Genomic DNA, 129760 nt, shown 5'->3' on the forward strand with positions numbered 1-129760 from the left:
AGTTTATGTATCCATAAATATAAGGGATAATCAAAAGTACTGGTATTGACAAGGTAATCAATTTTGAACGTTTAAATTAATCAAAACTTTAACTTGATTTTAATTACCTATCTGCAGAGAACTTTCGAAAGCTTAATTAACTTCTGTAAGCTGTAAAATGTTTGCGTGACCATATTATAAAGACTAGCTGTGTACCCGTTCTACGCACGGGGATCTTATAATATTCAGTTGAAACCTTCTTATATAAAGAACAGCAGTTGGTTTGCATATTTTAAGATATGCTGGCCAAACTATTATACATAGCTTCATTTTATGTTGTTTTTTGTTGTTCCGGATCGGTATGACAATCAATAAAAGGTTAAATTACCTCTGTGTCTGCCGGTCGATCCTATAACGGTAGGCTTACTTTTATTTTTACTATCTGATCTCGTTTGCATGGCTCAATCACGTCCTGGTTGAAGTTCGTTCGCTACGCTCACTCACCTGTATGTTGGAGCTCGTTCGCTGCGCTCACTTTCCTTCAGGTTAGCTCGTTCGCTACGCTCACTTGCCTTCAGGTTAGCTCGTTCGCTACGCTCACTCGCCTCCAGGTTGCAAATTAGCTGTTGTCATAAATGTAAAAGAAATAATAGTGCTAGTGCTGCACCCTGTTGGTAATCCTTGTAACTTTAATGCTATTGAACATCACAGAACAGAACCAACTTGTTTAATTGAAACAGCTGTTAAGATTCAATAATTTCATTTCTCATAAGGTTAACATGGGCTTCCAGAAATTCCACGTCAAAAATCGACAAAAACTTGATTTTCAAGGGTTTACTGTTAAATATCTAACTGTCTCATATTCGATGAAATACGTCTAAAACCATCTCATATATGTATAGTATTTGGAAAATAAGTTTCAGGCGGGACAGTGCTATAGTTATTGAGGAGTAGTTGTAATAAAGTGCGTATTTTAGCGTTACCAAGAGAATGACAGATAGACAGACAGACAGACAGACAGACAGACAGACAGAAATTGAGATAAGGTTTGATTCGGTTTCTCTGACCTATGAAATGTAAAAATAACCAAAAAGTTCATTATTCTAAGCAATGTACAGACAAAACTCTAATTTTATTTATATAGATTGAGTTTACTGATCCAATGTTTCCTGAATACAGGACTAGGTCCGCATCTAAGTGATGAAAATAGCCCTCTTAAATCAAATCCAGAATGTGAACAGTTTGTGCAGTAAAACATTAAACAGTTAAAGTAATAAAGGAAATATGTACCACATTTTATGAAACCATTAAAGCTCTGACGTTGAAAGTTCCATTTAAACTCTCGTTTTAAAGCTCATTTCGATACGTTATAGCTTTAACGCCATATTAAATAAGTTTAACATAATTTAAAACTTCTCTCAATTTGTGAGAGTTAAATGATTTTGCAGTCTATATAATTAGCTAATATTAAATAGGATATAAGACTCATAAATAGGATAGATTGCAGTAGTGGATTCATTGTTCAAAAGTTAGGTATTTTTTGTTCATATTTCAAATTATACATGACTTTTTCTAAGTAATAATGTACATATATTTATTTCAAAAACCGAGTGTCGAATAGCATTACTTCTTAATCAACAAATAATTAGTTTAGTCGTACACAAGCTAAAATAAATTATATTTCCACGGAGAAAAAAGTCTGACACTTTGCTTGTAAAGCGATTGGTTCAAGACCAGGTATATACAAATATTTTTTGAGAGGACTAGACAACTTTTCCTTACAAAACATGATTGCTCTAGGACAATATTAAAGATGAATCAAAATTTAATAAAATCTTTGAAACTTTTTCTAATTTTTGCGTCTGACACGAACACACCTGACAGTTGTAGACACATGATGACCTAGTTGCTCAGACTACTAGACATTGTATGCTCGATAACACTGTTTGTATATTACAGGTCATCTGGAAAGATGCAGTATAGTATCAAATCTGATTGCAACCTAACTTCATCTAGCTGGGTGAAAAGACAACAATAGTACATTGTATAAATGTGTCAAAACAATTTTGTAATCTTATTTTTTCAGTAGGCAGAACGTCTAGTTTTTTCTAGTTTAGTACCCTTAAAAGAGAAGAACTAAATTTTTAATTAAAATTGTCATTGAAGTGTGTTATAACCATATAAAAATCGTAAACCTCTCCCCAATTTCATCTTAAAAAAAAAGATTAATTTTTTTTTTATTTTGATTAGAAGAAAAATTAGGAAAATGTAAATAAGCGTCAAGGTCGAGCATTAGGTTGTGCATTAATTGCGCCAAAGAGTTCCTTAATTGCGCCAAGCCCTCAAAGGTTCCCAAAAAAAGTTACTTGCGCCAGTTTACTTAACATCTAAGCTAGCTATTCAAGGAATTACGAATTGTTAAGTCGTATTTAAAATGTGCACATGTACCATTGTTAAAAGTTAATGTTTGAGATTTTGTTTGCAATATTATAAGAAGCTGTATAGATCGTATCACAACTTTATCTCTGTATTTGGAAAGGTGCACATTCCGATAGTTTATTTCCTGCTGGGGCCTCTCTGTATATCAGCATGCCAGTTGTATTTATCTACTGCAGTTTTAATACATCATTTGAACGTTGGTTCCCTTTTACCTTCAGGGAACTGTGAATCTTTCATCAATAAATTGTGGAAAGTACGTTAATATGGTATGTTTAGAATAAATGTTTTAAGTAAAATTCTATGTTACTGCAATAGAAATCCGTATTACATTTTTACATATAAGTATAGTATTTTATTTCATAAATAAAAATTTCCATTTATATTTTTAACCTTCAAAGAGATAGTAAACATTTTCAATATGCAGAGGTCGTTCAGTGTGCCTCTCCTCTTCTCAAACCCACTTGTTCTTAAGTTATTACACAAGAGCAAGGGTTGAATGTAAATTGTGGTTTATGTAAACTTATTTCGCTAAGTAAGAGCATAATTTAAATGTTTAACCCCTTAAGAAAGAGGCCATATGTGTATTTATGAGAAACTTTTTTGAAATCAAGATTTATGTCTAACTCTATATATATTCTATATGTTTTATAGATATATCTTATATCTCCTTTCTAGGTTTATGGGTTCGTTTTGGTGCTGGCTGTAAAAGTGAACACATGAATGACATTTTTTCATAACGCACTTTTATTAAGAAGATATAGAAATAAAAATTAAATTCATATATAGTTTCAAACATTAATTCTATTGCCACTGTTTTTTTTATCATAAAAACAATTTACTCTAGCAATAGTACACTCAGATATGATATGAATCCTCATATAAAAAAAACGTCTGGGAAAGTCTGAGGGATCTAGTTGGGAGGAGAGCCCGAGGTCTATTTCATAACGGTAATTAATTGGCCTATAAAAACTATTCTTGCTCCGAAAGCTACACTTCCAAAATCATGCAAGGCTTAGCATTGCTCTGGAATATTTTTCACGGTAATTTCCCCAACATGCAGTGCTCCAAAATTCACTACGGTACTACAAAAATGTTCTTTGTCAAAGTGTATTTTATAACATTGTCTTCCTAAAAAAAACACCTGGCTTTTGTTGTTTCTGAGTTAGTTAAGTTGTAGTAAGCTAAGGATCCTTGGATCCTAGACGTTTTAGCTCGTAAAACAATTAAAAAGCTACAAGGTCAGTGCACTAGATATTTGAATAACAATCACTTTGGTATTTAAAAAACATTTTGACATGGTGTATTACTCTTTGGCGGCTGTTTGAAATTAACGAAATCAAAATTCCTCTTATGGCGGACAAATCCAGAAAGGCCGTTGGCTTTCATAGACTCCCTTGGAAAACAATTCAAAACTACAAAGAAAATGTCTAATCCCATAGTGTTCTAGATATTTAAATTATAATCACTTTGGTGTTTGAAAAAAAGTTGTAGGTAATAAACCCTTCAGCAGCTGTTTAAAACTATCCAAGATGGCCACTAGAACCAATAATTAGTAATTACTGTATAAGTAGCATATCAATAAACTTTTTTTATTCACGTCTGTGTAAGAAAAATTAAAAAAAAAAACCGTCCGTTTTCATAATGTCAAGGATTTATAATTTAAAAATAATGAAATTTAAACTGATGATAGAGGAAATCATGTACTAAAGAAAAAAAGTAATTATGTTTGTAATTTTCGAATTGGAAGCACGTCGCACAAGGATCATTAAAGATTGCGATCACTGAAGCAAAGATATCGTCCTGATAGGTCATCAATTACCAAGGTTCATGGATTTCCAACACCAGCTTTAGTTGGGATTCTTTTAAAAATCTATTTACAATTAATGGTCGAATTTGTTGGTAAAATTTTAGTATGTTTTTCTTCCTGTTCAAACCCATAACGTATAATTATCTACATACACTAAATATCTTAATACGGTTTCAAAAGTTCCCTAAAAAGGTTTTCTTTGAATGAAATATTTTATAAAAATCGGTTTAATAAGATATTACTGCTAGATATACACAATTAATTTAAATCATCGGTGCAACTAATTAAAATACAAATTAGCCTCTAAATTAATAGGAAATTTGAATTTGCTATCTGGATTTTTATTGGTTACTTGATCATTTAACTAGTTTTTTTTCGTTAATATACAACACCGCAATATATGTAATAAAATAATATTATAAATTGGGTTTAAATCTATACCAAATACCAATCTAAATATTGAAATAGGTCTAAAGTTGAACGTTATTATTTTAATTAGTTTGAGAGGACGTAAAGATTTAACTCTGGTGAAAGTTAAGTCATAAATAGACAGCTTTAGATCCTTGGCATCCATAAAAACATTTTAGTCTAACTTTGGCCATTTCATGAATAAAACATAACCGTTACTAGAAGTTCGCTTAGCCTAAAACATTCGAGATTTATTTTTCCCATTATACAATGCTATTAAACAGCATATGGCAATAACATTGTAGCAAGAAGCATGCAAAAAATGGTAATGAGAGTAAGCTAAAATACAAAATAAATATCACTAGGGAAACATTTCGTTCTTCAAACAATTTCACTAAAAATTTAAATATAACAATACAATATGAATAATTAAATTGGTCATTACAACAAGAATTCTTACTAACTAAATAATATAAATTATTTGTTTTAATAAACATAAAATGATCTAAATTTACTAAATATTTAATATTTTACCCGTTTACAACATCATCTATCGTTGAAAAATATGGTAAAGTAGACATTACAATCGTTTGTTAATTTACAAGGCAGTTTTTAACTTTATTAATTGGACCATTGACGGATTGGGCTGCTATGTATTAGTGTTTTTAATTCAACAAGAACTATTTGACCATGACTAAGTAAAAATTAAGTTATTACAAACTCTACTTATTGTACTAATTTATTAAGGTGTAAAACTTAAAAAGACAGTTGGAAAACTAATAACAGCGCACTCGTTGACAATCTCATTCAACAATTTGCTCTTTAAGTAAAATCTGGACACGGGTGGGCATTAATTGCGCCAACTGACCTAAGTCAGGTAGTCGGGTATTCCTGAATTGCGCCAACTACCCCAGGGAGCTACTACATACGTTCTTTGACTTAAACAAGTGGCAGCCCTCTTTGACTGTATAATTAATTGAGTAGGTTAGGTTAGTTTAGGATAGGATAAGTTAGGATGACACGTAAACAAGGACATTCCTTCTGCCGGCAACTAATCCCCCCCTGGTATTATTAACTCTTGCACAACTAATAAATATTGTAGGGCTCCTTTGAGGGCTTGGCGCAATTAAGGAACTCTTTGGCGCAATTAATGCACGACCTCTGAACACAATTGGTTTATGGATAGAGTGAACTCTGTAACCAAAGCTATTGTTAATGTATATATACAGTAGTAGTAAATCTTAGTAGTATAGTAAATCTTAGTTTTGTGTTTCAACTAATGAAACCTGATAGGTTTTTTGTTGTTTTTTACTGGTTTGTGGTACCAATTTCTACTATACATTGTTTATATTATATTTTGAAGAGGCTAAACAATAATTAAGATGCCTTATAAACTTGCACAAATTAAAAATTTTGAAAGAATACTTTATTTTACACTGGGTTTTGTTAAAAAACACAAAACTATACTGTAGATATATATTTATTTTAAATTGGCGTAGCTTTTATCCACTACCTACTTTGTCTTTTTAACTTAGAACATGAAGTTTATTATTTTCATCATAAAGGTTTTGAGTTTTCTTTTATGCAAGAAAATTTAACAGTATCCATGTCATTGGACCGTTATATCAAAGTTTAAGAAGTTTCCACGAAACTTTGAACTTTACAGGTCCCTTGACGATAATAAAAGTAAACGACATTAATTTAACAAAGTTATGTTGGAGTATAAATAATAAAATCTTTATTTCACTATATTATTGTTTACTGATCCTTCAATAATTATTCGTAAATTATAATTTAATTTTACAAAATGGTGGTTGTTAATAATTATAACTTAACCATGTATTTATTTTATTTATTTATTTATTTTATTTATTCCATTTATTCTATTTAATCTATTTATTCTATTTATTCTATTTTTTCTATTTATTCTATGTATTCTATTTATTCTATTTATTATATTTATTCTATTTATTCTATTTATTCTATTTATTCTATTTTTTCTATTTACTCTATTTATTCTATTTATTCTGCTTATTTCATTTATTATATTTATTTATTTTTATTTATTATTTGTATTATTTTTTTTATTTTTTTTTATTATATTTTTATTTTTGTTATTTTTTTTTATTTTTTTCACTTTTATTTTTTTTTATATTTTATTTATTTTATTTATTTTAATTCTATTTTTTATTTATTCTATTTTTTTATTATATTTATTTCATTTATTTATTTATCATCTCTTTGGTGTTTTTAATTTGTTTATTTATTTACTTACTTCCCACTAATAATCAATCTCACTGACTTCATCATTTTCATACTACATTATCACACAGATTCAATTATGTTATACATCACTGCCAAGCTTAGAGTAAACCGATAGCAGTATAGCTAATCGTTCACAGTCAAAATTTCAAGTGCTGTTCTATATAAATTTCTAAAATTTCTATTGCTATAAATTATGTGTGTGACAAATGTCTAATTATTGAAGACATTTCACCAAGCTCTTAAAGTAGTCTGTTATTTTGTTATAGTTATAGAATAAAATACTGCGTGGTATCCATCAACGTTATTATTGAAACAGTTTTTGAAATATTAAAAAGCAACCTCAAAGAAATGAGTCGGATCCTACTCCAAAGGGAAATGTGGGAATGTAAATGTACATCTTATGTTTGTGTAATGTTCTCTTCTGGGAGGTGTAAACCACTTTTATACCGAGCCACAACACATAAAGTTCACGGCATGTTTAATTCCAGGATCCCAGTGCAGGACCATCTTTCTTGTCCTGAACGCACAATATTTACTCATCTGGGGAACTCAGGCTATGTGTGTTTACATGATGGTTAAAGGTTCTTTTAAAAGTAATTTATGAACATTGAAAATGTGCTATACATGTTTAAGTATAAGAATACGTAGCTTAGTCAACTATTGATTGGTTTAGTGCCTCTGGTTGGCAAAAGTGGTGGCTGGTTGTTTTTGTTTGAAATTTCTATAATGACGAGTCTATATATTAGTATATATATGTAGAAAGTGCATTCTGTACACTGTACAGGCCAGTTAGGTGAGTCCGTGCTTTTGCTTTGATTTGGATTCGAAACTGGACTCGGCTAACTTAACCGTTTGGTATTTAACTAGGTTGTCTGCTTGCAACATTGAGAGGGAGGATGCGTATTAATAAAATACTTTTCCAAATGTTATATATTTGTTACGTAAATGGTGTGTCTACTTGCAGTATCCAAAGTCAATTGTGTATTTAGTTCACATAAATATACTGCCTACTGCATGAACTAGTATCCAAAGTCAATGGTACATTTGGTTCACATAAATTGAATGTTTGCTTACGGTATCCAAAGTCGATGGCATAATTGTTTCACATAACTGGAATTCATTTTTTAGTATCTAAAGTCAATGGTGCATAAGCCTAATTAATTATTTTTGTTTAGTAAATTATACTAAACGCTATTAATTTTATTGTTATTTATTTTTTTCTGTGTTTGTAATGTGCTAGTTTAGGTACATTATTTGTTAATAAACATATGTTACTACGTTTTTGTTTACCTTTTATTATTATCTTACAAATACTCTCATGGCAACCGATTAACCAATAAGGTCCGTGTTCAATTTCTAAACGTTTAAATTTACTCGAGAAAAATACAATTTTTAATATTTCAGATTTATAACTTCTCATAGTGACTATGCTAAATGTCGTGCGGATCGCTACGGCCTAGGAGTATTTGGAGAAGTAGGAGTTTAGTATAAGAGCTTCGCTCGCTTCGTTGCCCCCGCTTAATAAATGATCCTGATTAAATAAACAAATTGTTTTAGTAACTAACATAACTAAGTAATCTTATTAGACGGCACCATTTCGCTCGTTCGTTTTAACGTTATTTTATTGTAATGAAATTAAAAGGGACAATTAAAACAGATTGTCATAAATCTATACGGCTAAAACCCATCTGTTTATCTGTTGTTGTAAAAAAAACCCATCTGTTGTGGTTCTGACCACGTTATGGCTAAAATACAGATTTCTGTGTGGTTATACTAAGTAGCTTAGCTGTAATTGTTAACTAATCTTGTTATTTTTTAGGTAATTTCTCACCTCAGGATAGGATCAGATTCAAATACAGAAACGTCGTTAAAACTTATTTTTTACCCCTCAACCATTACTCAAAGCATCTAGTTCATATTATTTAGCCTCACAGTACAGTACTTGTTTTAAATACAGTACTACTGTTAAAATACTACAATGCCTCCCCTACTGCAACAGTCCCATCATTAAAGTGAGATATTCTCTATAAAGGTCTTTAATTTAATTTTAAAGATTTCTTTTGGTATCGGAAAAACTTAGACTCTTTAAACATTGACTCAACATTAACTTGAATTAGGTTTTTAGACTTAGTAATTCCAATTGAAAAATTTAATTAGAGAACTCTCTTAATTGAACTAATTAGAGCATTTTGTTTTATTCTCAAGCAGTTCTCTATTCAGGCTCGGCTGTTACATTTCTTTAAAACGCCCTAGCACAAAAATTTAAATGATCAATTTGCATAAAACAGTTCCATTATATTGAACCTCATTTGAATGCATTGGATAGTGTGTAATTAAAATATTCAAATCATCTGATTCCTTATTCTTTTGAAATTTTAAACTCATTTTCTCTAGAGTTCCATAAAATGCAAACGACAGTTTAAAATGTTTTTAGTTCCTTGATAACATTTTCTCTCTAAATAGTTTCATTGTTGACCTTACGGTTTTTGTTTGAAACAGTATGATACATTTTCTGACGTTGTATTTGTATTACTGTAGAGTAAAACTTCTTAAAAGACAATGGCATCTATATATTACTAAGCAATCATATATCTTGAAAGCCTTTTTTCTTAGCTCCTGTACATCACAGGGAAAATCTACGCATACTGTTAGAAAGATATTTCCTTTAGAAGTGATGACTTTGTGAATAACAACTTTTAAGTAAAAAAAACCCCTATTTCTGTAAGAGGTTGGTTAAGGTTTACATTAACAGTATATTGAAAGTCCACAACTTTCAAGGAATTTTATGTAGCTTTCTCCTCACATAAATACATGGAGGTGATTAAATAAGTTTCTAGTAGCCCCGAGGGGGATATTAAAGTTTAAACTTGACAGAAAATGTCACTAACTTGGATCAGACGCATCGTTACACTAGAAACTTTCTAACCTAATAAGTTACAACTTTGATAAATGTTTTAAACAATGGACACAAAAGTGTAGGGATTTATTTATACTTAGTATAACGAGTGGTTACCATGGTTACCATAGGTTCTGGCGCACACCACTGGGAGCTTAGGCTGTAACTACTTGGCACTCCTAGCGGTGTCCGCCAGAACCAATGGTAACCGCAGCACAGCTGACAGTCTATATTTAATTCTTGTCCATGTTAAAACTTATCTAAGACAGCTGATGTTTTTGATCGTTTCTATTCAGGTGTAGGCTAGTTTTGAAAAGAGCTTATGTTGTAACGCCTGCATAAACTTACGACAATTACATTACACCTATGTTAGCAGCATGCAGCGGTATAGCTCTAGGCGCTACTTTAAACTAAAATTCCAGTTTGAATACTATTTGAAATCTTTATAAATTAATCATGCCTTAGTTATTTATTTTTTTAATTCATAACCTATTTATGGAGCTGTTTAAAAACTTTCATAAAAATAATCATTCAGAATTATAGGTAGTGAAATAGTAATAAAATTAATTGAGAGATTAAGTATCAAATTTTTGTTAGAACGTACTTATCTGGGAGCGTTTTGAGTGTAACTGGAGACATAGTTTTGGCAATAAACTATATATAACCTATACCTTTAGTTTTTGTAGTTGTTCTTTTTTTTTAGAAGAAATAGCACACGCTTTCTGTAGCCTCCCCTATCAGTGACTTGTTAAAATAAAATAAAAGATAATAGGTAATATTTCGTTTACATTGGTACGGTATTATATTGTATTTCGGTTACTGTTTATATATATGTGGCCTAATAAATAATTATATTTTATTCAAGACGTAGAAACTCAAGACTAAAATTGTTACTAAAGTTGAGGGTTTTACTAAGGGTGCAGTAAGAAAACAATACTATTATAATAGACAATTGTGCTACTATTGCGTCTACTTAAAATTTTGAGTTTACACAGACCAGTAACACTAGTATCAGTATTCGAACTGCATTGCCGACTTGACACAACAAGCGTACCGACTTATCGACACATCTAGCGTACCGTAGTGGCACATCCAAGCGGCGACTGCTAGAACTACCCTGTAGACATACTACGTTTCCGACATAGTTTGAAAACATTTTATCCGTATATCCAAACAAGCGACCAAGTGGTAAATGATGACTAAAAACCATCGATTCGCAGACTAAGCGAAAATCAAGCTGCTTTAATGAATTTTCATTACTGTAGGCTCATAATAAAAGAACTGTGAAAAAGGTTAGATTTCTTTTGCGCGAATTTTATATAACATTGGTTCAACAAGACAGCAACTTAACAACTTCGGTTTCCCACCAAGAAGAAAACAAACATTTTAATCTATGAAATTTAAAGCGTTTAATTCATTCAAGAAGTTTGATTTGTAAATATATATCCATAAGCAATCTTAGGAATAAAAAATGTGTCATTGAGGTGTTATAATTTAAGTCTGGCTACAACGTTGATTAGACTGATTTCTCACAAAAAAATTATTTTCAAAGTGAAAGCAAAGATAAAAGGAGTAGTAGACATGAAAGTCACTCCCAATCCCAAGAAACATAATCCAACAGTGTGGTCAAAACCGCAGGTTTAACCTCAGATTTCCAATATTTGTTGTATTTGCATTCGTTTGTGTTGTCCATCTTCAAGGAAAACTTTCTATGAAAAAGAGTTTCGAAAGTGAGACAATTTAATATCTAAAATACCCCCGCCGAAGCAAACCTGCAGACTAAGCGAATTTCCATTTCCCTGAATGGATTTACACTAAAATGTCTCCTTAAAAATATCACATTTATTCCCTATTTAAATAGAATCAGTTTAAAACATACTTAGGTTTGCTGCAACAGGGAGGGTAAAAGTGTTTTTTATGTAAAATGTTAATAGTTGGTAAGAAATAAAAACATTTTCCAAATTTGGGCAAAATATGTTAATAAACAAGCAAACTACAATAGTTTAATTATTCTCCATAAGAATAACATGGAAATTTTAAATTTACAATTTCTTGGAATTTTCTCCGTAACCATTAGGTGCATTATATCGCTTCAATATACTAAATTATTTGTTTTTTTAAGCTCTACAAAATAGTTTAGAAAGAAATTGCAAAATTTTATGTTTTTTGGGTCAAAAATGGGAAAAACCCATTTTTACCACATAAAAGCCCCCATAAACCCCCGTTCCCATGGTCCGATCATGCTGGTTCGCGAACTCGTTCAAATAAACGTAGGTTTATACGTTTATACCAAATTTCATCAAAATCGGATCATTTTTGCTCGAGTTATCGTGCTAACGGACACATATATATATATATGAATTTGAACGGATGGTGTTTTTGGCCTCTAGGGACCTCAAAACGAAAAAAAAATCGGTCCCGGGTCCAGGTCTTACCATGAGTACTACGGTAATAGCTTATTCCCTATATGGAAAATTCGCTAAAACTGAATTAATTTGTTTATATCACTGTAAACTGTTAATCAAAATCTAGATATTAAACATAGAGTAAAGAGTAACTACTAGACCGACAGCAGTGCTGCGGTTAGCATATGTTCTGGCGTCCACCGCTGGAAGGGGCATGTAGTTGCGGTGCACTACGTAATTACACGGCACTCCCAGCGGTGGACGCCAGAACTTATGCTAACCGCAGCACTGTATCGGTATATATTTAATTCTATTTGTCTATGCTACACTATTTATTTTGTGCTTAAACATAAAATCTTGCATTATAACATTAATATTGGTTTTTTCAGTACTTATCTGATAAGTCATAGTAAAATAATGGCAAATGTAATAATACAAATAAATAAATAAGTTAAATATAACAGTTTTTGCTTTATAAAATTATATTTTCGATTCACATTTTGCATTTTTGAATCACCTCCTTATTAGGATAAACGCAAAACTGTGTCAATGTTGTTGCGAAATGTACGAAATGGAAATTTTCGCGAACCACCAAACAAAGACAGCTGTTCGCAGCAATATGTCACGGTCCTTTCTAATGGCTCGAATCTCCTGTGGCAGAATGTACAAACAAACTATTTATGAGGGAGTGTGCCAATAAATCTTACCTTAAGCATTGGACTTTTAATCAAGGGGAATGACAGAAACAGATTATCTTGGTCACTGCATAGAAAAAAAAATATAGACTGGCAGCCGTGGTGTGGTTACCATAGGTTCTGGGTTATGGCACAAATCACTGGGAGCGCCGTGTAGTTACGTAGGGCGTACGCCGTAATTACTTGTCGCTCCCAGCGGTCTGCGCCAGAAACTATGGTAACCGCAGCAAAGCTATATTTAATTCTTTTTGTCTATGGTCACTGTCAGTAACGAAGTTGCAAGGATCAACTCCATTCTACACTAATCTTTAACTCTTCTTCAGACTAAATTTAATTTCGTTCAATATCGTAGGCCTACTAATAATAAAAATGAACACCTTATACATGCTTCCACGTGTTTTTTTTATATAAGTTTTATCTAAGTCCCTTATATTTTACAAAAATGTTGAAACAAAAGGAAAAAAAACGCATAAAAAGAAAAAAAATATTCCGTAACTCCAGTAATTTGGCGGTATATTTTTATTTTATTAATAATAATTACAATTGTAAAACTAGAGCCGTGTTCATTATTGCAATACTGAAATAGTTATTTGTGTAACTAGCGTGGTTATTGTTCAAATGAATTGAATTGAATTTAATTGAGTAGTGTGCATTATATTTTTCTTACAGTTACTATAAAGCATGCAAATAATTAGTCTTTCAAACAGTATACAACACGTTTTTAGGTTAGGTTAAATCCAAGCGTTGTACGAAATGGGAAACACTGCAACAGCTGATGCTTTATAGTAACTGTAGGAAAAATATAATGTACACTAGTAACATAAATGACTATTTCATTATTATTGCAATAATGAACATGACTCTAGTTTTACAATAATAATTAATATTGTTAAAAAAAATTAAAATATATCGCCAAATGACTGGAGTTACTAGGTATTTTTTCCTTTTTATGCGTTTTGTTGCCAACCAATTTCCAAGCATATAAGGATTATGTGCCTAATAAAAGCACGCGATTTGTGTTGATTGGTCGGAATTCTGGAGTGCGGAAAAAAAAGAGTGCGGCAAAAGTAAATTCAGCAATTAACTACTTTGCGTGCTATAATCAGTATAAGAAAGCCCACTTTTTTCGGGTGGTTTTAGGAAAAAAATATTGCTCATGGAATCAAATAGTTTTTATTTTTATTTCATACATTCTTCCTTCTTACTTCTACCACAGACAATATAATACTGTAATAGCGTAGTCTGTTCTTGTACGCTTGTAGGCTCCAGAACTCTAGACTTTTTACTATGTTCTAACGTGGCCCAACTTTGACAAAGAATCGTCCGTCGACTTTGCCACCCAAGTCAATACATTCCAAAAAGAATCGCCCAGATGTTTCGATCACCTGGGAGTCAATTGTATCAAATAAATTGAATGACCCCCTCCCCCCCCCCCCCCCACTCAGCGGGACTCAAAAACAACGTCCTACCCCGGGGCAATGCCGGGCGGTTTTGTTTTCAAAATAACTCTGATGCAAAACAATTCTTGTCTTAAGACAATGGGAGGAAATAAAGTTCGGCTGAATCGATGACGTCTACCAATTGTAGAGGGTAAGACTTAAGACTTCTAGGTATCTCGATTGTATAATGCATAAATTAAAGTATAAAAATACGTCATTTGTGGACACAGTTTCAAGAAGCATATTCAATAGTATTTAACTTTATAATCTCAGTTCTTCAATATATTTTAAAGGTAAGTGTGGAGTGGCAACTTCAGGGTCTAATTTTACTATTGTGTCAATTGGTGAACAAGTCAACAAACAAGTATATATGTGTGTAACTAGTGTGTCAAGTGGCACTTTGCTGCACACGAGAGAAATATTTAAGCAATGAGCCGCAGACGAGTGTGGAAAGTTTCTCGAGTGCGGCAAAGGCACTTTGCACTCGCTTTACACGTTATATTTTTCCTACAGTTACTATAAAGCATATAAACAATTTGTCTTTCAAACACTATACAACACGTTTTTAGGTTAGGTTAAATCCAAGCGTTGAACGAAATGGGAAGCAAACGCTGCACCAGCTGATCGTAGTCGTCTTTAGTTACCATCCTATTTCCAAGCGTACACGGATTAAGTGTCTAATAAAAGCACACTGATTTGTGTTGTTTGGTTGGAATACTGGCGTGTGGCAAAAAAGTGTGGCAAAAGTAAGAGTGCGGCAAAGGTAAGTTTATGCATCAATTAGCAACTTTCTGTACTATATTCAGTGCTACGAAGCCCACTTTGTCAGTTGACAATAAGAATAATAATTCCTTTTGTCCTACTTAAAGTCTAATTCATCTCGGATTCCATTGAAATCTCCAAAACTACCTCATTAGATCCACGACATTCCTTAAATCCACATATTTCCTATTCAAACTAAACCCCTGTTTCTATTTGTCATCCGGTTTCTCTCGACGTTTCGCCCCGATGCTCCGACCGTACTCAGGCCATGTTTCCGTTCAATGAGTCATCTATCACCTGACTCATTCCCACCTGTTCCGAGCTTCACCAGGTGTACTAATGCATTCTGGGGCCTGTTTTTTACATTTTGTTCTACCATGAGTCATCCGTTTATAGGCCTATTATACGTAATTTTCTTGGAATTCTCAGCTCTGGTTTCGGTTTTGGTTTTATTACTCCCCTTGTGATTCATACGGCGGGGTCAAGGTAGGATGTGTTTATGTTCATTTTGGAAGTTTCAATTTTAGTAATTTAAGTTTTATGGTAGAAAAATATGGCAAACTTTCTCATTGAGGGCTTCCAAAGATATGGGTGGTTTGTGCTTTAATACCTTTGTTGCTCTTTAATAGTTTATTTTTATGTACTTAGTACGTTGCTTCGAGATATACTTGCAGTATTGGTTTTGAATAATTTCAATCTTGGTAATTTTTCTTGGTTCATCTCTTGATCATTTTTTATTTTAGTCTGAGCTATTTTGTAGATATTTTGTTACTAATATTTAAAACCCTACCTGGCTTGGTATTGGCGCAATTATTGCACGACCGTCCACCCTGCTAAAAATAAAACATCCGCTGAACTACTACATAAAACTAAAACAACTGCTTTGAAACTAAACTACCAACTTTACAAATCACAGGATAAATTACGCAAGCTCTCCGAAGGTAACGGTTACCTTCAGATCAACTTCATTGTCGTTACGTTGGTTATCTCGCTCATCAAGTTTACTATTTCATTTGATTTACTCTGTCACCAACACCATAGTAACATCACGTTCGTGTTTACCACTAACCACACATCGTGCCTAGAGACGCACTCACGACGTCTGGCGGGTCGTGCGTTATCTCAGTAATCTGTTATCTATGACCTTGAACTGGTTGCAAGGTCATGGCATCGCTGACCGTGGTCTGAGCTGATGTCTAAGCGACCAAGTATTGTTTGTTTCCCACATTATACAATTTTTAAAACGTTTTAATTTTTTCTTACATTTTTAGTTGGTTGTTTTTAAAAATTTGATTTACCTTAGTTGTCGAATTTGGTCAGTTTATGTGTCTCGATAGTTTCTAAAAGCCCAACATTTCGTTTGAATAAGAATTTTATAATCACTGATTAAATTTTAATGTAATTTCAAGTTATATTTAGGTTAAATTGTTGACGATGCTTTATATTTGGATCAAATATCGTACTTGTTACAAAAAATCAACTGCATATAGCATAGGCAATATTTATTATTTTACATAGAGTTTTAGTAATATTGGTTTTAATTCTGTGGTCGCTGTATTGGTACTACTATTTATTTAAATGGATAAATCAATTACTAATCTAACATTTACTTAATATTTTAGTAATTTAATAAACAAAACACAGAGTACAAGTTGTACAATGATAACATTGGTAAAAGAAAATAAGGATTAATTTTAAATAACATAAATTTTTTGCTTGTCGTTTGTCATCAATAAAGTCAAATCATCTTAACTATAGTATAGCCTAAAAAATGTAAATATAACTAAAATTTAATCATATTAATTAATTAATAACAAGAGATAATGGTAATGTAAAATTTTACATTATATTGTACTTGCCTGTAGATGTGCAGAATCACTTTAAAATTTAAAATAAGCACAAGAAATGGATTATAATGTTTAATGAATTAACAAGGGCCTCATGGGTTTCCATGCTGGTGACGAAATATAAACAGAAGATCAAAACAAATGGAAGAGGTTCCAATCACATGTTCTATTTACAACGTGGGATGAAAATAGAGAAGTTTTCAAAATCCATATTTTGGTCGAGTTTTCGACCACTGGATGACCTCTAAAGGTAACCGACTACTCACTCTTTTAATTTTTACTTTTACTATTTCACCCATCCAAGCTAATAAGCATCTTCTACTAAAAATTAAACAGCAATATGTGTTACCAAACTGTCACCGCCTGCTAGATTACGACATTGTGGACTTCCCTGTACATTGACCAATAGAAGGCATCGGCGACGCCGCTATAGGAGGCAGCGGAACAGTGACAGTGATCTGTGGATTATGAAATGACTTCCGGTCACTCCAGGATGCCGGATATAGCAGGTGACATAACCTCAAAAGTCTTCACACTTGGCTGATGGACTTTCTTTTTACTCTCTCAAAGGCAGTAGGTCTCGGAAAATGTGTTGGTGTGCGTAATGCAACAAAACAATAAGGACTCAGTGTGACAGATAGGTTTGGTTGACATTTAAAATAATAAAAAAAAGAATCCGCAATCTAACACATACACATATATTAGCTTTTTAAAAACCTTCATGGGAAAGCGGTGGGAGTAACAATGGTACTTTATGGGTGATATCAAAAAAGTTGCAATAGCTTTCGTACCGTAATTTTTACATCATTGGGGTTGTACCACAGACAATATAATACTTTAATGGTTTATTCCATTGTCTGTGGTTGTACCATTTTGTTTAGAGGACCATGACATACTAATCTTTAATCAAAATGGCTCACGCCGGAAAAAATCCGATTTTCTGTTATTTTGTTGTTAGTTTATGGGAAAATCACTATGAAAAACCAGGTGTAGTCTGTTGCTCTGAACAAATCCACACATATACACAGACACACACACATACATTACGTCTAAGACTACTCTTTTGGTTTTGGCGTACCAAAAACGGATATTTCCATCAAAAACTCGAAAGTGCTAACGAAAATGACACTCCATAATATACTGTGTATAAAGGGGAAGAAAGTAAAAATCTTTAATTAGTAAATTGGTAGTGCAGTGAAATTTAAATGGAGAATTAAATACAAGGAAGAATAAAGTTTTATTTACCTTATATGAATGTAGATAATTACTTCAAGTTAAAGAAAAATATGCATAGACAATATCATTGACTTTGGATTTTGTAAGTGGATGCTTTCCATCTAAGCACAATTTTCAGACAGATTTATTTCCGCCAACCAGCGAGCACATAATAATAATAATAATAGAGAGGACACGGCGTTTAACCAAATGCACTGAAAGTGTGGCCAAATCCGCCATCTTGGTCCGTCATACAGCCTGAATCCAAGACCCGCGAGCACAGTTCGCATTAAAAACCCCGCGACAAATACACGATCATAAACAACATTAATAGTAGACCAAAAATTCTGAAATTTTGCACACTCGTAGATCTGATACTGAGGAAAACGATGGTGTTAATATAAAATTATTAGCTATGATAGTAATTGATTTATAAATATTTGTATTACTTATGTAGTTTAATTTTTCACATTCAGACATGAAAAAGTTGTATTGCGAGGAAATTTTTTATTTTTTGGTCAGAGTAATTTCGTCAGCGGGAAAGTTGTGGATAAATAACCAAATTTAACTATCCGATTCACCAAAAATTTTTATCGTGCGTGGTTTTCTAAAAATATCAGGTACAAAAGGGGTCCATTGCCGCTGCTCCGCGCCACGCCCGCTGCCCTGCCGGGCCGTCGTCTATAAATTTAGCGTGCAGTGTTTTAATGTTTTATTTATACTGTTGTACTGTAATATTGTATACATTAATGAAATTTTCAAATATATTGTCTATGGAGAATTTTCAACCGTTTAGCACAGCTTTTTAAGGACTAATTTGCTTTCAGTATCATCCAAGATAAACTAAAGATAATAATAATGTAAGTTAAATTAAACTTCCCAAATATATTTGTAAAATTGCACTCAATTTATTGTCTCAGGAAAATACAGTTTTATTGAGATGTTGCCTGATTTTATTTTTGTGAAGACTTTTGCTACTTATTTTACAGTAGTATCGAACTCTAACATTGGAATATTTTTGAGCAATAATTTTAATTAGGTACTAAACAAAAATGATTTTTGTCCATATTTTTTCATACCCTGAGAAATGTGTACTATTTGGAAACAAATTTACACCTACACATTGTCCAAGTACTTTGTTCGTCAAGTCCTCAATTACATTGTTTTCCTTTACACTAATATCATTAACTTTATATCTACACTATTCTCATCAAGCATAGCAGACGACTAGCGCGCTGCACACGCCGGGACTACTGTCGGGGAAATAAATATGTGCACTCGAGTTTGAGCCTAAATATCTCTTGAGATGAATTATCCGATTTTGTTGAGACAAAAATTAAATATAGCTGTTATAAATACATTTTACGTGGTAACAATTAAAAAAATTTCCGTTTACCAGTAAAATTTATATAGTTGAAAGATCCTAAAAAGTACCGATTTTTAAGAAACTCTGCACTAACACTGAAGTTTAAAACTTAATTGTAAACAAACCACTCAGCCAATCTTTCTGAAATTGTTATGGCTTATTGGTAGGTTTATTGTTAACAGTTCCATGCATTTTAAAATTTTTACTCACAATAGTTTTTATGCTGATGTTTATTTTTAAAACGTATGCTAACATCGTTAATAAGACGCTAAAAATGTCGTTCAAAATGCCATCGTGTTTGTCGTGAAACAAGAAATAACACCAATATGACAGATTTATAATGCGAACAAAGATGCTTTTTAAACAGATATATATTTGTAAACAAAAATTTCTCCCGCGATAAAAAAAATCTATTTACTACAGTAAAAACAATCGATTTAGTTTAAGATATTTCCAACAATATACTAATACGACCATGTACTTCCAGAAAAACCTAAGTAATTTTTATACAAAAGTATTTTTACATTCAAACAAAGCCTATGTAAACAACACTGACTCGAAGCATAGCAGACGACCAGCGCGTTGCACACGGCGGGACTAGGCTAGCGCCGCCATCTTTGTCCGTTTCGTCGGCTAGTCAGACTGCCACGCTCCTGCGCTCCGAGTAGCGCTTCTATTTTGTTATGTGTTCGCTGCCGCCAACGCTTGAAGACTTTGAGAATGACAGCATAATTTTCTTTCTCATACATCGAAATTATTTATCGATTTATTTAATCAGCTGTAGCTTATGGTTGCATTCTAGTCAATAATTCAACATATCCGTAGTATAATGTTCACCAATAATCGTAATAGACGAAATTATTGAATCACTTACCAGATGCTTGTTTAGCAAAGTTGAAAATATAGGAAGTCATTTTGAGGAGATATTACTACATGAATAGTATTTTCACTAGCTAACTTAATTAATTTCACTTGCTAACTTGAACATATTTTGATTGAATTTTGAAAATACATTCATTTCTTACTAAACTATTAATATTTTACAACAAAAAACACCTTTTTACCCTCCCTGTTGCAGCAAACCTAAGTACTCGTTAAGCTAATGCCAATTAAATGGGGAATAAATGTCATATTTCTAAGGAGGCATTCTAGTGTAAATCCAAACAGGCAAATGGAAATTCGCTTAGTCTGCAGGTTTGCTGTGGCGGGGGTATTTAATATCGTTCACTACGTTGTACAAAGCTTCATCTTCAGAATTAAAAACCTTAGAAATTATTAAAGAAACAAAGTTATCAGTGGCATTTTCCAACTCAATTGTTAATTACGATAACGATCTAAGAAATTTCTCGTTAAAGTCATACAATGTCATAACTGGAATCATAAACTGAATGGTTCACTTGGAACTCTGAGCTCGTATCTAAAACAAAGACACTTCTCTTTAAGTATGATCGTGATAGCTATTGTTTCTTATCTCAACTGTTGTTTCAAGTGTAACTGCCACAGAAACTTTGAAGTTTCCATCAGTAGATTGTCGATCACAGCAATTCACAGCATGTCCTCATTCTGGTTCTTTGTTTAAAATCTAGAACAGAGATAAAATAGTGTAATTTTAAGTTTTAGGATTCTCTCTTGTTATAAACTGTTCCAAACTTGAACAGGAACGTTGTAATTTACATTGCATTTTTTATCCCTTTTTTAAATACAGTGCTGAATAAGTGTTTAACATTAACAAATCATTTATTGTGATTACAGGTTTGTATTTATATTTTACAGGTCTAGTAACTACACTGCCTTCGGAGTTTTATAACGATTATTTATCTTAGTGTAAATGAAACTTTTGTTTTTTTATGTTAAAATTGTTATTACTTAGATTTTTATGTATAAAATAAATATGTCTTTAATTGTTTTAATCGAATTTTCCATTATATTAAAAAAGCTATTATTGTAAAGTTTCATTGTAATACCTAGACCCGGGACCAATTTTCTTTTCCGTTTTGATTTCCATAGAGACTAAAAACACTGTCCGTTCCAAGTCATTATTTCTTGATAATGAATTTTGTATTAAAATATAATTACGAAGCAGCATGATCGGGCTATGGGAGGGGTAATCAGTTTTTTGTTCCCCATTTTTTAACCTACAACATTAAAATAATTTCTAACCCATTTTACTAAGCCCAATAATGCAAAAAAATTACTATTTTCTTTGAAGCTTTGTTGAATGCCTAACGGTTAACGGAGAAAATTCCAAAATTGCGTAAATTAAAAACCCCATTTTATTCTCATTGAGAATAAATGTTGAAAATTTGCTAATTTTTTAATAAGCTATCAACATTTCAATAAAACACGGACTTTATTACTATCCTTGTAACAGCAAACCTAAGTACTCATTAGAACCAATGTTGTGTAGGCTAAAAAGGAAATTAATCTCACAATTTTAAGGTAAAAGGGAATTTGTTTATTCCGCAGGTTATCTGCTAAGCAGGTACTATAAGGATATGCAAAAACACTTTTGGTGAAATTACATGAAAGATTGAAAAATAATATTTTGATTACATAACAATAAACAATACGATCGATAGACCTATCTGAAAAGACCATATCAAAACGCATTTGTTTTTTTTCGTTTAAAACTTTTAACAATAGTTTATCTGGTTTATCTCAAAGGTTAGTATGTTATAATTTGACATTGACTATTTTGCAATTATTGATATATACAGTACACCAAGTTTGCAAATAAATTCTAATTTTTCAAAGAGAACATAAATTCAAAATTTAATTTTTCCAAATACCTCTCTACAACCCAATTCAAACCCGCCAAGATAAAACGAGGGACTCAACAATAGAACCAAAGACGTCAAAACCGCTAAAAGTCAAAGACTTGTAAGCGCAGACGGACAAGAATCACTTGGCGAGTTCGCTGCCCTCCCTCCTTTCCTCTCCCCACCCCCTCATTATTGAACAGCTGTTTTGATTTGTGCCACCGCCAGTTAGATTTCTACGACGTTCTTGGCCGGTTAGTGGTAGTAGTACTGTAGCAGACAACATCTTTCATGCGTGTTCATGTGTTAAGTTTTTAGGTGGTGGTTTTTGTGTGACGGTTTAGTTTAAGATGCAAATAAGAGTGAATAAATTGCTGTGGGTTATTTCAAGTGGACCGAGCGGATTGGCTTTGTTTTTAGTTTGAAATTAGGTGAGTCCTATACAATTTACTGTTTTTATAAGTGTGACAACATTGCATGTTTGTGTACAATTATTTTTAATGTATTATATTTAAAAAATATGTACTGTATACCTAGGCTATCAAAAACGAAAAGAAATTAAATACACGCTTAAGAAGTGTATTCGTATTGAGAGAGTTTCATAACGACTCATTCGTTACTAAAAATCTATTGCAAGAACATATTTTTCTAACGTCAAAAGTTTTTAAGATTCGATTGTACAAATCCCTATACGACGAATATAATCACAAACTTACAAGTCACACAGTAGTGTAATTTCAAAAGTTGCTAAATTTAAATTTATTTAAACATTTTTGATCCGGTGTTAAAATATGTGTCTAAATTTGTAATAGTATATTTCTTTTTGTCCTAAAATGAATTATTATTGCTGAACCGTCCAAAAACAATGTTTACTTTGATATATAACACTATAAAATTGTAAGTTAAGTAAATGCATTTTTTATTACTACAGTATCTCAGTGCAATAGTGCCAATGGTGCTGTTAATGAATTGATTGCAGTAGGCCTGTTTTACTCAGAATTCATCAAATTTAAAATTACTCATATTACATGAGGTTGCTAGTCACAAGTTGCCGGTTCGATCCTGAGAAATCAATAGTTTTTTATTGGTTTAAACCTAAGCCTTGCTGTCCTTGTTCACTTAACTTTTAATGAAGTGCACGTAATGTTCTCATTGTTCAAACACAATGTCGCGTTCCCTTTTTCAAACACGATTCTTTTTTAGTAAAATAGAACTTCAGATTGTTATTAAGGTTCACACATTATTGTGTAAACGAATTTCATTTTGCATCGTACTTTTCGACAGCTTTTTGTGCTTATTTCAGTTTTTTACATGGGTTTACCATATCATTATAGATTTTATCATTCCTATAGAACAACCATAAAGAAATTGGCAGAGGAATGTTTATGTCGGGCTGAACTCATCTTATCTTGACCTTAAGGTTAATTTACCAACTTTAAATTTAAAATGAAATCCATATTTGTTAGTTACTGATTATTTCCTGGCATAGCTAAAGAGTTGAGCGTAAAAGCCCAAATACAAAAGATTGTATTAAAAAATAAAATAAAGTACGGTATATAAATTTTGTTTGCATGAACACTCTAGCGTTGCCACCCATGAAACAAGCTTCTATTAGGATTTGCCTACTTGCATTGACCAAAGCCAGTCATTGTATGCATAACAAATTTCGCGTTAGATTAATATACTGTAGGATTAGGTGATTCCAAAATGGCGCTTTCCACTACTTACCAGATTTTAAAGCCATAAACGTGTCTATAAATGTCATTAAGTTTGAATTTTGTTTCTAAATTAAGCGTTGGTTGATGTACAGTAAAGATCAAAATGTTTCTATTTCGTGTCCTCTTCCCTTTGCAAAGCACGGTTATAACAGCTAGTATCCTATTAAATAACTCTTATATATTAAACATTAACAATCATAGAGACAAAAATACTTTTATACTAAACTACACGAAATAAACATGAGTAAATTATTAGGAAACGGCCCAAACCGTTCAACAGTTGCTACTATTTAGCGATTACAAAGATTCACGTATCAACTTAGCTAAGTAGGCCGTCACGCTATGTTTAGTTTATAATTAGCAGGTGGTAATTAGAATATTTAAATGTCCTTGTAAATGAAAAGCGGGTTTCACATGAATTCTAGCCTGATAACTTTCATAGGAACTATCAGATATAAAAACGCAATTAAATGATCGAACGACGGAAAAATATATTTTGTAGAAGGTTTATTTTTTATCTTTAATTATGGACGTTTTATTTTGGTTGTAAGTTCAATTCGTACAAGAAATATTTTGTGGAATTATACTTAGCATACAGAAGGGAAAATGGTTCTATACACCAATTTGTATCTGAATTCTGGCAATATGCTGTATATGACTTCATAAACTGGATGTAGTTTAACAAAAAACAACATTTTGGAATCGTTGACTTAATTAGTAGCTAAGAAATTATGTTTAATCTATGCTAGTAGGTAGGCATAATCAAATAAATATGATTTTTCTGAAAAAATTGTTTGTTTTTATTGTTTACGTAATCAGTGGGTATGACAGACTGAAGAACGATGCGAGCGAGCATAGAGAGGTTAAGTTTAAGTAAGTTATAGGTTATACCACAGAAAACATACTAGTAGTATGTTTTCTGTGGTTATACTGTCCAGTACCTCTTTATCAAGTAACAGATTCTTATCACTCTCACAGACAACAGTCACCCTTTAGTAACTCGGGCAAGGTTGGTGACACCATCAATAAGTTTGCTCTGTGTAGAGATAATTCTTCGTTTTGTATGCAGTATCCTAACTTCACATTCTAGGACGCTAGTTATAGCCCGAAACTGTTTTACACATTATTTTATTTCAGACTAGTCAACTATATAAACGTCCTAGTAGTGGGTTGCGGCAGATAGATAAAATCCATTGGTGATTGGCGGGATTTGAACCTTCGGGCACCGAAGCCCCTCGCTCCACCACTAGACCAGCTCGCTCCATCGTTTTATGTACAGTAGCAGTGAATTAATTTGATTTTTAGTGGTAAAGTCGACAATTTTAGCTTTCCTAACCTTAAACACAGCACAACTTAGTGAAACCCAGCCTAACTTAAGAATACAATTAATTTTGGAATATTAGTGGCTAAATAAGTTCTAACCTCTTGTACTTTGTTATTAACCATCTACTCTGTATTATGATACATAATTAAATCTATAATATAAGGTACAAATCACGAATCCCTAATAACATACACTCCGTACATTTTCCGCATGGGTTTTCTTGTCTCATTGATAAAAAACTAAAAAATAAACAACGCGCCAACCATCGCGTCAATGGTTGTTGTTTAAACCTTGTGTTTGTTTTGAAGATAAAGTTTCAAGTGAAAACACCAAAAGCGTGGGCAATACACCTGGTGGAAGGTGTAAAAATACAGTGGAAAGTTAGTTTTGGCAGCCTTTGACTTTGGCAAGGCGCTCTGGCGGATGTCTGCGTCACTTCGAACGTCTTTGATATAGTTGAGAATGGTCCATTGTCGTCTATCGCACGAGTTTATATTTTAGTAGCCTTTGACCGAGTCCAGTGGTCTACGCCGCAAAATTTATTGCTTGGCGAATTTTAGAGTGCGTCGTAAAACGAGTTCCCAAATCTCTTCTTAATTGTAAAAGTGGCAAAACGAATAAAATTTAAAATTCCAGTTGGTTGGGCCAGTAATGGTTAGTTTAATGGGTCCTCTTTTCCTCACTTGTTGCATTGTTATTTTTTCGTTCTTTTTTAGAAGCACTTACAACCCTGGGGCAGCAAAAACAGAGATTACAACAAATATTTGTTTTTTCAACTAAGCAACTAAACTTGATCTCAAAGTAAACTTGTCGCCAATGCTGGGTTTCTTTTAGCCTACATCAGCTCAATTTCAATCTAAATCTTAGTCAAAACCTCTAATATTTTATAATAAGGTTTATCTTATACTCAAGGTGTATTGCTATACACAGTGTCTTTTTCAAAGAGATTTGGATATAATATAATTGATATATTATCATTTTATCAAGGTTTTTTTATAGTGACTTAATTGACTATCTTATTGCATCCAGCAGATAAGAGTTCCGAATCCAAGAAAAATAAAGCAAAAATAGAGGATACCGTAAAAATAATGTTGAAAATGAAAAAAGACCTCCCCCTTGCTCTGGATCTAAAATATAAATTTGCAGAGGTTAAACAAATTATGATTTTCCTTGTTACTAAGGGAGGAAATATTTTCAAAATCTCAAGACCTGCAAAACATCTCAAAATTTGTGATCCCAAAATAAAAGTCAACAGATGTTAAAAAAAGAAAATAAACATTTTAACCTACAAACTATCATGTTTTAGGAACCACCTGCCTTTTACGCAATGGACCTTAAATGCTGGGAATTCCCAAGACATAAACCCTGAATCTATTATGAAAGTGTCACTAAAGCCTACCCGGATGCAATAGTGTAATTTGTTCGGTAGTCTGACAAATGTAAAACAAGTTGCAGACAAGGCAGAGGTTATATAATGGGGTTAAGGTCAACTGGGTTTGAGATCATGGGTTATACCTGTTGCCTACCTCATAGTAGAACCTTCTCAAAGATCTGGCAGCGCTACCGTCGCAAAACATGAAAATATACTTGACAGTACCATTATTATTACTTTTGTAAAGCTCCTGGTGGAGTAAGTTCCCAAATAACATAGGAATAAATAACCTAGTCTATGACACTATTCTATTTTCGATATATGGACTACACATTGAGGTAGGCTCCGATTTACATTGTTTCGACATTATCTTATATGTAAAACCTTTGCCTATTGATACAATTTATACTATTGACTTCGGTATCCAATAGACAATAGTAAAACCGTCGGTGATATGCGGGATTAGATCACGGGGTCTCTTCCACTACAATGTTCAAAATACGAGTTTAAACATTCAAGACATATTATAAATATATTTCAAAATGACTATATGTGTCAGAAAGTCTTCTGTTAATATCTTGCTGAATTTTCACAATGTTAATTATTTAAGTGTATTTTTAATTTTAATAAATCTGGTTTTGTCCTACAATCAGGATTGCATATTTTTTTACACACATAGAAGACGATTGTTTAAAGAAATTGGTTGTCTTTTGTCTATCAAAATTACTGTGTGTAGAATTACAATTGGTTATGGTAAGTCTAGGCGGATTTTACTTAATTCGACATCAAAAAAAAAAAAACTTGTATGAGACAAACAATAATATAGTAAATATATAATAGATTGTGGGATTTCAATTGTGTCAACAATGTTAACAGTGTTAATTATGTTATGTTGTTAACAATTATGTTAACAGACAGAACATGTTGGTGCTTCGGAAAGCTGCATTTATAAATAATTATAGACGATTCTTTTAAACAACCACACTTTTAATTTTATATTAAATCTTGACACAGACTGAACCTTTATCTGTTGTCGTCACAACAAGCTTAAGCAAATTCTATTATCATTTGAATATTTGCCTTTGGCCAGCTATTAAGTTCAAATTTTTGTAAACAATAGCTATTTCTGTATTAAGAGCAGCAGTGACTTTTTGTGCTTGTAATACACAAGATTTTACCACCACCACGATTAACTTATTATATACACAGATTGCCTTTTAAGCTGTAGGCCTATATAAAATGTCGAACTAATACGAATACGACATTTACACAAACAACTATCCCATCATTTCGTATCTGACACCTTTTTTATCTTAGCACCTAGTTCTTGCCTAAGGTCATATCTACAATAGTATCACTGACACCTTTCTTATCTTAGCACCTAGTTCTTGCCTAAGGTCATATCTAAGAGCGTATCACTGATACCTTTCATATCTTAGCACCTAGTTCTTGCCTAAGGTCATATCTACGAGCGTATCACTGATACATTTCATATCTTAGCACCTAGTTCTTGCCTAAGGTCATATCTACGAGCGTATCACTGATACATTTCATATCTTAGCACCTAGTTCTTGCCTAAGGTCATATCTAAGAGCGTATCACTGATACCTTTCATATCTTAGCACCTAGTTCTTGCCTGAGGTCATATCTACGAGCGTATCACTGATACCTTTCATATCTTAGCACCTATTTCTTGCCTAAGGTCATGTCTACGAGCGTGTCACTGATAAATTTCTTATTTTAGCACCTAGTTCTTGCCTAAGGTCATATCTACGAGCGTATCACTGATACCTTTCATATCTTAGCACCTAGTTCTTGCCTAAGGTCATATCTAAGAGCGTATCACTGATACCTTTCATATCTTAGCACCTAGTTCTTGCCTAAGGTCATATCTAAGAGCGTATCACTGATACCTTTCAAATCTTAGCACCTAGTTCTTGCCTAAGGTCATATCTACGAGCGTATCACTGATACCTTTCATATCTTAGCACCTAGTTCTTGCCTAAGGTCATATCTAAGAGCGTATCACTGATACCTTTCATATCTTAGCACCTAGTTCTTGCCTAAGGTCATATCTACGAGCGTATCACTGATACATTTCATATCTTAGCACCTAGTTCTTTTCTAAGGTAATATCTACGAGCGTATCACTGATACCTTTCATATCTTAGCACCTAGTTCTTGCCTAAGGTCATATCTACGAGCGTATCACTGATACCTTTCATATCTTAGCACCTAGTTCTTGCCTAAGGTCATATCTACGAGCGTATCACTAATACCTTTCATATCTTAGCATCTAGTTCTTGCCTAAGGTCATATCTACGAGCGTATCACTGATACCTTTCATATCTTAGCACATAGTTCTTGCCTAAGATCATATCTACGAGCGTATCACTGTTACCTTTCATATCATAGCACCTAGTTCTTGCCTAAGGTCATATCTACTAGCGTATCACTGACACCTTTCTTATCTTAGCACCTAGTTCTTGCCTGAGGTCATATCTACGAGCGTTTCACTGATACCTTTCATATCTTAGCACCTAGTTCTTGCCTAAGGTCATATCTATGAGCGTATCACCAACACCTTTCTTATCTTAGCACCTAGTTCTTGCCTGAGGTCATATCTACGAGCGTGTCACTGATACCTTTCTTATCTTAGCACATAGTTCTTGCCTAAGATCATATCTACGAGCGTATCACTGTTACCTTTCATATCATAGCACCTAGTTCTTGCCTAAGGTCATATCTACTAGCGTATCACTGACACCTTTCTTATCTTAGCACCTAGTTCTTGCCTGAGGTCATATCTACGAGTGAATCACTGATACCTTTCATATCTTAGCACCTAGTTCTTGCCTAAGGTCATATCTACGAGCGTATCACTGATACATGTCTTATCTTAGCACCTAGTTCTTGCCTAAGGTCATATCTACGAGCGTATCACTGACACCTTTCTTATCTTAGCACCTAGTTCTTGCCTAAGGTCATATCTACGAGCGTATCACTGACACCTTTCTTATCTTAGCACCTAGTTCTTGCCTAAGGTCATATCTCCGAGCGTATCACTGATACCTTTCTTATCTTAGCACCTAGTTCTTGCCTGAGGTCATGTCTACGAGCGTATCACTGACACCTTTCTTATCTTAGCACCTAGTTCTTGCCTAAGGTCATAGGCGTATCTTCTCAATCCGAGGTTAAGCTGTTCCAAACAATGCCACATTGTCCCAACTTGTTTATGCGATACGCTCCGTTTCTGCAGGAAGCCGCTACTCCATTACAATCTTCCGGTTGTACACAGAGTAAGATACTTTGGGTTGTAGATAGCAGATGATGTATAAGGAAAATATAACGGTTCGGAACGTGTTAATTGTTGTAAGTTCTAAATATCGGTTCTTGAATTCGGAAGGCAATTGGGTGGTGTTTTTCAGGGAGAAATAATTCGTAATTACATAAAATAAAAATGTATTTTAAGCGTTCCTATTATGCTGAAACTCAAATATTAAGGCACAAAAATATTTAATCATTTTTATACTTAATTTAAACTTCGCTAAATTGGTTTCAAACTATTTATGTACACTTAAATTTTGTTTCTATGATATTCACAATATATTTTTTACATTAAGTGGTGGGTTTAATTATATTACCAATTTAATCACATATTCTTTGACGAAGGTCCAACATTCAAATTTTGCCATGCTCATAAAATTATTAAAATCTTCACTGAATAACCTGTTTATTCTATAGCTCTTTCCACAAACTTTTTCCATAATGCTTACGTCATCATACATTCATATTATTTCTTATTCTATCGGATAATTTTTACATTTATTAATTGTGTATTAATAATTTTAACTACGGTTAGGTATTTATTTTTAATTATTAGTTAGGCTATTAAAAGTTTTTTTTGATACCCACTAATTCATATTAACTACTAATCGAACTGTTTATTATTAATAATATATTTAGGACGATTTTTCTGTTTCTAATTTACATGTCTCATATATATCTGATTTTATAAATTTATTTGTTAAGTTGGTGTTATTACAAAATCATCGTGGCTCACCCGAAGTTTTTCCAATATTAATTTAGGCTATAAATATCGTTGACTCTACTCTCTTGTTTACATAATAGTTTGATCACGTTTATATACGATATCGTGTAGATATTGCATTTATCACTTTAAAGATATGGTCAAAGTTCACCCGTTAATTAAATTAGTCTATCGATTGAGTTCATTAGAGATGCTCAAATACTCTTGATCTTGTTGCACAAAATATTTATCTGTGTTAAGCTTTTTGTAGGTATTAATTATTTAATGTTTTAGCAAAATAATATAATATTTGATGGTCGTAATTTTGCTTTGAATACACACAGCGTGTTAAATATATGTTTAAACTAGTTGAAAGTTTGTGAAGCAAACAAATTATGACTATTATACATCGATGCACACCACTAAAGTATCATCTACAAATACAGTAAATGAATAAATATTTTGAACCAAAATTAACTGAAAACATGGTAAATTTATACAGTTTTATGAACATAAATGATGAAACACTACAGCAAGGTATATTTCCTAACTATTGTTTGTAGGGCGTGCACGTTTTGACTGAAAGCACGTTTTCGCCCACGTTTTCAACGTTTTGACCTTTGACACATACATCCCTGGGTAAGATTGTATTTTTTAACCATTACCCCCATTTCGGTCTCCTTACCAAGGTCGTATCAGACAAACAAATTAGACAAGTAAACAAACCGTTGTAGATACCGAAGATTAGTCACCCATTAAACTTGGTAAACAGAGTGTTTGTAAATGGTTTTGTTCTAGTTTAAATGTAGTAATTACACTAGTTTTGGTGGTTACCTAACAACAAAGTTAATTGTAACTAATTATAACTTGGATGTATTGGAGTTTTTGAATTTATTAAATATTTCCGGTTCCTTGATTGTATAATAACGTATTGTGTTAAAGAAGTTAGTTATGTTGAACAAGGTATATCTTACATTTTAAGTTATGTTGAATAAATATGTGAACAGTAAACTATATTTTCTACTCGAGAAACTTTTCACACTAGCGCGTAAACATTTCTCTCTTGTGCAGCAAAGTGCCAATTCGCACACTAGTAACACAACTATTAATTATATTTACTGTTAATATTTCATGTGTTTTTCACTTTTCCACTGTGAGGTTCTTACGAGTTTAAAGTATGTAACACCCCCGCCGCAGCAAACCTGCAGATTAAGCGATTTTAACTTGTCTGATTACATTTTTACTAAAATATTTCCATATAAGACATATTTATTCCCAATTTAAATAGCATCATTAGATTTAACGTTTAGGTTTGCTGCTACGGGGAAGAGAATAGGTGATTTTTGACCATACGTCAATAGTATAGGATGATATAAATAAATAAATCAATCAAGTACTGACTCCAACAAAAGCTTATAGATGATAAATCTGGATAGATCAAAACATTTATCAATGATGTAAATTTCAACAACACACCGTGAGCCAACCTCCTATATCAGACACATATCGTAATACATCCACAACGTCTCCACTGCGTCCATTGTATGGCATTGTCAACAATAGGCTTACCTAACACCTGATTGCCTTTGCCTAATTGGGTACAATTAATTAAATACCGTTTCACCCTACAGAATGCGGTAAAGTCGCGATTCTCAGAAAAACTCGAGAATATCGCCAAGGTTGATTTCCCTGTTGTAATCCATTGTCATGGTAATCGTCGTGTGCGAATCACCTGTTTGTCAACTGTTCTGTCCAATCAAGGTGAAAGGTGGGTGATAAGAAGTAAAGTTATGGTGTATTGCAAACCTTTTTTAAGGTTGGGTATTTTAAATAAATCGATCCATATTTTGTTATTACTTTAAATTATAACAATTTAATGGAGAAAAACTCCCACGGAAAATCTTTGAATGAATTTGATGTGGGTAGCAAAGAAACTACGCTTGTTATGATCAATTTGACAAAACTTCGATTGATTTTCCTAGTATTTATAAAATACTTAAAATACTCAAAAGAACGTAACAGCTGAGACTTCAAAGGTATGTTTTTTTCTTATATAAAATTCCCCCCTTGGTAAATAGGCTTAAAGACCCTTCACAAATTTATAAACCTAGAACAGTTCAATTGTTACGACTACTCACGAAAGTATGGTACGTCGACAAGCATTAAGGATTTCAATTTTGCGTTAGTCAGGTAAGAAACAAAGGGTGCATTATTTATGTATACAACATTAATAATATAGATTGTATGTCAATTCGTAAGATCCACCCTTTGGAATACTTTACCAGGTCGTTTATTTTAAAAACACATTGACTTTGTTCAAAAAAAGTTTAGGAAGTGTAACACTATTTTATTCATACTTAGAAAAATAGCCAATACTGTTGGATGAAAAGACAAATCGTATTCAAAAGAATATTTTAAGTGTCTCTTCAATTGTAAATAAATGATTTAAAGTTCAAAAACATCCGATAGCTTTTAAGGTGTTTTTTTAAGGTTCAAGAAATAGTAAAATTTGCGGGTGGGCATTAATTGCGCCAACAGATCTGAGTCAGGTAGTCGGGTATTCCTGGATTGCGCCAACTACTCCAGGGAGCCAGCCGATACATTCCAAGTGTCGGCCCTCTTTGACTGTATAATTTTGTAGGTTAGGTTAAGTTAAGTTAGGTTAGGTTATCATTTCAGATTAAATTATTAGGTTAGGATGACACGTAACCAACAAGGACATTGCTTCTGGCAACTCACCCCTACCTGACTTGGGCTTGGCGTAAGGAACATTTTTGGGACCCTTTGAGGGATTGGCGCAATTGAGGAACTCTTTGGCGCAATTAATGCACGACCAAATTGGCAACCAGTTTCTTATCTCCATACAAAAATATCCTTCCACTATATTATCTAAATTATAAAATAGTGTTTAAAATAATCTCACATAGCATCACCTACTTTACTTTCCCTCTCCCAGCAGTGGGTTCTGTTTCTGCCGTGCATCGCGTACTCCTTGTTGATTTCTTGGGTGAAAGTGGCTATATTTAGTCTCCTTGAGCTGCAAGCCTCTATACCCGGTCATTACAATTACTACTTGTTACGTAACAGCCGTTATCTCCCACTTACCTCGCATTTCGAACCTCGGTTGGGTTACCTCGGTTACCTTCAGATACAAAACCAGGATTTACTTCTACAAGTCAATGTGTCTTGATTATCCAGTTCGTAAATGTATCTTAATCCTCCTAGTTGTAAAATCCTATTAAGTTATTGTCGTTTCAATGTGCTTGCCAATCTCTCAATATAGAAGTATTAAGTGCTCTAGTAATTATCAGAAGGTAGCCTGTTTTAACCCTGTATCAAATCAGTATTTAATGGTTTGAAACTGGACCCAGCTGTCCTTAATTGAACTTTAAAGTAATGGTGTTGGTTAGGAAACAGCTGATCTTAGTCAGTAATAAAGCTTAAGGAGGCATATGAATCCATTCTACACTCATCATATTGTATATACAAGTTTTATATATTCAATGGTGTACCTGCATCCCTCAATGTAATAATGATGTATTGTGTTCACTGTGTTAGATTAAAAATCCTAAATCCTAAAACATCTTTTTCTCCTGTAATCCATAAAATTGACAATTATGAAACGTTTCTAGCTTCTAAATTAAAATGAATTACGATTGACTGATGAATTCCTTAAGGTACGAGCAAATCTCTACTTTGAAGGTTTACCTATCAATATCCAACCTCCAGCAAACACTCTTTTCTCTTCTATTTCCATCTCTATGAGTTATGAGTTCTTCGGTTATTTCTAAACCACTTGAATCTCTGCGCTCCTTAACTGTTCTGAGAACCGCGTCGGTTTGTTCTCAAGAGCTACTTGTATATCCTACTTCCTCTTCGGTCCGTTACTTCTTAGTTTGAGCTGTTTGTAGTAATTTGTATGAACACGAGATTCTGTTATTGGTCAGACAAAGTTGGGAAGTAAAAGTAAAAGTTAACTCTGGGCACCGCAACTAAATCTGTTTTTATTTAGATTTGGTCGATTTGGCATACGTTCCAAAATTATCATCGTCGTGAATTGTGTATTTTACTTTTGAACGTTGGTGCTATCTAGGCCTTACAAAACAGAAAAAGTCATGAAGAAGGTATTACGGAATGAGAAGTGTGCAATAAACTAGTCAGATGGTGTTGCAGACTACGATAGTTCAGAATTTTTACGCATTGCAATATACTCTAGATTGCTAAAGCTGATAAACATAGCAAAAAACGGGATTTTGTAAGAATGGCATTTTTTGCGGTTTTATTCATAAACGAGGCATCAAACAAAAAGTCTATATACATAATTGTTCTTCAGCCATAATCAGGAATATCCTGTGTGTTTCTTGCATCCTAAGGTAAAAACCCTCATTTTCTACCGGAATATGTCATGAAAGTTCAGACATTTTAACTACCAAATTAAATATGTTGTCTTAAGATTTTGACAATATCAAATAGTGAACATCAATATCCAACTTATTAGTCCTAGGGACTCTGGAATTCTATAGTTCACACAGTCGAAATAGAAGGCTTATCGAACTGTTCGATAAATCTGGCAGATAAGATCATGAACAAAAGTGGTGCTAGGACAGAACCTTGCGGCACCCCAGCTGTAAGAACTCCGGATTTCCGGGCTTACTTTCTCCTGTCAGGGTAATTGTGACGAAAGCGGCCTCCTTCGCCGCCCTCTGACCCTTGGGAAAGGATTCAAGGTCAAAGAGAGTGAATCTAGATCGGGAGCAATGGAGGCTAATGGCTGGATCAGGGTAATGGGATTTTATCTACAGCACAGAAGATGAACAAAAGTATTGCCAGTTAAGAAGGGAATGCAACTGGACATACATAACCCCCGAGTAGGAATGATGGGTAACTGTAGAATGGCTTGAAATTCCTTCTCTTTGTTACTGACGAAGACCAGCTTCGTTGCTAGAATCATTTCAGAGAAAGCACAATGATTAAGGGCAGCTGAATTCAGTTTTGAACCGTCAAAAAGCTATTGCTCTATTACCTCGTCTTGTGATCGAACCGATGATCTTCTGGCTGAGCGCTAGACTCAGCTGCCCCACCTACATAATATCTATAAGTCCAGGAAAGCTAGGTTTGGTAAGTGACAAGGGAACCCCGTATTGCAATTTTGTTCAAACAAAATTAGGATACAATGAAAAAGTCATACAATATTGTGTGAATAAGCGTTGCATTCTACTGAAAATGAATCAAAGTAATATTTTAATGTTATTGATTGGCATCACGAAGAATAAACGTGCCATTTAGGCCGCATACAGGATGGCATACATCCTCAAGACTATCGTTAAATGCAAGGGAGTATTCTTTTTCAATGAATTGATCTAAAAGCGAGCAAACTTGAAGAAATAACTGCACTCTGTAAATTAAACTTCTTCTTTTCGATCTTTAAAATTTACCCTTTTCGTTGACGATTCCTTTTGGTTGATATGTAAAATGCAAGTAGATTTGAATAGTGTCCTTCAGGGAGTCTTCCTATTTGAAAGTCTTGTTCAATATCTGATCTTGGAGAAGCTTGGGTGTGACTGGAACGTTTGACTTTGGCTACAAGGTCCCACATTTGATTTCCGCCAATCGTCGAATGATTGTATGGTGCATGCAGATAATTTAAGTGTTTTAAGTTTGGCAAGTGATATTAAACGTAAATAAATGTTCAATAGAAAACTAGATAAAGATACTGTATTAAAGTCAACCACTTCTGAACTAAATAATTAAAAGCTCAACAGTCATTGTAACACAAGACTTCAATCAGTGATCTGAAGACCATCACATAAAAAATATATAATACATATTTGCCCATAAAACCTGAAGATTCCACAAATTTGCCTAAAACGATTAGATGCCGAACGCAAATAAGGTATTGTCATAACTAAGCCTAAATTTTTTATAAATAACATCTGACCAAATTTATCGACCATTTCTTATCAACACCAAAGGGTGTTTTACATTAAATATTTTGTTATTAACATTTTGAATATTGTGTCAAGCTTTTCATTTTTTTACATTTTTGTTAAAACAGGCTATTTTACAACCGAATTTCTATTTCGTGTAACTGGTCGATTGCATCTATTTGCATCACGGAGAAAGCTGCATGGAGCAATAGGAAATGCCAAGGCTTTTATTCTGATTTCTTCACCATAAATCTTCTCAGGTTGGTAGTGTTCCTGAGTTTCTGAAATTATGCGTGGAGGCGTCCGAGGTGTGATATATTCTGTTTCGAGTCCGACCTCACATGTTACAGCACGACAGGTGTCAAGTCATCAGCTGATAAATGACTCATGTGAAGTTTGAATGAATTTGTCAGTATTGTTGAACAGCTGAACTGTAAGATGTGTTATGAATGCTAATTATTTGAAATAGAACAATGAGAAATTGTAGGTAGCTGTAACGTCATCAAGTTTTCGCAAATTTTGTATAGCCTTTGTACTGGATATGTGTATCGTTTTGGAATTAAAAACTAAGATTTCTTCGATGAAAATGAACAAAGGTTGAATATTAGTGTGAAATTACATCGATCGAAATTTACGTAAATTTGTGTAGCTTTTCCATTGAACTGAAAGAAGAAGAATTTTTATTTGGTTTTTTTCCAAACATATGATAAATTAAATAAACGAAAGGGTAAATATGCACGGTGAACTCGACTTGCCAGTGGCGTTATTAGAATAATTAAATGGGAAAATAAATAAATGTAAGTGTAAATATGATGGAAAACGCACCCATCCATTGGCATTATTTACTTAATTACTTTAATTACATGCCTTACAGATACTTATATTCTTTCTTTAAATAAATGTAGCCTATGTATTGTAGTAGATGGTATATAGTCAATGGTGTCATCTGAAAACAAGAAAAAGTATCTTAATATTTTTTACTTGACCAACATTTTTTGTCTACCGTAAAGAGTTATAAATATTCATAAACTTGAATGTACTTTTAATTTGCACAGGTATTTCAACTCGTTACTACGCACTCAACAGGCTTTCCTCTACAACTTTCCAAACTACCTACAAAGGCAGACCTACTGTTGAACAATGTTATCATCGGCCTCCTGATGACCTTGCCCAAGGACAGGTTGGCCTAGTCTCTGATAAGACTGGGGGTCGGAACTAACAAGGGCTTAAAAGTCTTGAAACCTTCATGACTTATGATGGAATTTCATCTTAGATCGCACGTGCCTTGCCTTGACGTGAGCAATATACGCTGACATTTACAGTGAAACTGAAGAGTTTCGTAGTTGTCGTTTTGGCCATCAAAAAGTGTTTGATGGCGAGGAAGAGGTTGAAGGTTGAAGATTGAGGTTTGAGGTTTGGGAATGGGTGGCGTCGTCCTGTAATCCAACTACTAGGAGGTTACGAATTGTGGATATTTATAGGCATGCACTGTGTATGCGATACTCCCTGGTGTGGATTAACTTCCGCACGAGTGAGTACTACGACTATCCGTAGTACTATCCTGAAAATTAAACCAATTCGTATACACCAAGGCAAAAATGTGGTTAGGATTCCACTACAACTGTAGGTCCCTTAGTTGCCATTAGGTGTATGGGCTATTAATTAACAGCTGTGTCTAAGGAATACGTCGGCCTTAGTCACTAACAAGGCTACAAGATCGCGCCACTCATCATACACTCATCTCCATTCATACTTGGCTTAAATTACCTACTTTGTATGGTCACCATTTCATTGAAAAGTATAAAACATAAAAGTATTAAAGTAATGGTTGTCTGACTCTAAGGTATATACTGAATTATTTATGAAATCGAATTCATTTCAGTATGAATGCAATCAAGTTTAAATTTTGTTGTCAACATAAAAGTATTTTACCTCCTAGTTCCCTTCCAAGAAAAGTGGGGTAACGTACTAGAGAAGTGCTGTTACCATCGTTGGTGGTTGTTACCCATCATTCCATAGTCACGGTAGCTTTTTACTTCTAGCTGAAAATACTACAAAATATTTGTTATTGATGTTATCATTTCATCAATATAGTAAATACTATAGTTTCAGGCACGAATTTTAATCGATGTATCAAGGCTTGACAATGTTATTTTTACAGTATACAGATTCGTACTCTAATTCTGAAATGTATTATTTTACCATTCAATGAATCGCAAATAAAGATCTCACCCTAGATTGTGTTGCAGCAATTGGCTTAAACCCTCTAATTTCTCACTTTTGGGATTTCTCAATTCCCTCTGTCGCGTGATGCCGTGTCGTTCGGTTCGATTCCACATTTACCTCCATTTAATCTTCATTCTGCACGAACTGAAACACGCGAGATCACAACTCATCAGTTAGTGCAAACAGACTGTTCGATATTGTGTGAAACATTGATCAAACTATGAAGTTCTGGTAGAGAATTTATCATGTTAGAAGCACAGTTTTTGCAAATTTCTTTGGGATGGTTTTATAGTGATTTTAAACTAGTGGAGGGAAAATCAACTCAAAGTCAAATGAGAAAATATTTTCTCCGTTCCAGTACGTCAAATTTTCTTGTTGACGTTTTCTATGTAATCCGGTATGATTCAGCTTATTTTTTTACATAAACTTCTTAGTTCCTAGATTTGTTATCATGTGTTTTGATGTTCAAGTATTAGAAATAAAAAATCAGGAAACGTCTTATTCTGCACAATGTTTGAAAATAATGGCAAAGTTGAAGCAACAATATAAAAAATGTCTGTAAGCTGGACCGCACTTAAAGATAATAAACTATATAAATGGCAAGAGTTTTAGAATCGCTGCAAGATATGTTTTGTTTCAGTTCTGAGTTTTAGATCAATCTATTAAGATTTATTTAAAGATTATATGTTCTACAATAAATTTAAAGTGTTTTTCTCAATCCAATACTACAATATAGGCTAATCTTGTTTTTTCATGTATTTTGATACAAATGCATGACCTACTTCATTTTATTAAAACATGATAAAGGTAAAATTCTTAAGTATATATTCTTGAATAAAATCCATTTATTTGATGAAAGGGTGATTACCAAAGGGTGGCCTCAATATCAATTTAGTACCCATAGTTAAATACTTCAAACACAATAACCACAAACAAATTTGATAAGTTTATAAATGTTATGAAATTGGATTCAACAACAAAACCCTAGTAAAAAATGACCGTCTATGAATCTAGCTTAAAACTAAGACCCTGGCAGTAACTAAGACAACAAATAATTCGTCATTAGTGCGAGGAAGAAAAATGTGAGCGGTCCAAAGACTGAGCCCTGTGGCACTCCGCCACTTTCACTGCTTTGTCAACTCGCATAATCAACTACGTGATTGGTAGTGATCGTGTTATATAACGGAGGAAATATGTCACCAAGTCACGTCTTGTATGTCCTGTTGTATGTCCTTTATGTCACCAATCACTTATTTTATGTCCTTATACGTCGTTTATGCCAGTTATTTTATTAGAATGTTTATTGTAGTTGCATATGGAGATTTAGACAGCAACTGTGTGTATTAAGCGAATTTCCCTATAGGGAAGCAGCAATTAAGTACCGTAGTAGTTTACCAATTTCTAGTTTCCCACTGTATACAACGAACAACACTTTTATTTTTGCGATTGCAGACACACTACTTCTATAAAAACTTTGCATGACTACTGTGCTATATTTATACCTCCATAATGATCCGAAACAATTTTATCAACTACCGCCTATCAGCAAGTTGTTTGTCTATAAAGTACTAATCTTTGCAATTTGATCCCATCAATCCCATGAGTCAGCGGCGAGTAAACGCAAGTCATGAAATTATATCGGGCAGTACTCCGCATCGTTTGTTTATCATTGAAAATATTAAAATCGAATTATTTGTTACTGTTTGCTTGGCACAAAAATAGTACCTGTAAGTATAATCAACTGACAGACCGTCAGGTGAAGTGAAGATTACGACTTGATTTTGTCACTGAATGAGTCCGTATATTCTTTCGGACCCTTTCCCAATAACGTTTGATGATGTAGAGCAGCTGTTTAGAGTAGTTTTGAGTGTCGTGCATTAATTGCGCCAAAGAGTTCCTTAATTGCACCAAACCCTAAAAGGGTCCCAAAAAATGTTAGTTGCGCCAAGCCCAAGCCAGTAGGGGTGAGTTGCCGGCAGAAGTAATGTCCTTGTTTACGTTTCATCGTAACCTAACCTAACCTTACCTAACCTAACCTATCCTAACCAACGAATCCTAACCTAACCTATCCTAACCTAACCTGACCTAACCTACTCAATTATACAGTGAAAGAAAGACGCTACTTAGCTTAGTTAAGGAACGTATCGGGTGTATCCCTGGAGTAGTTGGGGCAACGTTTTGAGGCTGCGGCTATTGGATATAAATGACAAATTACCTTATGCTACGCATATTTTATGACATCGTAATGGATCAGCTTAGCCTAATCCAAAGTCTGTTTATTTCTGATATGAGTTACATCAGTTTTAATGTTTACCATTCATTTATCGCTGTTTTACAAGCATTCAAATATTTACAAGAGCGTGATTTCTTTTTACTGTTGCTTTTATTGTGGTATCAGTACCAAATTATTGCAATTATTAAATGAGGCAGTGTAACATTTAAGCTTGAAAGAGAAGAACCATCGGACCTTTGGATCGTCATCGCCGCACTATAATAGAACCAGATATAAATTTCCAATCGTTCAGACAGAACTCGGACCTTTTGGCTCAAAAGCTACAAAATAATTGCCAAGCGACCAAACAAAAAGTATACAATAGGAACATATTTTGCTCAGAATAAGCGATAATTTATGTGCTGAACCATAATTTGCTGCATCAACAAACAGTAAACCCCATTGTAATGCGGGAACATTTGAAGCATATGTTTCTGTCTTTGTCTTACACATTTGAAAAAAGAATAAGTTTCGATGGAAAAACGGAATTCCCTCGCTTGGCATCAATGGTTATTGGCAACACTGGATGTTACGGCGCACGCGTTGTGACCGAGCATGCGCGCTAGACCAAAACCGCAAACCGTTGCTCATAGCGCCCCTGGCGAGCGGTTAGGGAACCACTAACTATAATTGGGATACACTGTAGGGTCAGAATGGTGATCTAAAACAGCTATCGCCGTTCATTGTATAATGGAAGCCTAGAAAAACAACCACAATTATACACCTTCAAGGTTTAAAGTATCGTTGTAATATAGTGTGTACTAAGTGACAAAAATCTAAAATATGTAATCTAAATAATATTTTTAAATGGTTCAAAATTTATTGGTCAGTATCAAAATCAAAACTAGGTGGTCAGGGGTCTCTTACCTATTTGATTTTTTCCACGTCGTTTAAAAATGTGTAAATTCCATTGGACAACGTCATAAGTTTATTTTTAGTTTCCGTGAATAATAAACGTAGGAATAATTGTGTATCAGTAACTACTCTTCAAAACGAATAAATATAAAGCATCCATGAGCACCACCATAGTACAAAACTTTATTAAGGGTGACTTAAAAAGCAGAGCATCAAAATAAGAGTAATCAACAATATTTACAGAATAAATGCATGAAAGTTTGACTGATTTGGGAAACCAGACCCAGTTTTATCCGTCCAGAGGATGTTGTTGAAAAGGAAAAGATCCGAATGGGAACGCCATATCTTGAAAATCATTTTAGCACAGTATATCATGAATTCCAGACAATTTATTGGATTCCAAAGTAAAACCAGGCACTGTCTAAGATTATATCTGGTATTGGCGGGACGCTTGATAACGCAAGCGAGTTTTCTTCGAGGGGATAAATTTTCGACAAAATCAAAGAAACCGAAAACACCGAGGTGATGTTATCCTTGTGATTTTATCGGATAGCCTCTGTTGTGAGAATACCAGGGAAAGATAACATCTGCGCCAACAAGCATACTGACCACTCAAGCTCACCAGAGCGTGGCCTACCGTTGTATGGCGACCGCGCGCCGCCGCGCAGGCCAATACCACAGACAATATAATACTTTAACCATTAAAGTAATACTTTATATATAATAATACATATAAAGATACAGATTGGATACATATATTGGATACAGACAATATAATAATACTTTAATACACTAAAGTATTATATTGTCTGTGCCAATACAATGAAAAAAAAACTTCGACCGCTACCTATCTCTAGAAACCTGATGGCTTAATCAATAAATATTAATGATAAGTTTACAATTTGTCTACCTCGGTCAGGCTTTCGAAAACCGTTCTACACAATACTAAAAACTAGGCACCACATGGCAATAATTGCTTTAACTAATGGGTTAAAGTCTTTCCAATCAACAATATTATTGTTGATTGGAAAGACTTGAACCCATGGAATCTGGGACTGAAGCTTCACTCTCTGTCACTGCTCTGCAAACATATTACATGAACTGTTCCTTGTCCACCTTAGGTTAGCTAACAATTACACTGATACAAAATACAAATTAAATATCTATATATATAATACGTTACAAATAAAATTATATTGAAAACTTATAAAAACTACACTGTTGATTTTGTTACCGTATGTGATAATGTGATTTTTAATTCTTTTGTGTCAAAATGCAAACTGCAGACGAACCGAAATTTCTTCCAAAGACAACTTTTGAAATTGAATTGCTATGTAACCCTATTCTTGCAACTCACAACGTATTTCTAGCATACTCTGAATTGTTATAATTTGACCTTGATTATTTTGTTGCAAGTCATTGAAAGTTCATTCAAACCGAACTTGAATCGTCAACTCGTATAACTAAATGAAATCACTGTAAATTAATGTGGTATTACATTTCCTTCCGGTTTCCCATGTGAATTACCATTCTACAAATTACACAGATTTCGTGGGAGTAACCTCGGAGTGTAATTGGATACTGCCTTGACTGAATGCTGAGTGTTCAAGATTGTTCAAAACGCATGCGAGTTCTCAGATAAAAGAGTAGAAGATGTAGAGAGAAAGGAAATCTGAGATTTTGTGATCAAATATGAACGGTAGACAATTTAAATATTCTTTTCTGACCACTAAACAGTTATTTTTTCCAACCAACACAACAACTTGACTCATTACCATCCAAACCGTTTCAAGGAATTCAATACACTTTTGCAATTGTTCGTCTGCGGTTTTTATCGGTCTGACCAATTACGAAAAGGTCATGATTCAAGACATTTCGCAAAGTTTTGACTCATATCCGGTCTCAACGAAAGCAAATCTAACTTTACTCGCGACGGAGCAGCCAGTTGGCAAATCTTGAGATGATAGTTTTATTGTTACTTTGTTATATTCGTCCCAAGGGTTTGCCAAAGCACTTTTAACTAGTCAAGGTTTGCATGGGTTTATGAATAGCCCGAACCAATTCAGGTTTACTTCGTGTGTTAGAATGGCAAACATAGCGTTATTTAAAATAAAATTGATTTATCATAATAATGATCGATACAATGTTGGAATAGAACAAATAGTTTGCCCATAAATTATTGACCCAGTAGTTTTATCAATAGTATAAATACTGCTGGAATATAATAATGCACTAGAAAACATTGGAGATATTTATGGTCCAAATAACTTTGACATAATCCTTTTAATCCTCCTATTCTGGAAGGCAACCTATTAACCAATTGATGTTTAACTATTCTAGTTGCAATGTTGTCCATGGTTTAAGATTCGTCGTATTAAATAGTACAGTCGTCAATCCTGTTGCATATTACGTTTCATTCAGTTAACTCTTCAGCCAATATGATTTTCTGAGCTATTATGATTCAGCCATCCCTTGGCAGCAAAATATAAAGTTCATTCGACCTTTCGACTTCTACAACCGAATACTCGGTTACTCAATTACACCAGGCAGCGGTGCGGGTTATGTCCAATTTCATGCTCACTAATCGGGAATCGTCCACCCTCTGCAAATTAAATGTGATTAAGGCAATTAACCGGGCAATTATGCATAGGAATGTAGCAATTAGTTAACAGATTCCGTTATGTCATTTAGCGTATCTCCTTTCCTGTTGTAATGTTAGTTAAACAAACATACTTTAGAATATATTACATCAAATACAACAAGATGCACAATCTAAAATCCTCCATCTGTCCCTGGATGAGGTAGACATTGCTTGCATACAGTCGGTTGACCAAAAAAACAGATCTACGAATTTCACCTATGTGATGAGGAAAATTGAAGAGCAGTTAAGTTCAACATACGCTAAATCCAAAGACAATTTCTTTCATAGTCACAACAAGTTTGGTTCAATGTTTCTACAAATTGAATACGGAAAGTTATGAACGCGTGACAGGATTGTACAATTTCCCATGAGTTATATTTTTCTTAATGGTTCATGGTTGAAAAGCACTTGATCACTGGAATAACCTTGGAGATTTTAGACGAAAGTGTCTTTAAGATCATATAAAGAAGAGTAGAGTACCACCCTTACCAAATCTCACAAACCTAATTCAAACTAAGAACTTCAATTCAATTAACATATTCTGTCAACTCGTCACTCGTTATGTAATCTATGATGTCGGTGACATCAAGGTCACTCTGGTACAATGAAGCCTCTTAGCTTCATGTCTTTTATCTTTCAATTCAATCTTTACGGCCATCAGAATCTTTCATGTCACCGCAACGATTGATCTGATCTAGATCACATGCCAATACTATAGGCAACCTCTTGTGCATCGAGCTCATGTGGTTTGGATCAAACCCGAGAAGTATAGTGCTAGTGCATAATAAACCATGTGAATTTAAATGAGTTCATTGGAAGATTTGAAATGGATTTGCCAGACAGAACAGCAAGTACTGACAAAATGTCTGGTTTTATTCAAGATAGCTTTTGACCCATCTTTGTTGAAAATTCTGCAATTTTGACAGAGGTATTCTGACCAATAGCCAAGACGTTATGGCGTTATCACCATCTGTAAAACACCAAGCTAACGTTATGAATGATGTTGTGAAATACTTTTGCCATGAATGATTTATTTGATTGTAATATTAACAAAGTATTGACCTTACCAAGTGAGAAAAAATTCAATTGTCCATTTCTTCTGACTAAGCAGCTAATCAGGTCAAAGTTTCCTTTCATTGTCTTACGGAATCATTGACAGCAGAGATGTAGCATATTCAATGTTCAGACTCGAAATTTCTTCAAGGACACATGTCTCATTTCAAATCTTCAGTATATCAGCTGATTTCAGCCTACAGATGCAAGGTCAGGTGAATGATGATAGTAGGCAGATTGTGGGATGGTACAAATTGATTGTTGCTCCCAATTCGCGATCTGAATTCATACGAGGACTGATTAGTTATTTTAGCCTTCACAGAGAGGTTGCGAAAGTAAACCAAAAGGTATGACTAATGAAGCTTGATGAGAGGAAAAAATTAAATCGGATAGTATATTATTATTTTGGAAATCTTTTTTCTCAGCTCGTGTGCATCAATGGGGAAATTTACGCATACTGTTAGAAATATATTTGCATGTAGATGTGCAGAATCCATTTAATAATTTAAAATATGTATGCTTAAAAATAAGCCCAAAAATGAATTTAAAAAAAATTACGTTGGCCTTATGGGTTGCCATGCTGGTGACGAATTAACAACGAAATATTAACAGAAAATCAAAACAAATGGAAGAAATTCCAATCACATGTTTTATTTACTCTGGAGCGGTTGGGGTGAAAATAGAGAAGTAAATAGGTACATATTTTTGGGCGAGTTTTTTACCACTAATAACATGAAACATCTTAAATATTAAACTCACATTTACACAGGCTGTAATATTGTCCTTTAAAAGGAATTTACAAGTTAATGGAAATGTGGTTTGAATAAAGACATCCAGGAGTAAATAAGTGGTGTATATGTTGTTTTACCGTCCAAAAAATCCACCACGTCCCATTTTTTTAGTTGGATGCAAGATTGTGTTATACAGCATATATGATTGTGATAAATTGATTTCATAATAAATATGAACTAAATAAGCGACATTAAGCATTTGTCCGTGTAACCCCTTAATTATGTGCAGAGGTTTGCCATTTATTTTGTTGTCTGATCAGATGAATGATAAATGCTGGTCACCTGCTTCTGATTCTAACCACTTCATTGTTGGAACAATTCCAAGATGGCGGACATGTGAGGCCACGTGGGCCGGATACGGAAGTAGCACTCGGTATTGCGGTAAAACAGCTGTTTAACACCTGTCTGCCCACAGCTTCCGGTCACGACATAACCTCACTTTCGTCAAACATAACCTCAAACACGCCTATCTCGTTAAACATAACCTCAAAGCTTCTAATCTGTTTTGATTGTAGGGATGTTTGTTTCTGATATTGTTGTTGGCTCAAAACTTTCCCTAACGATTGTTTTTGCCGTGACATTTATTTATTAGCTGGTTTATAGAACCCATTAGTTTACGTCGTTAGATTAATTATAGTATCAATGATTTTACATGTTTTAGACACTATTACGACGAAGAATAATATACGTATTTTAACTTACAATCTTCTAAACATTACTGCAAAACACTATACAACGTATTACAGCAGATTTAAATCGATAACCAAATATTTTTGGAAAAAATTCGCATTAAATCATGACTTTTTAAAGTAGACCTTCTTAGGCCCTTAACAGTGGTGGTAATTTAAAAATGTAATATTATTAATTGAACTAATATAGATAAACTAATTTTAGTTCATCGATACTACAGTCCATCGGGGTCCAATGTTAGTTATAATTAAACAACAAACAAATATTTAAAGTTGTTGACAATGGAAAATGTTCGGTTGTAAACAATTTTATTTTCGGTAGCAAACAGTAGATAGATGTTGAAAATACAGTATGATGTTTCGTAAGTTGTTAACGAAAACAGCTCAACTCATATTAGTTTAGTGAAAATTAAAATAATGCTCGATAAACCTCGTACTTCAAACATGGTCTCAAATAATGACTCACTGTCTACTCTTGTTATGAAATTACTGTTACTATGGTAGGCCTACTATAAACTAAACTAGGATCCCAATTGTCATAACTGATCGATGATCAACATTTCACCCTCCCCTAAACTGGAAGCCATTGAAGGTAATTGTATGGTCAATAGAGTTAGGATTACACACTTGTAAGTCTTTTGTATGGTTTGTCACGAGTGTAATCGAACCACGTTCTATATTTTTAACTTCAAATAAAATGTCAGGTATGAATTTGCATGGAATAGCCAGTGACGTTAAACTTTAATCTTGTATGTTACTGTAATTTTAGTACAAGCTGCTTTTTCCTTCCAAACACACCTATATGATGAAATGTTCTATGTTTTTTCATCGTTAGAAATCTTTATTAACAGATTTAGTTTACTTTACACGATAGAAAGTTGTTTTTTTCAGTTAGGCAAAGCTACAGCCTAATATCACATATCCACGATGATATTAAGGGTATTGATTACAGCCACAGGACGGAAAGCTCTTGATTCACAGTTAGATTAGTCTCACACCAAACAAATTTGAATTGTTTAACCTTTGCTGCATGTATTTGTGTATATAGAGAATACTGTAGTCTGAACGAATGGCATTGAAAACCATATTGCTTCCAATAACATTGTACAAAGTACATTGACAGTCCTATATTTTCCTCTACAAGATATTCTCACAAAACATTGGCTACAAATTCAGAATCACATGTTTCCCAAGTCACTGACCTGTCTACAACACCGTCTTTGTACCCGAGGGAACATCTGAGCACGATTATCCACCGGAAATAGTCTTCAGCCCGCCGGAAATACGGGTCACCTGGGAGATAAAGTTATATCACAGACTGCACGCTTCCTGCCAGAGAATTCCTTCTGCACGTGCGAATCTGACCATGCCCGGGCGTGATTGAACGTGTTCGGACCTGCTTGTACGTGCGGGCATCCTTGATTGCTTTCGGGCATTCTCCGCCGTACGAGAACACGTGATCGTCGATGTATCTGGGTTGATGCTGCGATGACAAATTGGTCTGGAGGGTTTTCAGATAGAGTTAGAAGAGGATTCAGAATCTTTAATACTCAATCTAGGTGAAAAATTGATAATGTATTTGTTTGAACGAGGATGTTGTAAGATTACATGTTTTATCTGGTCGCCATAGTTCAAGTAAAAACACGTTTGAATTTATATTTTAGTTGATTCATCTTACATACAATAGGGAAGATCTACTCTACACCAAGGTAAAAACTAATCGGAACTCCGCTTTTTATGGGAATCCAACTGGAAGACCCTAAAAGATAATAACTGTAGGCATTCATAATATGAACTAGAACCCAAGCTATTGACCATGTCATTTTTCACAGGTTTTGTGCTGTCGTTGGACAATTAATTTCCTACGTTGCATAGGCTGCTAGTACACGGAGATTTGAACCAACTTATTTATTTAGAATTAAAATCCATATTTTTTAGCCCCTGAGCTGATCTTGTGACTAAATCAATAAATAATGTTACCTTCGTCAATCAGCTCATAGAAGTTGAAACATTGTTACGGCCGTTTCAGCATATCCATGCCATCATCAGACGTTCAGCCAAGTGGCGTCGTTAATATACAAAAACACAAACTGTCACACGCGACGTACACATACATAAACATAAACGGGGGTTTTTTACTAAACAGGCCTGTTGATTAGACATATCCGCACAAGAGCAAGTAGCTGACTTTGAGTCAGCTACTTGCTCTTGTGCGGATATGTCTAATCAACAGGCCTGTTTAGTAAAAAACCCCCGTTTATGTTTATGTATGTGTACGTCGCGTGTGACAGTTTGTGTTTTTGTATATTAACGACGCCACTTGGCTGAACGTCTGATGATGGCATGGATATGCTGAAACGGCCGTAACAATGTTTCAACTTCTATGAGCTGATTGACGAAGGTAACCTTATTTATTGATTTATTTATTTAGAGCTAAACACTAAGTAATTGAACTGCATTTGAATTGTTTGGGTTTAGTGACGAAGATTCAATTTGTACAAATGTCTTTTAGAGGCTACAGTGAAAGAAAATTGTAGAATTAGTGTCGTCAGCTATCACAGAAGTTAATTATTCATTGATGTTCTGCAATGGTTTTTATAAGCTAACTTAATACCAAAGGTATGTTTCCCTCCCCGCTCTCGTTTTATTCATACTTGGTTTTAAATGTGCAAAATTTGAAAATCCATCAAACAATCGAAGTTTGTCTTATAGTGGTCATGTTGTAGATTTATTATCTCGCCCCCTAAATCAAATTGACCTGGCGGCATCTGATTGATTTTCCAACCCAAGAACATCAGTACACATCACAACTTGTTTGCCAATTCGTCCCCTCTGGAAGAATTGTTTCTTCCCCTCTGAGGTTCCGCCAGTGTATTATGTTTGTCAAATAAAGCGTGAAGGGGGAGTAAACAAATATTCCAAAATATATCCCAGCTACGATTGGATCATTTTGGAAGTGCTATGTTGGTCAGTTGATTTTTTACACAGGATGCATTTTTAAAGGTCATTAACAAAACTCCACAGGTTCCATTTTATACTTGATTTTACCACGGATCTTAGTTTAACGTATCTAATATTATTGTGTTCTTTTATTTATTTATTGGTACATAGTGAGATATTTTGCACATTTTATGCAATATTGAGACAAGGTTTAAATAAGTGGAATACTGTAGTAGTTAGTTTCTAGTTGTATTTCCATTTCGTTGATTTTATACTCTCTGTTTATAGGTGAGTGGCAACCAGTGACATAAACACTAGACTTATGTAAGTACAGAAACATATCATACGATACAGCTTATAGTGCGTTCAAACAGCCGTGGCACCTGAGGGATTAGGAGGCCCCAAGGGTTTCCATGGGGTCTCCTAATCCGTCAGGTGCCACGGCTGTTTGAACCGTGTGCTCCCACTATCTCCGCGTTCCGCCATATCCGAACCCAAATCTGTCCCGCCATCTCCGAATTCTTGAGTGACCCTTATAATCCCGTCACTGCCTGCGTTGTTAGCTGTCATTGCATCCACGACTGCGAAGCCCCGTGGATGCAAGATTTAATGAAAATTTAACCCGTGGGTTAGGTTAGGTTAGGTCAGGTTAGGTTAGGTTAGGTTAGGTTAGGTTAAGTTAAGTTAGGTTAGGTTAGGTTTGGACGGAAAGTCTTAACGCAGGAAGTAACCGAGGATTATAGGGGTCACTCTGAAATTCGGAGGTAGCGGTACCATCGATGTATATAACTCAACATTCGATGAGCGGTACACGGAGGTGGCGGGACACGGAGATAGCGGGAGGTAACCGTTTGAACTGAGTATAAAATATTTTACAAAATAAAATAGATAATCATTTAGCCGATTGAAAATAGTGCACTCAAACGTCACGAAACATGGAACACCCAGAAACTAGTACAAATTGTATCAGAAGTGAACGTGCACTAATAATTATTGGCCAATGATAAATCTCCTTTTCCATGGCATGAGTTTGTTTGGTCCATATATTATTGTTGTGAACTCCGTGTTAGGCCTAACTAGCATGTCGCCAACATAGGGGCTTTGGCTACACTCTATCATGCGGGCGTTTTTTTGTAAGTCTTGTTCTACCTAAGGTGTATTGGTTAATTAACCTCATGACCTCAATGCCTATTTTCAACTGGAGTATGATTTATCTATGGTAAGACTGATACTAAAATAGTGTATGTCAGTTTGTTTGCATTATTGTGCAAATAATTAATGTAAACAAAAATATTTTCATAAATTATCATGTGTTCTATTAGGAACACTTATGCAGTTTTACAAATAAATGTATTTCTCAAAAAGTTAAAACGTACCTTGTAACCATGGCCTACGGAACCGAAAAATATACATGTCCTCTAATTTCTGTCTTAAAAAAATGGCAGTGTTATTTTATGCTATCAACAGAATGTATTGCAGAAAATACAATGAAACAAAACTGAACTACTAGTGGAAATATAATCTATGGGAAGCTCATTTAACTGTATTACATATCTAACGGTTGGTACTCGTACCAAAAGATGGGACGCCTACTGCTGTATCCAAAGTCAATGTATTTTTTTTTATTATAACTACAGTTTTAAAACCACGAAAACATATCCAATGGGTTCTAAAAGCAGAGAATTTTTAATATATAAAGCCAAACAGTCAATTTAATTATTCGGACTTTCCAATTTTCCATAATGTATTACTTTATTTTGTCTGCGAACTAAAAACCACACTTTGCATCCGAAGATTTCTAAATGAATACAAATTTCTAGTTACAATTTTCTCAGTGCACGTACATTAAAAATACTCAAAATAAGTCAGGAATACCTTGAAAAATTGTAGAGTACAACCCTATATAAACTATAAATTACTTTATTCGGTAGATTCATACGATACTTCAGTCGATAGTTTTGCACATTCGATATCTACTCAATGTTGCCAGACTTGTTTGTTTTGTCTGATATCTATTTCGTCTCCAGTCGTGTCTGGCAGAATGAATCATTTGGTTTTAGGCAGGGTAGTTTTTGGACTTCACTCCCAATAGTAGGGATGATAACATTGTTTAATCTTAGCTCAAACGATGGTTATCAGAATCGTCATTGCCTGTGAAAGTGGGAAATACTCTGTCTGACCATAGACAAAAAGAATTAAATATGTCAGTCGTGCTGTGGTTACCATGGTTACCAAGGGTTCTGGCGCACAACCGCTGGGAGCGCCGTGTTGCGTAGCGCGAATGCCGTAACTACATGGCACTCCCAGCTGTGTGCGCCAGAACCTATGGTAACCGCAGCACAGCTGACGGTCTATATTTAATTCTTTTTGTCTATGGTCTGACCTATTACTTTCGGAGGACCTTTACTACTGTTGGAATGGAGGTAGCTTAGTTTACCTATTATGTTTTAGTATTGGGAATGTTTTATAGAATTTCCAAAAACTTTCAGACTACCCTACAACTCAGGTTCTTCATTACTCCAACCCCACAAAGCACAAAAACACAATCTACATTTCTAAATGCACAAAAACCACAAACACGAATATGCTTTTACTACTCTCTTCTTCAAACCACGGCTAATGAAGTACCTGCCATATTTTTACCCTCAGCTCTTATGCAACAATGGGTCTTTCTAGGGGGAGGGTTCGAAATATTTGGAGGGGTGAGCTCCCTAATGGAGTAGTAATGGCACATCTTGTCTCAAACCGTAAAAGTGATAGAAAAATGGGCCGCATTATCTTTGGGTGATATGTTACTTTCAGTTTTCATGTCTCTAGGGCGTCAACCTCAAGGGATGAACCAAGTAGTATGTCTTCCCAACGATCTCATAAGACCAAGGTCTTCCCACTGTTGAGGTCTCTATTTTTGAAGTAACATGAAAGTGAGATCTAAAAAATCTCGCTATAAAATCTTGAAGTAATTGAGGGTTACTTTCGGTTTTACGTATTTATGTGGTGTTTTAAGTCCATCTTGGATCATTTCAATCAGCTGCTGAAGAGTTATTTAACGTCCAAAAATATTTGTTCAAACACCAAAGTGATCATAATTTAAATATCTAGTATACTGCGAGATTAGAAATGTTCCTTGTAGTTTTAAATTGTTCTTCAAGGTAGTCGGAAGCTAGCGGCCATTTTTGGTTTGCCCACCATAAGAGAGATGTAAATTTCGTTGATTTCAAACAGCCGCTGAAGAGTTATTTACTATCTCAAAATATTTTTTTGAAAACATCAGAGTGATTGTAATTTAAACATCTGGTATATTGTGAGATTAGAAATTGTCTTCGTAGTTTTTTAATAGTTTAACGAGTTAGAAGATGTATTACTATGTAAAACAATTGTAAAAAATGGTGTTTGCAGTAAAAATAAATAAATAAATAAATAGAACGTCTAGGCTCCAAGGACTCTTAAAGGAAGGACGAACTAGAAGTCGTTGAAGTTTAAATTTTTATGATGGACGTCCGTTCTAAAATTTTCAGCATATGAAGTAACTATTTGAAAGGCCGTGATGAAATTTATCATCTTATACAAAAAAAAAAATTTGCAAAACTTATGAGAGCTAGCCTGGCCATACTACTGTACCGAATTACACGCGGGTTGTACCAAAAGAAAGGCTATCGGTCCTATATGTATTTTTAAAATAGTGATGTTAATTGGGAAATAACACCAAAATATAAACAGAAAATCTAAACAAATGGAAAAAATTCCAATTACATGTTATACTTAAAGCGTGGGGTTAAAAGAGAGAAATTTGCACAATACATATATCTTGTACGAGTTTTTGACCACGGGGCAAGCTCTAGTTTGAAGTAAAATCATTAAAATTATTTTTTAAAGGGGGTATCGCTATATAATATGTAGATAGCTTCTATATAATGACCTGTACAACTATCAAATAAACCAAAATCTCTTTGAAGTTTAAAATTACGTGCTAAAACCCCCTTGAATGCTAAAAGAGATTTATACGTGATTGTTGTGCGTAAACGAAGCCAGTGATCATGTGACCACAACAATGGGCAGGTGCTGCCCTCTGATTGGACGAGGGCCAGAATCGTGCGTTCTTATTGGCTGATGACCTTTTGCTCTGGTGGCATGTTCAATCAATTGGACAGATTACAGCTGTTTTGTATTGATAAACAGCTGGTTTTGTTGACAATTAATTGTGCAATACTTCGTAATATGCTATTTATATAGTTTATATAAATCCTAGACACGTTTTATTACTGATTGTATGTCCCAAATTATACATTACCCATATACCTGTCCTATTATAAAAATACTTAATACAATATATCCCTGTGACACCCCTTTTTCAGCTGTCCTACTTGACCGATTTTTACGATTGAGGTGTCATTTTAAAGCAAGTTATGTCGACCAACTTTCTATACAATGGTTTAAGTGTGAATTGCTATTTAACAGCTGTTCCTTCAGTTGAATGTTTAAGCCTTTTATTGTGAGCTATAGCAACTATTATGACCCATCAAATTGGCCAGCAACAAAAAATAAGGTCAAAAATAGATTTTTAGTCACTAGCACATTTTGTGACTGCCTCACACAACTACGTCTTTTTTTATTGGCTACAGCTGGTCTATATAGATGGGATGTCTACTTCAGTATCCAATAGTCAATGGTTTAAAAAATAAATTCTAAACAGTCTATAAACATGTTTAAATAGGTTACTTTTCGGTAACTGTGACTTGATTGATCTAGGCAAGTCGCTCTTTATAGTGTACATCTAAATCCACAAATGTATTATAAATGTGTAATTCTATTCACCTAAAAACTGTTCTAAACAAACATGATCTTTAAAAGGTAAATGGGTATTGCAATGGATTAATTTTGCCTAGGAAACAAGACGTGTTGGTCCATATCAAACTGCGAATTTCGTGCATTTCCTCCTACAAATTATTGTAGTACAAATAAAAAAAATAAAAAATACAAATTGTTATAAAATAAAATAAAAATACGTACAGTACTGTATTATGCCTTGTTAAATATTTTCCCACCTTCAAATACTTTTTGAGCCAAATTACATTTTTTAATTTTCCTATTTAGATTCGGATTCAGTCGATACTTAACTTCGGGTTCAAATCTAAGTAGACATGCTATCTCAGTCGTTATCTAAGAATTTAGGAATACCTCGTATTTCCCCGTTGATAACAAACGATATCGTCCTTGACTCTCCAGAAGGGCGTTGTCCTTTGGTATTCCTTTCTCCTTTGCTCAACCTGACCATGTCATCTGAGATATCCTTCGGTCTCAGCTATAAGTACAAGTAAGACAATTTGTTAGCTAATATCTGTGTGTATGTACATCAAAGTCAACAATAAGTCTAAGAGTAAAATGCATTGTAATGTAGCCATTTAAACACGTTTGAAGGCCTTCGTCTCATTTTAGATTAAGAAATGGTGTGGACCCAAATAAATTAGTTACCTTTTTTGCTTAATTTAGTAATAAACATAAAAAGATTAAATAATGGTTGGCTGTTTCATAGCAATAAAAGATAGAAAAATCATAATAAAAATCGGTAAATGCGAGGTTTGTAGGTAACACTATCATGATCATGTCAAGAAGTTTACCCCAGCTAATGGACAGATTTGAGCGAAAGAGTTCTATGATAACAGAGGGTGACTGGCCTCATTTATCAACTTCGGCGTTTTCTTGTAATGATCACGGAAATAAAATATCGAGGGCAAATTCCTTTCTAAAACTCTGTGACGTGCTGGATTATTACCTTTAAAACCCTTTGCGGTCGAATGGCGAGTATAGGTCGCCGCCCGCCATTTTGCCGACTGCTCAAAAATGGCGACCTACAAGGACAAAAAAAAAAAAAAATCAAAAAAGTTAATTTTTTTGGTCGAATGGCGATTATAGGTCACTGGGTGCCATTTTCCTGACTGCTTGAATGGCAAGCTAAATTCACCGGAAAATGTGGAAAAAATTCGACCTCAAAGGGTATTAGTTAAGTATATAACAATGTTTTACAATTCTTCTGGTTATAATAAAATTAGAATTGTTCTCAATTCCTGTAAAGAGATTAATTACTGAAACAAATCAAACTTAGAAACAATTAAACATTGTACGGTTCAACTTTTGTGGAAATTAGACCGTTCGAACTAAATCGCAGAAAAAAAATCAATTCTTTTTAAATATAGCAATTTCATCATTGTTTTTATTCTAGAAAACTTATATAACAAATATATTAGTTAGCACAAATAGTTCTTCAGCTCATGAACTACTTTGTAGTAGTTGACCAGGATGTGTAGAGTACAATGATTAACTTATTGTTTTATTTGTTTAATATTTTCTGTACTTACGTGCATTGTTACTTTATCTCAAGTTGTTTCGGGGAATGTGAAGCTAACACTAAAATGTTATTGTCAAACATTTCCTTCAAATGCTTTAATGTAAATTAGAACTGTTTGTATGTGGATAAGCATTGACTTGTTATTTTATATTCTATTAGTAGTACTGTATGTAGAATTTCTCGTACAGCACACATAATTTATTCTCACAGAGACAACAACTTATTTGTTCCAATATTGTATTTGTTGTTTAGTTTTCTTACTGTGTATGCCAATTTAGTTGTTGTATTGCATTGGAATCGTAACTTCTCACACTAATAACGTTAGCTGTGCTTATTTTAAAGGATTAAACACATTTAAGGTAGACGTGACTGTGGCAAAGACGTTTTTGCAGAAAATTTTGAGAAACACAGGTTGAAGGATCATACTTCTTACGTACGCCATCGCAGTTAGGTGATCGCTGGATACACCTCCTAACTAAAATATGAACACTACTCGACTCCGATTGATCGATATAATTGAATTAACAACTGAAAAACGAGATTTAATCGAGTAGACATTCTTTGGATTACCCTCAGTCCAATATAGCTGGTGCAATATAGAGTAAATACGATGTATCGATTATCATGCAACATAAAACTGGTAAGTCACTAGTCAGGTGTGCTCTTGCGATTGGCCGACAGCTACCGTAACACATCACTATATCTGGAAGGTCAAGGTTTCGTTGAGAAACGAGTGGAGCGAACCATCGGTCACAATCACGGTTATGTCCTATTCCGCCCGAGTTTTATTTCGCCCGGAGCCTAATTACTCCCAATTCGCCCGCGGTCCCAGATTATCCCCTATAATCCTCAGCTCTACCTGCGTCAGGAGTCCTATTCCATCCACGGAGGACCCCACCCACCCCCAACTATGTAAAAGCCCTCCCCTACCCATCACCCCGTTATCCACCTCCGACTACACGGTTATTTAAGTTTAAAATATTTATTTGACAAACCAGACAAACCAAGCGAATTTCCTTTGTATTAATGTAAAGTTTAAACACGAAGTTTTAAGCATTACAATATAAAGGGGCATGTGCCCTTATTGATGTAGCCGTTGTAAATATTATGTTAAATCTTTATAATCTGGAACTTTCCTTTGCGTTGAAACGATATTGATACATGTTTACGACATAACAGATTAATAAAATTTGCTACCTATGTGCTGTTAGTTACTGTATGTTTGTCTCCCTATCCAAAATGTGCAAATAAGCAATTTAATTATTTAAAATATTGCGTTTAACGACAAACAGAAACATATGATAGATAACACTGCAATCCAAGACATTGCCAAACAAAGGCCACTAGTTAGCGGCTTCTAGTGTTAAATACCCAACTGCACACCTTTGAGTTTTCTTTATTATGCAATGTAAATAATTCACCTATTGGGTTTGATGATGATTGGAGTGTCGAATCGAACTCGATCACCATTTGCCATCTTTTATGTAAATTTATCGTCTGATGAGATAACAGTATGAGAGCACAAAAGTTTTAAGTGTTATTAGACTATCTTTTTTTACTTTTCATATACAATGTAATGTAGTAGTTTATGCAAGGAATGCGTTAAGATAGTGTCGTTTACTCTTTTTACGCGAGTTGCGTACACTACTTTACCTACGACAATATTTTCCTATTAATAACCAGACAGGATGTGAATGAAGCGCGAGGGATGTTGACTTGGAATGTCCAAGCGTTGTCCGTGAGAAATAACAGGGGAGAAATAGCAGAGATTCGCATTTTTCCAAGAGAGGGTGGTCATTCAGGATTCGTCATCGGTATGCTTCTTTTTGGGGAGATGAGAGCTAAATCTCATTTCCATATGTGCCGTTGACTGTTACACATCGCGATGGAGTACACAACTACTAATAGAGGTGCGCTTAGTCTGATTTACAACGGGTATGGCTATTAAAAAACGCGAGAATAAATCTGGTGAAGTGATCTGGTGGTGTAGTAAATCGTTTAACTGAGGTTGTCTCGGAAAGGTGATTGTTAAGGAAGAAGTAGTGTTGAGGGGAGAAGCTCATCAGTGTATTCCGGACGTTGCAAAGTTGGAAGTGAAAAAAGCCACTGCTAACGCAAAGAAGAGGGTTCGACAAGAAGACAACATAACCGTGGCAAAGGTATGTAAACAATATCTTGAATAACATTTTCCTTGTCAAACAATGTTTCGTAATACATCTCTTTTTTTATTAATACTGAAGTCGAGGTTAAATTGTTTCTTTTCTATGGTTAGAGAATAATTTGTATACCGTACTTGACGAATTTAAATGCTCAAACGAGGATTCATAAGATGTAGTACATTTTCATTTTAATTTAAACAAGCATAACTGTCTAACAACCATCATTCTGTGAAAATAACCCTCTGATTGTTTCAAAATAAGACCGCATTATTTTAGGTTATACTAAGTCTTCATCAATGTTTTCATTACTGTTGTTTGAAAACATAGATTTTAAATATCGAGGGAGCAGCGTTTTCATAATGCACTAAAATATTAGTTTTAGGACGAGTTACGAACAATATTTTTCTTTACATTGTCATTACTTTTTGGTCCATTTACACTGTCACTACTCCAAAATACAGTAACACTGAAGTAGTGTACGCAACTTGCGTAAATAAAGTAAACGACACTATCTTAACGTATTCCTTGCGTAAACTACTATATTACATTGTATACGAAAAGAAAAAAAACGTCTAATAACACTTAAAATATATATTTGTGCTCTTATACTATTATCTCACCAGACGATAAATATACATAAAAGATGGCAAATGGTGATCGAGTTTGATTCGACACTCCAATCATCATCAGACCCAATACGCGAATTATTTACATTGTATAATAAAGAAAACTCAAAGGTGTGCAGTTGGAAATTTAACACTAGAAGCAGCTAACTAGTGGCCTTTGTTTGGCCATGTCTTGGATTGCAGTGTTATCATATGTTTCCGTTTGCCGTACAGAAACATACAGTTACCGTACAGTAACTAACAGTTTATGGACAGTCAATTTTATTAACCTGTTATGTCGTAAGCATTTATTAATATAGATAACTGTTGAAGCGTTTCAACCCAAAGGAAAGTTCCAGATTATAAAGTGGTAGGGGTGATGGGTAGGGGAGGGCTTTTATATAGCTACATTATCTGGGGGTGGGTGGGGTCCTAGGAGGCGGGGCTTCGCCTCCGTGGATGGAATAGGACTCCTGACGCAGGTAGAGCTGAGGATTATAGGGGTTAATCTGGGACCGCGGGCGAATTGGGAGTAATTAGGCTCCGGGCGAAATAAAACTCGGGCGGAATAGGACTACACGGGTCACAATCACGACTTCCTTTAGTCGTTCCGTTTTGATTCGTCTTGTTTCTTACTGCATTTTCTTGAAGTTTGACTGTCAAAGCAAAGAGTAAACAGAAGAAAGTGTACTGTAACATTACGTTTCTAGAATTGGTTGTGACTGCTAATAGGAATTTTTTTGGCGAAAAACGGAGAAAAACAGCAAAAACTAGGCCTGGATCGTAATGTAAAGCCATGTTAAATGAGAAATCAGTTGTATTCCTTTTGAAAGGTTCATGTTACATTAATATAGTCCGTGGGATTCGTGAAGAATTTAGTTTCCCCAAAATTGGTGCACAAAAAATAATTTGGTGTTAAGTCAGGTCTATGCTAATGGTTTCCCTTATTTATTTCTCAACTTTTAATTTTTTTTTAATTTTGGGTGTTCAACAATTGATCAACCTGTCATTTAGTAGAACAGTTGATCAGAGTTCGCAGCATCCTTCTATTTTCCAAATCGTCCTCTTTTTCCAAAAACACTCTATTCCCTATTCACCTATGGTTATGAGTGTCCGTTCTCATTACAAAATAATTAAAACTCCTAAAACTAACGATTTTACAGTTCAACATAAATGAAAAATGGTGTTCAGAATACTGTGGCCGAACTCGATGGATCAAAACATCAATCGAATAGTTTTTCAAACAAATCTCTATGAACTACGAAGTAAACTTACTCAGGGCTGCTCTAGCTAAACAACAAACCAATAATCGTGACCAAAGTCCGCTTTAACACTTAAGCAGTAGTCAATGTTCAAACACTTATCTCTGACGATAGTGATATGACTGTGACCAATTGGTTACGTCTTTATGAGTTAATAGAAATAGTTTCGACATCCATACCGTTTCTTCCAAAGAAAAGGCACAACAGTTTACCTTGATCACTTTAATATACCTAAAATCTAACTTAGAGGAAAATTTTGTGTCGCAATTCTTTTTGTGTGTACACCTCAATACATAAACAGTTATAATGAATTTTAAAACTTGTAGAGTAAACAAATATTGGCTCAAAGGACGAAATAATTTAACAAAAAAATACACTTAAATTATTCACTAATAATTGCTTATCTTGATGCGAAATCGCATAAATGGCATCCTAAAACTATACCAAACTTACACACTACACTACTGTACCTACAAAAGTACACCCTCTAGCTGTTTCAGCCCGTGTTATATTTCCTGTAGCAACAGGAAAGATCAAAAGGTTCACACAATCGCTCGATTGGAGATGAACAAAGATTTCTTCAACAATAGAAAGTGATGAAATAAGTCTCTGACTTGTTGGAGCTTGTGAAGACAAAGTGGTAGACATTCTTGGAAGTGGCGAAATAGGGTTAGTTGGCTCACACGACAAAGAAAAGGACAGGTTTTATGGTAAATAAATCCTGTTAAATAATATCGGACCTAGAGTGCTTCCTTGAGGGACTCCGTTTTCTTTGCTTGTAATCGCACGCTTGAAACCGGAGATATTTTTACATAATATTTAACAATGTGTTTAGACCGACTCTTATAAAGCATTCTACTTTTACCTACTTACCATTCACGTTCGTATAGTCTACTAGTATTTTCCAGAAATAGGGAGTTTTTAAATTAATAGTTTTATGATTACCACATATTCCTTTGTGTATATTAAATTTTTGTATTCTTGTTTCCTTTTACGAATATGCCTATTCTTAAATTGCGCATAGTGAAACTAAAATTCAATATCCTACTATAAAAGAAGATTTTTAAGTTTCACCTAATATAGAACAACGATTCCGTCGTAATAATGTAAAACATAGCTTTCTTAAGAAACGCATTACTTTTTACAAAACTGATGTTAATGTTAAATGTGGCTTACTGGCCCAGCGTGACTTAAAATAACTCTATTAAAGTAAATTTCCTTTGTTTCTAAATATATTCTGATGATGTGTTCTCTCATATTCTGATGATAATGACTTAAACAACTTTAGCAAAAACAATTTTCAAAATATTTTAAAATCGTTGGATTAAAATCAAGAAAATTAGAAGTGCACACCACTTAAAACTGAAAGTGATAGCAAACCCTATATTTACATTCACAAAATCAATTTTCGCAATCGCCTAATCCGCATTCCTTGCATATTTCTCGTTAATCCCAAAGTCCGTTGTACGTTTGTTCTCTCTCTGAAATATTTACCCTAAAACCCGCCTGCTACCTGTCTCCCCGGTGGGCTGTTTGTGTTTGTTACCTCCCTCTATAAAAGCATCCCCTTCGAAACCCTCCCTCAACTCTCACTCCAATTTAGTCCCGTGTCGCACAGGCGTGTCAGTGCACGCGTGTTTGTTTTCACCGTGTGTTTGTTTATTTTCTGCCGTGGTAACGTGTTATATGGAGCTGTTTTCAATGTCGTGCGTTTGTTGATGCAGATGACTCATGTAGTGTATTCACCTGTGAAATTGTGCTTAAAGATCGAGTTGAGAAAACGGTGTACTGTTTAAATCGTTGCGCCGTTGATTTAACTTATGGATCAGCTGAGGGCAATTTCAAGGTATGTTTGTCACGTAAATTTAGGATTTGTTTTATTGCAATACTTATTACTTGTCAAGTAACCATCTTCTAACTTTCAAAGCATTAGAACGATCTTATGTTTTAAATAATTGGGTTTTCTTTTCCGAGTTTGTTTGGCTCTTCTACCAGATTGATTTTCTTGATTGAGGTCTCAAATTAACATAGGCTTTAATTTGAGCTATTGATCGTTAGGTTCAAGATACTGCATTGCTCAATCAAAAATCATAAATTTTATTATTTCTGGGATATTATAGTTATTCCAACGCTGCGGATCAGCATTAGTCCTATAGTTTAATTGTAAAATACTACATCTATAAGTATAAAAGAGGATGTTTGTATATATATTTGTTTGTTTGTTTTTTTGGGGGTGATAAACTCGGACACCGCTGAACCGATTGCCACGAAACTTGGTACATACGTGTAGAATGTCATAGAATAGGTTTATACACCATCAATTTCGTGATCCGTCCAATAGGCTCCGCCCCAGTGGCTCTGGAGTTTCCCATGTTAACCTTATGAGAAATGGAATTAATGAATCTTAACAGCTGTTTCAATTAAACAAGTTGGTTCTGTTCTATGATGTTCAAAAGCATTAAAGTTACAAGGATTACCAACAGGGTGCAGCACTATTATTTCTTTTACATTTATGACAACAGCTAATTTGCAACCAAAAAGGTGAGTGAGCGTAGCGAACGAGCTAACCTGAAGGCAAGTGAGCGTAGCGAACGAGCTAACCTGAAGGCAAGTGAGCGCAGCGAACGAGCTCCAACCTAAAGGTGAGTTAGCGTAGCGAACGAGCTCCAACCTAAAGGTGAGTGAGCGTAGCGAACGAACTTCAACCAGGACGTGATTGAGCCATGCGAACGAGATCATCTTGAAAATTAAGAAGTTAAACGGGGCAAAGCCCGCGGGTTACAGCTAGTTTTTCTATAAAAGCAATGTACTCCTTATGAATGGGAGATTTAGTCAACACTATAAACTTTGTAGTGCACTCAAATATGTGTCAGTTATAAGCATTTACCGGTTTTAGCTTTTACAAATAAGAGAAGTGTCTACTTGCAGTTGATAGTGTCAGTGGTATAATAGTATGGCACATTTTTCATCAATGCCCCTTTTAACTTTTATAGTCAAACATCGATACACTTCAAAGAAGGTGTTTTAAGTGTTTTGAACAGGTTAGGTTTATATGGATACGATTCTATAATTCTATAGCTAAAGTGTACTTGCTTGAAAGAGAAAACGTTTTCAATGTTTAGTCAATATAGTTAAATAAATTAGTTATTGAATTCTATGTTATATGCTTGATTATTATAATATACATTACAGAAATATTGCTAATTGATTGTTTGAACCACTGTTTTACATTGTTTTATGAAAAATCTATGTACTATAAATAAGAGATATTTATAAAAGAGATACTTCTGGATTGTTAATTAGTAGGTGTGTGATTTCATCCAAACGGTTAAACATAATCTAACGTTTATGTATGTTATTCGCAAAGACGTTGTGTTTTTTTTTTTGTTTTTTTGTTTTTTTGTGGGAATGTACGTTGAAATAAATGTATTATCGTACTATCCAAAGACAGTGCTGTTCTATTTAGTTTTTAAGGTATTACTGAACATCCGTTACAAATGCGTGTTGTATACTATAGAAACAGATTTAGCTTTTTCTAGTAACAAGAAAAAATAATTCACACAGAATAAAAAAATAAGTATTTCTAAAATTTGCAAAGTCAAATAAATGTGGACATAGAACATTGCCCTGGGGAACCCTATTATCGTTGCTTCTTCCATTGTTGACCATTCACAGTCACTACAATCAACTCTTTGATGTTGTTCCGCTTCCACAATATTTACGTTTTGTATCCTCGTCAAAACAACAGTTTGGTTACACAATGAATCAGTCTACAATCAGTAAGTGACCTGTGCCAATCAGCTGATCAGCTGGTCACGTGACCTAAGAGTGAACTGGGTCGAGATCGGGAACTTGTTTGCGAAATTGTCACACCAGTGTCAGACTGTTTCTCTCTTTCTTCTCTGTCTGAGACGTCTTTCATTACTCTCTGTAAATGACTGACCAGGGGAATTTTCCGTCGGATGTGGACCAATTTGGACGTTCATTAATTGCGCCAACTTTGAGTCAGTCGGGTATTCCTGAATTGCGCCAACTACTCCAGGGAGCCACTCGATACATTCTAACTCCACCAATTGGCGCCCCTCTTTGACTGTATAATTGAGTAGGTTAGGTTAGGTTATGATAGGTTAGGATAGGTTAGGATGACACGTAAACAAGGATATTCCTCTTGCCTGCAAATCACCCCTACCTGGCTTGGGCTCGGTGCAACTACGGAACATTTTTTGGGACCCTTTGAGGGCTTGGCGCAATTAAAGCACGACCCACAGTTTTAGTCACTAGATAATATTTTTTTGTATGAATTCCCGTGCTCTCGTACTTAGATACGTGCAAAGATATTTACGACGACGTTGCAAGTTTTGGAACAAACATAAACACAGACGTGCGTAAAGCTTGGAAATATGTTGTAAATCAAAGTCAGACTAAACTGTTTAAAAACTTCCACAAGTTATTAGTTATTTTTTATTAGGTTGGTTTGTATATCTTTCACGATAGCAAATGCTTTAACACGAACGATAATTATTATTTCTTGGCTCGGGAATGGATTCCACACATTATATTGTAAGCTTGTCAAGATTCCGTCCTCTAAGTCAACATCGACGTTCGTTTATTTCTTAAACATATTTTGGATAAACTTCAGCCAACGTTTAACATTTAGATGGCCTTTTTGAATCAATAGTATATAGTTGGAATATTTCAATAGTAGTATTTTGTTGGAAATTCAAGGTTTTGGACCATAGTTTGGGTTCATATTATGTTTTTATCAATTAAAATTACTAAGGTGGAATAATGGGCTAGACTTGACCTATCAAAGACAAACATAAATACAATGACTTATTCCAATAATCACGTACGTCACGTGTATGAGACTTATTGTTTGCGTTATTTTAATTAATTGGGTAAATGTAGTGAGAAACTTTTCCCACGGTAGAGCATTGTGTATGGTGGCTAAGAAAATCACAATAGACTCATCCAACGTCTCCAAATAATACGGTCTTCCTTAAGCTGAAAGCCTTCCGAGAATTTCCTTGCAAGGTCAATAGTCCAGACTGGTTTGGTGAAATTCAACAATTCTCTGGTAAGACGACCTTCAAGGGAGAATATTTTAGAACTCGTTTATAACCTAAAATGAAGCTGATGAGTTATCTACGGATTCTAAATTTTCTAACCTTTAGATCCCTTAAAAACTACTCTTTGAACAATACCGCTAACAGTATAGTTTCTTTAGAAAAATGTTAACCTTTTGACGTACCTTTAATATTCATTTCTATTATATTGGCTGACACATTTGGACAAGTCCTATATTATTTGGGGCGCTCATAAATTGCACCAACTGGCCTGTGTCAGGTAGGTAGTCAGGTATTCCTGAATTGCGCCAACTACTCCAGGGAGCCACTTGATACGTGCATTAACTGCGCCAAGTGGCAGCACTCGTTGACTATAATTGTGTAGGTTAGGTTAGGTTAGGTTAGGATAGGACAGGATAGGTTAGGATGATTCGTAAACCAGGACATTCCTTCTGCCGGCAACTCACCCCTACCTGGCTGGGGCTTAACAAGGAACATTTTTGGGACTCTTAGAGGGCTTGGCGCCATTAAGGAACTCTTTGGCGCAATTAATGCACGACCAATAGAAGTCTCTCTTGGGTTTGGTTCTTAGCTGCTAAGACTTTTTCAATATATCAGGTAGTTTTAAAATCTGGTTTCTATTTTAAAATACAGTATCAATATTTTACTACAATAATCAGCTTGTTAAATGCATTTGGATTATTTTATACACATTCCTATGCACCGATAGTGTAGGTCTACTCATAAACAAATAATAAATGTCTTATTAGTTTGATATTTTGATCGCAGCCATTCAGATAACTTTGTTGATCGCTTTATTCCTCGGTCGTGCAATAATTGCGCCAAAGAGTTCCTTACTTGCGCCTTGCCCAAGCCAGGTAGGGGTGAGTTACAGGAAGAAGGAATGTCATTGTTTGCGTGTCATCCTAACCTAACATAACCTAACCTAACCTAACCTAACCTACTCAATTATACAGTCAAAGATGGCCGCCACATGCTGCAGCTAATGAACTTATCGGGTGGGTCCTTGGAGTAGTTGGCGCAATTCAGGCATCCCCGACTATCTAACACAGGTCAGTTTGCGCAATTAATGCTCACCCTTATTCCTCTACACCGGGACTATAATTATGCCCTCAAATTTTCATCTTGTTTAATAATCTAAGGATTTCACAAACATTAGTATTTAGTTAGTCGCTCAGTTAATATTATCATTTCGTCGTCAATTTAATTTAAAAATGACGAAGTTAAAACAAAACCACCGAACTAAGGCGTTGCTGGATTGCATATGATATCATTAAGGAGTGTAAGGCTGATTAAGGAGAGTCAGCTGGAATGTAAGGCCTTTATGGCGTCATAGTTATGACGACCCACCTTGATCATATCATTATGAGGGTATTCTCGAGGTTATAAGGCGTGTAATATGCTCTTATGACGGTACAAGATGTCCTATAGTAGAATTCTGTTTAGTGCCCGGACCATAGCGTTCTACAATAGCAAGGGTAATTCCGCTTTATGGTACATGAAGGGCTCCTATAGTAGAATACTAAATACATTGTGTCTGGAAACTCATCCATTAGTAAGGGTAATTTATCTTTATGATAGGACAAGATGGAGTTCTATAGTAGAATACTAAATACATTGGGTCTTGACCATCATTCATTCGTGTTGTTAATTTGTTCTTAAGGGGTTAAAAAATTAAGATGACTTGTTTGGGATGAATCTAAGTACCGGTAGTTCGTTGATTATTAGCATATTTGGTTTATTCTTTGTTATGTTCAAGATAAGCTTATAAACATATCCCAAATAGTTTTATAGGCCTAGCCTAACTGCTCATACCAACTGAAAATAAATTAAAGAACTGCCAACTTGTAAACCCTTCATTTGGGAACGTACTGAATGTTACTGCTAATTTAAGTGGTATATCTATAATTAAGTATTGAGTTATCACATTATCTCGGAGTTTAATTTAACTTGGAATTTAATTACACTTTACGGTCCCATAAACGTTTCATTACACCTGATACACCTGATAAACATGACTATTAAACTCAACCTACTGTTAATGAAACTGGTGATATTCTTATTGACAACCAAGTGACATTATTACTGTGAAATTCTCAAATATTCTTTCTCAAATATTCTCAGTTTACTCCCTTTTAATCTTTTTTTTTTTAACTCGGACCCAGAGAGATTTTCGATACAGTTTTTCCCTTCTTACGGTTAGGTAAGTACTCTATAGATGTACTACAGTAAAGTAAACATTACATTCATATGATTGAGTTCTGAAGAGTTTCGCAACAATGAATAAGAACATGAATTGAACCACTGAGGTTTAGTTTGCCTAGCCGAAGCAGATATTTTAAATAGTTCCAATAATTACAGATGTACTACAGATATAACGGTCGTGCATTAATTGCGCCAAGCCCTCAAATGGTCCCCAGAAATTTTCTTTAGTTGCGCCAAGTCCAAGCCAGGGATGTATTGCTAGCAGAAGGAATGTCCTTGCTTACGTGTACCTAACCTAATCTAACTTAACCAAACCCAACCTAACCTAACCTAACCAAACCTAACCTTCTCAATCATACAGTCAAAGAGGGCCATCACTTGGTGCAGTTAATGAACGTATCCAGGAACGTATCGGTCAATTGGTGCAATTAATGGCCACCTATGTTCGATATTGTGACGTTTTTAACCGTAAACTTTAAATATTTTAGCCACCTTTTATATTAAAAACACAGTAGGACAAAGTGGCGCCATATACTTGACCGATTTAGATGCAAGAGAAACAAAACTTGGTTTGTTTACCCCTCCTCACATAACCAAAGCCCTTTGGCGTTCCCAGTAAAAGATCAAGGTTAAGCTTCAACAGTTCTCAAGGCCTGGTGCACCTGTGTCTAGTATCGTCATCGCCGATATATCGACGATATATCGATAGTATCGAACTGTTACTATATACCTCGATATTTGTAAATGTGTTTCACAAATTAAATCGTGAATAATTTTTTTATTAACTCTGGTTGTTTTAAGTTTATATTAATAGGGATTTTGCTTCTTATTAGGGGCGATGTCAGCACTTTAATTTTCTCGATAACAAGCAGAAACGGAATGTAATATAGCCAACCAAATTTATGGCAGTTTAAACATGTAATTTACGTTTTTTGTTTATTCTCCATTGGTATGAGAAGTTTGGAAAATCTCAATTTCATTAGTTAAAGTAAAGTCAAAGAACTGTTTTCATGTAATCCAAAACATATAGTCGTTACAACAAGATTTTACAACCGATTACTTTAATCGATACATCGATATATCGAGTGTTGTGTTCGACTTATCGCTTGCACCTGTCCTGGCGCCTTGTTCTTATTCCTCTCGCTTGTTTTGCTCCGCGGGCCTTGGTGTAGCATATGATTATAAGGTGGGGTAATGACAGCCAGTCTGCTGCGGTATAAATAACCTCTGTTCGTAAGGGGGGATAATAAATGTTTTATCATGTGGATTTTGGTGTCGGTTTTGTTGATTTTTAAATTGTCGTAAACAATAAATACCATAATGTTATTGGTGGGCATTAATTGCGCCAACTGACCTGAGCCAGGTAGTCGGGTATTCCTGAATTGCGCCAACTACTCCAGGGAGCCACCACATAGTGGCGGCCCTTATTGACTGTATAAGCGAGTAGGTAAAGTAAGGTTAGGTGAGGGTGACACGTAAACAAAGACATTCCTTCTGCCGGCAACTCTCACCTACCTGGCTTGGGCTTGGCGCAACTAAAGTAAGGAACGTTTTTGGGACCATTTAAAGGCTTGGCGCAATAAAGGAACTCTTTGGCGCAATTAATGCACGACCATGTTATTCATGAAGACGTTTGTTTTATGCGGTATTGTTGGTGAATGTTGTACACTAGTACATTGATGTGGTAAACAATAATGTCTTAGTGTCTTAAAATAAGTAATAAATTAAATTTAAACACTTAAAATCGTAGTTTATATTATTATTTAAGTACCATCAGTTGGACCATGTTGTTTAGGTATTTGTAATAAGTAAACTGTATTAATACTAAAGGGGTTGTTAGAAGATATTAAAATAACAATACAATAATCTGCAAGATTCGATTTTTCTTTGCTGATGAGTTCCTCGGGAAAAGAACCTATCGCAAAACGTTTAGTAATGTCACAGCTGATTTATATCTTATCAGAGAGAGATTTTTTTTAATATTTTAAATTGTACTTTGTTGTTTCAGGTATGCTTATTGGAGGCTCAAAAGGATTACATTCCAGGTTTGCCTATGTTTATATACTTGATTCTAAAAGCTCATTCGTCAAGTTTTGCTGCGACATGGTTGTATATGTTCGGATGTATAAATATATTATTGGTGAATATAAAAATTGTAATTGTTTAAAGTGACAACGTATGAAACGACTCAACATTGTCAATCCTTATCAATTGGGTTTTATAAATTTACATATATGTAATGTTCCAATAAATAAAAATTATATTATTGTCATTCGAATAACTCACCTGGCTTTGAAACACGTCAAAACATCACTCTATTTTGGTACAATACATAACACTACTTTTACTTTCCAAAAACCTAATAACTCCGGACCTTCCCTAATAACTAGGCCTAGATCTGATCCAAAGATACCAGTTTCAATCTCAAAGTATTAATCATCCTTCATAAACAAACCTATCTTCTTCATCGGTACTTGCTTCTATTTAAATCATAATTACCCAACGGTCGTAAAACAGCCATTTGAATTCCTAACCTTTCTCCTTGACCAAGGACGTATAAAAACTGTGGATATTTTCATCCGTGGCATAGCTCTCTAGATAGACTCAAGACTGAAGGTTAGGTTATGTCGTGAAAGTGAAGTGACGCCATAGTGTCAGTCAGGTGTGCAACACTGAAGCTGATTGTTACAGTGTTGCCAACTTTGGTGTTTAATACTCTCTTTTCCCTCATAGCATGATGTAACGACCAAGCGTGGATTAAGAAAATACTAATTTAGATGTTTAGGGTAGAATAGCTCTGGTTATTCTGTTGAGGTGTTTGACTTTGTTGTAGCTCTACTACGCCAACTACCCGTAGTGTAAGATGGCTTAGAATTCTCATTGAAGTACAACGTAAAAAATTATGCTACATTAAACCCCGTAATCCAGACGAATCTTTTGAACATCTTGTAATTCCATTTGCCCAAAACACTACAGAACGACTGCCATAGAATTAACTGAGCAAAGCATCATAAGATTTCTTTTACAATTACCAAAAGTTGAAAACGAGTTTCAGATTTCTTGCCGGTTTCGATTGTTAAAATGAATTGTAAAACTAAAACGTTTCTTTTACCATCACAAAGACTGTGGTGTTGACCAACAAACATCTTGCTCACATACTGAATATCCCTCTGATGTCCTGATGAGTTATCAAATAAAAAATGTTAGTAAAAAACTTGATAAAGGAAAACTGTAACTAACTGTTTTGCAAGCTTCCACCAAAACTTTATTCAAACCGTTTACATTTTCACTTAAACAAAAATAACAAGACCAGCTTTCATTTGAAACGAACCTAACCTCAAAAGTGGCGTGTCGATTTGGCGGGAAATTACTGCCATTATCAGTGTTGCCACCATAACAACTCCATTATCAGCACTGCCAACACAACAACGTTTTGCCACAACCCCCGCTAAGTTATCCCGTGACTAAAGGCCATCAGAGTGTAACGTAGTTGACCTTTCGAACCACGATTGCGATATCTGTTGGTCAGATCGAAATACTATGACATATTTCCAAGATTTCTCCACAAGTTTGTTATGTGATTTACAACTGTGTCCTAAGAGTAATACCTTATTGATATAGAAACTGATTCGCATTTAAATTCATCGCTAACATCAACATCCGTTATCAAGTGTTTATACCACAAAAATAACCTCCTAAGAAAAATATTTTTCGAAATGTTGTTACAGAAAGTCGCAGTATCAAAACAATCAAAGAGCAACAATCAATCAATTGGAGAGAGGAAATGTTGGAAATAGTTATAAACAAAATAGATGTGTTGGTTTCGAATATGTGTTGTTTTAAATCACTTACTGTAGTTGACTGGCTTTCTATTGCAAGCGTTTGTGCACCCTACATTTAAATTCAAATAGTATACACTTTAAAAAGTAAATAAAATACTAATTCTTGTAAAAGTACCTGATAATGCAACGAAGGATCAACTGAAACCGTACATCTCATATCACTCTCTGTTATAAACGTTCTTTCAAAAGAAGTTTTAGGAACAAAACTGGTAAATTTAAGCACTCTAGAATTATTACGCAACTAATAATTTAGACCGCGTAAAAATAAGTAATTATTGTTCTTCAGGAAGCCTTGACCTATAACACACCCACAGGCAAAAGTTTAGACTGTTATTAATCATCCGATAAATATATCGTTCCAAAACCGTAGCTTGCATACTGTCATTAAACAAGGCAGGGCCTAGAATACATCCTTGACATATACCGTAATGATATAGGCTGGATAAATGACATCATTCATACCAGAGGCTACGGTTATTCAAATGACTGTGTATTTTTCTTTCGCCAAGATTCAATTTACTTAAGTGTATAGTGTCATCACAACTGAGTGGATTTACAAATATGATTTTCTTTTCCTCAGCGTCGATAATGTAAAACTAATGTATCATACAAACATACATGTTTGAAATTGTAAGGAATATTTTAGGTGTTTATTTAATCGGCAAATCGCAGTCACAATGCGTGTAAATGACAATAATTGGAAAATAAAATCGTCTCCTACTAATTCAAAATTCAGAACGTTTATTGTCAATTTATATTGGTAGATAGAAATTATCTGGTACTGTAATGCGATACTCCATCTAGTCTTGTAAAAACGCGCAATGTATGTGCAGTAGTCCAGATGTATGTCCAGTAGTCCTAGAATCTTAGAAATGCCTCATTTTCTTCATATTCCTTCTATTTTCTTATTTTATTTTTAGCCTTAATGTATTGAAACTAAAGTTTTTTCATGTGTCCAGTAAGAAAAGCCTTTACTCATACAAATGTATAAACAATCTACAGAAATTTATGTGTTATAACCTTACGACTTTTTTAATTTATATATTTCATATGTAAAAATGTTGTGCGATACCCTAAAACATTCGGTAAAAAAGTATTTCCTATCTTTTACGCACTTTAGGCAGTCACCGTATAGTTTAATCAAGTCTGAATGCCACTAGAAGAATACGTCCTGATTCAAGTGACATATCTCGGCCATAAATCTTACCTTCTTGTCTGACATTTGGTTAACCACGGATGTCATCTGTCTTGGGCTGACAATTGACAATGACTGGAAACTACCAAGGTGATGACCGATGCGGTCCTCGACTATCGATTGCCTAGTATCGATAGGTTTCGGACTGAAACTATCGAATAGATTTGACATAGATTACATTTTTCTTCGTTATGTCGTATTTTTTTACGTGTTGTATTAGTGACAATTTGTTGTAATATTGTTTACACGATTTAAATTTACCTACAAGTAAGTATCCTAAAAATATATATTTTAGTCAATATTTTCGTTTTCATGAGCTGTCCTTGCAAACATGTTTTGGATTTACAATGGACATCATACATTGATTTGCGTTTGGGAGTTATTTAAAGTGTGGCAAATTAAACCCCATTCATATACTATGAAGTTAGAAAATTACTGTTATTAATTACTTTATTTCAATATTGTTAGTGACAAAAAGATGTGTGAGGTGACTGAAATGGGGTAAAAGTATGAACAAATTATTGATCATTTATCATTTAGACATAGCCCCATTATAAATCGTGATTTACTTAATGACACTGCTAGCATCGAATACTGCATGCTTGTTGTAAGATTATAATATTAAAATTAATTTGTATTATATCCTACATTCATCAGCTTTAAATCTTGGGGTAACTGCGTTAAATAACTCCCAATCTCACAAATCGTACTCAGTGTTAATAGTTATAAAAAATATTAAGTTATATTATTTTAAGCTATTAAGGTAGCTCTTAAGAATACAATTAGTTCAATGGCTCAATCTACTAAAAAAGATTTAACCTTCAAAATGTGACTTATAGTAGCAATACAAAATTCAGCCAATGATGTTATCGATAGTTTCAACCGACGAGTCGATGGTCGAACTAATTGTGGTTCGATACTCGATAGTTTCACCACTCGAGCATTGCTATCTTTTCCTCGGTTTAGTCCGGCGTAAGCAGTGCGCTAGAGCGCAGGCTTTGTGAAAAATTTGTTTCGCGTGATTTACGTATTTACATCTGTGCTTTTGTGTGTTCGATGTGCCAGTTTCGTGGATATATATTTTGGATTTCCTAATAATTATGTAAGTCTTATTTCAATGTGTTTTAACATATGACTTTTTTACTAGTTTTCCGTTAGTTTCATTGTCTTTTTAACCTAAGTGATTTATGTTATTGATAAAAATGTTATTTCTGGCTTTTTAATGTTGTAAAACAAAATGAATTCATTAATTTTGTTTCATTGTTAGTTTGCCTCTCAGAATAACAAACAATTTGTTTCGTTTACTTTTCTTTATATTTTGTAAATGTGACTGATTCATTTTAGCGAATTTCCCTTTAGGGAAGTAGCTATTACCGTAGGTCTCATGGTAAGACCTAAGCCCGGGACCGATTTACTTTTTCATTTTGATGTCCCCAGAGGCCAAAAACACCATTCGTTCAAATTTTTATATATCTATATATATATATATATATATATATATATATTTATGTGTCCATCCGCACGATAACTTTTTACTCTTTTTAACTTTTTAGAACTCGTTTAATTTTTGTCAGATTTTGATAAAATTTGGTTTGAAGGTGTAAGGCGGGATAAACTTGAATGAGTTCGCGAACCAGCATGATCGGACTATGGGAACGGGGGTTTATGGGGGGTTTTATGGGGTAAAAATAGGTTTTTCCCATTTTTGACCCTAAAAACACAAAATTTCACAATTTATTTTGAAACCATTTTGTAGAGCTTGAAAAAACAAATAATTTAGTATATTGAAGCGTTATTATGCGCCTAATTGTTACGGAGAAAATTCAAAAAAATTGTAATTTTAAAATTCCCATGTTATTCTTATGGAGAATAAGTAAACTGTTGTACAACTGTTGTAGTTTGCTTGTTTATGAGCATATTTTGATCGATTTTGGAAAATAATTTTATTTCTTACTAAACTATTATCATTTTATAAAAAAAATCTTTTTTACCCTCCCTGTTGCAGCAAACCTAAGTACTCGTTAAACCAATTCTATTTCAATAGGAAATAAATGTGCTATTTTTATGGAGGCATTTTAGTGTAAATCCAATCAGGTTAATGGAAATTCGCTTAGTCTGCAGGTTTGCTGCGGCGGGGGTATTTTTTTATAAAACTTTCAGCATATTTTTAAGCTACTGATTTATATTCAATAAAACTTTTTGTGCAATTTTTACTTCGCTATTTAAAACTTGTTTTGATTTTTTTTTATTATCTGAAGCTAATTAATATCGAATAGTTAATCAGCATATGCATTGCGACCTTTTAATAATAAGGACTTTATTAGTAATAATATTTACCATTATTATTTTGCAAAAAATGTAAAATGCTGCATTACTTTCGTGGTCATCCTTTGTAAAACATTATTTTATTATTTTAAAGGAATTTAACATAGGGTATAAGCTATTGCTGTATAATTGTATAATTGAAATGTCTCATAGTAGGGCCAGGACTCGGGACCGCTAAACTTTTACGTTTTGATGCTAAGGCCAAAAACACCATCCGTTCAAGTATATGTATATATATATATACATAAATTTCCGTTAACTGGAATAACAATCATAAAATTTCAATGAAATGCGGTACAAACCTATGGACCCATGTTTACTACTGTATGATTAGTAAGCAAAACAGCATAATCAGACTATAAGATTGGGGTTATATGGGGTAAAAACTCCTTTCGTCCCTTTAAGTTTTAAATTAGATTGAAAATAATCTAAAGACAAATTTTTGAAACCATGAAATGGAACGAATGTTATCTGTATCAAAGGTTTGTCATAATAGCGTCACCACCATAAAACAAACTATAATTAGTTGTTTTTCATTTCCTGAATTTTTTAATTATTGTTTCTTTTCAAATCATGGTTCTCACTTCAAAGGGTTTACAAAAGTAAAAAAAGACTCCCCCAAACACCACAACGTTAATCATTGTACATGGCTGATTAAAAGTTTCGCGAGTTTTTAAGTAAAAAGAGAAAATTCCAATATTCCTAGCCATTGCTCTATCAAATCAATGATCCAATGCAGAGGAAATGTACCACAAGTTGTTGTGCGCAAGTAGGGACCACGATGAGTGGCGTGGGTTCAAATTGATAAAAGCATTGCACAATTGTGGTCAAGGTAATGTTTGATTGTTGTTAACAGAACGTCTTTGTCAAGTTACATGATGTTGTCATGATCTATTTCACTGAAGGAAAAGTAAACTACACAAATTCACCAACACGTCCGATAAAATGTAAAGACCAGTTACTAAGATAAGAGACGCCATATTGGATTCTGCAAGTAGACTTCTGATCATATTTTTATCTCAAGCCCATTTTTTCATATTTCACGAATTTTACGTTTGAGTGGATGATCTCAACTAAATTTGTTTATAAATTTGCAAAAATATAGTTACTTTAACAATATCCTTAATTTCTTGTGATATGAGTGATTTCTTGAATATATTTACGAACAGAATCACTACACTTATTTATCTCAAATTTCTCACAGCTGCTTTATCAATTTTTACAAAATTCATTGAATTAACACAACATAGATTGATATATCCTATGAATCTACCCTAATCTGTATAATCGTAGACAAAAAGAATTAAATAGACCGTCAGCCGTGCTGCAGTTACCATTGTTACCATAGGTTCTGGCGCACACCACTGGGAGCGCCATGTAGTTACGACGTAGGCGCCACATAACTGCACAACGCTCCCAGCGGTGTGCGCCAGAACCTATGGTAACCATGGTAACCACACGGCTGACAGTCTATTCTTTTCGTCTATGGTATAATTCACTAATCACCATATACAGTAGCATGATGAAATCTTCAACAATTATTATAACATACTATTAAACGAAAGTAAACCCCTTCTTGTAAACAAGATATATAATACAGTAAACGACTTTGATTTCGGTTCGTAGTAAAGATGTCACATGTGCTGTAAGATATCTTACAGGACACATTCTGACATTTACAATTTAAAATGTCCTTGTCGTTTCGTGGCAGTCATTGAGATAAGGAATCAAACCAAATCCATCCAAAAATCAGACAAGTCAAATAAGATAAAGGACAAACACATGACACAAAAGTAAATATTGCAACTATCGACCCCTTCATTGTCCTGAACTGACTCAGTAGGAAATCTATGTCAGGATTTCGGAAAAAAGATATAAAGCTCTATTCTGGTTCCTTATTAGTGTTCATCCTGTTTGTGTGTCACAAATTATCTTTGCAAGGCTACTAAACAGAAGCTTGAAGTATTTGGACACACTTTGTAACAATTTCCATCATTCTAGTTTCCAGAGAGTTCTTGTGAAGTAGTTATTAGACGGTTTTTGAATTATAGTTTTGTAATTTTTTTATGTCACAGTTGATCATACTAAGAGGTTACCTGATTATTATACCGGCTTTGAAAAATCATTTATTGTTTTGTTTTAGCCTTTAAAAAAAGCTCGCGGATTCATACAATGTACACGAATTGTACTACCGTACAATTGTATTCACCTCTTCCATAAATATGTTTAACCATACCTAGGTTAAAATCTACATAAACCGGTAAATATGCATTTTAGGGTCTGCAAAAAAATTTTGAAACTATTTTCATTCTACTCAAAATTCAACACTGATTCCGAATATAACGTTCTTTGTCCGTGGAAAACGAGGTAAACCCCCAAAAAACTAAAAACCCATAAAAACAATTTTTTTAATCAAAATACGTCATAAATGGGTTTACTCAAATCAACCGAAATAACGAGCAGATCATAATGCAATATTTATTATCATTAACCCATAAAGCCCATTATTCTAGTCCTGTATAATTATGTTAGAAAGAAACTATGTAATAACGGCGGTAATGTGCCGAAATACGTAAAACTTGTGAATATATTGGAAATCAAACTCGTCGGTCTCTTAGAATGGACTGTAACCGCTAGTCAGGCAACACCCCAATGTTGAAAATCTATCCCCATCCTCAAGCCGTTTATGAGCTAAACCACAGCCACGTGGATAAATCCATGGATTATTTTATTCGAACATAAACACAACTGGACACCTGCCATTTCATAAATTTGCAACCGCAACAAAAATAATTTTTCCAACAGTCATCCGACAAAGCGGGCTTCCTTGCATCGATTATAATACGCAAAGTAGATAATTGCAGCATTTACTTACTTTTGCCACACTCTTTACTTTTACCGCACTCATTTTTCGCACTCCTGTATTCTAACTAACAACACAAAACAGTGTGCTTTTATTAGGCACGTAATACGTGTACACTTGAAAATAAGTTGGCAACACTTAGATACGACTACGATCAGCTGTGCAGTGTTTCCCATTTCGTTCAACGCTTGGATTTAATCTAACCTAAAAACATGTTGTAAAGTGTTTGAAAACAATTTTTTTATATGATTTTTAGCAACTGAATGAAAAGTATAATGTGTAACGCGAGTGCAAATTGCATGCGGCTCGTGCGTAAACATTTCTCTCATGTGCAGCAAAGTGCCACTTTGCACACTAGTTACACAACTCTAAAACATTTCTTTTGTTTTTGATTCGCCCGATAATGTTCAAACAGCCTACGTACTTTCTGGACAACAATACTGGAGATTTCCCAAGTGTAACTTCCTCGTCATGGAGTGATACCGGAAAATTGATTTTATATAGCCTCCATTGTCTAAAATGAATGTTAAAAAACCTGTAACTGATCGCGCTGAAGTATTGATTTCAAGGATAATTTATTCCTTCGCCACAAATGTGCTTGAAATACAGTATCAAATGCGCCAATTCCTGATTTAAGTCCGCTTACGGCAAGAGAGTACAAACAGGTTGGAAACGTGGTAAAAGAAAATATCGGTTGGATTGCCAGTCAGTTTATTGAATGGATTTTAGGCAATTGAAGGATTTGTGATTTATAACGCTTTTGGGGCTTCTTAGGATTTAATTCAAGGGAACGGTCAAAATCTTGGTGTTGTTGCCATCTAACGTTGCCAATTTGTAGCATCACAACATTAATTAACGTGGTTTTTCCAAAGGCATTTATTTTATTTTACCTATAAATTGGTGTGAATCTTACCATCTAGAATTTAATTAGAAGTTACGATAAATATACAAGAGCTAATCCAACTAAATCTATGCCACGACGTATGAGGAAATTGAAGTGTGTGGTATATTTAATTCATCGTTTAAATCTTCTTCACCTTTGATGTTTTCCAACATTTCCATTAGGAATCCCCAGACAAAAGCGGCTACTGATTCCTTTGTTGACAATTGCTCTTTAGAATAATCTCCATCCCTCTCTTCAACCCCAACTCTTTTTTTGAGATCGGAAAGAGACGTTTTCAAACTCGGGATTTTAGAAAGGACTTCCTTAACAGTCATTAACAAAGAAGAGCTTTCTTTCAGTGGCAATTGTTCTGGTTGAACTTCTCCATAAACAATCCTTGAAACTTCTTCAACTAATGAATGTACTGTTGCTTTCGATATCGTCTTGTTTATTGCCTCATTGTATGCACGATGCATCAAGAAATTCACAATACTGGCCGCTATCATTTTTACGCCACTCATTTTTATCGATCTGTCTATTGCTTCTTCTATCAACTCTCTGATAAACTTATCAGGGATTTCTGACAGACCGTACAACCCAGCAATGTACCTTTCTACAGACAACTCTCTTGACGAAGTCTCCCTAACGTCCAACACATCTTCAACTGGTGGCCTCTTCGTAGACACTTCGTACATTATCTTACTCCAGATCAACTCTATGATCCATTGTTCACCGATGATCTTCTTCACCTCTTCGTCCAACCGATCAAACAGCATCTGGTCGAACCTTTCGAAGATTATCTCTTCGAAGAACTCCAAGTGAATGTGCGGCTCGCCCACTGTGATTCCTTTGAGCCTCAAGCTAGGATCGATATCTCTACCTAGACCTACCTTGGCCAATCCACAATTCGTGATTACTATGTCTTTATCTGGTTTTTCATAGGTGCAAGGGGTGTTTTCTATCCTCCTCAAAACGTCAGCTCCCTCGACTAATCTTCCGAAAGCAACGTACTTACCGTCCATCCAGCCTGCAGGCTCGAATGTCACGAAGAACTGGAAGCGGTTTGTGTGCTTACCCTCATTCGCGAAAGATAGGATGCCTCTTCTGTCGTGTTTGTAGCAGTAGTTTTCATCGTCAATGGTGTCTTGAGACCATTTATTATGATTGGTTATCTGGAAAAGCAATGGTTTTGTTAGCATTCGTAAATTTACCACCATGAATACTTAAATTAATTTTAAAATTGAGAGATTCAGTGGATTTCTACAGCATCTAAAACTATATCGACAAGTAAGATAATATTATCGTATTTAGTATTTAAGGCTATCTATCGGTTCTTCCATCTCCTTTTGACATTCACTACGTGCTACTTTTGGAAGGCAGTACTTACATCACACGACTGGAACCACCCTCTTTTGCAGACTCTTTGAATCTTCGTCCCTTTATAAGTGAACCAGTCGTGAGTACAAAACTCTGTGAACCACATACAACTTTTCGGTAGAAAATCGTGTCTCAGCTGAAACAGCAACGTACCCATGTAGTCACCGCCCAAGCTAAGCTCGAAATAAACATAGATAAGGTTGCCTTTGTTGAGATGTTGAACATATTCCTTCTTCGCAAGTTCTTTGATAGTCTCTTGGCTTGGGCCTTCGTACAAAAAGTTTCTGAAGTGGTTGAACAATTCTTCTTCGCCACCAAGACAAGAGTCGTTAAGGAAAACAAGTACTGATTTCGCAGACCACGTTTTTCCCCCGATGTCTTTTCTGAGCTTTCGAATGAAATCTTCCCAATCCATGTCCAGAAAACCAGTTATTGATGGTTGTAAGAACTTCTTCTTATGGTGCTTGTAGAGTCTTTGTGCGAAAAGTTTGCATCTTTGATAAGCCTCCGATAGAATGAGTCCGACTACTTTGATTGAGACGGGGTTAATTTTTCTATTTGGCATTTTAATTAATCTTTTTAAACATTAGATTTTGATGACCTAAAATAACCGATTCACTTGAATATATGGACAGCTGGGTTGTGTACGAATGTAGAAATTTAATATTCACAGCAATTCACCCAGCTGAAAATGTTTAGGCAGCAAAGGGTGCAAGGTTTTAGACATTTGATTGTTTAAAAATGTTATGATTATCATTATAAGCTACACTGTTTCGTAGCGTATATAGAGAAATGAGTTTCTTAAGTTAACTTCTTTAATACCTTTTTTAAATACTTTTTCTTTGAAATGGCAACCATACAAAGGTATGTATTTTAAGCCATGAATGAATGGAGATGAGTGTAGGATGAGTGGCGCGATATTGTAGTCTTTTTCGTGACTAAGGCCGACATATTACTTAGACACAGCTATTAATTAATAGCCCATGCAGCTAATGGCAACTGTGGCCTACAGATTATAGTGGAATCCGAACCTCATTTTTGCCTTTGTATTAACGAATTGGTCTAATTTTTAGGATAGCACTGCGCATAATCGTAGTACTCACTAGTGCGGACATTAATCCAAACCAGGGAGTATCGCATCCACAGTGCATGCCTATAAATATCCACAATTCATGACCTCCTAGTAGCTGGACTACAGGACGACGCCACTGTCCCAGTCCTTTATGGGTTAGAGGACTTAAGTTCAACCATTGTTCAACATTGCTTTGCGCTGTGGTTATTTTTGTGCTCACACAAATGTATTTCACAGATATTTTTGTAAAGTAAAAAACTACTCTCCAAAATGTTGTCCACTAGGCTAGCAACCCACTATCTTTATAGATATAAATCACTTCAAGATTTTAAGAGAGAAAGGTTTCAACTACCTTAACACTAAAACTTTGTATCAAAAATAATAATCATATGTAGGCCTATGTTTACGTTTCAAAATAATAATTCATTTCAGCCAGATGCCTAATTAAATTATACTATGCATAAACAACAAACAAATCAAAAAGTAATTACTTGTTTTGTAAATATTTATCTACATTGCTCGTTACCCACTAACTCTCTAGGACACCCGGAGCGGTAAAAGCTTACGAGGATGATGGGGAAACAATCGAAAGTACTTGGCAAGCAACAAGGACTGTCGCTAAAACTTTCACAGACAACTTGTCTACAATGACAGACAAGACAGTGTCTAAATGTCTAATCTAGTTGGCGAAGGATGAGATGACATTCAAGGATTGTTCAATGCCAACCATGAGCTCAGTCGCTTCCGGAGCGTTATGAGTTTTGACAAATTGTTCTTTTTAAATTAGGTCATGCATTAGTTGGGTCGACGAGTTCCTTTGGGCCAAGCCCTAAGAGTCCCAAAATTTTTCCTTAGTTGCGCCAAGCCCAAGCCAGGTATGGGTGAGTTGCCGACAGAAGAATTGACCTTGTTTTAACCTTACTTAACCTAACCTAACCTAATTTAACCTAACATAACCTAACTTAACCTAACCTAACCTATTCAATTATACAGTCAAAGAGGGTCGCCAGTCGCGGTCCCGTTAATGAACTTACCGGGTGACTCTCTGGAGTAATTGGCGCAATTCAGGAATACCCGACTACCTGACTCAGGTCGGTTGGCGCAATTAATGCCCGCCCGTAAATTACATTGGCTTAATGGTAATTTGTACAGTAACAAAACAGAACCATAGTAATCATTGCTTGCAGAAAACTACGTCAATATTATGTATTTCTATTTACGCCTTTTACCTACTACATTTGTTCCTGCTGTAGTAATGGAACAGGTCCAAACAATTATTTTGCGCTACTTAGACGGAAAGATTAACTGTTACAATTAGTTGAAAATGACGTCAATGGTAGCTGGCAATGTTTAAATGCATTCACGTTTGAACTAAAGCCAAATATTACGAATAAAAGTAGTTTGCGGGCCTTTGTATGCCAAGTAATTGATATACCATTATGTTTAGCCAACTTTCAAGAACACCCAGGGGTTTGAAATAATTCTCTGTGTGTTTTTTTATATGTTTTTTCATTGAGGGTTTTCAAAAGTTAACTTATCCACGTTTTTTATTCCAATTTATCCGATCGATATTTTATAACCTAGATGGACTGAAAACTTTAGGAAGGCTCTAAACCATTCTATGTACTAACATAGGTGAAGTCCATCGTTGATAGGGTGTGATTCGATTTTAAGTACGTCTGGACAGATGCATTTGTCCAAAACACAATAACTTCAAGGTCCCTCAATGTTCTTCCCTTGGAGTTTTAAACTTTAAAGTAACCTAGTGTGGCCTGCGCGTGCGAGAACTCGACAAAGAACAGATAGAACATTGCATTTTCGAGGCTACGCATAAATATCGAGGTGAACCGGTCTGGACAGCGAACCTAACTAAAGAGAGCAGAGTCAGGTGGAATGGTGCAGTATGTTATGAGGAGGCCGAGCTTGGCACGTGGAAGGTCAATTGTCACTTGTTAGCCTCACGCTTTTTAAGCCTTGCTCAAAAATTGCATGATTGTCAAAGATTAATGTGACGTAATAGGTTGGTTTTGTTTTAATGTTTTGGATTTGCAGCATTAAGACATTTTGTGATGCACCACCTGATAGAAATACCCTCAGAGATGTTAGAATTTATCTTGATTTTTTCCGAATTTTGTGACAATATTTATGATATTGGATAAAGAGCTTTTTGTTTTTGGTTGATTGAACTATCAGAGATAGAAAAGCAATTTAAGTAATCTTCGATGAAAACAGAGTTCATGTTTGGTTTGAGTTAAAATCTGCTACAAAATCACCGGCGTTTCACCCGATTTTCTTTTTTCCTTGACGTGAAAAAATCAAGAATTAAATAGAGAAAATTCCTTATTTACATTACGGAAGGTATTGTGCTTTATTAAAAACTAGTGGCCTGTAGTGGCCATAGCCCCTAATTTAGACACAATTGTCCATATGAAGGCAACTCCATATTTCGCGGTAGTAAGTCAGAAATATATAGGCTATATCTATGAATTTGTTCCTGGATTTTAAAGCAGTAAGGCCCTTTCCCGGAATCTCTTTTTGCGTAGCGGAAAGCGACGCAAAAGCTATTGCACTTTTGTATTGCCTTATGTTTTTATGAAGTTAGAATCATGTCAAAACATGACTTTTAGTTCCTGATTTAATTGTGGTTGTGGCATGTTAATGAGTCCATAGTGGCAACATGCGTCGAAATGTCCATTTGTGGCCTCCTCTGCGAAGTGAAATGCGCCACAATGCATGCAAGTGCTAAGAGGACCTAGATTGTGAGGAACAACACTCAACTCATTTTCCAGTGTTCTTCTGAAGACAGGTTGTAAACCAGCTTCTGGATTTCTTTCACAGTTAGGCCCATGACGTTCTCTTTCAGCATTTCTTAAGTCTGTTGAATTCCTGGACACTCTTCCACGTCTTGCAAGTCTTCCCCTACCCTGTCTAGTTACTTCACTCATTATAAAAACGGAAAACAAATTATACAAATAAAATTCATTTTGAAACATTATTTACCAATATTGACTTTCGGAATAAATATAAACATTGCAAATAAATAAGTAACAGCTGATAGAATGCAGACGTTTTTCAGTCCCCATGCATTTCTTATGGTGGATATTTTACGTTATATCTCGTTTTCTGGTAACTTTATGGGAATTCTGCTATTTTTCCCGAGTCCCTGGGGTCAAGACCTTTAATTTAAGATCTCTCCCACTTTTCTGCGACTTACCAGACGTCCACAATTTTCTGGTAAAAATTTGGTCTTACAGAATCTATATACTTATAAAAGGCAAAGCCCTCACTGACTCACTGACTCACTGACACACTCACTCATCACTAATTCTCCCACTTCCCATTTACCTAGGAGGCTGAAATTCGGTACACCAATTCTTTGGGCATTAAATAGGAAAACTAAGTAGTTTTTATTCTGATCGGGCTTTCGGGCTCCGCCCCAGTGGCTCTGGAGTTTCCCATGTTAACCTTATGATTTTTCATATAGAAAAGGAATTAATGAATCTTAACAGCTGTTTCAATTAAACAAGTTGGTTCTGTTCTATGATGTTCAATAGCATTAAAGTTACAAGGATTACCAACAGGGTGCAGCACTATTATTTTTTTAAATTTATGACAACAGCTAATTTGCAACCAAAATGTGAGTGAGCGTAGCGAACGAACTTCTACCTGGAGCCGAGTTAGCGTAGCAAACGAGCTAACCTGAAGGCAAGTGAGCGCAGCGAACGAGCTCCAACCCAAAGGTGAACGAACGAACTTCAACCAGGACGTGATTGAGCCATGCGAACGAGCTCATCTTGAAAATTAAGAAATTAAACGGGGCAAAGCCCGCGGGTACAGCTAGTTATATATATAGATAGATAGATGCAGCGTTTCACAGGAATCGATATTTTTAAGTTTTACTTTTCAATCTGATTTATAAAAAATGCTCTTAAGGTTTTAACTTCTCTCTTATGCAACTAGAACGAAAAAATATTTAACTGATTAAGGAACTATTAACTAATGTTACAACAGCTATTACACAATGCTATTTTCTCTCTCGAGAAACAATTGAGATTAAAAGGTACTTTAAAGTTTAAGTTTATTGCCAAGAATGCTTCCTCGTCGCCACAATTAACACGCGAAACTGCAATCTTCTATTATAAGAGTATGACGCGGCCTTGTGGGAATTGAAAGAATTAACCTTGGTTAACACAACTGAAGATGTAGCAAACGTCTAGTTCTACAGTTGTAATTGTGTAATCTCGTGTTAAAAGTTCCTGTAAAATTGTTTTTCTCGATTAATTTGGTCAATTTTCTTATTACCGTAGACTTATACAGTATTGTCAGTTCATAGTGATAGTATTGATCTACAAATATTTGGTAAGGGCGGGCTTCAATTGCGCCAACTGACCTGAGTCAGGTAGTCTGGTATTCCTGAATTGCGCCAACTACTCCAGGGAGCCACCCGATACGTGACTACTGCGTCAAATAGCGGTCCTCTTTGACTGTATAATTGAGTAAGTTAGGTTAGGTTAAGTTAGGATGACATGTAAACAAGGACATTCCTTCTGCCGGCAACTCACACCTACCTGGCTTGGGCTTGGTGCAATTGGAGAACATTTTTTGGGACCCTTTGAGGAATTGGCGCAATTAAGGAACTCTTTGGCGCAATTAATGAACGACCTTTGGTAAAGGTACCACTAGGCCTAAAGATAGGAATGTGTCTTATTTTCTTCTAGAAACCACTTTGCAATTGAGCTAAAATTTCAAATTGCCAATTGAAAACTCCAATCCCATCTCGTGTTTTTGCCTACTCATCCCTGTTGATTGAGTCAGGTTTCCTTTTGGCCATATAAAAACTTGACCCAGATGCCTAATCGCCCGGTAGATTATACGGTTATCACATCTCATCTATGATAACGATTGTACCCGGCAAATGCGAAGGTCGAACGTGACAGCGATTCGATACTCGCTTGATCAGCTGTTTTAAAACCGGACTTGATTCACTAAGATAAAAAGAGTTAAAGTGATAAAGTAAATACTCCGTTCACAAGCCATTCCATCCCCTAATTTTCACCCTTACTTAGAAACTACAGCCAACAGCTGATTAATACATTGAGCTAAAAAAGTGGTAGATGAGCCCAGGAAACCTTTCCCTTAAACCGCCAAAATTTTGGGAAGGGCAATAGTTGATTTGTCCGTGCTTAGAAACGGGGTGAAAATATATAAATAGTATGGTTTAGGTTCTAAATCTACTGTAAAAAAAAAAAAAAACAGTTACATATTTACCATGGATTATAGAGACAAAGCTATATAGTACGTATTGCTTATTTTAATGGAAATGCATTGTGTATTTGCATGTAATGTATGCTTATCAATGCAAGAATATGCTACACTATGAAAATAAAGTTTATGAACATTCCGATTTTAAGATGGCGAATTACGATTACGAAAAGATGATAACTATGTTGATTGAGATGATAACTATGTAGGGCCTACATTAATGAAAAAGACACAACATGAAGATAATTATCGTTTAAAAAATTTGCTAATATGGTAATACAAAACATTGACGTTGAGGAAGATGCTACCGAAAATCCCCAATGGAGAAAACTACCGAAAACCTTATTTACCAAATATATATAAGGTAATGTAACCTTATGTATATTTTATCATCAGTGATTCAGAAAAACAACATACAACATGAACTTATTTACCAACTTAAATCCTCCAGCTATAAGCCTAAAGTCATAATTACAGTAATTCTCAATATAGCAATTTCTCATCATTATGGAACAGCTGAAGCCAATGTTATTGTTTAGTTCTGTCCGGTGCACTGTAGATGTCGTAGTTTGTTTACAATTAGTTTCTTGAGATTTCAGTTATTTAAAACCTCGTTCAACCAAATAAAACGATCTAATCATAAACAATAACTCGTTCCCTAGCTAGGCCTATTTAACCAACCAGTAAAGCAAATCGTAAAATTAACCGTAAACTAATATAAACAAAATTTCGTCAAGACTAGCGATCAGTATCACCGAACATGAACTAGACACGAAAAACGAGCTTCAAAATGTACAATGAGATGAGTACTTTCCTCCCTCTATATTGGTGAAGCTAACCTTCATTGTGCAAAGCTCGGTCCCCAAGCCCGGCACTTGAGACTAGGTGTGTCTAGTCTAGTCATTGATGATCAAGCCTATGTCGCAACAGATAATTTTACCTATTACAGGTCAACAACCTCAAAACTGGAGTGTTGTCTAACGGTTTTGGACTCATCATTATCTGCACTTGACATAATTCGGAAATGATAAAGAATGGAAAAATTGGAAATCGTTAGTCTGCAGTTTGTGTGGGTGATTTACGGTTTTGGGAGTTTAGTGAATTAGTGGGAATTATTTCATCAAATCTATTTTTGGTGAGGTTTTTCATGTTTATTTGTTTGTACAGATATCAAAAGCTAAAACCTTGATATTGTAATTTTTAAACTACGTAACAATTATTACATTTGTATTTGCTTATTACACATAATCTTTTGTAAGCATGCCTTTACAAACTATAGATATAGTGCGAATCAGAGATTCCAATGTTCACTATGCAGACAATTAAGATTTTTGTTAAATTTAGTTACCTATTAGTATGTTTGTGACGAATGTAGTTTTTTTATGAAACAATTTGAAAATCAAGCCAATATAGGTAACTTACAGTAAACCATAGCATATTTCATGACCCCATAGTGTGAAATACTGAAAGAAAAGGTGGTCTAAAACTTGTTTAGTAGAACATTCAATACAAGACTCATTAACTACTAATTTAATTGTGTTAAGACCTGCTATCGCTGGTCTGTATAAGGACGTTTACTTCAGTACCGAAAGTCAACTCAGAAGAAATAAGTGGGAAAATTAAAATCCCTTGTGCAGTTTTAGTAAATTTCCCATTTAGGGAATAAGCTGCTATTACCGTAGGTATCATGGTAAGACCTGGACCCGGGACCAACTTACTTTTTCGTGTTGAGGTCCCCAGAGGCCTTGAACACCATCCGTTCAAATTCATAAGTATATATATATTTATGTGTCCGTTAGCACGATAACTCGAGCAAAAATTATCAAATGTAGATGAAATTCTGTATAAACGTGTAAACCTACATTTATTTGAACAAGTTCGCGAACCGTTATGATCGGACCATGGAAACGGGGGTTTATGGGGGTAAAATGGGGTTTTCCCATTTTTGACCCTTAAAACATACAATTTTGCAATTTATTTCTAAACCATTTTGTAGTGCTTAAAAAAATGAAATTATTAAGTACATTGAAACGCTGTTGTGTGCCTAATGGTTACAGAGAAATTTAAAAAAAATGTTCAAACTAAAATTCCCATGTTATTCTTATGGAGAAAATGAAAACTATTGTAGTTTACTTGTTTATGGATATATGTCGATAAAACTTTGCATTTTTTATTTCATAAGTTACTAAGCTATCAACATTCCAATAAAAAACACCTAAAAACCTAAGTAGGCCTACTCATTAAAATTAATGTTACAGTATTTAAATGGGAAACAAATCTGACAATTTTAAGGTAATATTAAATAGAAATCCAGCCAGGAAAATAGAAATTCATTTATTCTACAGGTTTGCTGCAGCGGGGGTATTTTGATACTTACTACTATACAACTCGCAAGTTATTTACACGTGAGATAGTTAGCTAAACGGAACTGTTGTCAAGGTAAACGTGTCGTGAAAGTAGTTGAAGTACATGAACCGTGGAAAACCGTACTGTCACCAACTTGTAAATTAAACTTTCGTTGTTGCGACATCGTACTTCTGAGGCCACTTAGAAAACACAAGGCTTTAGTGGCAAATGATGTTTGTGTGGTTTGAAAGTGAGTTTTTAGGAATTTCAACATGGATATGTGAGATCTATAAAAGTATATTTCATTACAAGGCTCAAAAACACACTTTCTGCCTGTCATATTAAGCGAACTAAGTATAAAAAAAGAAATACTTTTAATGTAAAGACAAACTCCTTAAACAAATACTTACTTTTTTCTATAATTGTTATGATTATACTACTGATAAATATCGAAATGAAATAAGAAAATGTTAAAGATATTCTGAAAACGCCTTGTATGTTTTTTCGTGCCAAATGGAAGTAATAGATCAAATATCGATCCAAAGTTAGGCCAATAAGAACCACATTCAACCTATCAACAGGTGGTGATATAACAGCTGTTCGACAGGTGCAACAATTAGGTTAGTGCGTCATTCTATACATGACTTTTGAGGCTTTGATATGGCTTCGCTAAAGATTAAACTAATGTATTTGTTTAAACATTTAAGAAACAGCTGATAAAACAACAATGCATATGAAACATTAAAATAACTATTATTAAAATTTTAATTTAATATGTCAAGAACAGAAGAGAATTGGTGTAGTGCCTGCAAAGCTAGCGCTACAGCTTGCAATCCATTGTTGTATTGCAAGTCACAGTTTTTACTGAAGGCGTTAAATATTTTGTGCGACTTGTTTTATTATTGTTGTAGTTATTGTACCAAAACTATTACAACGAATGTGTTTAAAGTTTCTAAACCATATCTTGTCCTTTGGTCCTATAGCCAAAGAGTATAGTTTTGATCGTAAAATTCACTCTAATAAGAGATGAGATCACATTGAAAACGTTTAACTTATATTTTGCACAATGTTTTCTTAAAATCAGTAGTTATAGAGTTTTCAACCAAAAATTTGTTCCATACCAATAGTTTTCAAAAACTTTTTACTAATTTTACCCTTGAAACTGGAAATGCCGAATTTGTATCACAGCCTTCATGTAGAGCTTAAAAAACAATATACTTTTGTGTATTGAAGCGTTGTACGATTAAAGGTTTCAGAAAAAAATTTTAAAACTGTACATTTAAAACTCCTACATTATTCTTACGAAGAAAAAGTAAACCATTGCAATTTGCTTGTTAATGGATATATTTTTCATAACATAAGATAAGTTATGGCAAATTAATTTATTTCGTAATACTTATAATATTTTGGAAAAAAACATTTTTTCCTTCGTTGCAGCAGCAATCTAAGTACCGTACCTAAATTTATTTAAATAGGGAATAAATGTAACATGTTTAAGGAAATATTTGAGTAAAAATCCAATCAGACATATAGAAATTTGCTTAGTTGCAGGTTTGCTGTAGCCGTTTTATTTTGTTTATGGGTTGGTTGAAATATGTATTAGAGGTGGCTGTGAATATACCCACTTATGTTCGGTAAGCGGAGCGAGTACCATCCTATTTTTTGCCGTGGAGGTCATACTGTCAATAACCGTCAGGTAGGCCTGATTGCTGTTTGACTCCCCAGAGCGTAGAGTGATTCAGGGAAGGGGTAATAGTGGAAGGTGGTGTTTGGGCAGGATTTAACGGAGACCAGGTTTCTTAAGTTTTTACCCTAAAATCAATTGAAAATATTGATTCGATTAATAAACATCTATTCGAATTTTTCATTATCAGCAAGTTTGGTTAGGTTATAATAGTTACATTATACATTATACACACACACACATACACATTATACATTATACATTAATATACGTTTTGCTCATCCTGTCCCCCCCTATCATAGTGAATTTTTCCACCCCCATTCCCCCCGCACCGTGGAACCGGTCACTGAAACTTGGCTGGCACTCGCACCGCCAAGTCTTATGCTGTAAAATGGTCAAAGCTTTTAAGCAACTGGCACTCGGTCCTGCACTGCATATATCCCCATCCTAATTGGTAATAGTAACAATAATATTTGTGTTTCAGTCTGATGGGCGGCCGGCTGCCGTGACCCGGTATGAATGGCCGGCTCCTGCTGCTGCTGCTGAGCTGCGTGCTGACCCTAGCCCTGGTGTGTGGGGAGAGTAGACCCGCTTGGGGTGACTGGGTGGTTGCCGGGGACGACGCGGACACAGGCGCCTCTATTCTGCTGAGGCGCATCACACCCAAGAGTGTCTTCGTAGCTCCTACCTTCACAGGTACAGTCTGAGTCTAGTACAGTCTATGGAAGGGAAGGAGAGATTTAGTATAGTTTGAAGAGTAATACATATTTAGAAAAGTCAAGAGATCTATGAGAAGAAAAAGGGGAGCAAGCTGGTGTAGTGTTCCTGAGGTCCCGGGTTCAAATCCCGCCAAGTCACCAATGGATTTTATCTAAGTTATAATGCCGCAACCACTAGGTCTAGCCTGAAGTAATGTGAAAAACAATCCTGGGATCGTGCCTATCGTCCTAGGACAAAAAAAAAGAAAAAGACTCTAGGGAGAGAAGTCCTGTAGTCTATAAATACAACTAAGGTCACTTTAGACTTAAAAAAAACTCTGAATTATTTTCAAATTTAAAAGCCAGGACTTACATGTTGAATTAAAATGGATGTTAATTTTTTTGCGGCATATTCACATAAATAGTGTTCAGTACTAGATGATTATTGAAAAGTTTTACATTTTCACCGTATGAACATTGTTGTTGAATTCACTTTAGTGATTATTTTAAGAATACATAATTTTGTTTTCAGGTTGCTCAGAAGGGTACAGGCAAGATTCACTGGGGCGGTGTGTAAAACTTGTTAAGGTAAGCCCTGCAGATTTGTATTTAATTCCTTTTCATATATTAGCGATGTAAAAGAATGTATATAGCTCAAGTTGTATATAATTAAACTAGTATTACTAGTAGGACCCATAAAATACTGAGGTCCAGCCTTCACGTCCCATATACCTCCAAAAAATTTTCTAAACATCTGGACTTTTATAAAACCCACTTAACAAGTTTTTATCTCTAAAATCCATTCAGTATTCATCTTCAACCTGGTGTTCAGTTTGACTTATCCAACCCCACAGTGGCGGTGATATACTATTAGATAAGGGAGGGGGCAAAAGTCTTTAGAAATTATGGGGAATTACGATTAACATTACTTAGTTTAAATATTTCTCCGAAAATGGGAGGCAACAGCTTACATACCTTCCCTATTCGCCTCCTCTGCTTAAAATTATAATTGCAAAAATATGGTTAATGTATCTGTATCAAAGAAATTAAAAAATAATCCAAAAAATATGCAAAGCAAGGTTTAGCTTTACACACACCAAAGCATTTCTCACATTCATCACAACATATCTGAGTAGACCTAGTGCTCACCTATCAAAAGGTTGCTGGTTCGAACTTGAGAATATTTGGTAGTTTTCAACAGTTCAAAATTGGACCCAGTTCTTGATCATTGGGCTTTTAACACGTTCCCTGCAGCCCACCAATTGCAGGTGTAGCCCCTGCGCAGCGTTGAGCGAGTCCATTTGGCTTTCAAATATTTCAGTCTGACAAATAGCAAATGACATGCGGTGATGTTCTGCGTTACGATGAGAGTCAACGTAGTTTGCTGAAACACTCACTGGTAGCAGCACTGAAGTTTTTTCAGTGTTGTATAAATACAAATTATTTACGAGACCATTTAATCCCATTGCCTTTGCAGGTAAACCAACAATCTCAGTGGAACTTTTTCCTGGAGAGACTGAACTCGATGTATGCTCCGTCTTCCACTAGTAAAAAGCCCCAGGAAACCGGACCCTTCCACATCAACCTTCCCTTGGCTAACAATCCCCAGGAGTCTGTTGTGCAGAAGAGGCTTCCTCCCCCAATGCAAGAGGTGAGGATTAGACACATTGGGTATTAAAGTAGACATCCCATCTAGATAGACCAGCTGTTGTGCCAGTCTAAAATTCTAGTTACCAAGTTGATAAGACATAAAAGATGCTACAGCCAGTTTCTTAAACTAGCCTTTACAATTCAGTTCTTAGAATTGAAAAGATTCACTTTACCGCATTGTTTATTTACTTTACTGCATTGTTGTTTTGCTTTACAGCACTAGTTTGGTAAAGTAACGGACCAATGAGGTTCAAGAATTGAGAGAAAAATGAAATTGTAATGCTTCAATTACAAACTTATTAGCTGACAACGACCTATTCATATAACCCGTCATCTTCCCCTGGTCGCTGGAAACACACAGTTTTACCCTGTTTCAATCGGTTTATTTATTTTCAGGTGAAGACGCCACAGCCAACACAGCAACCAACAACAACAACAAGAACGACGACGACTGCGAGAGCAACGACAATCCCACCACAAACGTCTACGTGGCCAACTACGACGATGAGCGAATCAACGACTCCAGAAGTCTCATCTACAACTGTTGTCGAGCCAACGGAAGTTACGACCACAGAGAAAGATCTCTATACTGACCCAACATTAGGTATTTGGATTCTAACTTCTAGCTTGGATTTTAACTTGTAACTTCAAGTTTGTTTGTTTTGATTTTTAGTTGTAGTCAATTTCAAATTTAAATGTTCCTAACACAAAGATGTTCACAATCTTAATATGTAGGCTTTAGAGACAAGTAAAAATCCAGTTATTAAAGCGTCAACTAACGCTCTCTGTCAGATGTCAAGACACTTTAACTTTGCTCTGAACTGACGCTGATAGAAATATTCATAAAATTGTAAAAAACAGGTCTTGCATTTTCTAATAAACCTTCAATAGTTTAACCTGGAAAAATAAATAACACATCTAAAAAGGTCCTAAACAAAATTTATCAACACAATTATTTCAAATTTCTTACTCGGTTTGTTTTTACAGAGGTATAGAGATTTATTTCTCATTGTTACTAACTCTCAATGGATCTTTTGCGGACTAAATTAAACTCCATAGTTGAGACGTGGATTATTGACAAAATCAATTACATGATTATACAAGGTGAGTTTTGACAATTGATAACTTCACATTCACATCTACATCTTCTGCAAAATTAACATTTCATCTTCATCAAGACATGTCATAGGGAAAGCACAAAACATGTTTGATTGTTAAACAGCACAAATCATGATTAAGAAGACTTTCTGTACTTTACAATGAATGTCACATGAATGAAGTGTAAATCCCTCGGAAATAACATTTCTGTAAACGGAACATAAAAGGAATGCTTGTGAACGTAAACTTCTATGAATGATCCATGGAAGAAATGCTTGCGGAAATTGTTTATCCATGATCCGTGGATGCCTTTGAATGTGTTCTTGTATTCATGAATGGAAAAAATGCATGTGATTGTAAAATTCTATCGAAGACTATTGTTAAAACCGCTTGTGAGTGTAAACTTCCATTGAAGAAGACTCATGGAAAAAATGCTTTTGTGAATGTAAACTTCCATTAAATACTCATGGAAGAAATGCTTGTGAATGTGAATGTTACCTTTCATTGGAAACTCTGGAAGATTTACTTATGATTGTAAATTTCTATTGGAAAGTCATGGAAGATATGCTTGTGATTGTAAACTTTCTTTATTAACACATACAACCTCTCCTCTCATTTTCAGTTGGATTTGTTTGTAAGCAATTTATTATAAGTAGGAGTTTGTTCTGGCTGTAAAACACTACCTGCTTAACAGGTACAGTAATACGAGATCAGCTACTTTCATGATTGTTCTTTCAATCCAGCCCATGTAGTACCTAGATTAGAAATCTATCTGATGGAAAGTAACTTTAAAATTATATCAACGAAAAATGTATTATTTGCTCAGTAATGATAGTAACTTATAATTAATGAAGAAACTATTTAAATCATTTAGTGGAGTATTATCAGTAGGCCTATCCTTTTTGGAATTTACTATTCAAGTAGGAAGGTGGTCAATATAAGTAATATGGAACAATAAACATACAAGTCTATGTCACAGCTCTAAATTTTTATTTAGGAAGAGAGAACATCAAAATCCTTTGAAACGCAATAGTGCTTTGAGAGTGGCTAGAATTACAAGAAATAGCTCAATACTCACAGTTTGCAATACTATAGTAGAAAATATTGGGATTGATCAATAAGAGGCAACCTTTCACCTACATTTTCCACATTGTGTTCAATAAAAATAATGCGAGTCATTTTGATGATCCAGAGTCAAGGAGAGAGACGACGACGGATGGGGATGTTGCAGTGATGTTAGGAGACCAGCCTTTCCAAGAGGCTGTAGAAGAATCATTTGGCACACCAAAGAGCAGAGAGAAGATACAAGTAAAACCATTCTTGATCATAGTTACCAACCCGACAGTCACTAGGGAGGACACTACTCCTATACTGCCAGAAGAAAACGAAACTTCTACGACAGAAGCTACGACAGAGGGAAACACAAAGTTCACAACTGAGATTCCAGAAACCTTTGGCGAGTCTAGAGACGCAACTGAATCTTCCATCAGGCCTACAGTTACATTTAGGCCTGGATGTGAAGATTCCGCAGCTTTTGAAAATTGTGAACCGGTCGGGACCGAAGTAGTCTTGGGTGAGTCAAGTCCATCTTCACTCCCAGAATTACCGCTCCTCGATCCCAGTTCGCAGGTTAGGTTTCCTTCTGAATCGTTCGTTCCTGTGCGAAAAACTCAGTCCTACGTTAGGTTTCCAGATGTCGCTAATCCTCACGAGGATAGACCAGCTTTTTGGTGGCCCTCCTGGGAAATCCGTCGGTACCCGGGTATCCATGGATGGCCGGAGTCTTCCGAACAGATCCGGTCCACAGATAGAGTAATCCAAAGGAAGTATCCGATGGGAACGACCTGGTCTTCCATGGCTTGGCAGAGGAGATTTTTACAAAGAGACTGAAGTATTATTTAGTATTTAATCTTTGTACATAGTTAGTTTACTCGTAAAGATTTAAAATAGTGTACATTCGCTTTTCGATAGCTTTAATTCAAAGTACTGTTGATTTCACTGATTTGCTCTTTAAAAATTTCTCTCCCATTACATCTTATTATTCCTGTGTTAGTTTGACACGAGAGCAGTCCTCAAATTAAGGTATGATGAATATTGGTTTTAAAACTACTATATACCAAGGAACATCAACTTTAAACAAATCAAATAGTACAGAAAATTTACATTAACTGAATCAATGTAGAGGAATATTTAAAGAGCATATTAGTGGCAAAAAGGGCATAATATGTGTATACTTTAAACTATATCTATGTATTATCAGGAATTCTGTATGTACCTGAAGTTTGATGCTGTATTGTTGTCTTGTGCGATTTTGTTTATCACTAATCATCATCGATGTTAGTTGTCGTATTTATCGCTTTTCTTCAATTAGGAGTTGAGTAAAGCTTGCAATTGTTTTATTTGAAGATGTGAAATGTTAAACATTTGGACTTAAATAATAATTGTTGCCCGTTTGAGAAAGAGTAAAAAACATTTTTCTATTCTTAATATTCTATTCCCTGATATATCTATGTCAATAATTGTATTTAATATACCATGTATATTATGCTCTGCGAGCAGAATTTTTAAAAATTGAAAAGCAATACTCCTTGAAGCTATTTTTCTAATTGTTAGGAAGAAAAAAAATTACAGTTCTTAATTTTGTAATTCTTAGCAAGCTTTAAAAAATAATAAAATATAAAATAAATACCTATTAAAAAGCCTTTATAGGACTACCAAACGATTACTTTGTAACAAGGAATAATATAGCGTTGATGCTTGTTAAACTTACAAATCAAAAGAAAATTATTGTTAACTGAATTTTTCAATTGATCGTATGATTTCAACTTTTCATTTACCACGAGAAAGATTTCTTTTAGGAAAGCTTTAGATTGTCAGTAAAAGTAACCTCTAGTATTTACAAAGTGTTTCATAAATACTTACTTTTACAGGCAATCCAAAACAAATTGCTTCTAGTCCTAAACACCTTTCTCGTAGTAAAAGAAAAGTGAAGGTAAAAACTCAATGTTATATTTAAGCAACATAAATATGTTATTTTTTATTGATAATAATCTAAGAAAACTTTATTCTGATAAATGAGTGAAACTCTAAAACATTCTAACTTAAAGTTGGTTAATTCTAAGTTAAACTTGTTTGTAACTCAACTCCACGTGTACAACCATATCACCACTTACCAATGTATGTAGTTTTGTATTATTTAGACTAAAGTAACTTATATATTTATTGTTATACAATCTTACATCTGTGCAGTCTTTTCATAATTTTTAGTAGCATTTTATTTCTTGCCAATTTATCTCGCATTGTTCCATAATGGTCAGTGAATATTTTAAAATTTTAATTCTACAAACAAAAATTTCAACCTACAAATTTTAATTACTTTTGAATAACCTTTTAAATGTTACTTTTACTTAAGATATGACCAGTAACTGTTTATAGATATTTTCCTTCGTCAAAACAGGTAGGTATCGAATGCCAAGTTCCAAAGTAGTATGATATGTACAAATTGTGATTATTATAAACTGCATGGAATTGTTGTTGTCAATTATGTTGTATTATACAATATACATTTGGAAAATGCATTCTACTATATTCTTTAATTCCCTTTTAAAATAAAAAACAAATCCTATTTTTAGCGAATTTCCCATATGGGAGTATTAGCAAATTTCCCATATAAGGAATAAGCTATTACCATAGGTCTCATGGTAAGGCCCGGCGCATATTGAGACGCAGTCGGAGCAGCGCAGCGTAGTGCAGCGCAGGGCAGTGTTTTGTAAACCATGTGTTTGCTAGGACACGCGCATATTATGGCGCAGCGCAGCGCAGGGCAGTGCAGTCCCGCACGTGGACTGCGCGCACTTGTGGTCGAGTCACAAGTGTCTGTGACGCATTGCTCACCTGCGCCGGGTTGACTATTGTTTTGTGACGGATCCAGAGGATAATTAATACAAATTTTGCGTTTTTATCCAGTTTTTACGTTACCATTCATAGTAAGTATATAAAGAGTAATTACAAGAATGAAATCTGGGAGAAAATACGAAAATCACTAAACATTGCAAATTTTTTCGCCCTTTCTTTCTTGTTCTCTGGTGAAGAAGGAACAATAAATCTAGATCAGCACCTGAAAATGACTCAGAACTCAGATCCTAATATTTAACAACATGTTCACACACGAAACTGTTCACTCCTATACAAGAACTGTACGACACTGCTTCCCAATATGCGATGACAACTGTGCAACACAGACATTTTGCCCAATTCTGCCCTGTGCTGTGCTGCACTGCCCGGACCGTGCCGCACAGCTCAATATGCGCCTGGGCTAAGACCTAGACCCGGGACCGATTTACTTTTTCGATTTAAGGTCCCCAGAGGCCAAAAAAATCATGTAATGGAGCAGACAACAACATGGTTCTCATACGATAAGGACAAAGTTCAGAAAAAAACTGTCAATTATTTTAAGAAGTATGTTTTTTGTATACGGTGATAGGTTTAAAGACAACATCAATTGGAATAACATAAATAAAGACTGTTGTGATGTCTGCTAAGTCATTTGGCAATAGAAAGGCACAAAACAATTTACTTTGGCACATAGCGGGACCCGCTCACAAGCGTTGCCCGACGTTCTGTATGAAAGGGGCCTTCAGAAGACTGGGACGGTGGTGTCGTCCTGAAATCCAGCTAATAGGAGGTCACGAATTGTGGGTATTTATAGGCATGCACTGTGGATGCGATACTACCTGTTGTGGACTAACGTCCGCACTAGTGAGTACTACAACTATCCGCAGTACTATCCTGATAATTAGACCAATTCGTTTATACCAAGGCAAAAATGTGGTTCGGATTCAACTGTCCTTTAGTCGCCATTAGCTGTATGAGATATTAATTAACAGCTGTGTCTAAGGAATATGTCGGCTTTAGTCACAAACAAGACTACAAGATCGCTACTCATCCTACACTCATCTCCATTCAAAATTGGCTTAAAATACCTACTTTGTGTGGTCGCTATTTCAATAAAAAGTATTAAAAGTATTAAAAGATTTAAAAAATAATGACAGACACATTCCGTAGGTTTGACAATGGAAACGTCAAGGAAATGGATCAAAGATACTAATGGTTACAAATATATTTACAAGTTTGACAAGTGTCTATTCTCACTTTAGCCCCATCTGTAATGTGCGTAGGCTCTGTTGGCTTCACAATTCTTGTGTAGGTCTTGCTTTTTCTTTATCACCCTACCCTGCAAACAAAAAATTGTAGATTATAGTGGAGGAAGATTACAGGACAAAAATACAAATAGTCAACCAACACATTGTTAGGAACAGCCATAAAGCTGATTTTGATGTTAAGATGCACAAAGAAAGATCACAAAACACATACCTTTGATAATTTTTTTCTATAAGTAGAGTATGAACCAATTGCTTGGGTTTTCAAACATAACTTAGAAATGCCTAATAGACACACAATGAGGCCTACAGTATTAAAGATACAGTTCTAGAATACAGTAAATAAAATAAAAACAATGTTCTTGTACTTAGGTATTGTCGATACATTACCGACAAACCAACTGTTTTGCCCACGAAATTGTAAAACATCTGTTGTCTCCGTGCTAATTAAATATTTTAAAACCCTCAGGAGCGGTTCGGTTTTGACGTTTCGGATTTTTGACACTCTACTGTACCTGAAAAAATTTTACACAACGAAGAAACATAACCAACCTGCTTACATAATAACAGCAATCAGTAAAAATTGTTACTAAAGATAAAGGATTTTTTTCTGGCAACCTAAAATGTATTTATTCTATTTATAAAAACATTTTGTAACAATACTTCTTATTTTTGTTCTGACAAAAGTAATATAAACTGGACAGCTGGGTGGCTACAGTGCTTGCCTAACAATCAAAAGGTTTCACAACAACCCTGAGAAAAGTCTGTTTTTTATGGATTTAATCTGGATCTCGCTGTCCTTTATGATTTTGGTTGAAATACACCCTTTGGTAGTCTCCCCATCTCAATTGGTAATAGGGTATAATATGGTAGTCTTAGGGAATGCTCTAGTTAGCTTGTAATGGAGGGTAGGGTGTGTGTGTGTTGGGTTGACTTGTGGTCAGGCCTTGCCAACCAGGAGGGGTTCTATAGGTGTTTAGAGGCTTTGCACTCAGTGGCAGTTTAGTTCAATAAATATGCCACCTGAGGTATGAAAACGGATCCACTGGCTAGGTGCCCAGTGGAGGTTTGGTGAGTAAATGTTACTCTATCTTATGGTTACGTACTTTTTGTACAGATTGTAATGGGAGGGAATGTAATTTACATGGTTCTATGTTTACAGTTAATGAGAATTCAATAACAATTTTAGTTCTAAGCTAGTGTTGGTGGGTACAATACCTGAGAAAAATTCAGTCAAATCTGAAAGGTCAAGGTTCAAACTGTGAGATTAAGATATAATGACCTCTCAGTTGCTGATTTATCAGTCCTCAAGTCAAGAGTTAGGGATTTAAACTATGCAGGTAAATTTCATTTCCCTACCTTGTTGCTGGCAGCATTAATAAGTTCCTGAGCCATCTGATCGGACCATAATATAGAGCGATCCTTGTCTCTTCCTGCTTCAATCAACCAGTTCATGGCGAGGAATGAAGCTCTGTTTGGTGTGATTGGTTTGGGGACCTAACGGCACAAAAATGTGATTTCAGGCTAAATATTAGAATATATGAGGACGAGAGTTATTCTAAAAACCAGTTGTTATATTAAGAACCGCTTGATGAATAAATGCCGTTTTATTTATTTAAATATTCCACAACAGCTATAAATAACACAAAATCGTAGGTACACCATTGGTGGATAAAGGCAACTATGAATAATCCTATACTCTTCTATGAGCAATGTTTGTAATGTATGGTATGCATGCACAAAGTAACCGCCTATGTGATATTTTTTATAAATTTTTTCTGCTTTAATACCGTACAGTATATGAATTAATGAGAATTCATTAGCTTTGATTCAAAAGTATATTATTTCCATTAAGATTCAGTTATAAAGCAAGAACATTCAAAATATTTACAATGCAAAGTCAATAAACCAACAGATGTTAATTATAACATCTGATTAATATTACAACAGGGAAGTTAATAGCTATTTACATTACAAGTGTAGTAAGAGCGTTTTTACATCACGCAGGTGAATGTTGTGCAACGAGCGAAGGCGAGTTGCATAATTCACCGAAGTGATGTAAACACGCTCTTGCGTAACGTGTAACGTACAAGATTTTACCTGACCCGACAATATTCAGGAGGTTACGAGCAATATGCTTCATTATCAATTTCACTCATCTTCTAACAGTAACGTTCATTTACAAACAAAAGCTAGGTTAGGAAAATTCTTCAAAGCATAACAATAAAATTCAAACACACAGCTGATTTCTAGCGTTGAACGTCGTTGGCTCCATAGAGGTATATTTTTTTAAGTTATCCACTCAATGTTATTTAAATGGATTTCATTACATCACCGAGTGAGTTTTTTTCAACTTACATCACTTGAGAAGTAAGGAAGTTGTATACATTACGCTTCGGATAGGGAAGTTTAACATGGCGGGTTAGGTAAATAAGTTTTCAAATGCTCCTATTGATTCGTACTGTTATTACATTGAATCGCTTCAGTATTTCGGTTATTCTATGCGTTCTTCCTCACGATCGATGCACCGAATATTGATGTGGCAGCTTTCAAATATGTAATGCATGATGTTTTGTTTACATGATGTGTTACTATTTGCAGAACGCAGGATCTTTCTGCAGAAAATAAAGTTTATAAAATAAATTTCTACAGAAAACAACTGTAACTTTTTGGCAAAAAACAAAAATTGTATTACTGCACTCGTTATGTACAAATTTTATTACTTGTTATGTAAGTTAATAATGTTTTTACTTGTTATGTAGCATTTCCTGCAAAAACTTATAGAGGGTAAAGTAAGGGTGAAAGGGCTATGTGTCCCTAACTTTACCTGTGAAAATAAATAATTTTGAATTTCAATAAAAAAATAAAAACAACCAGTTGGGCAGGATGGGCTGTCTGCAGCCAGTGCCGTTTTTCTGTAACAATGTCACACTGTCCCCTGTAGTTCTGCTTTGGGGCTTTGGTTTAACAGTGAAATAAATATTTTAATATCATATATATTTTATATAAATTTGGATTTTGACAAAAAATTTTAATCAGCTGTTTTAATTTAAACAAATGTTCAAAACAATGTTTATGCAAGTATAGCTATTATAAACAAGTGAGTTTTAATACCAACTGTAAAAATGTGATGTGGATTCCCAGGTTTAAATATCCATAAAATTAAATTGAAATTCCATTAAATAAGAAATAATAAAAAATAAAATTAGTTGTAAATAAAAAACAAGTTTCTTTTATATTGCTTTTACAATCAAAATAAACTATACCAAGCCATGGCTCTTTCCCCCGGTATTTATCAACTATAGCAGCTAGCAGCCAATAGGGCAAGACTGAGTTTTGTCTTTTAACACACTGTCCGCTAACAACATTTTTTGCATTAAGTAAATTGCAAATCCTCAAACAAATTTTAATGGTAAGTCATGTGGCCAAGTTCAGATAGTTTATCAGAGAATGTACTTAAATTTGTGTGTGTTTTAGCTACAAGATAATTTTTCTCAAATCTAACCTAAACTCTATTTTAATCATAATTGTTTTTAACTTCTGATGCTGAAGTCTAACCTAGCTAAACTCTTTTTTGATCATAGTTTTTAACTTCTGATTCTGTTTAGTAACTTAACCTTATCGAACAGGTCTTTTACATGATCATTCATGGCAAGTTTTGCTACATTTGTGACGCAAAAGTCAGGCTAGGCCTACCCCTAGAACCGGCCACACTCGAATTTCTTCCCCGGAGTGCTCAGAAGGAGCCGAGATAAATCCAGGGGTCGATACGAAGTTGTCACGGCTTTGACTGATCAATTTATTAAAATTTAATCGAAGGCTCAGAGCTCTAGAAGCGCCCAGGAAATCCTGCAGACGCCCAGTTGGAGCTATATCATCCCAGCCTTCGTAAAAGTGTTTAGGAGAATTTTGCCTAACTCTTAGAATGACTCTGTAGGGCCGATGAGTATCCAATCTTAAGCCAATGTGATCTAAATACTCGTAATGAACTTTAAAATATTTAACTAAAGGCCTAGGTAAATAATATAAAATCGAATATAATGTAAAAGCAATCCCTACAGAGTCGTCGGGGCCTAATGAATATAATTGGACGGGGAATTAATCGTGATACGTTTAAAATAAATTTGATACTAATATTTGTAGCTGAATGTTCAACTCAGCCTACTCCCAGACTTGATTCTTTCACCCGCCACAGACGGGGTTTAGAACTCAATCTACAAGTCTCGGGGTATCAAAACGTCAAATTAACTAAAATAATCCAAGTAACAATTACTCATTAAGCAAACAGAGTAATCGTATTTTGAAACTAATTAATTAAAATAAAATAATTAGACTGGCGGGTCAAGACTCAAGTTAAGATATTTAATTTAGATAATTCGAAACGGAATTTTAAGAAAACGAAAAGGTATAATAAGTTAAGTATGCGTAAGATAGAACAGAAATAACGTAAAACGTAAAAAGGGGCCTAACTCGTATGGTAGCTAACCTTCGTAATAATATCGTAGTGTCGTTGTCGTATTCGTAACTCGTGCGAGCTAGTCGGTGGTCAAACAGCGAATAATTCTTGCCCGGCTCAAATCCCGATTTCCTTGGCCGCGGCTTAAGCGCTGCGGTGGCGATTTTGGAAACTAGCCAACAGCTGATCGGGGATTCGGTCTAGTTATCGTCTGTCATCGTCAATCAACAAACACCAGTTTTAGGTTATGTCGTCGTCGTCGGTGATAAATACGGGTAAAGTCGGTCGGTTACCATTATTTGGTGAAATTGAGTGCGATCATAAATAAATATGCAGTTGTGGGTGTGTTTGTGTACTTCACTGTGAATAAAAATGGGCCTACGTTCTTTGGCCCATAGCCCAAGCTATGGCCAACACATAGGCCTAGGAGTAGGCTATTGTGGTTAAAAATCGGGTAAGTTATGGTGATCATTTATTCGTAGTATGTTTTTACCCCCCTTAAAGTTTTGTACCTTACACATTTTATCACCAAGGTTCACTATAAAAAAATCAAACTTGCATTATTTATTTATTGAACTTACTTATTTAAAATAAAATTCACTGGATCTTAATTCTGATTGATAACTCCTTTGATAATTTCTTTAATACCTGATAGGTAGCCCCTCCCCTCTTAACGGCAGTCAGTTGTAAAAGTGGTTTACAGTTCTCGACTGCCGCATGGAATATCTTCAAAGGGTCCACCTCAATCTTGGCTCGCTCCACTGGGTCCTCCTGCTTGTGGTATCTCTTGACTTGTATACGTTTGATACGCTCAAAGCACTACAAATTAAATTTTTTAATTAGTTGATGGAAAATAAAATTTAAATTAAATTAGGCTAATAACAAGTTTATATACATAAGTTAGGCCTTCATTATTGACTATAGATGAGCCAATATATATGTGAGTGGGGGAACGAGCTGGTCTAGTGGTTAGAGCACGGGGACTCCAGTTCCTAAGGTCCCGGTTCAAATCCCACCAAATCACCAATGGATTTTATCTAAGTGTTAATGCCCTAACCCCTAGGTCTATCCTGAAGTAATGTGAAAAACAATTCCGGGCTCGTGCCTAGCGTCCTAGGACAAAATATATATATATAGATGTGAGTGTCAGAGACTCGCTCACGTCTCCTCCTCAAAGTAATAGATATTATCTTCGCCTCAACATTACCACAGTTTATTATGATTTTTTTTATGTGGCCAGGAACTACTATTAAGCGGATAGAAAAAAAAACTCAAGATGGCTGACTTTATCGGATGCATGATTTTCTGCTCCCACTTTTAGCGGGTTAAACACAGTTCTCACTCTTCTTCTGTCTCCACTGCAGCATAGTCCTTTTCTAATTGATTCGTGAGTTCATTGTAATATGTCTAAAATCCAGCAATTTCTCATTTTATTATCTGTCGAATAACAAACAGACACTTACCCTAGCTGCTAACAACAAATTATCTGCAAACTTAACCTCAACCTGTGTTGGTCAACTCCATTTCCCCCTGTGTTACTGTCAACAAGCTCTGACGTCACATGAGCCACGGAGGGATCTGCGCTACTCTACTTTTTGGCCACAGCCTTATAGATATCGTTCTCTGCTTCCACTTTTAATACTATATAAAAACTCCATTTATCTGGATCTCTTGCTGGTGGATTCAGTGGCTAACCTGGGATTTTCTCAAAGGGATCCCATTGTGTTAAATATTTCCCCGGCCAAATTAAATATCCACAGGACATGGCTCACTCACAGACAACGTGTAAAATATGCATGAAGACGGTTCTGGATTCGGAAGAGGGAATTGCATGTGAATCTAACTGTTCTCGCTGGTTTCATCGCATCTGTGTAAATTTATCCAAGAGCGAATACACTATTTTCTCTAAGGATGCCAACAAAAAATGGTACTGCGGCAGAGTCGATTGCGCATCCCCGAACGAAGATCCCCTACTTGTCTTAACGACTAGCCTCAATAAATTAATGAACAAGATCGATAGTTGGTCTGATAAGATAGAAAAAATTACTGAAGTGTCTCATGGAATTACCGAAATAAAATCCGACATTGGTCAAATAAAAGAACAAATAGCGAAACTAGAACCACGGGTGTCTGCAAATGAAGCTAAAATCGATAATCTAGTTTCTAAAGTTGATTTGTTAGAGAAAACTCCGTCTAACGACCCCAATACGTTAATCCAAGAAATGAATGATAGATCTCAACGAAGTAAAAACGCTATTCTACACGGGATTCCTGAATCCACAAAAAATGAAATTCAAGCAAAAATTGATCACGACAAGGAATGCATTAACACCCTTCTAGACGCCCTCCAACTAAATAATCTCCGCATCACAAAAGTGATAAGAATCGGTAAGCACACTGCTGATAAACCTCGCCCAGTTAAACTCTCGTTCGCAGACTCTGAAGAGGCCTTTACTTTCTTCAGACACTTTCATCCTGATAAATGTGCAAATGCCTTTCCTGGACACACCATTGCTATCACTCGAGACCGCACACTAATGGAGAGAACGCATTTAACTGAACTTTTATCAACGCTTGAAGAAAGGAAGAAGGCAGGTGAAAAGGACCTCACCATCAAGCACCACAGTGGCGTTCCCAAGATTGTGAAGCAGTCAAAAAACTAGTTACATCCAACGGGCATCTCAGAGCTTATTATCAGAATGTGAATGGCATGAGGGGTAAACTAAGCAGCATCAAACTATCCATTTCTATGTGTAATTTTGACATTATAATCTTGACAGAAACAAACCTTTCAGATGATGTCTTCGATGCAGAAATATCTCCCGACAATTTTACTATCTACCGGTGTGATCGATCTCCACTAACCAGTTCTAAGTCCTGCAAAGGAGGTGTTTTAGTTGCCATCAAAGATAATATAGCTTCGACTCGCTTGATATCAAATGTAAAAGAAGTGGAACATCTGCTGGTTAAAATTGAACCTTGTAAAGGCACTAGCTGGCTTCTAGTAGCTTGCTATATACCACCACATCAGCACGTCTCCAAGTACAGCAGCTTTCTTTCCTCAGTTGAAGAAGTCATGTCCTCCGGCCAGAATTTTACTGATATCATTATTGTCGGTGACTTCAACATTCCAGGTATTAATTGGGACCATCCACTGGACAGAGGCCACACTCCATCATCTGGAGTGGTTCTTACTTTGATGGAACTTTTTTGTCTGAAACAAATTAATCACGTTTTTAATGGAAGAGGCGTCTTATTAGACTTAGTACTCAGCTCTAATATGAACTTCACAGTGTCCTTGGAAAACGATTTTCTTTTAGATGTTGAAGAGAGACACCACCCCCCTTTATCCATCATTTTGCCTTACAACTCCTCTACGAAACAAGTGACCTCCAAGAAGAAGCAGTATACACACGACCTTAAAAGATGCCGACTAGATGTTGTCCATAGATCTCTTTCCTCTATAGATTTTTCGTCTGTCTTGAGCACACCTGATCTAAACCAAGCCACTGACGAATTTCTTTCTGTAATTGCTGAGGTTGTCAAGGAAAACTCGCCTTTAAGAAGGGTAGGTTCTTCTCCATTTCCTAGATGGTTCTCCAACGACTTAAAAAATCTAGTGATCACTAAGAAAATCCTTCACAAAAAATATAAGCAACAGCCAACAGCGTACAACTACCAATCCTTTGCAAATGCTAGGGCTTCGTGCAAGAGTCTGGCAGTCAGCGAACATAAGAAGTACTTAAGATCAATTGAGCAGGGTATCCCTGGGAATCTCCGTTACTTCTGGAGTCACGTCAACACTCTAAAAAAGTCTTCCACAATACCATCCCGTCTTGTCTACAATAGTTCCATCGCAACTGAAGCTGACGACATGTGCAACCTCTTCAAGAATTTCTTTTCTTCAGTTTTTACAAAGCCAACGGAATCATTTGATGTGTCAACCTTTGGTCACCTTGGAGACTCCCAAACTTTAAGGTTTAGCCCACGTGAAATCTTTGAGAAACTTGAAAAGCTCGATGACACTAAAGGTTGGGGTCCTGATGGCATACCTCCAAGGGTATTGAAACACAACAGGTGTTTACTGGCTCCACCAATCTGTGACATATTTAATGCCTCAATGGACACTGGTATCTTTCCTGATGCATTCAAAAGGGCTTATGTGGTACCGATTCATAAGACTGGTCCAGTTGAAAATGTTGCTAACTATAGGCCAATCTCGATTCTTTCCTCTATATCTAAAGTATTTGAAGACCTTGTCCTTGATCGAATCAAACATAAACTTGCAGGGATTGTATGCACTCAACAGCATGGTTTTACAACAGGAAGATCAACAGTGTCTAACTTGATTCTTCTCCAAACCCGAGTTCAACAAGCCTTTGCCTCAAACAAACAACTTGATGCTGTTTATTTGGATTTCTCCAAAGCCTTCGATACGGTGGACCACACCCTTCTGCTGCGGAAAATTCAAGACCACGGCTTTGGAAACAAATTCGTCATGTGGCTGGCCAGTTATCTGTCTGACCGTCGTCTCAATGTCAAGTATGCGTCGGCTCTCTCCTCTGAATTTGTTTCCTACTCAGGGGTACCCCAGGGATCGTTACTTGGTCCGTATCTCTTCACAGTCTTCATTAATGACCTCCCTGACGCACTTCAGAACGAATCTCTGCTTTTCGCTGACGATGTAAAGATTTTCTCCACTATATCTTCTTTAGATGACTGCCTCCGGATTCAGAGAGATCTGACTAGTCTTGATCGTTGGTGTGAGGACAACAGGATGAATTTGAATATCAAGAAGTGCCAAGTCATTACTTTTCATCGCTGTAAAGTCCCTATAAACTACAATTATTCAGTTCACAACTTAAATATTGACCGAGTGCAGCAAGTTAAGGACCTCGGCATCATCTTGACGCCCTCATTGAACTATCAAGCTCATGTATTGGATTTATGCTGTAGAGCAAACAGAACGCTCGGTTTCATCTTCCGTTTCTCAAAGCAGCTCAGCGGTTCAGAAGTTCTAAAGTCCCTTTACTGTGCCTTGGTGAGGCAAACTCTCGAATATGGTTCACCAATATGGAGTCCTCATCAAAGGTTACTAATAAATGAGCTGGAGAAAATTCAACGAAGATTTGTTCGAATGGTGGGCTTCAAGATGGGATTCCCATACCTTCAGGTGCCCATTGACACTATATCCCTGGAACTTGGTCTTCAGTCGCTGGAGGAACGTAGACTCATTGCTGACACGGTCCTGCTGCACAAGATTATCAACGGAAGAGTCGACTGTCCTGACATGCTCCGCCAAATCCATTTCAAGACTCCTTCCAACACAAGGTCGACTGATCTGTTTATCAAGCAACAGCACCGCACTAGCTACTCAGCAAACAGCACGATGGTTCGGGTCCAGGGAGCTGGCAACAAAGTGACAAGGCATGTCGACTTTTTTCTAGACAGCGTAACTACTTTGAAAAAGAAGATCATCAGTCTCAGTCAGTCCTAATTAAAATTGTTTTTCGTTGTACCATTCATACTAATACTACTTGTCTGTAAAAATTTCACTTTTGTCTTTGCATTTAACTTTAGGTCTGTTGTTGCTCTTTAATCAATTTAATTTTTATATTAGTCAATCTATATATTTATCTTTCTCATTTGTTATTGTTGTTAGTGGGTTTGTTGTTATTGTTTCATATTTTTTATTTATTGTTGTTGTCTTAAATTATTTATTATTAGTATACCTTTGTTATTTTGTCAGTTGTTGTTTTGTTTGGCTAGGTTTGGCATTGTTACTGTTATTTGTTATTAGATCATTATATATTGTCGATTTATTTCTAATATAAGCACAAAATTTGTATTAACAATTAAGTCATCCTGAGTTTAATGTTTTGTTTTGTATGCTGTAAAATGGAGATGTCCGTGGGAAATAAATAAATAAATAGATAGAGGGACTAAACATGACAAAACTCACCTTTAGCATCAAAATTTGAGCTCGAAGCTTCTTCCCTTCCCTCATCAGATAGTTGGTAAACTTTCTAAAACAAAACCACATATGATTCAAATAAAACAATAATAGGCAGCTGATATAGTTGTAATGAAGAATAATGGGGGTAGCAGCCAGCTTACGTTGAAAAGTGCAGGGAGGCCAGGCCATACATAGGAGACTCTGAACATAGACATTTCATACTCCGGGAACTTTGTCAAGTGCATTTTATTCTCTCTATCACTTTCTCCTTTCTCTGCACTTGACAAGTGAACAAAATGTTTGGTGTTCACTATCTCTTCTGTATGTTCTATGGCCTCCCTGCACCTTTTCAAAGTAAACTAGCTAATATCCTCCTTATTCTACAATTCAAAATTCTGGCCTAGAGCCAAGGGCTTTCCTATACCCATCTGTGGGGGGGGGGGCCTGGTGTGTATGGAATATCCCCCATCAGCTGTACTATGCTGTATTAATGCTATTGTAGCTGATTACTACCTTTGTATTAACCTGTGATCATATATTAATTCCTACTATAGGAACTGATATAAAAAAATACTTCTTTTTTTTACATTTGTTTTATTTATTTACAATGTAAGAAATGTGTAAGATTAAAATAAATTAGCCTAATGTGTTGAATTGCCAAGTTAAAATTTCCATCATAGTAAATTAAAATTCCACTGAAACTTAAATAATAAAAAAGGCGAAAAGAAAACGCGAGTTTCCTTTATTGCTTTTACAATTAAAATAAACATACCGAGCCATGGCTCGGCCCCCCGGTATTATAACTAATTTAACCTAGATTTTATTTCAAACTTACTGTATAATTGGATCATTATACACAGATATGTTCTCAGTGTTAGTCGCTGGTAATATCGGTACATGGGCAAGTTTTGAAATCTCTCCAGTTTCTTGAAGTTGTTTGATTTTCTCACGACTAACAATCGGAGCAACGTATGAGGGACTGAATATTTTATGCCGTACAGGAGTCAACAATCTGAAATAAGAGACATGACATAATTTTCTGACTTATACGGTATGGGGTTTTTAGTAAGGGGTTAGAGAGGGCTAAGTGCACAAGCTAAAATAGCATCTGCAACCATTGAATTAAGCCCACAGTAGACACAAAATAAGTTATATACATTTTCTCAAACTCTGCTAGTGCCAAGATATCGGTAAAATGCTTCAGTAAGTTATGTAGGCTAATTTAGTACAGTACCTAAGTAATACATGGGATTAGGGGCTGGTTTAACAAAGCAATAAAATTGCTAAAGATAACTGTATGGTAGGCCTTAACTCTGCTACCAAACCCAAGAAACGAAATGACCCATTTAGAAATTTAGAGCAACTGACATGAGATCTTTGCACATATCACAGTTGTTCCAGAGAGAGGAGATATTATACATTCAGAGAGATTAGAGATAAATACATTCAGGTTTTTATGGCAGACATACCTATTTCGGAATGACGTAAGTTAGGCGTTGATCAGAAAGATCTGTGATTGTGAAACAGAACATAACTTCACATTAAATAACAGACCCAACCCATGTCATTGGTAAATCTGAACTTTCTAGACTTTCTTTTAACACGTTCGCTGCGGAACGTCAAATGGCGCGCGTATCCCCAGTGTGGCGCAGCCCTCAGCGTCAAACAATACCCATTGCCGTGTGTGATTGGCTTTCCAATTTTGGTCTGACGAATAGCAAATAACGTGCGGAGATGTCCTGCTTCACAACGAGAGTCGACCTAGTTTGCTAAACACCCACAGACAGCAGCACTGCTTGGAACGTAGCCGGTCCCATTGGAATGGTATTGCCAAATGGAGGGGAAAAGACGGGACGAAAAGTAGATTTTTGAGATTGCCCGACGGGGATTTTACGGGGAAATTTACTAACAACCTACACCACAACAAAATACAAGTCACATACTACACGCTAACGTGGTATAGGTCCGCTTCTTTCGGCCGACGCTAGAGCAAAAACGAAGATATACAGAAGGCATTGCCGAGCGATCCCGATGGGGTACGGATGCACCGTACGGGGGCCAAGCACTGTACCCGATCGGGAACGGCCCCACTCGACGTGTTAAGCATTTCTAAACCATTCATACAATACTAATAACCAATAAACTACACTAAAAAATGTTTTTAAGGTGCGGGAACTACCACAAATTGCAAAATTATATATACGGAACTACTCTCTCAAGGCGCGGAGCATGTATCGCACACCAAGGAACCAAGAACAAGAAGTGATACGGATCTACCGCGATCACAGTGACTTAATTTTGGGCTCATAGAATGATAGTGACTAACTGCTCATTATTTTATTATGATTGTTTATGTTAGGCCTATTTATTATTTCAAAAATGGAACTGTTCTCTAAGTTAACAAAACCTAACCAAACTTGCTGTATGATTCCATCAATCGGTTTCATGAGAGAAAAGGCATGTGGGGAAGCCAGGCCGGGCTTATGATGATTCAGTGACTACATTAAGCCCTTTGAAGGTAGGTTAGATTAGGTACCGGTAAGTTTAAGTGTAGGTTTTAGGTCATTAGGTTGTTCATTGATGTTACACCCATAGTCTATTTTTTTAACTTTTTTAATAAATGGCCATATCACAGAGAAGGAATATGGAGAAAGAGACCTACAGTAGAGTTATACAAGCAGACGGATACTATTACAGACAACTTTAAGGCGAGCAAGATTTTATGGTCACATTTACTGGATGAACGACAGCAGACTCGCCAAGAAAATAGTTAATATAACTTAGTAAAGAATAGTAAAATGAAAACTGCTTGGATGAAGGAAACCATGGAAGATCTCGTAAAACTAAACATCTCTGAAGAAGATATATCAAACAAGAGTGTGTACAGAGAAAAAATCTGAAAACATAAGTTCACAGAAACACCTAAAAAGAAAAGGATTGGAAAGAAGTGGACAGAAGAAATTAAGAGAGACACAGTGGCATACATGAGAGGTGTTTGGAAAGAAAGAAGGAAAATACAGGAGACCATGATAATGATGATTGTGTTTTAGCGCTCTCCTAAAGGGGAATTATTGATGATGATAATAATAATATATATATATTACGGTATATAATATATAGGGGCCTATGTGTATGTATAGGCTATTATGAAAATTGTAGTTATTAGGGCAACGATTTGTATATATAAATTACATGACTAAGTTATGGCATTACCGGTACTGTCAAAACTAGTCGTATAATAAAATGAGTCTGAAAAGGGTAGGCCTACATAGTTTTTAATGATATACATAAGTTATATGTACCGGTATATATATAAATTTGAACAAATAGTGTTTCTGGCATCTCCCTAGGGACATAGACATAAAACTACTAAAGGCACGGCCTCTCTATTCCATTAATGAATATTTTGTTGAGGAAAGTTAAGCAATTCTAAAGTATTAACACTTTAAACTTGATGAAATCTATCCAGTCATTACTGGTCAGTGATGGATGTATGGTATAAGGTATCAAAATTAACAGTATCGGTCCTGGGCCTATATCTTACCATGCCACCTACGGTAATAGCTAAGTTAACTTAACTTACTTCCTGTATTTAAGGATATTCACTAAAATGTGTGCAACATCAGTAAACAATCTGATTAGGCCCTACCTTTAACCTACACAATACCTTCTTAATCTAACCTATCTTCAAAACACTTAAGAAACTTAATGTAGGCCTTGCCACGAATCCACATAGCTTAACCCCCGACCTGCATTCCCCACATACCTAAATGAGATCTCAGTTTAATTTCACTTCAACCAAAATAGATCTGTATCACTTGCTTGTATGTGATGGGCTCCGCTCCTTGAGAAAGTCGTTCCACCCAACTTAGGACTATCTCCAATATTTCAAACTTAACAATTGGCTTAACCAGTGGAGCCTTATAGACTAATATGAACTAAACTTATTGAAATGGTTACTCTACCAATTGGTCAGTCAATTTTTACTTAACTTGGCCTTAGGTTAACCTTACCTAACTAACCAAACGATTTATCGAATAATCAATATGTTATGGATATTCTGATAATACTAAAGAACAACTTGAGGGATTATAGTAAGAGAGAGGAGGTGCATGATTACCATACTAGGAAGGCCCATAACATCGACGTTCCCCGCTGCCGTCTCAGTCGTACCTTGAGCTGCTATCCCCGTTCAGCGATCAGAATATTTAATACTCTGCCTACCCAGATGCGGGAGATGGATATGCCATCCTTCAAGAGGGAACTAAAAGGGATACTTGCTAAAAGACCGCTCTACTCCCTTAAAGAACTCGATGATGAGCCCCTTGTAAAATAGCGTATGTCCGCCTTGCCATCCAATAGACGGCCAAGTTTTTTTTTATAGTAGCCATTTATATGGTTTTGTAAATATTGTATATAGTTTTATTTTATCTGATTATATATTATAAATTATGACGCAATCTATCAGACTAGATCTGTCAAAGATGCAGGATTCAAGTATTCAAGTAAGTATAATCGATATATCGATCGATATTTTCATTCGAATGAGTGTAGGACCTAAAGTTAAGTGCAGCCTCCCCTATGCTTACTTAACTTAGTAGAGCTGCCAGTAAGTTAGGCCTAGGCACTCAATCAAACATCAATGTAGTACTTAGTACAGGCCTTTTTACTTTCCACAGCCACATTAACAAGTTCAAACCTAATTCTAGTAAAAGGGCTTTGTGAGCACTGATGTAGTGTTTTCTATTCCATAAAAATTAATGTTATTAGCCTAGGCCCATTCCCATCATAGGTTAAACAAGTTTGCATTTAGCCTGTTATAACTTAGGTACTTACAAATTTCCTGGAGTTAAAAAAGATAGTTTTAGTAATTTGGTACTTTTTCTTACGATCCTTGAATTCATAATTAATTATCCAAAAATCTTCAAAATTCTAGTTGGCAAAACTATTTATTTTGTTTGAGTCGAGTTACGTTATATAGAACTAGAAAGTTTTTGTTCGACTCTTGTTTTGAGGTTAGTTTTTTTGTTTCAATTTCATCACAATATTCATTCACAATCACAGCTGATTCCATCTTAATAACTTTTTTCTTGCTCTGTACTGGCCAGCTGATTTCAGAATCAGAATCAGAATCAATATTTTATTCCATTAGACATGTACATGTATTAGGATACGTCAAAAAAGTTGAATACATGCTGCAAAAACACAAGTCAAAGATAAATTACAGTACACAACAAATAAGGCATAGACAAAAAAATCAAATAGATACAAAGGTCATTTAGATGGCACAGTGAAGACTACGGTATACTTACAGAAAAATAGATAACAAGATAAAATTTAGTGAAAAAAAAAAAATACTTAGAACAAGGCAGTGACTAGATTATGATTTCTTTGGTTGAACATTCAAAAATTTCTCCCAACCCATAAAAAGGGTGTACAGTCAGCCACAGAAGAATTTTATTTTTGAAGGCTTTGTTGTTCAATAACAGTATTTCCTTGGGGAGTTTATTTAGGCATTTGAGTCCCAGTACTTCATAATAAGATTTCATTTTTTCAAGTCTAACATAAGGGATGTCAATTTTACCTCTATTCCTAGTATTAAACTTGTGTACATCACCCCTAAGAGTGTGGGATTTCAGGTTCTTAAAACTAGTCAACAAAATGTTATATAAAAATAAATTAACAACGGTCAAAATCTTAAAATCTACAAAAATTGGTCTGCAGTGTTCCTTGTGATTGGCATTTGCCATGATCCTGATCACCTTTTTCTGTATTAAAAGAACATCAGTGATGTAAGGGCTGCTGCCCCAAAAGATTATTCCATAATTAAGAGCTGATTGGAAAAGTGCAAAATAGGCAGTTTTTTTATATAGTCAAAAGGAACAACATCATTGAGTTTTCTGAAAAGAAATGTCAATCTACTTAGTCTAGTACAGAGATGTTCAACATGATATGACCATGACAGGAGTTGATCCACATAAACACCCAAAAACTTAACAACTTTGACCTCACATTGTGCTTCAGGAATTTTACGAAGTCCAAAGACAACTGTTTGGGTTTTCTCATCGTTTAACAGAAAGCTATTCGCAGACGAGAACCATTCTGCTGCTACCTTTACTGAGTTTTTTGCCTCTAGCTCAAGAGATTCTAAATCTCTGCTGTGTGTAAGCAAAGTTGTGTAATCAGCATAAAGGTATGTGTTACATTTGAGACTGGATGGAAGATCATTTATAGAGATTAAGAATAGCAGAGGGCCCAAGACAGAGCCTTGTGGTACCCCACAGTTGCTTAAGGCAACTGCGGACCACCGACCCCCACAGCAAACCATCTGTCTTCGGTTACAAAGATATGTCTTCAACAGTTTTAAAGCATTAATTTGAACACCATAAAATTCCAACTTATGGAGCAGGACATCATGGTCGACACAGTCAAACGCTTTGCTGAGATCAATGAAGGTCGCCCAGGCATATTCTTTTTGTTCAAAAGCGTTCAATATGTCATGAACCATGGAACCTATTGCATCCATAGTGGACTGTCCACTTCTAAATCCAAATTGATGTTTGTTGAAAAGTGAGTTTAATTCAAAAAAGTTAGTCAGCTGATTGTATACTACATGCTCTAGCACCTTGGACAGTACAGGTACTAGACATATTGGCCGATAGCTGCTTGGGCTGTCTCTTTCCCCTTTTTTGAAAATTTGACAAATTTTGGAAATTTTTAAACCCTCTGGAAAAACCCCTTCCCGAAGACAGACGTTTATACAGTGGGTTAAAGGCACTACAATATGTTCAGCAACTTCTTTTATTAGCCAGTTAGAAAACCCATAATAGTCTTGGGTTTTGGTGTTCTTCATATTGGATATAATCGAAGCAACTTCAACACAACTAACTGGTGAGAAACTGAAAGAGATATTCTTACGAGTCATGTTGGTTAAAAATTGGTCATAAGAGTTGGTAGGTTTCTTAATGCTGTTTCTAATATCAGCTACAGAATTAATAAAAAAAACTATTGAGGATATCTGGGTCAATGGGGACATTGTTTGTTTTACAGTTCGATTGAGAATTTTGTTTGATAAGAGCCCAGGCGGCTTTGCATTTATTGTCCGAACTGTCAATTAAACTGGCATTGTATTTGAGTTTTGCTTCTCTGACTGCTTTCCTATACTCAGACTTACTATTCTTATATACTAATTTACATAGATCATTATTAAATATCTTATAACTATCGTATGCACATGTTACGAGCATTTGTTGTTTGTTATTGTTTGTTTGTTGTTATTGTATTTGTTTGTTTTGAGCAGATTTCTTAACCAGGTAGCTTTTATGATTTTAGTTGATTTGTTGCAGTTAAAATTAAAGTTCAAATAGCTACTTATTTTGTTAATTATATTAGCGAATTTTTTCAGAAAAGGAACAAGCTCATGGTGGAAGGAAAAACATAGGTGTGCTATTCCCGTCATATGCTGACGTTACTCAGATTGCAAACACCATTTTACCATTTACAAAAAAAATTTTGTAAATGGTAAAATGAAAAAATTATTATAAAAATAATGAGGTAAATAACACCATACGCCCAAATGCATATATATTTTATGTGTGTGTGGGTGTCCGTTAGCACAATAACTAGGGGGGAAATGATCCGATTTTGGTGAAAATTTATTCAAACAAGTTCATTAACTAACATGATCAGATAATTTTTGCTTATGTCTTAAAAATTGGGTTTTCCCAATTTTGACACAAAATAAAATTTTAGAATAAATAAACTATATTGTATTTAGCAGATATACATTTAAAAATTTGGCAAAATCATTTATTTTACCATTATACTGTACTATTAACATTTGATCGAAAAACACCCAAGCATTGCTTAGTCTGCAGGGTATAATTTGGGTTTTTTCAATAATTACATCCTATGTTCTTGTAAAGATGGGTTTCAAAGCTTCTAATCCACCAAAAGATGGTTTGTTCCAAAATGTCTAAAATCAAACTTTCCTGATCAGCGGAGGTCGTTTTGGGTTTTTGCTGTTCACGCCAGTTTTCCAGTAGGTAGCATTATTAGTGGAGGAATTAGATGAAGAGGGAATGCAGTGCTAGCCCATATTATGTGTTTGGATGTGCACAAGTTAGTGTTGCCTTGGTGTGCCTCAAATGGAACCCGTCGCCCCCTACCGCACCCAAGTCCGAGACGCTATCTCTGTGGTCAAATTTGAACCATTTCGGACCTTTCCATAGTTGGTTAACTTACCATGAATGTACTAAATTTCGCGCGCTTAAAAAATTTCAACAGAAAGGGTTTTACAGGGAGGGGGTAAAAAATTAGTTTTACTAATTTTTGACTTCCAAAAAAACACAAAATTACCCAATTTATCTCTTGTAGCCCATTTCAAAGAGCTTAATAAACAAATAATTTAATACATCAACGTTATTGTTTACAGAGAAAATTCCAAAAATTTTAAATTCTCACAATAATCTTAAGGAGAATAAGTTAACTGTTATAGTTTGCTTGTTTATGGATATATTTTTATCAAACTTGGAAAATTTGTTTATTTCATACTAAGCTATTAATATTTTACAAAAATCATACTTTATTATACCCTTCCTGTAGCAGCAAACCTAGGTATTTGATAAACGTAATGTTACAAATGGATTTAATTGAAAATAATATCAGGCAAATGGACATTCCCTTACCTGCAGGTTTGCTGCGGTTGGCGGGTTGGGGTATTGATTTCTATATTCTGCCAGCAACATTTTTGCTTCAAGGGTTGCAGTAGAAAGAATTTAGATAAACACTTTAAGTCAAATTGGTCTGTGCCAGGAATTGAACCTGTCCCTGAGGCACTAAAGTCAGAGAAGTTACCCACTATAAGCTAGCAACACTGCACTGAATATATTAAAACAAGCTGCTCTGCTGCTGTACCCGTGCTTCGCAACGGAGAGGAAACTGAAGCGACAAATTTGATCTCTAAATCTGTTATATAGAATCGTTAGGTACACATTCCCCTTTGATTTCAGGACCATAACTCAATTGAAACTCTTAGTTTAAAAAATATATTTTTTTAAGGCTAGGCTAACTTAAGGCTACCTAGTACGAATGATATGAGGCGCTGATGCATGTATGGAAATAATGATCCTATGGGATTAAATTTTCAAATGATAAGCTTACATAAAGATTTATTTTTTTGATGAACATACATATAAAGTAAATAAGCAAAAATAATCACACACAACATAGGACACTGTAGTAAATAAAAAAAAAACAGTTTATATTGATTTCACATTATTGATATGTTTTACCACTACTGAGCTTTTTTAAGAGTTCAATCTTTACCTGCAGATCAGTGTGTATATATCACAATAATAGCAAGTTCAAAACGTGTATGTATATGTATTTATTTACATCATCATTTAAAACATTGAGTAAAGAAACATAGTTACGTTACAGAATCGATTTTAGAAACAAAAGTGAATTGGGCGCAGCTTAGTTTTGTGATATTCTCCTTCAAATTAAAGCAGTGTTGTAAAAAACACAACTACTAAGCAGGTTTCTGTAAATGTAAAAACAAACGAATGTGAAGTAGATGATAGAAGAAAATATAAGTAGGTAGTAGCTACCTCTGGACAGAATAAAATGAGGTATAGTTAAATTTAGTTTGTAAATTTAATTAAAACACAAATAATAGTGTAAACCTTGAGTCAGTTAAGTTTTTAAAACTGTACCAGTACATATACTGTATCTTAGTTTTTAAAACGTATTAAAATCCTAATCCAAACATTTGTTTATCAGTTAAAATTTGTAAACAAAAAGCTACCATATCAAAATTATTCAAAAACATTTATACATTGTAATGATACTTCTGTTTCCATGAAAATAAGTATATTTTCATAAATATTTTAACCAAACTTTTCTCATAATCATAAAACTTTTGAATCTTGGGAGCAGAACCTGTAACTCTTAACCTCTGCTGCTTGAACTGTATTTACAGCAAGCTGACTTAAATTAATATTTTTGACTACTTACAAAATGTTAACATTGAAACTTTGGAAGTCCATGGGGCGTAGCCAGCCCAAGGGAAATATACCTAACAGAAATAGGCCTACATGTTAACCGGGTATAAAAGCTACCTTCATAAAAATTTTTATTTCAATTGGTTCAGTGGTTCTTGCGTTATTGAGTAGCAGACATACAGACACACACCATCTCATTTTTATATATTATATTTATATAATTTTTATTATATAGATTACTTGATTGTAACTTGTTATTATAGCATTATGAGTTCTTACGGTATGTGTCAACATGAGGTAACGGTTATTAATAAGAGGAGTACTGTAGGCATTTAAATCAAATTATTATTTATATACACATGTACAAACTATACATTAAAGGTAAGCGTATTGAGTAAATATGGTGAATATAAATTTTATTTTAAATATGTATAACAGTATTCATTCAATTAAAATGAGTAGTTAAAGGCTCATGAGCCAAAACATTTGTTTTTTACATCTTAATCAAAGATAAAATTATAACATTAAAATTTTGGGTACTTTCCTGTTAAAGGGAACATTCATTATTATCGATGATTTTCAATCGATATAAACGAATTGAAACTTATCAGCTGACAACTACGATAAATAAATATTGTTCAGTATCAATAAACAATTTAAATGAAATTGTTCCAAACCAAACCTAACAAAACTTGCTGTATAACATTTAAAAATTCCGTTAGATATTCCCCACATACCTTTTCTGTAATCAAACGGAATTTTTAAAATGGTACAGCAAGTTTGGTTGGTTATGTTAGGTTAGCTTAGAACAGTTTTAAACCATAATAGACTAGATTTTAGTCTGAACAAGATTAGTTGTCAATTTGTAATGGATCGTAAAGGGAAACAAAAATATCGATATATCGATAAAAAATCATCGATAATAATGAATGTTCCCTTTAACAGGAAAGTACCTTGTATACAAGAGGTCCTTCAGCAATGTAGCATGCACTTGTTTTAACAAATGTTTCTCGTTCTATTACATGTAGCAAAATTTTCTATTTTGAATTGAAAATTTTGCTAGCTGGAATGTGACAAGTAAAACCAGTATCAAAGAAAGCTTAAGATGTGAACTGAAATGTAAAGGAACCTGAAATACGATACCTACTTCATTTTGGATGTTCGGGATTTTTTAACAATTAATGGTATAGTTACCCATAAAAACATCAAGATTTTGCTTAACAAGCTACAAACTTTAAAAAACTAAAAAAAAAAAAAAAAATATTATATATATATACACAGTACCTATTCTATAATAACAACAGCATTGTTGTAAACCAATAAAACAATTCACAATGTTTATCTTAAAATAAAAGACTATGATCTCAGAAACTGGAGATGGATAAAAGGCCGTTCTGAAATTCTAGAAATTCAGGTGAGTCAGTGGCTCAGCGATGGACTACAAAACCATGACAGCAATGTTGTAAGTTTGCGTCCTGGTGATGGTGCTCAACACTAAATTTTATGAACACAGTTCCAGGCACAGGCCCAACCAAGCCTATGTGGATGGGCAACTGCAAAGTTAAAAGATGCCACTAATATATATAAAGAAAGCAAAAACAAGTTACAGATCTTCAGTGTTTGATTTTTCCAACATACACACCATCTTACCTTCCACCAAATTGCCCTTATCTAAAAAAAGCTATAAGTTTGTCATTTTTGACTCTTATGACTTCATCAGACAACGTTAAAACTTCACCTGAAATCGGTATGATATCACGAGTCACTTCACAAGATTTTATCGAAATTAATGCTTTGCTTGTGTGAGCAATGAGCGCATGTCTCTTTAATTCTATTTGTCTTTTAAACACCTGATCACACTCCTTACATTGATATCTTGCCTTTAAGTGGATTGCCTTGTGTGCCTGCAAATTACTATTCATTATGAAGCTTTTTTGACAAATTGGACATTTATACCGTCTTTTTCCTGAGTGGAACGACATGTGTGTTTCTAAATGACCCTTTTGCTTAAATGACTTTTCACATAATGTACATTGGTGGGGTCTTTCACCCGTATGGCTCAAAATGTGTTTTTGAAGAACTTCTAATCTAGCAAAAGATTTTTCACACCTATCACATTGAAAAGGCCGTTCGCCTGTGTGAATCATCATGTGTTGTTTCAAAAAGTTTGATCTTGAAAATGACTTTCCACAGTACTCGCACATGAAAGGACGCTCATTTGAATGGGTCTTTAAGTGTTGCTTCAACACATCTGGGGTTGCGAAGGATTTTGGACACAGACCGCACTTGTAAACTCTCAGCCCGGAGTGAGTCAACATATGTCTCTTCAACCCTGACTGGCTCGTATAAGCTTTCTGACACGATGGACACTCATAGGGTTTATCTCTTGTGTAATGACAAAGCATATGAGTCGATAATGTCCCCTTCAAAGCGAACTTCTTGAGGCAAATGTCACACTGATGGTCAAGTTTACCATTATGCTTTAGCATGTGTGCCTTTAAGCCACTTTTCTGGGTAAAGCTCTTATGACAGATTGAGCATTGATGAGGTCTTTCTTCAGTATGTTTTAACAGGTGTAACTTTAAGTATGAAAGCACTGTGAATGTTTTAGGGCATTTATGACACAGGAAAAGTTCATCTGTATGAGCACAAGCGTGCGTTTTTAATTCAAATCTGGACAAAAAAACCTCCTTGCAAGTAAAACATTGGTGGGGTTGACTTTTCGAGTGTATGCGAGTAATGTGTATCCTTAACGATCTCAGGGAATGGAAGCTTTCAGAGCAAATCGTACAATGAAAATGTTTCTCTAAGTGGGCTGTCTCAGAAAAGTTTTCCAAAGACTTCTCTGGTGTTATTCCTGGGGAATATTCACAGTGAGTAAGTGCATGTGCTTCCAAGCATTTCTCAGTTTTAAAAGAGCTTGGACATACTTCACAAAGATAAGGTTTTTCTTCTATGCTACATTCATCCATAACTTAAATCTTCTTGGACATTTAGTTGACTGAAACAGTTATTCCCTATGAGTTTGAAAGTTAATTTCTTGACTTTTCTCTGTAAGATTCCATGAAGAATGTATACTGGCTAGGTTGTTCTAAATTGTGAATCAACGTATTTCTATTAAAATTATCCTTCCGGAAACAAGATTTTCACCCTTATCATACATAAAGATATGTTGCTTGGATTCATCAAACATATATTTTTAATGAAAACTTCCTTGAAAGCTGATATCTTCAAATCTGGGTAAGGGTGATCCAAATCTACTTCGGAAATCATTGTCTTGCATCTTTCTGTCTATAATTCTGTCACTTTTTCCACCATGTTCCAAGATTAAGAGTGATAACATCTGCAAAATAACAAAACACCTTGTGTTAGTTTTCCTGAATAAACAATCGATCAAGTAAGTTTATTAACACAAAAACAAATACCCCAGCCACAGCAAACTAACCGAATTTCCATTTGTCTGATTTAATCTTTATAAACATATTTAAATAACATATTTTTGGTTTAAAGAAGTACCTGGGTTTGTTGAGTAATAAAGTGTGTTATCTAGTAAAACATAAATAGCTTAGTATAAAATAAGTATATTTGCCAGGTTTGGTCCAAATATATCCATAAACATGTAAATTGCAATAATTTACTTATTCCCCATTAGCCCCTAGCCAATAACCGTACAAAAACACTTTAGATAACTTACTTAATTATTTGATTTTTCAAGCTCTACAAAATGGCTAAAAAGAAATTGGGAAATCCTATGTTTTGAGGGTCAAAAATGAGAAAAACCTCTTTTCCCCCTCATAACCCCCCCTCCCCGTAAAACCACATTCCCATGTTCCGATCATGCTTGTTCGTGTATTCATTTGAATAATTATAGGTTTACACGTTTGGTCCAAATTTGGTCAACACGGGATGATTTTTGCTCGAGTTATCGTGCTAACCAACACACACAACTTACATATTAATGAACAAATGGTGTTTTTGCCCTCAGGGGACATCAAAATGAAAAAGTGAACAGTCCCGGGTCTAGGTATAATCGTGAGACTTAAGGTAATAGCTTATTCTCTATATGGGAAATTCGCTAAAATGATTAGACAATAGACAATATTGTTTATTAATCCTTCCCAGACGTTATGACACAGGATAGCTTACAATATATGTTAAAGATATAATTGAATAAAAGGCCGAAGATTAATGATGTTATAGACAATAAACTGTAACAATAAATGTCGTAATAATCGGCGGATATATCCACTTATCGTCCGCGGAGCCCAAAAAGATACCGTCCCCTATGTCCAAAATGCTAGCAGATATCCGCCTATAGTCCTGGAAGGGTTAACATACGCGTTGAAAATAGTACAGCGTCATATTTAGCCTACATGTGGGTTACAGAAACATATCATATTATGAGGTCAGGAAATTAATTATTTTTCAAGGAAATCATGAATGTCTCCTGTGGCCTGAAGAGTTAACATCTTGCATGAGCGCAGAGAGATCATCTCCATCTTCTATGATCGCAGCGTATCATGATGGAATTATGTAGGCGCGGAGAAAGAGATCATATCTAATCAAAATCTGTTTTATTGTTTGCAATATATATACATTTGGAATATGAAGAAAAAAAATAGTCCCGCATATGCCGTGCAAGACCTGTGCGCGTGACGAGTTCTATTACATATGTTGAAATTAATATAAAAATAAAACTAAATTAATCAAGATATTATTTACAACAAAACTACAAGAACAGTTAAATGCTAAGTAATTTGGTCGTGGTTGTTTGTGTAGTTCAAATAAACTTACGACCAAATAAGTAAGAGAACAGTTTTTTTTAATAGAAGAGTTAAATGTGTGTATAATCCTCTAAAAAACTAATAACAACAATAAGCATAATGATTGCTAAGTTAGCATCAGCTGACGTTACAGTAACAAGTGGTCGAGTGAATGGAGTTGCAGATAGTAATGTCTGTGCGCTAAATATCACTGGTACAGTAAACTTACTGTAAACTTGTTTGGTTTAATTGTGTATTGATCTCATTAGGTATTGTATACTGAACTGATAAGTGTCTCAGACTGATCAAGCCCAATCTCCGACAGCCAACTGCTTACCGCTCGTTTGTAAAATCGTAAAGATCTCTTGCAGTCACGCAGATTTCATCAACTTCTCCCGCAATTGCGGTGAAACAGATTATCGACAAATCAATTTATCAAGAAAAAGATATTTAGGCTCCAAGTGAGGCCCTTAGCAACTGCCGTAAGGGAAATAGGGCCCCGAGTTTATGTTAGACAGCTGGTACATAATTTAATATTGATCATGGGATAAGTTATCAAGGCCTACTTCCATACATAATAGTCAATGCTGAAATATGTTAATGTTATTTAAGTTGTTAAGCCTATGCAATGATGTGTCGGTAATTTACATCACTTTTTCAAAGTCAGTATGGTATCGGTACAGTAGGCCTACAGATTCCTGAACAAAAGTGTTTAACTGTGCATGGTCAGCAGACAGTGTCACTGGTACAGTAAACTTACTAAACTAAAATACCTCCGCCGTAGCAAACCTGCAGACTAAGCAAATTTCCACATATGTTTGATTGTATTTTTACTAAAATATATTCAGACATATTTTGACAACCCACACTATAACACTTGTACACACTTATAAGACTTATATTTAGGCTATTTATATTTGTTTTCAGAAATATAATTCAAAATTCAAATTCAAATAAAAAAGCGTTTGGTATAAAGTGTTTTTTGACCAAGAACATCAATACTTAGTATAGTATGAAATAAATAAATTTGCCAAATTTTATCAACATATATCCATAAACCAGTAAACTACAACAGTTTTCATTTTCTCCATAAGAATAACATGGGAATTTTAAATTTACACTTTTTTGAATTTTCTCTGTAACCATTACGCATACAACAATGCTAATATACTAAATTATTTCTTTTTTAAGCTCTACAAAATGGTTCAAATTCAAATATATTTATTTAGGTTATTACAAGCATGGCCTCGCCAAGTTTACAATTAACTTGTCGGCGAGGACCAATAGATAAAAAAAAATGACAAAGTTTACAGATTTTTCTCTTTATTCTTTAGTTTTGTTTTCTAAGTACATAGAATTATGAAAACTAGTTCTAATGCGGTTTGTGGCAGGCACTTATTAATAGCAAGAGCTAAACTTATTCTAAAAGCGTTAAAAAGAAGTGTAAAGAATAAACAATAACAAATGAAAGGTAGGAGTGAAAGCTCATATAACCAACGGCATTCACCTAGATAGATTGCAATCTTTTGTTGTCTTTGAATTTGTGAGTTTATGTCGGGTTGGGGAAGATATTCCAAATTTTTTTGTTTTTAGGGTCAAAAATGGGAAAACCCCATTTTAACCCCATAAACCCCCATTCCCGTGGTCCGATCATGCTGGTTCGCGAACTCGTTCGAATAAATAAGGTTTACACGTTCATACCAAATTTCATCAAAATCGGATCATTTTTGTTCTCAGTTATCGTGCTAACGGACTCATATATATTTATATATATATATATATATATATATATATACTAGCGGAGTATCCGTCCTTCGTACGGGATTGGCATATAAGCATAAAATTCTTATTGCATTTATACTCAAGCTTTGCGTTTGCAATGGGGGAGGACACAGTTTGATAAAATTTGCTTTAAAAAAAAGTTACGGTATAAGCTAAGATACTAGCCTATAGTATTACACATCTACCATCGCCATAATGTTCTACCACTCAAACTAAACAATTAGCCTAGAGAAAAATAAATTATTAAAGATTTGCAAAATATCACATATTATTGGTAACTTAGGCCTATATAGGTACTCGGCCGTATTTTTCCGCCAAACGCCCAGAAATAGATTTTATCAGGCGCGCGCACTACTTATTGCTGAGTTATTGCCAGGTTCACACCAATCCCTGGGCCTCTGCAAATTTATATTTTTAAATACCGTACGGGTAACTTAATAGCTTGCTCAGATGTGTTGTTATTACAAACAGGAGACAATTAATTTACCGTATCGTGGATTGAAGCCCATTTAAAATTAACAGTGGCAGCTCAGACTAGTAATAGGATGAATGGATTTAGCATTTTTATGCTAAATTTACTTTTTAAAATCCTAATTGTGTGTTTGCCTACCAAAGACTTGCTTGTTAAAGATGGGATTCATGTCAAACGTTGAGAAAACTACAAGATAAAAATTAATAGCCCTATGCATAATCAAACCGGAGAATAATTTCTGAGGCTCAAAGGGAAATGGAAATAGATAACTTAAGATTAGGCCTGAGTTAGGCCTAGTAGAATGTTCAAGCATTGCACTTGATATTAAAATCTAAAATTGTTTGAAGAGTAGGCCTGAATTATTAATATAACATAGTTGGTTGAAAAATAATTGTATAGAGATCCAATAGCCCATATATTAAAATCAACTTACAACTTTTTAGGCCTAGGTCTAGCATACATCAGTTTGAGGTTTGTAGCAGGTAGGTCTACAATCTACAAACACTTTGACTTTGTGTATAGCCGACGCCGTATCGGTAATGTTACTGTTAAACAATTGTCGAAGCTTTAACTATTTAAAAAAACAATTTGTACACATTGAATGACATTATACTATAACTTACAGTACTACTAAACTAATTTGTTGTTATCACTATTCACTACTACTCCACTATCAGCAAAATTTTAGTTTTAGTTTTAGAGGTTAGGAATTTAAATCTAGTCTCTCTCCATATTGACATTGAAAGAAGGAGAATAAAATGCGATCCGAAAACAAAGACAGGCCTTTCAAAGGCTGTTTGTTAAAACTATGCAGCTTCACAGTTAAATAAATTGTGGAAATCTTTTCTGAGCGTTTGGCGATTGGCCATAGATTAAATTAGTAAGTAGCTCGGGAGTATATGTATTGGGTATATACCGGAAATTAGTTATTCAAGAATGTTTTGGATTGGATATACACAAATTTGGTACATAGATTAAAAAAATAACATTTTTAACATTGTAAAACTTGGTTGGTAGTAAGGGAAGAACTCGTACAAATACTTAGTTCCTCGTTAGTTTTTGACAGTTCTCTAATACTTTTATATAGTGTTCCAACAAAAAATATAACAGATGATAAATGGGTACGACATCACAAGGAAATTCCAGCACGCATCACATTCATATCCTGATGAAAAATAAAAAAAAAACATCCGTAACAAGATAGTTGCACGGTTGCACTTGGTAATCTGGCACATCCACACGCAGTGAAAATGTAATTCTGACTCTAACAACTGACATTAGAATAACAACTAGTGTATCATTAGTATGATCTATTGATCCGGAGACAGCTCACTTACCGTACTCTAAAGATCATATAGCGTACATATAAGCCTCGTAAATAATATTGAAGGTTCACCTGCACTAACAGGCTTACTGTACACTTCAAGCCAATCGAAAATGTAAAATACACCCGTATCAAATCTGCAGACTAAGTGAATTTCCTTCTGCCTTATTGGTTTCACGTTGTATAATAGTCAAAAGTTTCACTTAAATACTTTCTTAAACATGTCATTATTATTATATTATTATTTTTTTTGCTGGTACAGGAAGGTTAATCAAGTGTAATTTTTGTAAAATGTTAATAGCTTTGTATGAAATAAATAAATTTGCCATGTTGTATCAAAATATTTCTAAAAGCATACACACTACAAAAAAATAACATGAGAATTTTAAAATTTCAATTTTTTGAATTTTTCCCGCAACCAATAACCATTCAAAAACACTTTAAAGATACTGAATTATTTGTTTTTTTAGCTCTACAAAATAGTTTGGAAATAGGATATGAATTCTATAATACGTTTTTATAGGGTCAAATTTGAGAAAAACCAATTATTTATAAAACAACAAACCAATTTATAAATTTATCCATAAAAACCTGTTGTAACATAAATTCTAGAGGATCGCCAGAAATGTGTGTCTCTGTTCACCTTTCCAAAAATGTCAATTCTGAGGGGCCAATAAAACTGTATTCACTGAACAATCAACCACTAGAATTAGCCTCAATCAAGATTTCTTCCCAGAGTACTCAGAAGGGGCTGATAAAAACAACAATCAAACAATTTACAACAATTAAAATTTTAACAACAATCCATAATAACAATTAATTTTAACATGTTAAAAATAAATTCCAAATACCTATTTTGTTTATACAATAAAATTTATTATTTCATTTTGAGAATCAAATGGATTTTTTTAGACTCAAAAATGACTTTCATTGATTAATGTACAAAACTCTTCTATCTCATGAAGCCATAAGGTAGGTAAAAAATGAATTAGTAAATCACTTGATAACATAGATAAGATTAACACTACAAGAATTAGTTAATTGCAACCTAAAATGAAAGGAAACTGTGCTGTTATTCCAGTGCCTGTAAACATCAAAACCAACTTGAAAGGATTTAATATTCGTTTGAGCCACAAACAAACTGTATTATCTAAAAATAGGTTGAAAGAGTGTCTCATTGTTTTTCTTCTAGGAGTGTATCTATACTGTTTGATCTTTTCTGCTTATTTAATCATGAAGAACAATATTGAAATTTTAATTGTATTCAGAGTGTTGGCAACAGTTGTTCACTGCATCATTCAGGCAGAGTAAGTAGTTAGTAGTAAGTAGGAAGTAGTTGATATCTATTTTACACCTTGTTAAAACCCAATGGGAAGAGATATTAAAAAATATAATTCTTTTTGAAAGTTGAATCTGATTATTAATAATTATGTTGATTATCTGGTGTGAACCCATACTGGGAAGCACCAAGTCTGGCATCATGAATAAATAATAAAATAACAAAAATAATTTTCAAATGTAAATGTGTAGGTTAATCAACACCTCATTTTAAAGGTATTTGTTCACCTAATATTTTGATTAAACAATTTTAAACTTACCACTTATACATGTGCTCAAAAATGTCTAAAGTTAATTTTTAGGGTCTTACAGTTAATTTTATTGCAACTGCCTGCATTAATGTAGCGCTACATACACCAAAAGATTACTAATTTAACCCTTCCCGGACGGGCAAAATCGTGACATAGAAGGGAAAAAAATATAGGAAAAA

The 129760-nt window shown here is 34.8% G+C and overlaps 4 protein-coding genes across 5 annotated transcripts; 1 reads left to right on the forward strand and 3 right to left on the reverse strand.

The window, feature by feature from the left end:
* The first annotated feature begins 22526 nt into the window (after nucleotides 1-22526).
* Nucleotides 22527-97654, forward strand: LOC129001271 (mucin-2-like). 2 transcript variants are annotated; one of them, XM_054428512.1, is made up of 6 exons: nucleotides 22527-22713; nucleotides 91115-91326; nucleotides 91861-91916; nucleotides 92806-92979; nucleotides 93375-93582; nucleotides 95269-97654. In XM_054428512.1, the coding sequence occupies exons 2-6, from the start codon at nucleotides 91146-91148 to the stop codon at nucleotides 95964-95966; spliced, it is 1317 nt and encodes a 438-aa protein (XP_054284487.1). In that variant the 5' UTR covers nucleotides 22527-22713; nucleotides 91115-91145; the 3' UTR covers nucleotides 95967-97654. The 2 variants fall into 2 exon arrangements, with proteins under 2 accessions (XP_054284487.1, XP_054284488.1); XM_054428513.1 differs by lacking the exon at nucleotides 22527-22713 and adding an exon at nucleotides 73797-73920.
* Nucleotides 78976-80884, reverse strand: LOC128999543 (probable inactive peptidyl-prolyl cis-trans isomerase-like 6). Its single transcript, XM_054426113.1, has 2 exons — nucleotides 80277-80884; nucleotides 78976-80061 (listed from the first exon to the last, which is right to left on the reverse strand). The coding sequence occupies exons 1-2, from the start codon at nucleotides 80829-80831 to the stop codon at nucleotides 78976-78978; spliced, it is 1641 nt and encodes a 546-aa protein (XP_054282088.1). The 5' UTR covers nucleotides 80832-80884.
* A 1510-nt stretch (nucleotides 97655-99164) lies between the features above and the next one.
* LOC129000900 (28S ribosomal protein S7, mitochondrial-like) lies at nucleotides 99165-114656 on the reverse strand. The gene is made up of 6 exons (XM_054427975.1): nucleotides 114484-114656; nucleotides 110483-110659; nucleotides 109654-109717; nucleotides 104340-104510; nucleotides 100595-100732; nucleotides 99165-99309 (listed from the first exon to the last, which is right to left on the reverse strand). The coding sequence occupies exons 1-6, from the start codon at nucleotides 114549-114551 to the stop codon at nucleotides 99229-99231; spliced, it is 699 nt and encodes a 232-aa protein (XP_054283950.1). The 5' UTR covers nucleotides 114552-114656; the 3' UTR covers nucleotides 99165-99228.
* Nucleotides 114657-120938: 6282 nt separating this feature from the next.
* On the reverse strand, nucleotides 120939-122656 carry LOC129001287 (gastrula zinc finger protein XlCGF52.1-like). The gene has a single exon (XM_054428537.1). It carries the CDS (start codon nucleotides 122621-122623, stop codon nucleotides 121319-121321), a length of 1305 nt encoding a protein of 434 aa, XP_054284512.1. The 5' UTR covers nucleotides 122624-122656; the 3' UTR covers nucleotides 120939-121318.
* Between the last annotated feature and the right edge of the window lie 7104 nt (nucleotides 122657-129760).

The sequence above is a fragment of the Macrosteles quadrilineatus genome, unplaced genomic scaffold (genome assembly GCF_028750875.1).
Source record: "Macrosteles quadrilineatus isolate MER2022 unplaced genomic scaffold, UCM_ALF_1.0 Scaffold_8__2_contigs__length_117827958, whole genome shotgun sequence".
NCBI classification, from domain to species: Eukaryota; Metazoa; Arthropoda; class Insecta; order Hemiptera; family Cicadellidae; genus Macrosteles; species Macrosteles quadrilineatus.

Coding starts and splice junctions, on each gene's coding strand:
- LOC128999543 (XM_054426113.1), bottom strand. CDS start 80,831: ATGCCAAATAGAAAAATTAACCCCGTCTCAATCAAAGTAGTCGGACTC. Junction 80,062..80,276: donor GGTGGTTCCAGTCGTGTGAT/GTAAGTACTGCC, acceptor TTGCTTTTCCAG/ATAACCAATCATAATAAATG.
- LOC129001271 (XM_054428512.1), top strand. CDS start 91,146: ATGAATGGCCGGCTCCTGCTGCTGCTGCTGAGCTGCGTGCTGACCCTA. Junction 91,917..92,805: donor GGTGTGTAAAACTTGTTAAG/GTAAGCCCTGCA, acceptor TTGCCTTTGCAG/GTAAACCAACAATCTCAGTG. Junction 92,980..93,374: donor TTCCTCCCCCAATGCAAGAG/GTGAGGATTAGA, acceptor ATTTATTTTCAG/GTGAAGACGCCACAGCCAAC.
- LOC129000900 (XM_054427975.1), bottom strand. CDS start 114,551: ATGAATTCAAGGATCGTAAGAAAAAGTACCAAATTACTAAAACTATCT. Junction 104,511..109,653: donor CTCAAATTTTGATGCTAAAG/GTGAGTTTTGTC, acceptor TTTAATTTGTAG/TGCTTTGAGCGTATCAAACG. Junction 99,310..100,594: donor TTAATGCTGCCAGCAACAAG/GTAGGGAAATGA, acceptor TTTTGTTTGCAG/GGTAGGGTGATAAAGAAAAA.
- LOC129001287 (XM_054428537.1), bottom strand. CDS start 122,623: ATGGATGAATGTAGCATAGAAGAAAAACCTTATCTTTGTGAAGTATGT.